Here is a 144,179-nt window from a genome sequence, read left to right as displayed (position 1 = left end):
CTCACAGGCTAGAGGAAGGAATCCAATGACATCTGCCAGTGTCTGTGTCAGCACCACTGAACTAGGTCACAATAATAGCTGCTTCCAGTATCTCAGTCCCTGGTGGGTGGGCTCAGCTGCCTCCTGCCTCTTTGAGATGTGCTCAGTGCCTAACAAGTGAGTCTTTTTTTTAGCAATGGGCTATGTACTTTTCTTTTTGGTGTTTTTGTGTTGGTATCTGGAATGGGTAAATCTGTGCATGGCACTTTAAGAGCAGGTTTTTCTTTCTTTGAAGTTTGATAGTTTTTCCTGGGGTATTCTGTAATGGTTTTCAAAGCCAGGAAATCCAGGTATTATGGGATCTTGCCTTGTGCTGAATCTAAAAGCTGGGATGCCTATTGTGGCATAGATCCCCCAGGAAAGGCTTGCTACCTTTGTGTTTGCTTCCAGTTGTGAAGCACCACAGGTAGAAGGTGTTATTTTCCTCAGCAGAGGTGTATTTCTACCTCTCCCACCTGGTCAGTGTTGCCTCTTGTGTGGATTCTTTTTATCCAGTTTCTAGATCTCTCTCAGAGGTAACTATTCCAGAGGTAGTTGTAGATTTATTATTTCCGGGGGCAGAGGTGAGTTCAGAGTCCGCTTACACTGCCATCTTCCCAACTACCCACACTCTTCTAATAATGATACTTCCATCTCCTTTTTGGCAACCCCCCAAGAATAAACTTTTATGCAATGTCATTTTCCTATTTTGCCAAATGTCTGAGTTTACTAACAATAGTTTCCAGATGGTTAAGTGGGTTAATTAGGAGGTGTATTAGTGTGCTAGAGGTACTATAACAAAGTACCACAGACTGAGTGGCTTAAACAATTTATTTATTTCCTCACAATTCTGGAGGCTGGAAGTCCAAGAACAAGGTGTCAGCAGGGTTGATTTCTTCTGAGGCCTCTCTCCTTAGCTTTTACCTTTATCTTCACATGGTCTTTCTTCCATGTCTAATCTCTTCTGATAAGGACACCAGAAATACTGGTGTAGGTTAGTGGCCTCATTCAACCTTAATTACCTCTTTAACAACCCTATCTCTAAATTCAGTCGCTTTCTGAGGAACTAGGGGATAGAACTTCAACATACGCATTCTGGAGGGACACCATTCAGCCGATGACAAGTGTATAGTCTGTGATATTGAGGCAAAGTTCCAATAACTGGCTGACCCAGGGATTGAGTCTGTTCCCTCAGGATTATTATCCAGTGGTTCTTAAACATTAGCATGAATTTCTCTTAAATGGAGGGCTTCCTAAATTAATTGCTGGGCGTCAACCCAGTGACTGAATCAGTCCGTCTTGGGTAGGACTAGAGGATTTACATTTCTAACAGGGTCATGGGGAAGGTCCTAGGCAATGCTAGTCTGAGGAACACACTGAGAGTCACTGATCAACTAGGCTAAGCAGCCACAGACGGCATGATATGAAACATATTCATGAATAACAGTGATTTTTGATAATGCAAAATTGTAACACTATTTTTGTAGGAGCAATTTAATTCCTTTCCAAAATACTTTCTTTTGCTCCAACCCCAAACCAACTGGATTTGAAAAATGTAAGAGCTATGTAGAAAGGGGCTAGAAGAATGTGGGATGATATAGATTGACAGTAAAAGTTATATGTACAAAAAGACAAAGCAGACGTAAGTGAGGCCATGATTTAGTTGGCCACAAATCTCTTACTGATGTTGAAAGGACTTTTGTTTGTCCTGTAGACAGGCAAAATTCTCACAAATTTCCATTAAAGAAAAAGTACAAGACTATTTGGATTAATTTTATATTTTCTTTTTGACACTTCCAATGTTTACAATCTTTGATCCTTGCATTTTCCACTCTTTCTTTAATCCAGTTGATCTTAAAATAATTTCCTACTCTAGTAAAATAAATCTTTAGTCAGTCTGTTGGCTTTCCAGGGGGATAATGAGGCTTTTTCAGTTTCCAAATAAAATATGATACTAATACTTTTGGAACAAATAAATTATTATAGTGGATTTTATTCAAAACAATTAGAATGATAGAAGTGAACAAATGGACCAAAACTAAATAGAAAGACTTGAACAGAAAATTTCATTCTAAAGGCATTAAAAATACAAGGTCTTTTATACAAGTCCAAGTAAATGGTATTTATCGCCTGAAATTTATATAATGTTATAAACCAATGTTACCTCAGTAAAAAATAATAACAATAGGGTAAGAAAGAAAAAGCTACAGAAGCCAAAGCCCAAGCTATGCTTTTTCAAGACACTGTTCTACTCAGGAAAGTTCCTCCTCCTCTTAACAATAATATACCATTGGTTACTGGGAGATGTACAAAGGTTATCAAACATAAACATAGTTAAAAATGTTTTTAAGTAATCATTTATTTAAATATATCACTCTAAAATTTCAGCACCAAATATACTAATTTGTGAAACTTGAAATAAAAGAAAAGTTGAAAACAGCAACAAGAGATAGTTTCCTGAAGATAGTGACATTTGTTGTCACTTTATGATTTTGGTTTTATAAGATTAGTGATTTCCTCAGAGCAATACTCAAAGGAAAATGGAAAACAGAGAACTCAAAAATGCCCTGAGAATTAAAGAAGCTAAAATTAGAAGGCCCACATAGCCATTTGCTTTCCAAATTGTGGTTAGGCAGATATTAAAAATGTCCTTCAGTGATGCCTTAAGAAATAATGGCATTTCCCAAGAGGTAGAATTCTCCAGAAATTCTCGCTACGGCTCCTGTGGATCTTATGCTTTTTCTGATTTGTGGTACACACTTCCCAGCCCTTATTAACTGCACTAATCAGAAACTTGTGATTGGGAACAGTTTGTCAAGAAGAATCTCATGTGCCAAGGCCCTGGGGTGAAAAGGAGCTTGGATTTGTGTGGTGGCTGTGGTTTTGTGCTAAAATAAATGGATATCAACTGACTTTTGTCTCCTGTGTTCCCTAAACATGTTAGCCCATCCTCCATGCCTGTGAAGATAGGTTGTTGGTCCTCTACTAATTTAAGCTCATTACAGCTTATGTCCAATGAAAATGCAAATATATTTTGGACCAGCTTGTCTTTATACGTCAACAGAATCAAGTGTGGATTGTGATTCAATTCACAATTAAGATAGCAGTTCATTCTGACCTAAGGAAGCAAGATCAACCACTTAGCCTATGGGCTGGCATTGCTCTCATTCACCTGTACGCGTGTTTAGGAACTTTACACCTTCCTGATTTGTGGGGAGTAAGCATGCGGGGTAGGGAATGAGTTTAATGTCTCTAACCTCAAAAGAAAAATTTCTGCACATTTCAAGAATTGAAGGTGATCTGCCATCACATTACGAAATTGCCCTTGGAAATAATGAAACTCTCATGAGCATTAACAGTAATTCTTTACAAGATTCACCACTCCCTGAAGTTCAACATTTCAATTGTAATTCTCAGTAAATTTTGCAAGTAGGTGAGAGTGTCATTACCAAGTTTGTAACTATTAATACCATCTGAGAAAAAGCCTGTTATTTGACCTCCACTTGCCTAATGACACATTTCTTTATAGATGCAAGTCATTCTTTGCTCTGATGATTAAGAGATGGTAGATGGCTGTCGAGTCCCAACATGTAAGCTTCTTCATTTTGCTCTTCATTGCAATTGCCACTGCAGGTTAAGGATCCTCATGTTTTACCCGATGTATCGCTGCCTAGCTGTTTTTTTCCCCTGTCACTTGGTTTCCCAATGGGTCAGCACTTTGACCATTCACACTGAATGTGGAATTTTCTTCCTAAAAATTAATTATGACTATTTTACCCGATTTCAATTAATTTTCATTCTTCTTTGCCTTTAAAATCAAGTCCAAGCTACTTAGCGTGACAACCCAATCTTTCTGTTATCTTTTGTGTAGTGGATCCTTTCTGGAGAATCTGAGCAGCCTTTAAACCATCCTCCCTTCTCTGAGATTTCTGAGTCTCTTTCTATCATTATCAGGGATGTGAAATGTCAACACAATTTACCAATAACCATTCTCTAGATAGGAGAGATAAGGTGGTGAGTTTTATTTGAGCCAAGCTGAGGATTATAACCCAGGAAGGCAGTCTCCACAAAGGAAGAAAGCATTCCAGAGAAACATGGTTTTCAGTACTGTTTTATACTTTTTTAGAACAAAGTACATACATCAAACATGTCCAGGATACTTACTCATCAAAGTCTCAAAGAGCTATTCAGTTGTAAATTAGCTGGTCAGCATGGAAGGGGAATTTATCTTCAGGAGTACTGATACTAGTGTTACCAATACTGGTGGGTGTTACTATTACTGGTGTTCTAGGAGGGGAGGTATGCATTCTTATCTTCAAAGAGTGCATTCTTTTACTTTAATGGTTAAAGCAGATGTACAGTGTGTGTTTGATAGGTCATAAGTCACCTTCTTTAGTTCAAGCTGAATCAGTATTAAACAAAAATAGCTACTCCATATACCATAATGTGCGAAAATTTCTTGTCATTATCAATAACTATGCTTGTACCCTGAGACTAACTGGATTTAACTACAAGTAGTCCTGTTTGTCAGGTTACATAAATCAGATTCTCTTGCTTGGAATTTTAAAGATTCATAAGCTTATCAATTATCTAATTTGATCCTTGCAGTAGCCACCCCTTTATCCACAGTTTTGCTGTCTGAGTTTTCAGTTACTCGTGATCAGCCGTAGTCTGAAAATATTAAAAGGAGAATTCCTGAACTGAACAATTCACAAGTACTAAATTGCATGCTATTCTGAGTAGTGTGATGAAACCTTGCACCGTCTTGCTCTGTCCTGCTGGGTAAGTGAATCACTCCTTTGTCCAGCGTATCCACGCTGTATATGCTGCCAGCCCGGTAGTCACTTAGTAGCCCTCGGGGTTATCAGATCAGCTCTCTTGGTATTGCAGTGCTTGTGTTCAAGTCACCCTTATTTTACTTAAGAATGGCCTCAAAACCAACTTTATTACTAGCTGTTGTTGTTAATCTCCTACTGTGCCTAATTTATAAATTAAACTTTATCATAGGTATGTGTGTACAGCACATGTAGGAAAAAGCTATCCAGGGTTTTGGGCATCCACTGAGGGTCCTGAAATATATCCCTGTGGATAGGGTTGACTACTGTACTTGGTATTATTATTGTATTATATTATTATGTCAACACTAAATAGACAAAATCTTTGGCTTGGAGAAGCTATTTGCTTAAAAGCACAGGCAGAGGATTAAAACACCAGTCTCTTAAGATCCAGATTATACTGCAGCCATGAAAAAATTCTTAAATGTGGTGGAATAACTAAAAAGCCACAAGAATTACTTAATTTATAGGACGGACATCGGAACCATTATGAAGAATTCCATTTGCCTAATGTTATTTAAAAGTGATTAGAGGATTCTGTGTTTAGTGTATCTCCCCCAAAACTACTCATTACCTTTTTTTGTTTTTCTGGAGATAGCCTAAACATTTTTAATCTTCATTGTAAGTGTATTTAATACATGAATACTCAGGGTGAATGTACAATTTTAAAAGAAATATTTCCAGTTGATAATTGGCTTTAAGACATTTTGGGACAATGAAGTCCCTTGACATTACTCATGCTCATATGCCTCTGCACCAACGGCAAGGGGCCAGCCGGGAAAGGGGAATACACGTGTGTATGGGGCAGAAGAAAGACATTTTTTGAGTAGACTCTATCCCAGTCATTGTACCTAATGCACATTTTTTAATCCTCAAGAAACTCCGTGAGACATGGATTATTTTCACTCTTTTACAATGAATCTGAAGTCAAGTAAAAGTACTTTGTAGATTTCTAGAAGGCCTTGGGCACTCATCACATCATAACCTTAATGTTGTAGAGAATTGTGTTAGCAAAAATACTCCTCAAAACTCCCCAAAAAACTGTTAGAATTCTACTGATAAAGTTGTTGGTTGGCAGGACAAGAGAAGATCAAAGATGGTCAATCTCTCCAGTGAGATTCGAATTTAATTTTTGTCATGAGAATGTTAAATGACTTTATGAATTACCGAACTGTGGCATACAAATGTGGTGCTAGAAGTTTACAAATTCTCAGTTTTTAAAATTATCTGTACCACTTTCTTTCACAGGTAGATGAAGAAGGTTATCTAAAGAAAAATCACAAAGAGTCAATGACTTCAGCCCTTGGGGCAGGAGGAGAAGATGCAGTTACAGGAATCACTCAGCCCTGGACATTCGGAAACTTTCTTGTGCACTGGGAAGGACTCTGGTGCAATTTTCAGGTTTTCTTTCTGACTCTTGTATTTTCTGCCTTCAGGATTTCTGTATTCACACGCCAGCTTCTTCAAAACTGTAATGTACAAAAGACTAACTGCTAACTGATGATGTTTAGACAAAGGTTGCCTTGATCGAATACATTTGAGACACTCATTCTCAATCTTTTTCAGGGTATGTTAAAATCTATAACAGGACAAAAATCTGTTTAATTTGTTTAATGGTTTGAAAAATGTCTTAGCTGGAGCAAAAGTTTTTACATGGCATTCTTACTGGAATTCCTCAAAAACTATTTTGGGAAGCACAGTTCTTGATAAGCAGAACATATGTTCTTAGCTATAATTTATGACCTTTTTTCCTGAGTGCTACTATTCTAGATACTAATTACATAAGAAAATTCTAGAACAGAAAGCCATAAAATAATAAAAATTCCAAGAGTCATCAATACTACCATGTATCCTTGAGCTTTGAAAGAATAAATTGAGATGGCTTACTGACTCCTGAACATATTCATCACAAAAGGAGGATGACCAAATAAAGTCGCTTAGGGGACTAGAAGTAACGCTTAAATCGCTTTATTTTCCAGTGTTTGCTTGCTTGTTCCTCAAGAGAGATATGCTTCTTGCCCTCACATTCCAAAGAAGTGCTTGCTGTAGTTTCATCCTTGAATGTCTGAGACAGTTATTAACTAAGTTATTAACTAAGTGAGAAGGTATTAAATGGAAACCAGCTGAGAAGGAAAACTTTACCATTCTTTGACATGGATTTAAGACATTTCTTCTGGCCTGCAGGACACTTTTATCTAATACCAAGTTTGCAATACCCATGGTCCTCTCTCAGCCAGCCCTAATTTTTCTAATTGTCCTTCCTACAAGCAAATTAAGGAAATCCAAGTATTGGTTAGTAGTGAAAATATGTAGGATTAGTTTATAAAGTCAGGTTCCTAGCATTAGTCATAATTGAGGGTAACTCAGTGGAAAGAGACAGTGTATTAAATGTGTCTTTTACCAAGAAAATAGAAAATAGAACCAACAAAATGGAGAAAGTGGTTTGAGTATAATATATTTCTCTTAGGCTAACTAGTTGGTTTTTCTTATATATTTGTTTGGTTTCTTTCAGGATTTGAGTCCTCAGAAATAATGCAGATAAAAATTTACCAAATGTCATGGGGCTGCCCCCGTGGCCGAGTGGTTGAGTTCGCGTGCTCCGCTGCAGGTGGCCCAGTGTTTTGTTGGTTCGAATCCTGGGCGCGGACATGGCACTGCTCATCAGGCCACGCTGAGGCAGCATCCCACATGCCACAGCTGGAGGGACCCACAGCGAAGAATATACAACTATGTACCAGGGGCCTTGGGGAGAAAAAGGAAAAAAATAAAATCTTTAAAAAAAAAAATTTACCAAATGTCAGACTTGTGTGAATATAATCTAAGTCAGAGGAAATATCTCCACCTTGATTGTAGTATTATAGTTATGGTGCATTGTTGTTATTGTCAATTACTTGCAGTAGATGACTGATTTCACAACTTGAGGTTTCTGAAGGAACAAAGTTAAGCACCGTTTTCTAGAAACGGCTATTGCTCTTTCTGACTTCTATTGACCCCTCTCCATGAGGCTGAAGCAGAAAGAGAACGGAGTGGATACAACGTCATGGTCATGTTGATGGGTGAAACCATGGGGCTGAGAGTTTCCAATCAAAAGTGGGTCACTCTTCCAAGGACTGTTGAAAATGAAGAAGAATTTTCCCCATCCAATGGGAAATCTCAATTTGCTATCAGAATAGGTTTCTTTGTGACTTAACTACACTGGCACTTCTTTTTGGAGCCGTGGTGCATCCACCAACAACTTCACAGCTTACCTCACACTGCTAATGGTCAGTACAAGAGTCACACACAAGTTTTGAGGGAATAGGGAATTTATTGAGTCACCATGGAAGATTTTAAAACACAACCTTAACTCATATTTTAAACAACGATTTGAACTACATTCATGTTGGGTTAGTAGAGTGCAGGGACAACATGGGAGTAATTTTGCCTTATGCTCTTGATCTTGCGAATTTGCAAGGGAGAAGCTGCAGGGGCACAGTGCCTTTGCTAAAACATAAGATCTTTCTCCACGGAATGAAAGATTCTGAGTTAAGATTTAAGGATTCTTCCAGAAACGTGATTAGGCTTCATGTCGTGTTGACAATTTTGATATTACGGTGCGTTACATAAAGTATAAAACAAAGTTAGTATCTATGGAGATATCAGAACATTGGGTATTTATGTAAAGATATTTAGATAGATTTAAAAGAAGCTTAAATAGTATCTGTAAACTAATAGGCCTTTTCTTTTTCTAGAAAGAAGTCGCTTGGACAAACTCTTTTACCAAAAAATGAATTCACAGAAATCCAACATATCATTTAAAAGATATTCATAGTTTTAGAAAAGAATAGTCATAGTTTTGACAAGTTTTGACACTTGTCAAAGACACTGGAAACATGAGTGAAGTAAGGAGGTTGACGGAATATCAAGGGAAGTAAAAAGAAAGGAGGAGAAAAATTCCAGGTTTGAGAGATTCCTGAGCTGAAGCAGGGCCACAGCCAGACTGACTGCTCCTTTTGCCCGACCTATTTAACCTAAACTGCAGGAACCATCAGGTAGCGGCCCGCCCCCATGACCTTGGTCCGCCCAATACTGATTTCCACCCTCTCAGCTTTCCATACTCCCTCCTAGTTTAGAAGAAAAACAGAAATGCCTTGTTGTTCTTTCTTTGTGTCTTTTCTTCTTTGCCTCCTTCATTTTTCCTAAAATGCCTTTCTTTGGTCTCAGTTCAATTTTTAGATAAATGTATGTTGCTGGAAGAAAAAAAAAGTGAAGTGTGGCTGAATATGTTATTTCTTCTACTCTACAGCTTATTTATCCTACAAGTAATATTCCAAGAAGATCTGCTTTGTTCTTACAGTTTTAATCTCTGGTTTGTAAAGCAATTGATTTTATTAAATGCTTTTGGCAAATAGAGGATTTTTTCCCCTGTGTCCTGGAATTTGCTAAATAAAACCCATCGAGGAAGATCAGCTAAAGATTTTTAATCATTGGCCACTCATCTCTTGATTGCTTCAGTAATATATTCCTGGAATCAAAGTGGTTGATATTTTTGAGATATTGACTATGCTTATAACGTTTTAAAGAAGTTTTAAAAGCACCAGGGTCCCAGAAGGCCTACCTTCTACAGAATAATCAAGTACATTCATCACTAATAAAATGAACCCAACCTTGTTGGTGTGTACCTCTTCAATATCCATTAACCATCACTGTGCATTATGAAACTCACTAGGTGGAACCTATCGTACTGAGTATTTTAGAAATCAATGTGGCAAACTTAAAAGTGGAAATGAAGGCAGCAATGTGGAGACTCAGAGAAAAATCCATTTGAAGTGTGCTTTCTATTTACAAATCAGGAGTCTTGTGCATTGATAAAATAAATGAGAACTGAAGAAAAATAATCATTTAACAGAGTAGGCCAAGGATGCTGTTGCACTTGGGATAAACTCGAGCTGCTTTGATGAGCATAAGTGTCTATTAAATCTTAAATAATGGCTTAGAATCCTGTGTCTGCAAAGATGGAACTTAAGCTACTTCTCATGTGAATGGAAATTAACATGGAAATTTATCAAATTCAAGTAAATGGAAGATTCCACAACACAGACAGATTAAACACTTCAGCCGTCTTTTGTCTGGGAGGACAGTCTGGGCCCCTGGCGGGAGTGAGCCAGACTTTCCCATCAGTGTGGATTAACAAAGGTAGAATGGGAAATGAAGCAGGGAAGGACAGGCTTCCTTCCCAGCCAGGCTTGGGGATTACGTTAATCAAGGGTTTTTGCCAACGTTTGTGATGGTTGAGACTCCGGCGAAAGGCAGGAACGAGGAAAATGTAAACCAAGTCCAGGATTGCTCCCCATTTCTCGAGGCGCGTATTCTTCTAAATTTGGGCAGAAAACTCAAAGAGACCCAGCAAACAATGACACAGAGTCTGACACATTGATGATAACACCACCAAGAGGCAGCTTGTCAAGGACTGGTTAATTTCTGAAGTCATTACATGTGGCAATGAGTGAGAATTATTCTTGACAAACTGTTATGTCACCTACGAAGCACAGTATTTGAGGTTTTGTGTATGCAACAATATAGGGTAATATGCATATGTAATGAACATAGAACTGTGAAATATACAATAAATAATATTATGCAAAACAATTCTCCTCACTATTTACATGTTTTTTTCTTTTTCTTCTTTTGCCAAGCAAGTAGTTCAATTTCAAGTTAATTGTGCAAATGATGTGACTCTGCTGAGATGACATTAATAGTTATTTTAGTATAACTTCTGTCTAATGAGTGGCTTCATCTTCACTGGAACTGCACTGATGCTTTCAGATATTTTATTCCAGTTAATATTTACGACAAGGCTGTGAGATTAGGATTGTTGACCGATCTCACAGATAATGAATCTGATGCTAAGATAAGTTAAAATCATGCAGCTAGGATTTGAGCACAGGTTAGTCTGACTCTGAACTTCACACACTAAGATAATGTGCCTCTCCATATAACATGAATAAACATATACGCTATATATATATGTACGCACACATGCAGCATACGTCAATATAAGACAGCACCACAGTATTTCTCTCTGAATTGCATGACTCCAGTGTAATTGATAAAATATTACAGTTGGGTTCAAATTGTTCTAGCTCTTACACTCCTAATTGCTGACTGAAAATCTGTGACAGAGAAGGATCAATGTCTTCGGGGCCTCCAAGAAAAGTAATGAGAAAGCCACTGGTTCCACTTGTGCCTTTAGAACACACTCTTTTCAGAAGCCTAATTATTGACTACAGATAGATACTAAATATATAAATACATAATGTTTAATGGGGCCTAATCATGAATCAGGCACTTTAAAAATGTTGCTATGAGTTGAATTTTGTCTCCTCAAAATCCCTATGTTGAAGTTCGAACCCTCAGTACCTCAAAATGTGACCTTATTTGGAAAGAGGGTCATCGCAGAGGTATTTAGTTGCGATGAGGTCACACTGGAGTGCAGTGGGCCCCTAACCCAATACGACAGATATCGTTGTAAAAAGAATGCCACGTGGAAGGAAAGACACAATTATAGAGGGAAGCTGACAGGAAGCCAGGGAGAAGATGGCCGTCTATAAGCCAATGAGAGAGGTCCGAGCAGATCCTTCCCTCACAGCCTCCAAAAGGAACCAACCTGTCAACACGTTGACTTTGGACTTGTGGCCTCCGGAAGTGTGAGACCATACACGTCTGTTGTTTAAGCCTCCCGGTTTGTGGTACTTTGTTTTGGCAGTGCTAGCAAGCCAATACGTACGTTATCTCATTAAACCTTCTTAGCAAACCCATGAGGTAGGTGTTGTTACCGTCTCCAATTCACCAGTGAGGAGAAGTTAAGTGCTAGCCGGTAGGGAGTTCACTGGGCTGGGAGACCAGGCCCCATTTTTATTAGTGATATACTGCACTGCCTTCCCTCAGAAGCAGCGAGCGTCATTGCCTTCAGCACTAAAGACATTTTAAAACACCCCCAAGAATACATTTCTGGTGTAAATTAAAGAGATTGACTTTATATTTTGCCTCCCAAGGGCTTAAAAGAGTTAATGTGCTTTCCTGGGGTGAGTAGACAGTGACTTAGACACCGAACCAGCTTCTCAGGCCCCTGCAGTGTAACATCCCTGCTTGTCACAATCCAGAACACAGGCAAACACACACTTACACTCCCGAAATGGTGTTTATAATACAGCAAAAAAGCAGATCTGGGAAAATTCTTTTCCAGTTTCCCTCTGAAGAACCCCACACTCACTGGGCTGCTGGGCATAGGCACCAAGTGACCAGTGGGACTGCAGGAGCATAGAATAGGCTCCCGGGCCAGGAACTACAGCTCCTCGCAAGATGGGGCGTTGAGTATGTGCATGACATCCAAATCCTGCCAGTCCTTTTACTAATAATAACTGAAGGATGACTGCTTGTCCTGCCAGTAAAATGGGCCACAATTTCCTTGGATTGTAGCTCATACTTCACTGTGGTTTGTCTCTCCGATTTATCGCTTTGTTTGTGTCTTTGGTGTTGGCGAGCTTATTTAACTCATGTTTTCAGTTTTTGACATTCTAGAATAACACAAGCCTGGTTCTACACCACCCTCATGAGGAACGCTTAGTTTTCATTGTGGTAAGTGATCTTTCAACAACTAAGAATGAACAAAACATGTGCGTAAAGTCACATACATTGCATCCTCTTTTCTACTTTGTGTATATTTATATTTATATGCTTTTCTAAACACAGCAAAGAGGTTTGGAGTCAAAGCGAGTTTGAATCTGGCGCCACCATTTGTGTTGTCATACTGTTTGTTTCTTTAACAATTTGAGGCTCAGTTTTATTCAACTAAAAAATAGAGTTAAAAATTGATAATTTTTTAATGGATTTAAGACTTCGGTAAGATAATGGATATGAAAAGCTCATGTAGAGTGCCTGGCACCTAATAGGCACTACTATTTCTGGTTTCATTAGCTTGGGAAATTTAACTTTAAAATGCTTTTAAGGTACATATTGTATCTCCCCAGGAAAAGATGACGAGATGGAACCTTTATGCACTAAAACAACAAAAATTAAAAGATAAATAATAAGTCGAGGCAATAATATGGGGAAATGAGAACTCTTATGAACTGTTAATGAGTGAGCAAAACTTAACAAACTTTGGAGAAATTGAGAAAGTATTTAATGAAACTGAATAGGTTCACATTTTAAAGACCCAGACATTCGACTGTCAAGCACACTGCCCGAAAAACCTGCGTAAAGAGGTACTCGTGAGAATGTTCATGGTGGCATTTTTTTTGAAATAATGAAGTGATTAGAAGAGGAAATGGATGAATAAATTGTCTATACATGTAGAGGCCCACTATACAGTTTCAAGAGGGATGAACCAGATCTAAATGCAAAATTGGCAGATATCAACGGGCCAAAAACACAATTTTGAGGGAAAACATAGACGCACTGTGTTAGATGTGTATGGGAGGGTGGAGAGGTGGACAAGCAAGGTTTGTGGGGCGAAGACCAAAGATGAGGGGCTGAGTCTGGACTAATACTGATAAATGTCTTGTAAACTGAGTATGACAGATTATATCAATCTAAACTTATGAATTGTTTATATCTGGAATTTTCCATTTAATATTTTTGGACAGCAGTTGACCACGGGTAACTGAAACTGCAGAAGGCAAAACCATGGATAGGGGGGTGCTGTATTTCTAATTTTATGTGCTATTTTGATTATAAGGTGAAGTAAAACAGACTGTACTCTGAAATTCCTATCCCAGTTTGATGCTATTTAAATAACTTTCTCACATGAAGAGAAATGCTGATAGGGGAAATCTATACTACGGTGATCTTGTGAAGATTTTATGACATTTATTTATTTCAAATATATTGTTTGAGTACTTACTGTAGCTGCACCTATATTATCAACTGAATTTATCTAAATAAACACATTTGCAATTTGTTAGATTTTCAGGATTCAGAGTAGGTTTCAATTTTATACTTTTCCACTTACATATTCTTGTGCTTTTTTTTTTCTGCTTCCAAGTTGTCAGGCTAAAACTAAGGCAGTAACTTCAGAAACAGAAGACAGAAAACACAAAACAACAACTCAGGGGCTGGAGGAAACGAGGTTTTTGACTGGTATTTTACTAACCGAAAATGTCTTCTCAAGAGTAGGGATGAAAGTTTACTTCTGTGAATGTCTTTAAAAACACGATTGAAACGCAAATTCATGAATCGTTCCATACTTTTGCAAAGGCATAAAGATACCTGCACCCCTATGTTCATTGCAGCATTATACACAATAGCCAAGACTTGGAAGCAACTGAGGTGCCCATCAAGGGACGAATGGATAAAGAAGATGTGGTATTTATACACAATGGAATACTACTCAGCCATAAGAAATGATGAAATCCGGCCATTTGTGACAACATGGATGGACCTTGAGGGTATTATGCTGAGTGAAATGAGTCACAGGGAGAAAGTCAAATACCGTATGATTGCACTCATAAGTAGAAGATAAAAATAATGATAAACAAACACATAGCAATGGAGATTGCATTGGTGGTTACCGTGGAGGAAGAGAGGGGAGGACAAAAGGGGTGATTAGGCTCACATGTGAAGGGATGGACTATAATTAGTTTTTGGGTGGTGAACATGATGTAATTTACACAGAATTCGAAATATATTATGATGTACATCTGAAAGCTATATAATGTTATAATCCAGTGTTACTGCAATTAAAAATAAATAAATAAATAAAATAAAAAAACCCAAAAAAACAAAAAACGTGATTGATATCTTTTGATCAGGAAGGGTTTGGGTGAAGCCCTGCCTAGAAACAGGAAGTGGCATCTCTTAATTGAGAGGATCTTTTATTATCATTTTGCAGTCATGAGTAGTAGTTTTTCTCATTATGCTGCTTGTTTGATGGAGAGATTTCATTTCCTTTTTTGAAATCTAAGGAAACTCTAAAGGAGAGAAAAAACTAACAAAAAGACTAATTTGTTTTATTGTTTGATGACATGACCAATTACTGTCTCGTCTGCCTCTGTTCTTGTGATTTCAGAGAACATCCATCGCTTGTAAACGGTAATGGATTGCATACCGCCTTGTGGACATTTATTAAGACTCGGGAAAGGCCTGCTCTACATCAGGTTTTAATGAAATCATTCACTTTCTTTGAAGAATCTCAATAAAGCATTCCATGTCTGGAGAGGAGGAAGGGTTGAGGGATTTCGATATTACATTTTATCCTCAGCCTTGCTATACATATTTGCTAATTAAAACAAATAATTCAGTTAGTGAAATGCTAGCAAATCCTAACATGGTGGTTGTTACACCAAGAACGATAGATATATCACATGTATCATACTATAAAGAATAGAAAGAATCCTACGTTTCATTCATGGGAAACCTTTGTACATTCCCCTTGTTGGCCACTTGAGGATGAAGAAAACTCTCAAAAAAAAGTACAAAATACAATTTGCCAGTTCTTTAAAGCTTGTGATCAAAAAGAACATGTAGAAACACATATATGTTGGGTATTTTATTGACTCATGAATAAAAGAGAATTTCATATGTGAAAATAGCTTTCAAAATGTTTATTTTGTCTAAAATCTTAAGCTCTTAAAGGCAAATATTAAGCAATAAATATGAATACATTTTAAAGTAAGATTTATACCTTAAAAATAATTTTACTTCATTGTAGAAAGAGAACCTTGTTTGGAGACCAATGTGAAAGATTAAAAACAAAGTAATTTCAGGAATGACTTTACATGTTTATTAAAATGTTATCTGATTCATAGAACAAGCTGTCCTAGACAGGAAATCTTGACTAACTGTGTGAATGGACTTTTGCTGCAATTCAGATTTTGAATTTTAAATGTTACTAAAAGAGCTAGTATAAAACTTAACAATGGACAGGCAAAGCTAAAGTTCATCTGGTTGAAAGTATTTTTCAGACAATAAGTACAAACAGCTTGTTATGTAATTTGATGTCTACTTAAAGACAAGAATAACAATGGAGAAAAAGTTCTACAGGGGCAGGTGCAGTGGCATAGTGGTTAAGTTCATGTCCTACACTTTGGTGGCCTGGGGTTTGTGGGTTCAGATCCTGGGTGCGGACCTACACCCCACTTATCAAGCCATGCTATGGTGGCATCCCACATACAAAACAGAGGAAGACTGGCACAGATGTTACCTCAGGGCCAATCTTCCTCAAGCAAAAAGAGGATGATTGGCAACAGGTGTTAGTTCAGGGCCAATTTTCCTCACCAAAAAAAAAAAAAAAAAGGAAGAAAGAAAGAAAGAAAAAGTTCGACAATGGTTTTTCCACTATGTTCAATTTTAACTTAAAATGTCCACCAGTTAAGTAAAACTGGATGATCTTTTGTTTTAGGAGTACTGGAAAATAAATGAATGTAAAATATTAAAACTGTTTATTTTTGCCTTTGTAAATACACAATCTTAATAAATCAGGCAAAAATCCACTTTTAGATTTAAAATAATGTCATAAGTCTATTTGTATTGTTAAAATTAGAATGTTAAACTGCTTTTCATTCATTGCTATGTAGACTTTTTCCATGTTGAAGGGAAATGCTTAAAGAATTCTAGAATATGTATATTTAAAAATCCCTCCTAGGGCCAACCTGGTGGTGCAGTGGTTAAGTTCGCATGCTCTGCTTCGGAGGCCTGGGGTTTGCTGGTTCAGATCCTGGGTGCAGACCTGTGCACTGCTTGTCAAGCCATGCTGTGACAGGTGTCCCACATATAAAACAGAGGAAGATGAGCACAGAAGTTAGCTCAGGGCCAATCTTCCTCAGCAAGAAAGAGGAGGATTGGTGGCAGATGTTAGCTTAGGGCTAATCTTCCTCAAGAAAAAAAAAAACCCTCCTAGAACTGAATTCCACAACCTTTAAAAGTAATTTATTCCAAAATTCGAACACCTTTATCATCAAGAATTTCTTCCTTATAGCTAATGGAAATCATTCATGTGTGTATTAAACTGTTTACCAGTCTTTATATGCTAACCCTTCATCTCAATGTAGAGAACACATCCAGGACACTGGGACTGAAATATGCAACTGGCTACTCAACATCTCCACCTGAATATCTAGCATTTTAATCACATCCAAACCTTAGCTCCAGATTCCTCCCATCTTCCACACAGCTGCCCACCCCAAGCTTCTCTATCTTGGTAAATGGCACCTCCAGTTTTCCAGATGTCTAGGTTGACACAGGCTGACCTCACACTCTCTAGTAAGTCTATCAGCAAATCCTGTTGTCTCTTCCTTCAAAATATATAAAAATTCTCACCTCGGGTCCAGATATTGGTTTCTCTGTGCCAGTCTTGAACGAAAGTAACCAGCGTTCCTTGGAGAAATGATTGATGCTAGGGCTGGCACAAGGAAAGCATAAGATGAGCCTGTAGTGTTTTGTAGTGACAGAAACTAAGGAAGTGCCAAAAACCAAAGGCTGGAGGCGTGACAAAGGGACACAGGAGCCACCCCAAAAGAGCACACGATAATTAAAGCTGGAACGATTTGAGCATCAGATAAATAATGTCATATTGGCTTAGAATTGAAAGTATAAAATAAATATCTATGAGTCCATATTGATATAAATAAATGATTGAATAAATAAATAAATGAGAAGAAGAGAGAAATCTTTCTTACATAATAATTCCAAATAATATATGGAGATCTTCAACCTTTTACAAGGTCGGATTTAATCCACACCCCCCACCCCCCACCCCGCTTCCTATGTGTGGCTTGGGCTTAATGAGTTGCTTCCAAAGGAGAGAGTACAAAAAAATAATAACTTGGCAAACACCTTAACCAACTGATCTTGATAAACGTTATTAACGGTAAGCCATGTTGATAGCTTGTACCCACTGATATGATGTTATGTGAAGGGCACTTCAATGTCACCTCTGTGGTATTTTCCCTGATACCCACATCCCTGGTCTAACATGAGCAAAACATCAGACAAACTCAAATGGCAGGACCTCCTACAAAACACCTGATTAGTGCTCTTGAAAACTATCGAGGTTATGAAAACAGGGAGAGACTTGAGAAATTGTCACAGGCCAGAAGAGACTAAATGCATTGTGGTATCCTAGATTGGATCCCGGAACAGAAAAACATTAGTGGAGAAACTAGTGAAATCCAATTAAAGTCTGGAGTTTAGTATTAGTAATGTGCCAGTATTGGTTTCAGAGGATTGACACATGTACCAAGGTCATATAAGACACTAGGGGAAAGGAGTGAGAGCTATATGGGAACTCTCTCTACTATTTTGAAATGTTTTTAGATCTAAAATTATTCCAAAATAAAGTGCTTTAAAAAATATATTAAATCATATGCTGACCATTTGTCACCAACCCAGACTCTACCTACCAAGCTAGTCTAAGTCACTGTGTTACCATCAATCTTTCCTACATGATTACACTAGACTCCCAAATGTTCTTCCTGTTGCCACCTTTATCCTTGTACAGTCTATTCTCCACACTGTGAACTAGACTTCTCCCCTCCTCATAGTCTTAAAACGGCTTCTCCTCTCCCCTGTAAAAGTCCTGACTATGGACTTTTAATAATACATTAATATTGCATAAATGAGACTTGAACTCATCCTCTTAGCTCTTCATAGGCTGAGAGTGGGCATAAAGGAATTTCCAGTGCATTTATGATCTTTGCTACATTTATAATTTTATGATAATCAGAGGGATGAATTCTCTACACTTTTAAACTTCCTTTGTATATTGATGCAATGCCGTGCACTGAATACTGTTTAACAATTTGATTTTCCTTCATTTTACTTTAGTTTACTCAGCTATGGCAGTGACTCTTTAATCTTTTTTACTCGACAACAATCTACAAACCTGAGATTTTAGCAGACATTTATTCCCTGAAGAATTCTACATTCTTCCTGTCTAACCAGAAACCATTTGTTTCTAGAGAAGCTATGAAAAAATTTTTTGAATTTTTAATATCATCAAGTAATATCTATAGCAGTCATGAAAATAAGAAATTAATACAATGTCTAAGAGGTTAAAAGAAATAGTGGTGATTCTCTAAGGAAGCAAGTAAAATGAAGAACTGAGACAGTTTCTTGATCAGTCAAGAAACATAACCATTTCTACTTCAATTATATGAAGAGTGCAACCGAAAGTGACTTGCTGAGGAGGACGGGCCGTCACTTAGGTAGTTTCCTCTCAGATTCTCTACAATTCATTCTTACAGCATAAGCTAAGCAGAGTGTTTTCATTCATGGAAAAGTTTTCCTTAACTTTTCCACATCTTCCTAGCCAGATCTAGGAAGAATTGACAACCAACTACCTAGTGAATTGGGTCATATAGTCAACCTGGAAGAAATCAATCACCTCTTGTCATCTACCCATTAAAATAATTCATGGATAACTGAGTCTATGTAACCTTATATTATATCGACAAAAAAGGAGAAATAAAAATTCCAGACCTTTTAGTTAGAAACTGGAAGTTCCTACAGGAAATTATTGAGAAGTATTAGTAAGCTATCTGGTTTCATCAAACAAAATAAAGATTTATGTGGGCAATTTAAATGTTCAATTGGAAATGAAGTTTATGATTTTTAAAGTTTAAGTAAGTAAAAATCTGGATGTGAGTGAAGACACAAAAATTGAAAACTGTTGTCTAATGTATAAATATAAACAAAATAAAGATGAATGACACTGTATTGAATTAGAGGTAAGAACCCGATGGCAAAGATGCAGCTCTCTGTTTATTAAGTTTAATCTGCTTCAATATCACTGCTAATTCCTTAGCAGGAGCCAGATCGCATGGATTAAGTTTCTGAATGATAGTACATTGGATACTCTATTTCAATAATTCCAGAAAATCCTACATGGTTAGAGGCCTGTGGAGTATAGTTGGGATATACTTATAAATAGAAAATTGGAAAAGAAGAAATAAAGTATCCTTATTTTCAGATGACATGAATGTCTTCCTAGAAAATCCCAAAGAATCTACCCCAAAATTCTTAGAAGCTGTAAGTGAATTTAGCAGGGTCATAGGATGTAAGGTCTATATGCAGAATTCAATCATATTTATACATACTAGTAATGAACAATTGGAATTGGAAACAGAAAAAATACCATTTACAATAGCACCAACAAAGATAAACCTTTAAATAGAAATCTAACAAAATATGGACACGATCTGTATGCTGAGAACTTCTATGAAAGAAATTTTAGAAAGATTTAAGTTAATGGAGAGATATCCTGTGTTCATGGATCGGAAGACTCAATATTGTTAAGATGAGAGTTCTTCCCAATTAGATCAATGTAATAAGCTTCAATGTAATCCTAATAAAAATCCCAGCCAGCTATTTTATAGATAATTGTCATTATTTAAATTATCTAAATTGATTCTAAAATTATATGAAAAAGCAAAGGAATTAAAACAGCCAAAACAATTCTGAAGAAGAAGATCAAAGTTGAAGGATTCACATTATCTGATTTCAAGACTTGCTAATATAATTACTGAAAAGCTACAGAAATGAAGAGGGTGGTTTGGGTGAAACTGACTTCATGGGCGTGTGATCTGTCAGTCAAACAGGACCCTGCTCAGAAGCATCCTGTGCTTGGTTTATGCTCTGTTGCCACAGTCTTGAAATTCTTAATAATTTTTTAACATGGAGTTTTACTGGACAAATAATGCGAAATCTAATTTCAATCACTTAGCTCCTTTTTATTGGTGTTCAAGTAAAACCCCCACATCATTTAAAATTCTGTTTTTACTGCTTTTCTACATATTAAAGATAAAGCAGGAGGAGAAACAAAGAAATCAAAATGTGGTATATGCACTAAGATTCATTTTAGTTGTCAAATATAGATCTTAAGCGTTTTTCACTTTGGACAAAAACTGACCAGGTAAATGCTGCAGTCCCAGCTGATGGATAATGCTACTTTTAGCAGTTGGCAAACTTTAGTTTTCACTTCAAGATTTTTGCTATATTTGTTTTCCACCTCTACTACTTTTATTTATTGTATTTTTAACAATATTTATTTCTTCCTGTTGCAAGAGTTACATGAGCTTTTTATATTTCAAGATCCACTTAGAAAGTGATGGTAACAACTTCCTTCATCTGGGAAGGTCATATCAAGATCTAGATCAGAACATCACAGCAGGATAGCAGAGGCCCTGGAAAGAGACTGGTGCAAACAGTGCTACATGTTCATTAAATTCATCTCATTTTGTCCTGGCCATGGAGGAAGACTAGATTTTTCAGCTCTTGCAGTTAGAAGTGGAAACTGAGTTCTGGCCAATGGAATATAGACTGAAGCTATGTATGCCCTTCCAGGGCTGGCTCCTCTAATCTTCTGCATGATCCTATATGTCTCTCTTCCTCAAATGCTGGGGCCGTGTCATTGCCTTGGGCAACCTTAGGAGCTGTGTTTTTAAGATGGTGGAGCCTTCTTTGGCCTGGGTTCCTGAATGACTGTGAGCAACAGAGGGAAGCTGATCATATACCCCCTGACACCTTGTATTAGACTGTTTCATGAGCAAAGAATAAACTTCTCTTGGTTTAACCATTGAGATTTGGGGGGAGGTTTTTGTAGCAGTTATTTACCAGAAATAATAATTCTGATTAACTGAAACCTTTTATGAAAAAATTGCCATGAATGAAACAATTTAATTTCATCAGCAAAGGAAGAAATTACATCAAGCATAAAAACATTTGGTTGATTTTATGAATTGTTTTGATCTAAAATTTGAAAACAGAAAGCTTTGGGCAAATTGAGTTCTGGTATGAGAAAATGACATTGCAGGGGAGATTCCCAAGGGTAAGAGCAGCGTGTATTGTTACTACTTACATTTTAGAGATGAGGAAAGTGAGGCATGGAGAGCTTCATATATGTCTATATCACTGGTCAAGAGAGAGTGTGGCTGTAGAGGTTGTGCCTATAAATTCATATTGTATTGCTTCTTATGGCTGGAAGGCACTGTTCAGCGGTTGGGAAAATCTTAGAGCTGTTGATAAATCAACAATTGCACTCTTGTGGCTGTTAAAACACCCAGGCGTGCTTCGTAAGAAGGGCAAATGATAGTAACCCAAATCCTGTGATAAATCATTTTGTGCAAACCATTCCAGCTTCCAACTGCTTTTCAGTGATTCATTATGCAGCAAGAACTGTGATGCAAACTTTGAGTTTCAACATTTCTAGAAATTTTCCTTTAGATCGATCTGGAGAAACTAAGTTTTCTTGTCCTGCAAATTGCTTCAGTGCTGCTGGCTCAGCATGGCTCTCTATCCTTGGTGCACGATCCAAACAAATAAGCATTTTAGAATTGTCATACCAAGACTGATGAGCAAAAGTTAGCAATTCAAATACAGTGCAGAGACCCAGGGATAGGTCAATCATAAATATTTTTTAAGTTCATGTTAAAATCTTGAATGAGGATTTCTCTCTAACTGATTTGGATATAAATATCTAATCTAATTTGGGTACAAATAACCCTTCATAGCAGAGTACCCTGCCAACTTTCATTTATTTATCAAATTTTTATGGTGCACGCATTCAGTAGTAGCCACTATTCTAGATACTTGACATATATTGCCAAAGAAACTAAGATTCTAGCCCTCGCGGAGCAAATTGTGAATGTTTTCCTCAGTGAAAAACCCATAACAATGCCACTGGAAGACGTTTGAGCACACTGGCTTTTCATTTTTTTCTGCAAGAATGACAAGAACGTTGTGTATGCATGTAATGAGATATCTTAGAGAATGTTACTCAAGTGTGCTCCAACTTACCTCTAACCAGCGACACTCCCAGGAACCAAGTTGCTGTCTTTGGAGGCATAAATCACCTTTGAGGCACAAAGGATATTTTCCTCACAGGGAGGGAAAGTGTCAAATGTCTATCCCTTCCTTAGAAGTCATCAAAGTCTACTCTTCAGAAAGTGGAAGCCATGGAGGGAATGGGTGAATCAACCTTTCGTATGTGGGTAAAAGTGAAATCTGATGAGGAGGCTGTTCTCTCACTAAGCAAAATCTATAAATAGATCTTAGGGTTTCAAAGACTGTATCAGGGGCAATCTTTTATCCAAGAGGGAGAATGGAATAAGCTTGTTATGTTTTTTTCCAGATGGAAAAATCAAGTGGTTTTACTGGCTGCCCAGGAACTCAAAAGACAGACAGCAGCCATAGATGAGCCAGGGGTCAGATACCTGAGCCAATTGATTTCTGTGGTTCTGGGACATCAGGAACCTTGAAGGATAATGTATGCCTGAAGTCCGTGGACACCAAGACTGAAGCCTGGGTTCAACATAGCATCAAGGATGAGGGGTCATGTACTCATCCTTCTTCTAAGGACCATGCCTGCCCATGCCAGAGCTGAGACAAAGGAATACTGCTGTTCCATGAACTTACAACAAGGGTCAGAAGGTAGAGAATCAGCATTCATCAACACCCTTGTAACACCTAGGAGCAATGGGAATAAATAGCAGCTGAGCAATGATATATAACAGGAGAAAATTCAAGAGGAACTTCATGTTTGGATTATGTATGCCCTTTGGGTTCTCAGAAAATCCAGAGGGCAGAGGAGGGAAGGGTGGGATGGTGGTGTGTGAGGTGTACCTCAAAAGGCTATTACTGAACTACCTACCGATCCATAAAAGGAAATTAAGTTGGTCTTAGTTTATTTTGGAAAAAATTTTAAAACAAGTATGACATCTATAAATTCTAAGAATTTTGAGGCATTGGAACCAGTTAATATTTAAAATACAGGAAAAGAAATTAGCATCATTGAATCACTTCTATGTGCTGGGTACTGCACTAAATAATTTTATCTACATAAATTTTTACTAAATTGATGTTTCTTGATTGCCATTGCCTAATTTATTTTACATTTGCCATCATTTATTTTAAATATGTGGCCAGGATCTATCTATTGATCCATCCATCCATCCATCCATCCAACCATTTATCTGTATATCTTCCTGTCTATATGCATATGTAGGTACTAGTGTGTGCATATGATGAATAGTATATCTTAAGTAGCAAGACTGGTAACTTTCTATTTGCTCAGTGGACTTCCCATAACTGAAATCTTCTCGAACATGACCATAGAGACAAAAAAATGTGGAAATATTCTTTTAATTAAGGAATAGGTAGAGAAGGCTTTCCTTCCATAATTTCATTTAAATTCCACAACAATTCTGAGAGTCGTGACTTCCTTATAAACTAAGAATTAATTTAGGTGAGTTTGAACCCTACCCTGTATGGTTGCAAAGTCATTGCTGACAGATAAGGATTAATGGGAGAGGAGGCATTAAAATGTAATTCTTTTTATAAGGATAATTATACCCACTAACAAGTTCCTCCTGATGCGGCCCCTGCATCCTGTGTGTTCAGCTCTCCATGTTGAGCTGCTCTGGCCTTTTTGTTTCTCAAACAAGCCAGGCTTGTTACCTCCAGTGGCTTGGCTCTCACCTGGGAGCACTCTTTCTTTTTTAAAAAAAATTTATTTATTTATTTATTTTGGGATGTACATCATATTTCGAATTCTGTGTACATTGCATCATATTTACCACCCGAAAACTAATTGTAGTCCATACCTTCACATGTGAGCCTAATCACCCCTTTTGGCCACCCCCACCATGGTAACCACCAATCCAATCTCCAATGCTATGTGTTTTTTTTTGTCGTTGTTTTTATCTTCTACTTATGATTGAGATCATATGGTATTTGACTTTCTCCCTCTGACTTATTTCACTCAGCATAATACCCTCAAGGTCCATCCATGTTGTCACAAATGGCCGGATTTCATCATTTCTTATGGCTGAGTAGTAGTCCATCGTGTATAAATACCACATCTTCGTTATCCATTCGTCCATGGAAGCAACCTAGGTGGGAGCACTCTTTCCCAGATCTGTAAGTGATGGTCGGATCAGTTTTCTTAATCATATCTCTGATTAAATGTCCCCTTCTCAGAGAAACCTTTCTTGATCACTCTGACTGAAACTCTGTTCTCCACTCACTTGAATGCCTCCACGGCAGTCAGACATCCTGTTTATTATTCTCATGGAACATATGAGCCTGATCCTCTTGTTTATTAGTTTGTTTGCTTCTTCCTCATTCACTCCCCACTCTAAAAGTTAGATCCCCTTCAAACAGGAACCTCGTCTGTTCTGTTGCATCCCTGGCATCCAGAATTGCACCTGCCTGGCCCTTAGAAGGAGTTTGTGAGTATTTGTTGAGTGAATGAATCCAAGTTACGTTTGATAGAAACAGATCTGAGAGTCACTGAAAAACTATATTTTGCTGGATTTCAAAGTGACTTACCTACAGACTCGTTATTTAAACAGAAAAGAGCATCAGGCTACCAGCATATAATTGATACTGCTAGAAATATTTTACTATTTTGACCAGAATTTAACCTAAAACATAGTTTATACTTACCTTCTGCCTCCAATTCTCACATAGTTTATATGTACACACACATATACTAATGTATTTAGTTAGAGGAGTGCAAACACACAGGACAGTGAATTAGGTTGGAAGCAGTCAGTGGTAGAGCTGGCTTGTGGTTAATGTCATGACCTGGGATGGATTCTGACGTGATTATTGAGCAATAGCAGCACTTTCGTATCATATCACAATGAAATGTTAGTGTTGTATCTAAATACTTTTGAGACATCAAGTGTATTTCAAATGTATGGGAAGAAAATAAGGTTCAAAGCTTACCTCTGCATCAATGTTTGGTTCTATTGAAAACTTTGGAGGGATGATATAACAGCTCTCAATTATAATAGCTATTATTAATAGCTATGTGCTAAGTGCTAAGGTGTTCTAGCAGGCAATTTGCACCCTTCAGTTTTAATCCTCCTGCATCAGTGAGATTCTTGATGGAAAATAGAATTCTACTTAGGTGATTCTACTGGAAAGATGTTAATGTAGGTGGGGGCAGGGTTAAGGGAGCTAACAAACAATGCGGAGGTACCTGGAGCCCGGCAACAGTGGCAAACAGTTAGGACTCAAGGAGGCTTGAAGGGACAAGGGGGGTGTCACCAGAGTCCGAAGAGAGCTGGAGCCGTGGAGGAGGGTGCACCTGTCAGGAGTTGCAGTCCTGAGAGATTCAGCCACTGCCTGAACTTCATAGCACTAAAGCAAGGGGGCGGGGTCAGGGGATAGGGAAGAAGGCCTCAGCTGCTCTCTTTTCACGCCCTCTGGTTTTCCCTTGGTGCCTCATGAAAGGCTACACAAGCAGAGGAGTCTATGGATGCAGTCCATCGATGTCAGCCTGCCCGTCATAGATTAAGGTAGACAAGGACTGAAAAGGATCAGTCGTCTCAAGGGGTAAAATAGAAACTATTTTACAAATGTGAAGACGCTGAACTCGGAGAAGTAAAGGAACCTGTCAAATTATGTAGATTACAAATGGTCGCGCAGGTCCTGAACTCATGCTTCTATCCTTTCCATAATAGCATTAGGATCCATTGATTTAGGATGAGAAAGAATAGGTCTCGACTAGAATGCAATCCAGATGGACAATGGTGGATAGATTAGACAGAATGACAAAAAGAAGGGAAGGAGGGCTGAAGGTGAGTTGCAGAAAAGAGACAAAGATAAATAAAAGGTTGTCTCTGAGACAAACTGTGAGTCATTACATTACATCAAAATAAACTCCCTATGATTGAAAGAATGGTAAACAGAATTTATAAGCAACTGGCATCATATAATAAATCTAAGGTTAAGTGTAGAGAGAGAGCCTGAAGATTGCCTTTATTCATAAGGCCTTAAGTTAGCCTCTCATAAACCGTTAGTCTGTGGTCAGCATAGACTTTTAGAATGACTGCTGCTTCTATTGGACTTTGGACAATGTGAACAACAGCATGTCTTCATCTTTGTGTCCTCATTGTTTAATACAGTTCTGGGCACATGGTAGGTGCTCAATGAATACTTGTAGAATGAACGAACACAAATATATTAGCAGTTAGGGTCATGAGCTCTTGAGGAAAAACGGCTAGATTGGGCAATTTAGGTAATCTGGTGCAAGTTTCTTAACTTTTACACTTATTCACCAGTAAATTGGGGAAAACAGCACCCTACTCACAGGGTGGTTTGGAATAATACATAAATGAACACAAATAATGTGCCTAAAATAGTGCCTGGACTGTAAAATGCACTCGATGCATGTTAACTCTAATTTTTACATATTTTTAAATACCTGTTATTTATCATGTTCCTTTTATTAAAACTATTTAGCCTAAATTGAAATATGAGTATTTAGGGAAGATGAGAGAATTAAAAAAAACAATTAGGAGAGAGAGCAAAAGTCGAGAGGTAGACACGGGAGAGAGTGAATTAGGACTAACATCAGAGCAACAGTGAACTTACAATGTTGAGTACTTGGTGGAGATTGGTGATCACGAATTTGTGACCCCAGGAGGCTGTGCAACTGTGATATTTCTCCCGTGCTGTTCAACTGCTTAGGTACAGACATAGAGCTAGGATGCAATCTGGTTTACTCAATTTGAACTTTTGCCAATCAGGTGTGATAAGAGAAAGGGATAAGGGATTGAGAAAAGGTGAGCAAGTGATAAAGGATTATGACCAGAGAGGTTATGATCAGAATTCCTAAGATATCAGAGATGATACTGTTTTCTCATGATTAATATCTCAGAGGTGACTGTGGTATTGGACAGGGAGGTGGAATGGTGAAAAAGGCCATTAAAGTTGGGGAGCAATTTCTGAGACGCCATGATGTTGGATAAACCATGCCCGGGGACATAAGAACAACACCATAGATAAGGTGCTCATGTTTCCACTGGGTGATGAGGAATGACCAAAAGATCTATTTATGATCCCAAGAGTGGCGCGAGGGTGGTACAGTAGGATGTTATAAGACTTAGAAGAGCAGGGGCTTTTACAAAAGAAAGAGCTAGGAAACACACACACAGACACACACAACACACACACGTACACCCCCCCACATCTGTTTCTATATCTAACTATCTATCTATCTATCTATCTATCTATTGATCTCTCTATCATCTATCTATCTATATTTAAAACTATGAGTTCACACGCATACCTCCAATTCCAATCCATTACCATAGGGATTATTTTACCCTCTCCCTTTTCATATTTGTAAATCTCTTCTCCAACGGGGGGAACATGGCTCCCACTATCCATCGCCTATTTACATATTTACTCAATCCTCACTGTACCTAATTAAACTCCCAGTCAAGTTAGGTGAGAACTTGGCCCAGGACTCCTTGCTGTGCCTCACCTCCTGCTGGGGACACTGGCTAAGACCATAGGTGGGGTGGGGGAAGGAGGGGAAAGGAAAAAGTCCAGTTAGAAAGCATGGCTTGGGACATGCTGCTCTCTTGCTCCTTGCAATGAAAGTACCATCTGAAAGTTTTGTCCATAACAAAAACTCTGCCTCCCCTTACTCCACTCTCAAGCGAAAGGTCTTAATCCACAATAATTTGACGAGAAAGGAAGAGAATATTTTCAATTAAGTAAGACAGCTCCCTTGAAGTCTACAGGTATTTCACCAATCCCTCCTCCTCCCCATTATTAGTATTTCTTGGTTGAAAATCTTTAATTTAGTAACCAGCACTACTGTTGCTGATTGAGACTAAATTTAACTTTCAACATTGACTATTGACAAGTTTTTACAAGTATTAATTTGGATTAGGTTTGATAATATAACAGAGAAAAAAGCCCCTAAATAATAGTGGCTTATATAAGATGAAAGTTATTGTACCTTCATGTAAAAGAAAGCTGGAAATAGGTAATCCAGGGTTGGCACTGCAGCCCCACAGCTGCATTAGGCAGTCAAACTGATCTTCGTGTTTTATCTTCCGAGGATGTGGTTTCCTTTCTTAGGTCACTGCAAGATCCAAAGTGGCCAGAGGAGTTGCAGAAAGATAGGGAAAATAATGGGCTCCAATTATCTGTGGCAACTCTTGTCAATCAATTTTTCTCAAGTCTATAAAACACTTCTATTGATACACATTGACCAGAATTCAGTCTTCGGGGCCCCACTAGCTGCAAGGAAGTTTTGTCAGTATGCCCTTATTTCAGATATCAACGCTCAGCTAAAAATCTATTGCGAGAAGGAAGAGTAATTGGTTTAGGATGACGATTTGCCAGTTTCTGCAAAAAGGAGAACTGGTCAAGAAGTGTTGGAGGGTTTGGAGGTAATTGAGTGAAGTATAAGGCATACTCATTAGGCGGGAAGATTCAATAAGGAGAACACTACAGACTGCTAATCTGATTGGTAATGCCATTAAATTTTGAAGTGTGCTCTTGATGTCAACATGAATTCAAATATACTCTCATTCCCCTCAGGTAGTCATGAGTGCATATGGAAATGGTCCTTCAGGAGTTGTGTGATGAAGTGGCCTTCTTCCAAGAACAGTACTCAGAGTAAGAACCAGAAATGCCCATTGTGTGCCTATTAAGTAATAATCAAATTTAATATTAAAATAACCATTATAAATTAATTTTAGCAAGTACTACAGCACTGATTTTGAAATTATTGGCTAAGAAGACAATTCATTCCCTTAATGAATCTATCATATAATTCTATTGTATTTAGACCCTCTAGAATACAGCCAATGACAGATTTAATTCCACTGAACATTGAGCAGCAGAAGGGAGAGAGGACAAGCTAATCATAGATCTGAATAAGGAGAACTATTTTAAATGTTTTAATATAATGATGTTTAAAACAGTGGGTGGCATTTGGCAGTGATCACTCTTGAAGGTCTAAAATGCGGCCTTGTCTCTCGCTGAAAGCTGAATGGCATAGACACCATGACAAGGGTATTCCTTTGAGGCTCTGTCCACTCTGTCCCATTGTTACTCTGATGTCTCTCAGTTGAGTTCTAGAGGGGATTACCGTTAGACTGAGGAAACAGTTCACGCATATGAAAAGTAAAGGTAGTTATTTTTCTCTCTGATCTTTGATTCTCAGTCACTGGCCATCTCTGATAAGACGTGTTTAGCATTAAAACGGCAATGAAGGTATTTTGTAAATATGATCAACATCTACAATCAGTTGAGTTAAAGGAGATCACTCTTGATAATATGGGTGAGATTCATCCAATCATTTGAAGACCTTAGGAGCAAAAAACTGAGGTTTCCTTGGGGAAGAAGGAATTCTGTCTCAAGACTGTAGCATAGAAATCCTGCCTGAGTTTCCAACTTGACAACCCGCCCTACAGATTTCAAGCTCAAGTCTGCACCATCAGCTCTTGCCTGAGGTTCCAGCCTGCAGCCTGCCCTATGGATTGCGGACTTGCCAGCTCCCACAGTTGCTTGAGACAATCCCTTAAAACAAATCCTATTGGTTGTGTTTCTCTGAAGAACCCGAACTGATACACTGTATCACCTTGGGCAAGCTACTTAATCATCCATGATCCTCATTTTCCTCTTCTGTAAAATTGAAGTAATAATGGTAACAACCCCATAGGGTTGTATACATTAAATAAATATAAATATATTTATGCACACACATATACACACACTCATTGCTTGGTTCAGTGCCTAACATATAGTGGTACATAATTGTTATCTAGTCTGTATTCTAACAAGCCCATTATTAACCCCAACCATTATAGGAACATCTTTTGTAATCGTGTATATTACTTTTAAGCAGACTACATTGAGATGCTCAGATTTTCTCAACACAAATATAAGCCTGTTTTGTATATTGTATCTCTCTTGAGCAGTATGCCCTAGATGTCTTTAGTCACATCCAAATACACATCGACACTACAAATAGCTGTAGATCACCCAGTGATTTGACTTATAATTGAATATTCATTAATTGTATTAGAAGACACAATTGATTCTTTTTTAATGTAAAATGAAAGTTATTTTGTGATTTACCCACCTTACCTTTAGTAATCTGATCCCATCGTTTCCACTAGGACTAAATTTATGAATGCTTGTCTTCGTTCAGGACACCCAATTTCTGCTGACCAACTTCTTGGCCAGTCTTTCATAAATTTACTGTCTCTAAGAAGATTCTGATGCCTGGGCAACTTTTCACTTAATTCATCACTCTGCTTTGTAGCACTATCACATATTTTATTTTCATTGTTAAAAAAAGACCCGTGGAAATTTCGGTGTTTTTTCTGGAACATTAACTTTTATAACATGCATATTTTTGTACCACAGTTGTAGTTGTCACTGTGGTTTATTTCATAATTGAGTCTTTAGTTGTATCTTTTTTTGACACAAACGTACTTTATTCAAACATGCATTTTGCTTGGTTTTGTCTTTTTTTTCCCCACTTTTGACAAAGAAATGGCTTTGTAGATGCTGTTGGTATGCCCAGCCACATACATCCCCTACGCCCACCCTTGATTTTGGCTGTGGCTATGGCTGTGTTGGATACTTCCCTGCTTCTAGCTGTATCTCTGTTTGTCTGCCTCAGGGCTTTCCCCAAAGCTATGGGAAGTGATTTTGCCCAGTGTTGGGGGGGTGGGATAGAGGTGTCCCGAGGTGCAGTCCTCAACTACTGCAGAGTGAGGGGAACAATGGATAGATATACCAGCCTCCCAATAGTTGAAGGAACCATGCTGAGATGGAGGTTACATAGCTCTCAGAGGGTCCTCAGGGGGATTTGTGCCTCATCGCTCATTGCATGAACCAGATCAGTAAAGGATATTCTCTAGTCTTCCCTCCCTCTCTTTCTCAATCTTCCCACTCCCTCATTCTGGCTTCCTGAGATCCCTTCCCAAATGAACTATGTGCCTTTAAGTCTGTCTCAGGCTGTGCCTTCTGGGAAATCCAAACCAAGACGCATATTTCTAAGAAATACTCTACTTTTCTAACTCTGTTACTAGAAAAACCATGTCATCAACAACACAAGAACTCTGATGTTTGTCCCTTCTTACTCAGCCTTAGTTTTGGAATAAAACAAGGAGTAGTGATGAAAGTAAGTTGGAAAGGATATTTCCTACCCAAAGGAGACAGTGCTGCTCAGCTGCAGCTGATTGGAAACTTATGAGAACAGGTCAGATCTCTCAGTTTTTCCAAAGAAGCTTGAAATATTGCTAATTAAACTTTTTGAAATGAAAAAAATTCAGAATAAAATATTTTGCTTTTAGTCTGGATTCAGCTCTTAGATTAACAATTTCAAAATACAATTACAATGTCAGTAGCTTGCTTTTCTGTGTGATAACCAAACCAGGTAGTGTCAAGTATTAGGAATAAATGTAACAAAAATGTTCAAGATCTAGATGAAAAATGCAAAATCTCAGTGAGCTAAAAGAATATTTGAAAATTGTAAAGATATAAATTGTTTCTAAATTAACTGTTAAATTTAGCACAATACTAATAAAAACTACATCAGCATTTTTTTGGATCCTGAAAAAATTAATGTAAAGTTCATTTGGGAAAATAAATAAACAAATTATTTTGATTATTTCCAAAGAAAAATAAGGAAAGATACTTGCTAAAGCAGATATTAAATTTATTACAAAATTACAGTAATTAAAACACTGTGGAATCACAAGAAGGTATTTCCCACCAAGATGATTATGATAATACTAAAACCGGAAATAGCAAGCGTTGGTGAGGATGTGAAGAACCTGGAGTCCTTGTGTATTGCAGGTGGGAATGTAAAATGGTGAATCTGCTGTAGAAAACGGTTTGGAGTTTCCTCAAAAAGTTAAACATGAAATTAGCAGATGACCTAGCAGTTCCGCTTCTAGAATGTATGCAGAAGAATTGAAACAGTTATTCAGACAAAAATGTGTACACAGATCTATCACCAAAAAGTAGAAATAACCCAAATGTCCAGCAGACACCCGTTTGGGCCAATATTTACAGAATTTTGAAGAGGACAGTTTTGATCAAAGAAAATTACGTCCAGTCAAGTTGTTGATATGTGATGGTGATGAAAAGATAAACTCAGATGCTCAATAGAACGGACAATATACGCCAAAAGTATACTTCTTAGAAATGCTTCAAAGCATGCACAAAAATCAGTAAACGTTTTTAACCCAAGAATGAGGAGTTTGTGACATTAAAAGAATGGGATGAGTATAGAAAACGTTTCAATATAAAATAAATTATAAACAATTATTTTAAATATTGCTTTAAAATACTGTAAATATCAAAGGTAGTTCTTAAATGAAAACACATGTAATATTGAAAATAATAATTTGATGTGATTAACATATATCGAACTCCCCAGATTATATTTACAAATGTAGGACGGGGAGAAAAAAAACTAGGTAAATTTCCTTTTTAGATGGAGTAGGGTAAGGCAAATTCATTACTGATTTTGGTAGTTAGAAAATCATAACATTTTCATTTTTTATTCTTAATGTGATTAGCAGCATTTTTAAAGCAAATTGTTCCTCTGTTAAATCAGTGGAGAAGACAAAAGCTAAGAATATTTAGTCTATGCAATAAATTGCAAAAAATTAAGAGTATACTATTTTAAAAGGGGGAAGTATGAAATAAGAACAGTTATATCGATTTTGAAAATGAACACAAATAGGCTAATCTTCCCTATTACAGCTTCCCTAATGTAGCAATATTTTCATATTGATTTAAAAAGAATATTTCAACAATGGATTACTTGTAAAAGGTAAAGTAGTGACAGAGGTGATTAAATAATAAAGAGATGACAAAAAGTTATAAGGCAAATAGAAACAAAAAGCAAAGGAGGCAATGTTAAATTTCAAAGAAAGAGTAATTCAAAACAAATTATTAAACAGGATAATTTTATATCAATAAGTATGGTTGACAATGACAATATAATAGTCATGAACCATTTTAGCAGAATATATAACATTGAATTATCTCATGTACAAAGATCTTAGAAGTACACAGATAACTTGATAGAAACAATAATTGTGTATTATTATAAAACACTCTACTAATGAAACATATTATACCCAAAGGCCAGATATTTCAATAACAAAGTCAATCATTTTAAAATTTGTATACATTTTTACAGTAAATTTTTATGTACAATCACCTGAATTACTATTAGAGATAAAATAAAATTCAAATTCAACTTCATACTATTTAGAGAAAGTAAAAATGAGACTATTTCATATCAAAACGTGCAATGTTATCCAAAGAGCTACTCAAGAGGAAATTCAAAACCTTAAATATTTAATTGTCCAAACAGAAGAAATCTAAAAATAGTTGAATTAAACATTTAACCAATGAAATTTGAAAATGAACAACAACAAAAATTATTGAAAGCACTATGGACTACAGGGAGAATTTAGTAGGAGAGGTAAAAGCCATCCACTCCAAAAGTTCAGAGGAAGAGCTCAGCACCAAAAATGATCCCCTTAGAGTATAAAGCAAATAAGAAATTAATAACTCAGAAAATAGATAAAATGAGAAAACTGATAAAATCTAAAAATTGGCTACTTCTCTGAGAGAAACTCAGCCATCTAGTGTTCTTGAAAAGCCTAGCAAAAAAAATTGAGATAAAGAGGAAACTGCTAAAATCAATAATGAGAAACTAGCCATAGTAACATGTCTAAATTTTTTTAAAAATTAAGAAAATGCTACACACATTTCCGTGCCAACAATATTAAAAAACTGGGTAAAGTTTATTATTTTTGTTTATTCCAGTTTCTCCTCAACATACATTTCAAAAAAACGAACAGTATTTTACAGTGCATAACACCACGTTACTAACCCGAGGTGCTGTGTTGCATAGCAGAGCTCCAGAGTTTAGTCATCTTGCGTAACAGAAACTGTGCATATGCCCACATTCTTCAAGAGTTTGCATATATTAAATGTATGAAATTTTTTTTGTATAAATTATATCTCAATAAAGCTGAAAAACAGTGAACAGTATTTAACTAGTCTTTTATAAGGGCCCAGGCTGAACGAGACTTCAGAATCTAGGTTCTATTATTTTTGTTAAAACATTGTTTGATCCATCACTTACTTGTTTTGTCTCCAGACCCTTTTTCTGTAATAATTTTATATACTATATCTGTATCTCTCTACCTATTTATCTAGTAAGTTATCTATCATCTACCGTTAATCTCTTCTTTCATAGAATATTATCTATATAAGCCCCTCAAATATTTGCAAATCTCTTTTAAGTTTCCCAGAAGCAGTTTACTAGCTCTTAAGGTGGAGATAGTTCAGAGTCTCGTTGTAAACATCAAAATATCCACTTATTCTGGTGAGCTACCAAAGCATCAGCATAAATTTATTTGCTTTTACAGCTTCCCCAAAACACATTATGCCTCGGTGATCTCAACTGGATATCTGGGTTAAATAAAGGACCTCAGTGAGAAGCCGTGCCTCATTTGGTCTCAGTTTTCCTAAGGCCATAAATAAGGGAAGGCAAATTGTAACTTGCTATTATTTCCAACGAAGTCGTCAGGCATCAAGGCATGGCAGAGGGACAAAGCATGAGGAATGAGCAGGCTCTTTGTACCTTAATAGAAACAACATCTGTTGGATCCAAAACAGGTGATTAATTTTCCTGTGTTAATAACACTGTGTGGGTTGTAACATTATATCATCTTCATGGGAAATATTGATCCTTCCTTTCCCCTTAACAAATATTTGTTAAATTCTTTTCAGTATCTCCCAATTTTAAAAGCTGTATATTAAAACTACATATTAGGGGGCCAGCTCCGTGGCCGAGTGGTTAAGTTTGCCCGCTCTGCTGCGGCGGCCCAGGGTTCGGATCCTAGGCGCGGACATGGCACCGCTCGTCAGGCCACGTTGAGGCCGAGTCCCACATCCCACAACTAGAAGGACGTGCAACTAAGATATACAGCTATGTAGCGGGTGGGGGGTTTGGGAAATAAAGTAGAAAAAAAAAACACCAAAAGATTGGCAACAGTTGTTAGCCCAGGTGCCAATCCTTAAAAAAAAAAAAAGGAAGATTGGCAACAGTTGTTAGCCTAGGTGCCAATCTTTAAAAAAAAAAAACTACATATTAATCATTAAGCTCATGGCAATATTAGTCAATACTACTTTCATAAAAATAGAAAACACAATGGGAATTTGAAGCCTATATTGGGTATTAATTTAACAACACCTGGCAGTTTTAAGCGTAAAAGAATTTGTCCTTGGTTTCTTATGAAGCATAAAGCTCATTGATTAACATAATACAAATGCACTTTCTTTGATTTACTCGGGCTCAGGCACATCAGTTAACTCTTTGGAACCAATTTTTCTTGTATATAAAGTAGGAGTAATATTATCTCTTTTGATTGCTTAATATTTTAATAAGTAATGATAATATACAGTATATTAAATCGTTAATATGTCAACCATTTGCTTTGGTAACATCCCAACATATTTTTGCGGTTTTCTGGTAGCTAGTCTAGGAAAGACCAGAATGAACAACAGGGAAAGCTTAGTCCAGGGGTAGGGAACAGCATAGTCAAAGATTACACACGTGTAAAACGTGGTGTGTTAGGAATAGTGTGTCATTGGAGCTTAGGGTGAGAGGTAGTCCAAGATGAGTCTGGAGACTCTGGTAGAGCCTGAGCCTCAGGGAATTTTGTGTCATCCTGAAAGCCATGAAGAGTCACCAAATTATTTTACAAGGAAAATCACATAAAGTTTGTGTTTTAGAAAGATCCCTCTTTCAGCAGTGAGCAGAATGTACTAGAGGGACTGTTACCCTTGTCTAGTTGAGGGCAGCTTTATGACCCTTTGATGAGCCCATTGATGATTCCAACAGGGACAAGGCAGTGAAGAGAAAGAGAGAAGAAAGAACAGAGAGCTAATACTTAGGAGGCAGATTACCAGGACTTGGTCACAGTGGTCTTTAGAGGGCGAGGTAGAGGGGGGAATAAAGTCTGATTCCAGTGACACTGATTTAGATAAAGTAGGTGGAAGCCTATGTTATTCTTCAAATAAGAGAACAGAGGAAGATTAGGTTTAGGAAGGAAACGATGGTTTAAAGTGTCTTGTATCACCAAAGATATTCATATTTCCAGTTGTGAGCTAAATACAGGAGCCTGGAGTTTAGTTGGGAGGTCTCTACTGTAAAATACGGCGGCCTTCAGCGTGTATTCGTAATTGAAACCATGGGAGTGGATAAGATTTCTTAAAGTGAGAGGCCAAAGAATGTGTTCTGGGGAACGTTGTTTTTAACAGGCAGACGGTAAAACAGAAACCAAAGTGATTCATTTTAAATGAATAATGGAGGGAGATAATTTATCAGAGGTAGTACATTGACATTAGGTGTCAGATGAAATACTGGATCTTATTGCTTCATGAAAATGTTCCATTCCAGCAGTACCAGGAATTGTGTTCTGCCTCAGAGAGAAAACCCAATGAACATTATTAACTAAAAAAGACGGGATTCTTTTCTCTTTGGTAGTGAGAAGGTGGGGGGAAGGTATTCAAGGTTGGGATTGCAGCTACGCCATGCTATTAAGATTCTAGCTTTCTGCTCTGCCATAATTAGTATGTGACTTTTCTTATTGTTTTTGCTTCATGAGTGCAAGATGGTTATCTGGCTACAAGCCATTTATCTGTTTTCTAAGGGAAAATACTCTTCCCAAGGCGTGGCTGAGGAAAACAAGGGTGCCCATGTTCCGTGCCATGTAACCTTATCAATCATGTTTGATTGTACTGGGACAAACACCTTTAAGACGGTCTGGAAAGGGTTGATGGCAGTTAGCAGGTCCAACTAGACTTACTCATTATCAGGAATTTGAATAGGGAAATATGAGGAAAATTAGCTAACTGGTAGCTAGAGGCGAAATGTACCTAGTAACTGAGCCATGTTGGTGGCAGAAGACTAGAGTGGGATGCACACTACTGTGGCAGGGGTGGAAAGTGGACCAGATTTTTAGAGCCATCCTGGTGCCTGGCAGACTTTTCAGTGCCATGAGGGCCAATGGCACTGCGATATCTTTTCTTCCTGTAGAGCGTGGGTACTTGGCTTTTCTTGAATTCCCTTGACAACTAACCATGTGCTTAGGATTCCTACTTTCCTCATTTCCCTGTGCATCCTACCAATTAGATCCTCATTAACTGAAATGACTTGAGTAAGACTGTATTTTGCAAAAAGAGCCTAACACACAAATGCACACACAAGCACACACAATTTATTCACTATTCCTTGAACATGCTTCCTAGATTCTAATCCATGTTTATAAGGAAATAGTTAATAAGGTGAAATCAAACCTTTATGAAATCATGAGAGCAATAACTCTAAATTTAAAACAAGTAATAGAAATCGTTCTAAATTTTAGTGAATTGAGTGATTCTCACCAAGGTTAACTACTTTATATAGAAGAAAAAAAAGATAATATTCATATTTTGAAAAATGATGGTAAGAAGTGTGGAGGATATAAAAGTTAATTTTTAGATATTTTGGTATTTTAAATGAAGTTATGTCAAATACAATCAAACACATTTAATGTTATGTTGGCAAAGATAAGGAGTTGGAGAGTATAACTATAAATTGGGATAACTATAAAATGGAATTATAAAGGATCTTAAGCTTTTATAAATTGTCTATTATGTTGGAAAAATAATAAACATAATGTTACACAGTATTGAATATATGGCCTAGACACAAAACTGAATTTTCCTGAGTAAGTTCTGTCAGACTATACTTCATCAATCATAGATATAGGATTTATGGTGAGTCAGAAATAATCTTAGTGACCAGGATTTGAGATACTTAAAGAGATTGAAAGCAAAAGATACTTAGATGCAATGTTCTCACTGCATATATCTTTCAAGTGCTGAAGATTTGAGAGGACATGAGGAAGCAGATTTATGAGTTATTGCTCAAAGCCACTGGCTGGTATGTGGTCTGAAGTCATCACATTCCAACGACTATGACAACGTTATTCCTCTTCTCTCTCTGTCCACCTGTATGTGTGATGTGATTCATTGTACCAAAGCTTGCAAGTTTTCCCTCCCACTGGACTCAGCCCTACCCTTCTGGGACTATATTGATGCAAACATTTAAAAAATAATTCTGTTGGGTGATGGAAAAAGGCTGGAGATTTAATTAGCTGTGATTATTATCTGTAGTTTACATATATTTATGTGAATGTATTTTCAAGACCCGTGTCCTGCACCACATGGAAAGCTCTGTGAGGGCAGGGACTGTGTTTATACACCGCTCTCTCCTTAGTGCTTAGCTTGGTGACAAGGCACTGGAGAAATGGTCAATAAAGATTTGGTAAATTAGTAATGGAACATAGTTTTAAAACTTCTCTGCCCAATGCTCCAATCCTACCATTTTTATCAGCTGTGAATTCTTTAATTCTTGACCCTTAATGGCATAGTTTAGATTTACTGGAATGTAATGCATGATAGTAGGAACTCTATGAATAATAGAAATGAAGAGTTGTTTTAAAATCTGACTTTCTAGAACAGTAAAAAGTAAAGCTTGATCAATATAATTCTCTTAATATTTTATTCAAGTTTCTTGGAAGTTTTTCAGGAGATTTAGTAAGCTAGAACTTTGATGATTTCCTGCAGTAGATGTACAAGATAGGTTTAACACTTGTTGATTGGAAGTAAATGCAGCCAAAGATTTAAATGCACGTCCTGGTAGCTGCAAAGAATTATTTTCAATATACCATGATGTTTTCTACAAATTCCTATTTATCACTGAATTGATAATCAGACTTCAAATAATAAGAGAAATTTTTACTTGTATATGTTCATATGTTTTCTATTATCATTCTTGTCTTTCAATTTTTGAATACTTGTAGGGAGCAATGTTTGCTGATCTGGTGGAATCTGGAACTCTTCTCTTTAATTTCAAGAACTAAATGAATTCATGATCCTTTCATAGACAGAAAGGAGAATTTTGTTTATAATTATTTTAACATTTGTCATTTTGTAGATGATTTCCATGCTAAGAAAATATACTTGTTGCCTGTGGTACTGTCATTATTAATATATATTCATTATTTGACTAAATATTGTTTTTACATTTTATTGAACAAACTGTAAAATTGAAGATTATATTTTCAGCACCTCCAAAACATAAAAACTTTAATTCCCGGCAGACTTAAATATTTGTAAACCAACCACTATATCTGTCTGTAATCTGTTTCTTTCCTCTTCTCTGTCTGTCTGTCTGTCCGTCTCCCTCCGTCCTTCTCTCTCCTAGCCTTCTCATTATTCTACGTTCTGAATAAAATTAAAACACGTATTTTTAGAAGTAATTTTCTTTCAATTAGAAAGTGAAGTCATCTGGTGAGAATGACGTTTAAGTGGTGCCCTATTCCAGTTTAGATAAATCTTTATCTATTTTGTCAAACTGGTTTGGCTGCTGGGATTGACTTGGCCTATCATGTTAATGGAGAAAACAAATTCAAGTCAGGCAAACAATGGGTATTTGCCTTATAAAGGAATGGTCAAAGTTTTGGTTTTTGAGCTGGCTTAAGTGTTCTTTAAAGGTTAACATTTGTCTACATAATCTCTGTTTAAGTAATCTGTTTTACATAAATGTTAGCATTGGTTCAAGTAATACAAAAATAGACAAAAATCAGTTCCTGATTCCTCACAACTTTTTACTCTCTGGGAAGAGGAATGAGATAAATATACAGTACATAAGGCAGGAGTTAAACTGCACTTTGTGTTTGCAGTAAAGGCTGTTTGGGGGCATGTTAGGCTGTGGGGGTAGTGGGACGAATCATTGAACATTACCTAAATTCAACCTGGGATATGCATTCTACTGGAGTTTCCAAAAACCAGGTCACAGATGGAGAGAGGGGAAGGGAAGATCAAGGGATGAAGAAATCATGAAGTGACAGGCACTCTTCAGGAGCTCCTCAACGCTCCTACGTCTAACAAACAACTGAAAAACGCCACATGGTTGTTGAACATCTACCTTCATACATCCGAAATGGAACTTTGGATCTGTGTGCCAAATCTGACCTTTCCTCAGTTTCCCTTTGGTTCAGAAAATGATACCTCCACATAGTCAATTTCTTAAGCCAAAAACTTAGGAGTTGTTCTTTGTTTCTCTCTTTCTGTCAGTCCCATATACAATCCATCAGCAAGTACTCCTATCTTTAATATTTTCCTATCTCTTAATTTATTTCTATCCTGATCACCACGACCAGAGGCCAATTGATCATAACTTACTTGGATAATTACTCACTTTTGCCACCTTTCCTTGTGATTTATCTTCTTCCCAGCGTCCATAATGTTGTTTCTAATCTATCAACCAGCTCATATCTTTCTTCCATTGAATATCTTCAATGGATCCCTATTACACTTGGAATTGAACACAAACCCCTTGACATGGCCATCAGTACCCACCTGCTCTGGTCCTTGCCAACCTTCCCTACCTCATCTCACACTTCTGCTGTTGCTCCCTACATATCACTTTGACCTTCTTCTTTTTCCTCATCATGCTTCTTGCTGCCTCAGATCCTTTTTTGGTTGCTATTTTCTGTTCCTGAAACTCTTTTATTGGTCATTTGTGTGGCTAGTTCCTCATAATTCGGTTCTCAGCTCAAATGATCCTTCCTCAAAGAGACCTTCCCTGACCACCTCGTCTGAAATATCTTTTCTCTCTGTATCTCGCTACTACTCTACTACCGAAGTTTTATTAGCTTATCAGAACTTTTGCTGTGTCACATTAGCTTGCTAACTTGTTTATGCATTTATTGATTTTCCATTTTTCTCCCACCGAAAATAAAGCTCCTTAGAGGTAGGGACTTTGTCTGTCACATTCAAGGTCCCCATCCCTAGTTTGTAGAAAGTGCTTAGCACTTTGCAGGTATTCCACACACGTTTGGTAAAGAAATGATGGAATAAATGAATGAAAAAGCTTATAAAAAGAAAGTAATGATCATTAGGGACCATCCATAATAAATTAGTCAAAACTAGGTCCCGCCAGATTAACCTAATTCTCTTTGCAATGTAGGTTTGCTGGACCTAAAAACTTGGGTAATGCTGTAGACAGGATATATGGATTTCAGAAAAAAAAATTAGAAAATGTATGTGGACAAGATACAGAATTGTAAATTAACTTGACAACTATTTGAATTCAAATTGCTCTGTTCTTGAGTATATTACTTCACCAAATTGAGTTCAATGAGTATTATTGAGTTATTACTGTTTGCTAGCTGCATTATGAGGTATGAGGCGTCCAGTACATTTGTTTGTAGCACAAGACTTGTGGAATCTAGTTTGACAGCAGAATCAGATTAAAAAATATCATGATAGATTGGAATGATTGTCTACGTTTAACAGAAAGTTAATAAGGATTAACATAAGGATTAATAGAGTCTTTCAACGTGGATTGTACAAATGGTTTAAACATGACAACACCCAGAAAAAAATCATCTGAGGGTGTTACCCAGCTGTCACTTTAAGATTAAAGATAGGATGTAGCTGACAAAAATATCTCAACTGCCTTAACAGAAGTTTATACTCTGTCCAAAACAGAGAAATTTGGTCCAGAGAGGCAGAGGCAGAATGAAGGCTAGAAATGATAAGGGGTAGATTGAGATTCTAAATTAGGATGCACTTTCTAGCAAACAGATAACAGTTTTTGTAGAAACATGTTTTTGTACTTGTTGGATGACCATTTTCAGAGTAATTGCAAAATAGTGCCAAACTTTATATTGTATTCTATAGATTTACAAACTCTCAGCAGAGTGTGCCTTGTTGAACCTTTCAAAGATAAACAGGTAAATGCATCAGAACACCAAGGGAATCTAGAAAACATGTAGTGTTGTAAATGAAGGAGTGTAGCAAGACAACCCCCTTGTGGCAGGAGAACATTTATTCCAAATGAGGATTGTAACCAGAATTAGGTTTTTCTTGTCATAGATCCAGCGCACTTGAATTGTGACAGACACTAATTTGATGCCACCGTGTTTGTCTGTTTTGGTTTGCTTTTCTTGTTTCTCTTTTAGAAACAATTTATTGAAGTATAACATTCAGGAAAGTATACAAATCACAAGTGTATAGCTCAATGAATTATCGCAAATTGAACATAGCTGTGCAACCAGCACCCAGCTCAAGATTAAGTATCATACTAGCACTCAGAACATTCCCCTTGTCCCCACTCACTGGTTCTAGTCACTAGTCACTACCCCTCCAAGGGCTGCCACTATTCTGATTTTTAACACCACAGATAGGTTTTGGCTATGCTTGAATTTTGATAAATCATACAGAATGTATTCTTTTCCCACCTGTCTTCTTTCACTTAACATTATGTTTGCGGGATTCATCTATGTATACTGAGTGTAGATATAATTCTTTTGTTCTCACTGCAGTGCAGGATTTTGTGAATATACCATACATATTTATTTGTTATATTGTTAATGGGCATTTAAGTACTTTTCGGTCTGGGACTCTTACAAACGGTGCTGCCATGAACATTCTTATTCGTGTCCTATAATGACTATGCATATGAGAATTCTTCGGTAGTAGAATTGCTGGGGTGTAAGGTATACATATGTTCAGCTTCGTTGATATTGACCACTAGTTTTTAAAGTAGTTGTACCAGTTTATACTTCTATAACCAGAACTTTCGTTGTGCCACATTCTAGCGAGCACTTGGTTGGCTTTTTAAAAATTTTAGTCAGTCTGGTAAGTGAATAGTGACATCTCATTGAGGTTTTAGTTTTCATTTTCTTGACGATTGTTGAAGCTGAGTACCTTCGTAATGTCTGTTGGACATTTATGAAGTGTTCATGTTTCTATTGGTTTGTCCATCCTGATTTGTGGATGTTCTTGAAATATTCTGGATAGGAGTTCTCTGTTCAATATATGACTTAGAAATCTCTTCTCCAAATTTGTGGGTTGTATTTTCACTCCCAGCGATGTCTTTTTTTATAAGAAATCTTTCGTTTTAATATTTTTCACTTTATCAGATTTTATAGTTAACATTTTTTGTATCCTTTTTAAGAATGTTTTGCCTACTCCGAGGTCTGGAAATGTTCTCATAAAATTTTCTTCTAAAAGTGTGATTATTTTACCGCTCACATTCAGATTTTCCATCCGTTTGGAATTGATGTTTGAGCGTGGACAAAGATTAATTTTTTTTCTGTACAGCTATTCAGTTGACTCAGCACCATTTATTGAATAAACCATCCTTTCTTCCTGTACTGCAGTGCATATTTGTCACTAATCAGGTGGCTGTGTATGTGTGAGCCTGTCTCTGTCCAATTGGCCAATTTGTCTATCTTTCATCAATAACACATTGTCTTATTTGTGATGGTTTTACAATAGTTCTATAATAATGAGTCCTCTTGTTTCGGTGGTGTTCTTCTGCTGTTCCAGTTATCAATTCACTGCCTCCTGGCTCCAAATTCACCCTTTAGTGCCTAGTCTCTGAAAATGGAAATGTTCTCTCTTGATGTTTTTTCTTTGCCAGCTGGCACGAAGTTAAGCCTTGTCAGTAGAGGGCACTGGAGAGACATTGTAAGAGAAGGTTTTGGATTCCTGGTTCTGCAAGTTCTGAAGCAAGCGTGGCTTCTCCAGGGTCCAGCTCCCACGGCATGCGCTGCTGTTCCAGTGCCAGGCCCTGCAGTGCCGGTGCTCGCGAGCACTCAGCAGCCTGCAGCGTTCCCCAATACCCTCCCTCGGGTAGTTCTGTAGCAGCATGGCCCCAGTGAGACACCTTTCCCTGAGCAGCTTTCCCCAGCACCCTGGAAAGTGAATTTCCAGCAATTTCCACCAGTGCAGCACTCACTACAGGTACTTCTTTGCCATTTAGTGAGTCATGGCCACATCCAAGGTCTGGATCTCTTCCCTCCCATGTCCTCCTCCTGTGTGTTCTGACTCACCCTAAGGGTAAGACTCTTTCTTATATCTGCTATTTACTATAGTTTTTAGTTTTTACTTCTAGCCAATCCCTCACTGTTACAACCCTCTGTTACTATAAATAGTTCTTTATATTAAACTTTCCCAGATTAAATGACTGTGTGATTTCTTTCTTCTGGTTGTATACAGGGTGGCACAGCAGCTTTATAATAAAGCCTTCCAATCTGTGAACAAACCTGGTATGTTTTTCCATTTAATTAGTTCTATTCTTGTATATCGTTTGACAGATTTATTAGTGAGTTTTTAATGCATATTGATGTTATTGTAAATGGTATCCTTCATATTTTATTACTGATTTTGTTCCTATATAGGAATCGAATTGATTTTTGGCAATTCACCTTTTATCCACTGAACTCGCTAAATTCACATATTAGTGCTAACAATATGCCTGTATATTCTTCTGTAGTTTTCACATACACAGTCATACTTACGCAAATAACTGAGTTTATTTTTCTTCTAATTCTTATGCCTTTTATTTCTGTATCTTGACTTATTGCATGTCTAGATTTAGGACTTTCAATACAATGTTGAATAAGCTAGTAAGAGCAAATATTCTTGCTCTTGGAAAAAATGTTCAATATTACACCATTAAGTATGATGCATGCTGTATTTATTTAATCAGATACTCTTTATTAGAATAAAGGAAAGTCCTTTCTATTCCTAGTTTGTTAAGGGTTTTATTTTTTTTTTAAATCATGAGTAGCTATCAAATTTTATTGTCTTTTCTCCTTGTGTTGATCTTATTGTATTATTTTTAACCTTTTTGTTTATTAATATGTCAAATTATGTTGCCTTTCTAACATAAAAACACCCTACATTATTGCAACGAACTTAAGTCATTGGGACATCCTATCCTTTTTTTTGAATTAATAGATTCAATTTGCTAATACTGTGTTTAAGATTTTCGTGTGTATCTTGACAGTGGTTTGTAGTTTTTCTTTCTTGTCTAGTAATTTCCTTGTCAAGTTTGTATACGGGTTCTCCTGATCTCAAGTTTTATTTATAGGTTAACTGATCTCAAGTGTCGGGAAGTGTTCTCGAAGATTTTGTGTAAGGTTGTTATTATTATTCCTCTAATATTTAAAATGATTCACTAGCAAAACCACCTGGGTTTGGGATTTTCTTTGTGAGAAGGTTGCCTTTAAATTTTTCTAATCAAGGTAAAATTGGTATATAACATTTTGTTAGTTTCAGGTGTACAACATAATAATTTGATATTTGTATACACTACAGAGCAATCACCACAATAAGTCTAGAAACCGTTTTTGCAATACTTTTGGACTTACAGAGAAGTTGTAACATAGTACAGAAAGTTTCCATATACTCTTGACTCAGCAGCTCTTAATATTCACATCTCCCATAGTCATAATGCAATTGTCAAACGAGGAAATTAACATTGGCGTTACACTATTAATTCAATTACAGACATCACTCAAATTTCATCAGTTTTTCTACTAACGTCTCTGTCCCAGGATCCATCCAAGATCCTGTGTTGCATTTAGTTGTGTCCTTAGTCTCCTCCAATCTGTGACAGATCCTCATTCTTTCCTTGTCCTTCATGACCTTGACACTGGCAAGTTATTCTGTAAAATATCCTTAAATTTGAGTTTGTCTGGTGTTTTCTCATGATTAGATGAAGGTTATACATTTTGGGCAAGAATACCACGAATGTGCTATATCCTTCTCAGTGCAAGATATCTAGGAGTACAGAATATCAATATGTCTCTCCTGGTAATGTCAACCTCGAATACTTACTTGAGGTGGTGTCTGCAGAATTTCTCTACTTTAAATTACTATTTTTTCCTTTGAAATTAGTGAATATCTCGAGGGGATACTTCGAGATTCTGCAAATATCCTATTTCTTCTCAAGCTTACACTCATTAATTTTAGCATACACTGATGGATCTTGCCAACAGAGATGATGACTATGGAATTTACCTAACGTTGATTTTCTATTTCCCACATTTTTTCCTACATTTTTTCATTGTAATTCAGAGCTGAACTTTCTCACTTGTTTATTTACTTATTATATTAATTATTTATATCAGTATGGACGCATGGCTGTTTATTTTATTCTATGGGCTATAATCTAATACTATTATTTATTTTGTTTCTCAAATTATTTCACCTGTGGCCATTCTGTGCCTTTTTGGCATTTTTTGAGCACCTCCTTACTTTCTGGCACCACAAGATAGTCCAGGTTCATTTTGTGTTTTTCCTATCGTGGATCTAGAATCAAAAATTTCTCTGAAGATCCTTGGTTCCTTTTATTGGAGAATGATGTTTGGAAACCAAGATCTTAGAGCTAAGTGTGCTCACTGCTACAGAAGTGCCATTGCTTCTAGCCTTCTCAGTGGACTGATCTAGGAATATATGTTTGTATACTCATGCATACATGTACATACATCTATATTTATTTCTGTAGCTCTCCCTGTGTTTGTGTGCTTACACCAATTCCTGCAATTCCAATATGGTACCATAAGAGCCATGCTAGCCTTCTTCCTTTTCTTATTTGTAACTTATTTGACAAAGAGAAACCTAGCTCTTATTGTTTATAATATATTTACTTTCTTCTTCAATTTTAGTATATGCATTAATTAGATTAAAAATTGCCAACCCAAACCTCTAATGCTAACATATTTATTCACTAGAATAGGGTGTTTTGCAGTTCTTTTTATCTTTAATCTTAGAGCATAGAGTCCAAACACTGTTTTCCACCATTACTTAGGTTAGCTCTTTTCTTCTCCATCCTTCCCCTTCAATGTGGTTATGTGATTTATTGGCTGAAGTTGGGGTCATTTGTTACTGTCTGTATTGTATTTTGGGTTCCTCCCACATCCTGATTGACTTAATTGTGTATTTACTTGGTTATTTTGGTGCATGAAACATTGCTATAGTTCAAAGACTAAGAGCCACACAAAAGGGTATCCTTAGAGAAATGGTGCTCCCTCCTCATACCTACTACCCTTTTCCCAGCCCTCCTTCTATTCCACCCTTTCCTACCTGTTAGTAACCAATCTCTTTAATTTCTAGTTTGTCATTCCTGTAATTCTTTTGTACAAATGAGTGGATACATGTATATTTTCTTCTTTCTCATATAAAAGGTAGATTACTATAGATACTCTTTTGTGCACTTGTTTTTTGTCACTTAATAGCATATTCGGGAAATTAGTTCACATCAGTTTACGAAGCTCTTCTTTATTCTTTTACAGCTGCATAGTTCTCCACTGTGTGATGTACCATCGTTTCTTCAACTGATCTCCTGTGCATGGGCATTTATGTTGTTTCCAATATTTTGCAATTACAAACAGTGCTGCAATGAATAACCTTAAGTATATGTGCTTTTTGCATTGTTGGAGGTGTATCTTCAAGATAGATTTCTAGAAGTGGGATTGTTAGCCAAAAGGTAAAGTTGTGTGTACTTTTCTTATATATTGTTCAATTGCCTTCCTGAAAGGCTGGGCTAGTTTGCATTCCCATCAGCAATGTATAAGAGTGCCCCCTAGGTTCACTAACAGAATGTCCCATACTTTAAAATTTTAAAAATGTTTTTTAAATAAAAAAAATTTTAAATCTTATAGATGAGAAATGATATATCAGTGCTTTCTACATTTTCATTTCTCTAATTATGAGTGTGTTTCTGAACACATTTTCATGTGTTTAATGGGTATTTTAAAACTTTTTGTCTGTTCATGTCTTTGTGTGAAAATATTTTAAAGAAACGATTTAATTTCTAGAGTAGAAAATTTAGAAGTTTCTGTTTCTTCTCCTGTCCGTTTTAAGTTGTGTTCTTCTAGAAAATTTTCCATTTTATACACATGGCCAAATATGTTGGCGTAAGTTATTAACATTTTCATTATATTTTTAATGTCTTTAGAATTAAATTAGCAGTGATGTCTACTTTTTCCAGTATTGGTAATTTGTGTTTTCTCTCTCTCTCTCTCTCTCATTCTTTTCATCTGTCTTGCTAGGAGTTTATCAATTTTATTTGTCTTTGCAAAGAATAAACTTTTGGCTCATTATGCTGTGAGAAAGCCAGGCAGCCGTGTCAAAGAAAATCAGGACTCCTGGCCAATAGCCCAAGGACAACTACTAGCCAGTAGCCAGAAACAACTTCCAACTTCCAGCCTTGGGAGTGAGGTCATTTTGGACTCTCCAGTTGTCCTACACCCCAGCCGAAATCAACTGAAGCAGAAGCACTTAATGGTCAACTCATTGAATACTGAGAAATAATAAATTGTTGTTTTATTAAGTCATTAAATATTAGGAGTGCTTTGTTATGCAACAAGAGATAAATGAAACACCAAGTCAGAGCTGTATCACTGTCTAGGCTGAACAAGATAATGGTCAAGACTAGAGAAATTAGAGATAAAAATAAGTGGTAATGACAGCTTTGCTCATGGTTTGGATATGGGGGTGAAAAAAAGTGACATCAAGGCGAATTTTTAGGCTTTGACTTAATAAAACTTGGTGTGCGTTGATATTCTTTACTAAAATAGAGAATCTGAGGGTGAAGTGGGTTTGTGTTTGAAGGCAGGTTCTGTTGTAGACCTGCTAAAAATTGAAATGCCAGAGATCTCGTCAAGATGGTGTGTGAGCAGACATTGAACTCGCCTCCTCCCATGAAGACAACCAGGTTACAACAATTTTGAGAAGAATCACCCTGGATTGAAAACGGAAAACTGGATAAAAAGAACCCCCACGACAAGGGACAGTCCTGACGAAAGCAGAAGAGGCAGTAACTCCAGCCAGAGAGGAAAAAGCCACCTTTGGGAGCAGCGGAGCTTCTCAGCTGGCCAGGCAGGAGCCAACCTAAGGTACGCAGCCTTCCCTGGAGGAGTGAGGTCCAGAGCGGGGGCAATACTGCTATAACCATCCTTCGGACTCAGCCCAACTGAGAGGGGGGTCTTACTGTCTGGGTTTGCTGGCTATTAACTGCAGCGAGGACACCCCAGAAAAGCTATCGGCCAAAAGCCGAAAAGATCCGGGTCTTAAAGGGCCTATGCACAAACTCACTCATTGCAGCAACCTAAAATCACCAGAGAGAAGGCTGACTGTCCTTTGGTGAAACAAGACTCACCTGGTGGGCTCTGGGGGCATCTTGGTGAGAGGAGGGTCCTCTCTGGAGACTGAGACATTGGGGGGGCCATTGTTCTGAGCTGGTCCAGGCATCCAGGCATGCTGATACAGACACCACTGGTGGGGGCCATTGAGGTGCATCCCTTGGGCTGTTAGCCCAGGGGACTGCCACACCCACTAGAGCACAGATTTAATCCAGTTCAGCCAGGGCAGGCAGCCCACGCTAGGGACTGGCCCCACCTAACAGCAAGCCCTTAGGCTACTTTTCAGCCTGCATTGACTGAGTGCCTTGATCCTCTACAGGCAGGCAAGGGTGTCTGCCTCTGTGGGGCAGGGCCTGTGTGAGGACCAGCTGAACTTTGGGGGGCATTGGGGGAGAGGTGGGGGCCTCTGCAGTGTGGCGTTGGGGTACACTCCAGGGGGTCAAGAAGTGTGCATGGACCAGGACTGTGTTGACAGTGTATGTGGTCTGGTGGGGGGTGAGGCTTATCAGCGGCAGAAGACTTGTGCTTCACAAATAGCCATAAAAAGGATCAGCCCCACCTTCCAAAGCCTGAAACAATTGAGTGCCCCCATGCCAAGGGCTAGCCCCACTAAGCTGCACTCCTAAGAGAACTGACAACAGCCTTGTTGGCCTCAGGCCTATCACAACTGTACGCCCCTGAGCCTAGCAACCAGCTACACTGGGTACCAACCTAATTAAGAGGACAATTGCAATAAGAGTGTGCTGATAGACTTTGCAGCCAACAGTGCTGAGGCCCCCCAAACTGGATTTACAAACAGCTGGCCCAGGAAGGAAAGATCAGACTCCCTGGGTACCTGCACTGGGAGAAACCCTGCCACAGCAGAAGAACACAAGTAGCCCACAAAGGGGTCACTCCTGATTCTTATGGACTGGTGACGAGAGGGAAGCACACTGCTGGGGCTCATAAGGCATCTCAGACATAAGGCCACTTCTCCAAGATCAGGAGACATAGCCGACTCACCTAGTACAAAGAGAATAGCACAGAGAAAGAGGCATAATGAGGAGGCAAAAGAATACTTTCCAAGCAAGGGAACAGTACAAAACCCCAGAAAAAGAACTAAGTGAAACAGAAACTAGCGACCTACTCGACAAAGAATTCAAACAAAATATAATGAGGATGCTCACAGATATGCAGAGAAGAATGGATGAACACAGTGAGCACATCAGCAAAGAACAGGAAGACATAAAAAAAAACAATCAGAAATGAAGAGTACAATAATCAAAATGAGAAATTCACTAGAAGGACTCAATAGCAGAGTAGAGGAAGCAGAAGAATGGATCAACGAGCTAGATGAAAGACTAGAGGAAATCACCCAAGCTGAACAGAAAAGAGAAAAAAGAATTAGACAGAATGAGAACAGTGTAAGGGAATTCTGGGACAATATCAAGCATGCTAACATTTGGCTTATAGGGGTCCCAGAAGGAGACGAGAGAGACAAAGGGGCAGAAAAGTTATTTGTCGAAATAATAGAGGAAAATTTTCCTAACCTGAGGAAGGAAACAGACATCTAAGTTCAGGGAGCATAGAGAGCTCCAAACAAGATAAGCCCAAAGAGGCCCACACCAAGACATATTATAATCAAAATGTCTAAAATTAAAGACAAAGAGAGAATCCTAAAAGCAGCAAGAGAAAGGCCACAAGTGACATATAAAGGGAAGCCCATCAGGCTATCAGCGGACTTCCCAGTCAAGATCCTACAGGCAAGAAGAGAATGGCATGACATATTTAAAGTGCTAAAGGAAAAAACCTACAACCAAGAATACTCTATCCATCAAGGTTGTCATTCAGAATGGAAGGAGAGATAAAGAGCTTCCCAGACAAGCTAAAATTAAAGGAGTTTATCACCAAGAAACCAGTTCTACAAGAAATGCTGAAGGGACTTATTTAAGTGGGAAAGCAATGACCACAAATAGAGATAAAAAAAATTATCAAAAAAACCCCAAAACAACAACAACAACAAAAAACAGGCAATAAAATCACTTGTAAGGTAAAAGTATAGTAAAGGCAGCAGATCAACTACCTGTGAAGATAACATGAAGGTTAAAAGACAAGTGTACTAAAATCACCTATTTCAATGATAAGAGGGTAATGGATTGACACACACTAAACAAAAGACTATATATGATGTGAAAAACATATAATGTGGGAGGAGAGGAGTGAAAAAGTAGAGTTTTTAGAAAGAGGTCAAGCTAAAGAGTCTATCTACTCAACATAGACTGTTATATGCATAGTATATTAAATAGGATCCTCATGGTAACCACAAACCAGAAACCTATAACAAGCAGGAAAAAAGTAAGAGAAAAGTAATTGGAAATATTACTAAACATAGCCATCAAACCACAAGGGAAGAGAGCAAGAGAAAAAGGAAGGAACTGAGAAGAACTACTAAAACACTCAAGAAAAAGAAAAAGTGACAAAATGGCAATAATACATATTTATCAATAGCTACTTTAAATGTCAATGGACTAAATGCTCCAATCAAATGCCATAGGGTGGCCAACTGGATAAAAAAACAAGATCCATGTTTATGCTGCATACAAGAGACACACTTCAGACCTATAGACACTCACAAACTGAAAGTGAATGGATGAAAAAAGATATTCCATGCAAATGGTAAAGAAAAGAAAGCGGTGGTAGCAATACTTATATCAGACAAAATAGACTTTAAATCCAAAACTGTAATAAGAGACAAAGACGGGCACTACATAATGATAAAGGGAACAATCCAACAAGAAAATATAACACTTTTAAATATCTATGCACCCAACGTAGGAGCACCTAAATATATACAGCAATTGTTAACAGACATAAGAGGAGAAATAGACAGTAACACAATAATAGTAGGGGCCTTTAACACTTCACTTACACCAATGGATAGATCATCCAAACAGAAGATCAATAAGGAAACACTCGCCTTAAAGGACACATTAGACCAGATGGACTTAGTAGATATATACAGAACATTCCATCCAAAAACCATAGAATACACATTCTTTTCAAATGCCCATGGAACATTCTCCAGGATTGATCACATATTAGGCCACAAAACAAGTCTCAATAAATTTAAGAAGATCGAAATAATACCATGCATCTTTTCTGACCACAAAGGTATGAAACTGGAAATCAACTTCAGAAAGAAAACCAGAAAAGCCACAAAAATGTGGAGATTGAACAAAATGCTACTGAAGAATGATTGGGTCAATGAAGAAATGAAAGAAGAAATCAAAAAATTCCTGGAGACGAAAATGAAAACACGACATCCCAAAATCTGTGGGATACAGCAAAAGCAGTTCTACGAGGGAAGTTTATAGCAATTCAGGCCTACCTCAACAAAGAAGAAAAATCCCAAATAGACAATCAAAAAGCGCACCTAAAGGTACTGGAAAAAGAACAACAAACAAAGCCCAAAATCAGCAGAAGGAAGGAAATAATAAAAATCAGAGCAGAAATAAACAAAATAGAGACTAAAAAAAAGTAGAAAAAATTAATGAAACCAAGACGTGGTTCTTCGAAAAGATACACAAAATTGACAAACCCTTAGCTAGACTCACCAAGAAAAAAAGAGAGAAGACTCAAATAAGTAAAATCAGAAATGAAAGAGGAGAGATTACAATGGACACCTCAGAAATACAAAAGATAATAAGAGAATACTATGAAAAGCTATACGCCAACAAATTGGATAATCTAGAAGAAACGGATAAATTCTTAGAAACATACAACCTTCCAAAACTGGACCAATAAGATGTAGAAAATTTGAATAGACTGATCACCAGTAAGGAGATCGAAACAGCAATCAAAAACCTCCCCAAAAATAAAAGTTCAGGGCCAGATGGCTTCCCTGGGGAATTCTACCAAACATTCAAAGAAGACTTAATACCTATCCTTCCCAAACTCTTCCAAAAAATTGAAGAGGAGGGGAGGCTTCCTAACTCCTTCTACGAAGCCAACATTATCCTGATACCAAAACCAGACAAGGACAACTCAAAACAAGAAACTTACAGGCCAATATCACTGATGAACATCAATGCAAAAATCCTTAACAAAATACTAGCAAATAGAATACAACAATACATTAAAAAGATCGTACATCATGATCAAGTGGGTTTCATTCCGGGGATGCAGGGATGGTTCAACATCCGCAAATCTATCAACGTGATACACCACATTAACAAAATGAAGAATAAAAATCACATGATCAGCTCAATAGATGCAGCGAAAGCATTTGACAACATACAGCATTCTTTTATGGTAAAAGCCCTAAATAAAATGGGTATAGAAGGAAAATACCTCAACATAATGAAGGCCATATATGACAAACCCACAGCAAATATCATTCTCAATGGAGAAAAACTGAAAGCTATCCCTCTAAGAACAGGGACCAGACAAGGATGCCCACTGTCACCACTCTTATTTAGCATAGTATTGGAAGTCCTAGCCATCAGGCAAGAAAAAGAAATAAAAGGGATCCACATTGGAAAAGAAGAAGTGAAACTATCACTCTTTGCAGACGACATGATTTTATGTCTAGAAAACCCTAAAGAATCCACTAAAAAACTTTTAGAAATAATAAAGGAAAACAGTCAAGTCGTGGGATACAAAATCAATGTACAAAAATCGGTTGCATTTCTATACACTAACAAAGAAGTAGCAGAAAGAGAAATTAAGAATACAATCCCATTTACAATTGCAACAAAGAGAATAAAATACCTAGGAATAAACTTCACCAAAGAGGTGAAAGATCTGTACACCGAAAACTATAAAACATTGTTGAAAGAAATAGAAGAAGACACAAAGAAATGGAAAGATATTCAGTGCTCTTGGATTGGAAGAATTAACATAGTTAAAATGTCCATACTTCCTAAAGCAATCTATAGATTCACCGCAATCCCTATCAAAGTTCCAACAACATTTTTCACAGAAATAGAACAAAGAATCCTAAAATTTATATGGAATAACAAAAGACCCAGAATAGCCAAAGGATTCCTGAGAAAAAAGAACAAAGCTGGAGGTATCACACTCCCCGATTTCAAATTATACTACAAAGCCATAGTAACCAAAACAGCATGGTACTGGCACAAAAACAGACACACAGATCAATGGAACAAAATTGAGAGCCCAGAAGTAAACCCACACGTTTATGGACAGCTAATATTCGACAAGGGAGCCAAGAGCATACGATGGAGAAAGGAGAGTCTCTCCAATAAATGGTGTTGGGAAAACTGGACAGCCACATGCAAAAGAATAAAAGTAGACCATTCCCTTACACCATGCACAAAAATCAACTCAAAATGGATTAAAGACTTGAATATAAGACCTGAAATCACAAGACTTCTAGAAGAAAACATAGGCAGTATGTTCTATGACATTCGTCTGAACAGCATATTTTCAAGTCCCATGTCTGACCGGGCAAGGGAAACAAAAGAAAAAATGAACAAATGGGACTACATCAAACTAAAAAGCTTCTGCACAGCAAAGGAAACCATCAACAAAACGAAAAGACAACATAACAACTGGGAGAAGATATTTGCAAACCATATATCAGATAAGGGGTTAATATCCAAAATATACAAAGAACTCATACAGCTCAACAACAAAAAGACCAACAACCCAGTTAGAAAATGGGCAAAAGATCTGAACAGAGATTTCTCTGAAGAAGATATACGGATGGCCAACAGGCATATGAAAAGATGCTCAACATCCTTAGCTATCAGGGAAATGCAAATCAAAACTACAATGAGGTATCACCTCACTCCTGTCAGAATGGCTATAATTAACAAGACAGGAAACAACAAATGTTGGAGAGAGTGTGGAGAGAAGGGAACCCTTGTTCACTGCTGGTGGCAGTGCAAACTGGTGCAGCCACTATGGAAAGCAGTATGGAGTACCCTCAGAAAATTAAGGATAGATCTACCATATGATCCAGCTATTCCACTGCTGGATATTTATCCAAAGAACTTGAAAACACAAAGGCATAAAGATACTTGCACCCCTATGTTCACTGCAGCATTATACACAATAGCCAAGACTTGGAAGCAACCTAGGTGCCCATCAAGGGACGAATGGATAAAGAAGATGTGGTATTTATACACGATGGACTACTGCTCAGCCGTAAGAAATGTTGAAATCCAGCCATTTGTGACAACGTGGATGGACCTTGAGGGTATCATGCTGAGTGAAATAAGTCAGAGGGAGAAAGTCAAATACCATATGATCTCACTCATAAGTAGAAGTTAAAAACGACAAAAAAAACACATAGCATTGGAGATTGGACTGGTGGTTACCATTGGGGGAGGGGGGAGGGGGGAGAGCAAAAAGGGGGATTAGTCTCACATGTGAGGAGACGCACTATAATTAGTGTTCGGGTGGTGAACATGATGTAGTATATACAGAATTCGAAATATGATGTACATTGGAAAAAAAAAATTAAAAAAAAAAAAATTGAAACTTCGGGGCCAGCCCCGTGGCGGAGTGGTTAAGTTCGTGCGCTCCGCCTTTGACGGCCAAGGGTTTCGCCAGTTCGGATGCTGGGCGCGGACATGGCACTCCTTATTAGGTCACATTGAGGCGGCATCCCACACGCCACAACTAGAAGGACCCACAACTAAAAATATACAACTATGTATTGGGGGGATTGGGGGAGAAAAAGCAGAGGGAAAAAAAAAGAAGATTGGCAACAATTGTTAGCTCAGGTGCCAATCTTTAAAACAAAAAAAATTGAAATGCCTTTTAGATATCCAGTAGAGATATCAAGTGGGCAGCCCAATGTTCTGGGAATACGTCAAAACTGAAGACATACGTTTGGGAGTCATTGGCATAGTGTTTAAAGTAATGGGACTGAATCGAATCATCCAGGATGTGAGAGTATTGATAGAGAAGCGAAGGCAGGTGTATTAGTCAGGATTGTATTGTTGCAAGCAATAATAATTGACTCTCATTGACTTAAAGAACAGGACTGTATTACATGGATATTAACAGAAAAGCTGTAGAACTAGGCTTGTCCAGGAATCAAAGAAGAAAGGACACAGCCAAGCTCCTGTGGCTGGAACAGTTCACTTCGGACACATACCCTAACTGTTGTAGGACATGTATGGTCCTGCTGCAGGACTTGGTCCAATTCTGAAAGCAGAGAGCCCAAATGATGGGAATAAATTCCCAACACTCTGCTAGAGGGATTTGGAAATGAATTTAAATCGATTTAAAGAAAACGATGACTTAGACACTTGAATTGGAGGGAGGAGTGAAACTCACCTTTCTTTTAAATATACCTCTATTTTACGTTTATGATTATTGTGAGCATATTACTATGAAACACGACTTTTCGTTTAATAATAAAAATGATACATGTCCTCGTAGTAAAATTCGTAAATTTGACATTTATCACAGCCCAAAATTTGAAGTTACATAAGCATTGTAGGTGGTTCTTCCTGAGCCAAGGTCTGAATAGCATATTGAAATCAATTCACTGTTAATCTATAGTACAGAATAATATGAAATCAATAAATGATAAGTTGAAAGTTTAATCATAAGAAAAGGAAATTATTTAATCTTGAGGAAAATACTCATTTTTATTATTTTTAGTTTCTCAAAGAGACATTTTTCTTTAAATATGCTCTGTCTTCCCCTTAGAAAGTGGATCGTGTCAAAACGTTTGGTCATCACCAGGCTCTTCTTTAATCTTGGAGACTCCTCAATGGTCACTCATCTCTTTCATTTAATTCGTTCTTCAGATGGATATTAAGCAGCTTGGGGGTGACAAGAAGAAGGGAGGAAACTACAGAGAAGAAGGCAGCAAGCCAAGGAAGGAAAAATGTGGAGGAGGAAGAAAATAGAAAAGAAAGGAACTGGGAGATGAGGAAGCAAAGGGAGTGGAAAGAAAAAGAAATCTTTGAGGCAAGACAGTATGGGAAACAAAGGGCCCAAGTGTGGACCAGGAAGAGGCTGATGAAGCAGAGGAATAGCGATGGAGGAGAAGGAAGGCAGAGCCATACCTGAATGTCCCTCAGGCGTGGTAGCTGTGGCTCTCTGGTCTTCCTGACTACCACACAGCGTGGGGATGCCCACTGCTTCTAGAGATAGCTCCTCTCCAGCTACAGGAATATCTCAAGTGACAACAAACTTTGGCCATTTCAGCTTTGAGGCCTAGAGTCTAGGATTTAGGGTCTTCCTCCAGGCAGACCTGGGAATAATATCATCCGCTTGTTAATGCCACCCACCCAGGACTCAGGAGATGGGAATATCCTCTTTTTTTTTTTTTAAGCCCTGAACTAACATCTGCTGCCAATCCTCCTTTTTTTTTGCTGAGGAAGACTGGCCGTGAGCTAACATCCGTGCCCATCTTCCTCTACTTTATATGTGGGATGCTTACCACAGCATGGCTTGCCAAGCGGTGCCATGTTCACACCTGGGATCCGAAACAACGAACCCCGGCCCACCGGAGTGGCTGCAGGAATATCCTCTTTTAATATCTCCCCACCCTCCTTTATTTTTCTCCTTAAACACCCTCTCTGTATCTTTTTAAGAAGCTTTATTTCTTTATAAATATATAGCATTCTCAAAGATTTATTTATAAAGCTATCAATATATTTTTATGTATGTGTATTTTTTTTTTTTACATATTTTTAACTGATGAAAGGTATGCACAGCAATCTCGGAAGTACTCCAGTAGCTCAAAAGGGATGACTGTGTTAACTCCTTATCCAGCAGAGATGACATCAATTCATCTTGTGGTTCTTTCAGTGCACGCAGCTTTTTCATATTCTATTGCCCGTGGTCCAATAAGGTTAGCCCTGAGCTGACATCTGCTGCCAATCCTCCTTGTTTTCCCTGAGGAAGCTAACATTGTGTTCATCTTCCTCACCTTTACATGTGGGACTCCGGCCTCAGCATAGCGTGCCAAGCGGTGCTTAGGTCTGCACCTGGGGTCCAAACTAGTGAACCCCGGGTGATGAAGCAGAACATGAGAATTTAACTGCTGTGCTGGGCTCGCCCCCCAACTTAAAAACTTTTAAAGCCCTCATCACCTCCCTAGCCTCATTGCTCGCCAGTCTGATACCGTCACTCCCTTTCAGCCAGACTAAAAGACTGGGACGTCCCTGATGAAGCCATGCTCTCTCTTACTTCACCTCCTCCTTGTACTTCATGTCTCTGTCTCAACTTTGCTACTAGTGCCCTAAGACTGAGTGAGCCCACCATTATCCTGGTCCCTAGGGAATCTCATTCTTACTCCTCTTGTATCACTTAGCACATTAATATAAATGTCTGTGTGCCTGACTGTCTGCCTGAGTACACAGCATGCTTCTGGAGGGCAGTGTTTTTATCTTACTCAGCATTATCCTTCCCTAGGGTCTAAGCCAGTGTTGAATGAATGAATGTATAAATGGCAAAAGAAGCTGTGCTCTGCCTTACGAAGGAATTCAGGAAAACTCAAATCTTTCATCTGTTTGTTCCATGCAGAAAGACAGTTTTGAATACCAGCCAGCTCTACCACTCTATTAGCTGAATTACTTTGGGCAAAGTCACTTAATGTCCTTAAGTTTCATTTTCATATTCTGAGAATTAGGGATCCTAATAGTGTTTACTGTATAAGATTGTTTTGAGGAGAGACTAGAAAAATGCATGTAGTTGCACAGTACCAAGCACTTCATTAAATGCACAAGATATGTTAGTTATTAATTTTATTGTAATTTTTATTAATAATTACCATTTCATGCATGCCTGCATGTGGGCTACAGAGGGAAACAAAGATCTTTTTCATGTGCTCAGCAGGAATGTTTTTTGTCTTTTCTCTCTTTCTAGTGAGGAAAAAGCAGCTTAACGGGTGTGAGGAAAAAGAAACTACGCCTTTGGCATGCTGCCAGCTGGCTGTTGGCTGCTTTGAGTTTCGTTTTCCTTCTCCTTTCAGATGCGAAGCCGCCGCCCTCTCATCAGAACCTTCTGTCTGCAAACTGTTGCTCCTCCATACATCCGGACAGAGCAGCTCACGCTGCATCTACGCCTTCTCCAGCTCTTAAAGGCACGTAAGTGACTTCCTGCCTTCCAATGTTTCCCAGCAATGTGTGAAGATGATTGCCCGTTTTCCTTCCTTTGAAAAAGAGTTTCAGATTGGAATTGCTGCCAATGATCATATTTTTCTCTTTCGTTTTGTTTTTCAATGAAAATTTCAAGCACAGGGACCTTGAGAGAATAAATGAACACTAGTGTAATCTTATACAGTTTTATTGGATTTTTAAAGTGCTTTCCTTTATTTAATTAGAATAGTTTTTTTTTCTTAAAAACAAAAGCATCACAAATAATGTTTAAGTTATCTGTGAATCTCTCCAACATTTTCTTCTCTTCTCTTCCTTCCCAGAGGGAAATACTATCCAGACTTTGGTATAAATTGTTGTCATGCTTGCTTTTGTGCTTTTACTGTATGTATGTATGTATCTAAATATGATCTCTAGTATTGCTTTGTGTATTAACAGTTTGAATGATAATGCTGTGTCTGATTCTCAACTTGTTTTTATTCACTCAAGATTAGTTTTTTGAGCTTTATCTGTGTTGATACAAACACGTCTAGTTCACTCACTTCAATGCTCTTTAGTATTTCATTGCGTGAATATGCCAAAATTTGTACATCTAATTTTCTAATGTCATCATAAACAATGCTGTTATAGTATACTTGCTCTCCAAAATGACACATACCCATCAGGACAATGTGAATATTCTTGAATCTCCATATCCTGGTCAACTGTTGGTATTGCTGAAGTTTTCCTTGATGTAAAATGTTATCCCATTACTGTTTAATTTACAGTTCCTTGTTACTAGAACGATTGAACATGTTTTTGTGTGTTAATAGCACATTTGAGTTATCTCATCTGTGAATTTCCTCTTCACATACTTTGACTACTTTTCTATTAGGTTGTTCATGGTTTCCTTATTTCTTTAGAGGAACTCTTTGCATACGTTGGATAATGTTTGTAAAACATGAATGTTTTTAAATTGTATCTTTTATTGTAAGAAAATTTTGTTTTAATGTAGTCAAATTTATCTTTCTTTCCTTTATAGTTTGTACTTTTAGGATCTTATTTAGAAATCTCCCCCAATGCGAAGGTCGTAAAGACAGTCTCTGGTATTTCCCTCTAAAATTTTTCACATTTAGTGCTTCACACAAACTGGAATTTACTTTTGAGGATGCTATGAGATTATGAGGATGACGTGATTTAATTTTTCAAAACAAATTTTCCATAGGGCTGTCCACTTGCTCTCAAGGCTGAGTAATCAGTTGTGTCAACATTGTATTTGGTGTAATCCTTCCCTATTTCACTTCTTTCTTTACCTTGTGTTTGTTTCTCTGGAATGGCGCCCTGCAATGAAGCCTCTGCATGTTGGCCTCAAGCCATGTTTCCTCTGGGGCCCAGGATGTGAAAGTCAGTCAGGCTCAGAGGTCTTTATCACATTCTCCTCATTATTATAATTTTATTTAAGTCTCACCTTGCTATTCTCCACATCTATCTTGGCTATCCTTTGCTCCTCATAATATCACGTGAACTTTTGGGTCATCTTGTGACATTCAATGGAAAGAATGTTCTTGGGCGTTTGGCTGAGCTTGCACTGAATTTCATATTTTTGGTGTATCTTCTATAGGTATTGTCTTTGTGGTTACCTAAAACATCTTCTAACAATCTATTTTAAGCTGATAATTAATTAACTTCAATCACATACAGAAACTTTATGTTTTCACTTCCCTGCCTTATATTATTTGTCACAGCATATCTTTTTACACTGTGTATCCAGTAATATATTTTTATAGTTATATTTTTTACACTTTTCCTTTTTAACTTCTACCCCTGAATTAAAAGTGATTTACACATTACCACAATATTAAACTATTCTGTGTTTGTTTATAGATTTACCTTTACTAGAGATCTTTATATTGTCATAAGCTTTCATGTTTTTGTTTAGCATCTTTCACTCAACTTCAAGAACTCCCTGTATAGTTTCTTCTAAGGCAGTTCTAGTGGTGATGAACCCCTTCAGCTTTTATTTATCTGGGAAAGTCTTTATCTCTCCTTCACTTTTGAAGGACAATTTTTCCAGATATAATATTCTTGGTTGGCATTTTTTTCTTTTAGCACTTTGAATGTATAATCCCACTCTCTTCTGGCCTGCAAGGTTTCTGCTAGGAAATCTGCTGATAGTCTTATGGGGATTCCCTTGTGTGTGATCATTCATTTTTCTCTTTCCGCTTTAAAATTCTCTTTCTTGTCTTTGACTTTTGATCATTAGATAATAATGTATCTTTGTGTGGACTTCTTTAGATTTATCCTATATAGATTCTATTGGACTTTTTGAATCTGGATGCCTATTTCCCTCCCCATATTTGGGAAGTTTTAGGCCACTATTTCTTTTGATAAGCTTTAAAATGCCCAACACCTGCCTACTCCTGGGACTCTCATAATGGGTATATTGATTCATGTGATGATGTTCTATAAGTCCCTCAGGCTCTCTTGCCTCTTGTTCATTGTTTTTCATCTTTGCCCCTCTGACTTGGTGATTTCACATGAAACATCCCTGAGTTCACTTACTCTTCTGCATAATCAAATTTGCTGTTGAACTCTGTAGTGCATTTTTCAGTTCACTTATTGTATTCTTCAGCTTCAAAATTTCTATATTTAAAAATATATATATTTTCTGTTTGTAGAAATTCTTATTTTGTTCATGCATCATTTTCCTGAGATCATTGAGCACCTTTATGCTGGTTATTTTGAATTTTTTATGAGATAATTCATATACCTTGTTGGTTTCTGTGGATTTATTTTGGTCCTTTGATTGGACCATATTTTTTTGTTTCTTCATGTTCCTTTTAGCTTTGTTTTAGTATTTTTACATTTGAATAAACAGACAGTGCTTGCAGTCTTTGTGAACTGGATTTGTACAGGGAAAGACCTCACTAGTCAGCCCTGCTTTAGAAACTTAGAGCCTCTCAAATCTTCTCTGTGGATGCATTTTCTCCAGACTTGAGAGGATAAATTCCTAATTGCAGAAGTTTGTCAATTTCATTTTTTCAGAAGCTCCTTATATCTTCTTCCTTCTCATGTCTGTCTGCTATACCACAGGTTCTCTGGAGCAGTAGCATGTGGTCAGCTCTTTTGTGTTCTCTGGTCCTCCAGGTATCTCTAATATTCTAAGTTTCCTCAGTGCCATGGGTAGGAAACTAGCAAAAGTGTAGGTGTTATCCATTTTCCTGTTGGCTTTGATGTGGCTGGTTTTGTGCTTGCTTGGGGTATAGGACCCTCTTAATTGGTTTCTGGCCTTCTCACAAAGGGGATTTGTCCATGAATTGTTGTGCCCTTGTTTCTGTTGGATGAAGGAGAGGATGGGTCTTCCTAGTCCACCATTTTGCTCCTATTATCCTTCTTTCTTCTTTCTTTTAGTTTGCTAACATTCTGCTGAGGATTTTTCATCTATATTTATGAGTGAGATTAGTCTGTAATTTTCCTTGTATATAATGCCTTTAGAATGCATTAGTATCTAAATTATTTGCTGGAAGAGTTTATTTAAGAGTGTATTGTTTATTCCTCAAAGTTTGGTCAAATTCAGCTGTTAGATCTTTTTATCTTTGAGTTTATTTGTCAGAAGTCTTAAATGATGAATTTTGTTTTTAAAAACAGCTTTGAGACCATTGATATTTCCTATTTATTTTATGTCAGTTTTGATGTTTTGTTTTGCTCAGAATTTACCCATTTCACCTATTTTCAAATTTATTGTTTTAAAATTGTTCAGCTTGAACAATATTTTTATTGTTTGTAGCATATGTACTGATATTCTTTTCTATGTTCTTGACTTTGGTATCTCTCTCGTTTTTCTTTATTAGCTCCAGCAGTATTTTCCCAACTTTATTAATCTTTTTGAAAAATTAGCTAGTTTTGTTGATCTTCTCTTTGTATTCTTGTTTTTATTCCATTAATTTTTGCTTTTTTGTTATTACTTATTTTCTTCTACTTCCTTTGGGTTCAATTGGCATTTTTTCCTAACTTTTTGAAGATGAAGCTTATATCATTCATTTTCAGCCTTTCTTCTTTTCTGATACAAGTGTTTAAGGGTATACATTTTACTGCTTGTTTTAGCTTCAAAGTTTTGACAATAACATTTTATTATCATTTGATACAATTTCCTAAATTTCATTAAGATTTCTTATTTGTTCTATGGATTATTTAGAAGTCTATTTCTTTGTTTTCTAATGTATGGGAGGATCTGTTATTGTCTTTTTTCCTAATTTCTGGCTTAGATTCTTGTTTGAAATTATAGTTCTTTGAAATGTTTTGAGACTTGCTTGCTTTTTTAGGTTTGTTGGATTACTTCAATATCTGCCTTATCCTTTCTTTCTCTTACCATTGCACTCCAGTTTCACATGTTAGCCAGTTTTACTCTACCCTTAAGTTTCTTTTGTCCTCTCCTCTTCATCCTCTTTTTGTCTCATTGCTTCAGTTTGATGTATTTTCTTCTGACTAATTCTTCCTTCAAGTATTTAACCTGCAGTTAAGTGTATCTTTCAATTTTTAATTTCAGACACATATATATCTTAAGTGCAGAATTTATTTTTATCCTTTTTATTTTTTTTCATCTTATTGCCAAGAATTCAATCTTATCTTTTTATTTGAGCATACCAAACACAGTTATTTAAAAGTCTTTGTGGGTAACTCTTATCAGTATTGGTTTGTTTCTATTTTCTGTTTTTTCTTTTGGTTTTCTATCATGTTGTACTATTTGCTCCCCTGTGTTTATGATGAGTGTTAGGCATTGAATATAAAAGAACTGTAGAGATAATTTGAAGCTAAGAAAATGTTCTCTTCATCCAGACAAGATTTATTTTGCATCCGCCATGCAACTAGATGCACTGGCAATCCTCATTTAACTTAACCCAATTGTAGATTGGAATTACTAGAAGATGGAATTAAGTCTATTTCCAGTCTGCTCTTGTTTCTTCCCTATAGCTCTTCAGAATCCTAACCCATAGCCTGGGGGGGAGCCTTGCCAAGGCACCTTCCTTAATGCGTTATATTCTCCTAGCTCTATAAGTCTAGCAAAAGCTTTGCATAACTTCTCAGTATCTCAGGTACCTCTTCTAAAGTTGACAAATGCACCTCAGAGAAATGCTCCTAAATACCAAGCTTACCTCACTGTATTCACTACTTTTGCAAATCTTAGCCACTGACGTAATTCTTTATTGCTTTGTTAGTTCACCAGTGCTTTCAAATATATGTATTTTACAGTTTATCCTGCATTTCTCATTTCTCTCATTGAAAGAATTGGCACAATGGCTAATAGTCTATTCTGCCACTGCAGGACCTCCATATCTGTTAACTCCTTTCATATTTCGATTTCTTTCTTTGTGAGCTGTTTTCTGTATAAATTCCTCATTTCTATCTTCTAATTCATGGATTGGCAAACTGCGGCTTGTGTGTCAGCCACTGTTTTTGTAAAAAACCTTTTATTGGAACACAGCCATGCCTATTTATTTACATATTGTCTGTGGCTGCTTTTGCATTATATTGGCAAAGTTTAGTAATTGTGACAGAGACCACATGGCCCACAAAGTCTAAAATCTTTACTGTCCATCATTAAGAAAAAGTTTACTGATTCCTATTCTAATTTATTAATTTCCTTTATTTTTTATCCTGTCTGTAGTTTATTTTGTCTACTGACTTAAAACACTTAATATATTTTTTATTTCTAAATTACCTATTTTTTTATATCTACCTGTTTTTGTTCCATTTCTATATGTGGGTTTTTTTTTTTTCCCTTATAATCCAAATGACATGATTTAATTGGGTCAGGGAAAAAAGTAACTCACTGGAACTAAAAGCAGAAATCTGTGCTTTAAACCACTATGCTATGCTAGCCTCTCAACCTATTATTGTTTTTCCATTAGATACAGAACAATGGCAGTGACAACCAGATTGACGTGGAAAGAGGAAAAGAGTCTGCAACAGCTGCTTGGAAACGTTTCCTTGAGACTTCTTTATAAGTCTAGGGTGCATGGAGATAGCCCTGAGAATATGCTTAGAAAGTGTGCTCTTCAGGGGTCCACTATAACAGTGATATACTTCCATAACTCGCAACAAGACTGTATTCTTGGGTATCTTACTGTCATAGATTATGATTTCATAAAGCCAAAAGTTTTCTTCTATTCTTCATTTGAAAAGGATGAGACAAGTAAAACAAAAGCTGCGTGTTTAAATACAACACAGAAAATTACTGATGAAGAGCTAGCATTTTATTCCTCTGATAATAAGATTTTCTCTGTAATACCAAAGAATTCTAGACTTTTTATAAATGATGTGTTAAGGGAAAGACTTGGATTAAATTTATACAGTAACTTCAAATATTCGGAATGGGAAGTTTTTCGACTTGAAGGTATGTTAAATTAGATAATCCTACATTCTGGTTCTAGTCGTTGTGTTTGGTAGGTCATAACTGGTCTATGAGAACAAGGAAAAATGAGAGGAACAATCAAATTTCATGCCATCAAATTTCTCTTTCACAAACTCCAAAATGAAACCTGGGAGGCATAAAGGTTATGAGGTTACTACTCAGAAAGTATCGGCACCTTTGAGCAAAGTAAGTTGAGAAGTATAGCTGGAGAGATAGAGATAGAGACGGAGATGGAGAAAGAGAGAGAGAGGTGGGGAGAGAGGCCTTGCTATCAGAGCAGGGCTGTTTTGACACAAGTCCCCTTTTGTGTCAGCCCTAGGACCTCTAGATACAGTTCTGTGAGAGTTTCCAGAGCGAGTTAATGTGCAGAAAAGATAACTTTCTCTTCTTCTCATTAGGCTGCCAAATCTAACTGCTAGTTAAACAGCTCAGTCCCAGGTTATGCAAGCAGACTAATGCCTTATTTGGAAGGTAGACTTGGCTATGTTTAACCAGACAAGTTTTAAAAATTATTATGTTGTGTTTATTTCCTATAGGAATTAAGGATGTTGCAGGCTACGTACGCAAGAGAACAAGAGCCACAGAGTAAGTTAGGTTCTTGGACTGTTTGTTATTCATTTCATTTAGACCAATTGTATAAATGACACTGACAATGAAATAGTAAGATAAAAATTTTATCACTTGGAGTGATAAAAATGAATTAGAATGTTATTGACATAATGTGTTCAAGAGAACGTAGAACAACAGCAAAAACAAAACCACTACCAACTGTGAAACTTTTAAAATCCACCTGATGACAAATTGACTTCATGTTTCCCTTTGGACTATTTAGATTCAAAGTCTTCCAGACAGAGTCTAGATGACTATTTTAGATAATTCCTCTGAATCCTTTCCTTGAGAATAAAGTTTTTGGGGAACTTCAGTAAATTTTAAAAGCAAAGCCCCCCTTCCCCAATTTACAGACAAATACCTGCATTGCCTATATTTTGTTTTTATTTCTCCTTAATATAATATTTTTACAGAAAATAATAATTCTTCTTAAGTGGTGTTGATATTTCTCACCAGATTTGTGTTGTCTAAGGCTAATAATTTAACAATGATTTGGTTGCTGGTTAATGTTTAACTTTAGTCACATATAGACAAATGCATTTTCTTCAAGTCCCAAAATGCATAACGTTATACCATTTCAAATCACAGAAGATGCTAATATCAAGATAATAAGTAGATAATTAAAACGTATTTTTAAAAGGGAAGAAGAGAAGGATAATTGTGCTATTCTTTCTGGAAGTTTGGCTGTTGCATTTAACTACTGCATTTTGACAGGCGCAGAAATGAGCTGCTAGAAGACCTCAGAGCCTACAAACCTTATGCAGACTTGGTTTCAGAAATTCGTATTCTTTTGCTGGGTCCAGTTGGGTCCGGAAAGTCCAGTTTTTTCAATTCAGTGAAGTCTGTTTTCCAAGGCCATGTGACTCGCCAAGCTGCAGTGGGGGCTGATCTTACCAGCATTACTGAACTGGTAAGTTATTGCAGGATTTCCTGAGAGTTTTGATTATAGGTTAGAATTATTGTTTGTTAATTTGTTTGCCATTTTCTCTAATAACGGTAACCTCCTCCTAACCTACAAACAATTAAATGCTAAATCAAATACAAAACAGGAGCAAAAGTTCAATCAGAATTGTCTTCCTTGAGTTATATGATATAGGGAGGCTTTCCTTCTTTAGATGCAAGGAGTAGTTATATGAAGAATGCTTTTTGGCGTCTGTAAAAAACAGCAATAAAATTTAAAAAAATTTGTGGATATCTAAGTCCATTATATTTAATGTACATTTTTACTCACGTCCCCTATGGTTTTACCTGGATTGAAATGATTTTGTCTTTTTTATAATAAAATAATGAGGTTTATGTAATACAGTAATTTTCCATTTATAAGATCATTCTATAAAAAATGAGAATGAAAAACAAAACAGCAATTCACTTTGGTGGATCAACTTTCAAAGAGTAAATCTATCAATGCCCCTACGAACAGTGTCTTATTTGTAAACAAATATATTTAAGGAAATAAGTACTAACATAATTTTTTAAATTCGTTTTTTACTCTAAAGATCTACAAATTACTGTGCAATATTTAGCTGGAAACTCCCTTCCATTCTATGCTTGTCAAGATTATCATATAATCAAACAAAAAAAAAGAAAGAAAATGAATAGAGAATTTCATAATCAACTTGTTTTTCTGTGATTGCTACAACCTAATGCTGTTATCTTCTGATGGGGAATATGTTGTACATTGTCAATGCAAAATTTAGCATAAGACAGTAATGGCTCATTTTAGTTTTGTATCGCATTTAATAACTGAAAGAATTTTCTAGGACTTTTAAGAATCACATCTTGTTTTTGATGTTTACCAGATTCTATTAACTTGGGTGGCTTTATTTTGGTATGTTATGTCTATTCTCAGAAGCCAAGGCAAGACACTGTAACAGCAATTCCATACATTAAGTATTGATTGAAACATTTCTGTTTGCTAAATATTATGTTGGCAATAGAGATCTAAATGTAAATAATACTTGGTCCGTTTGCTCAGGGATCTCAGAGACCCATGTAGGTAATAAACAAATAAGTACGATTCAATGTGATAGATGCTATAATAGAGGTACTTATCAGGGCAAAATTTCTCTCCCTTCCTTTTATGTTGAAAACTCTGAAGGCATTGTTTTAAGAGAAGATATAGATCCTGAACTCCAAATACCATATAAACTGAAGGAATATAAGACAGAATATTTTTGAGGGAAACAGAATATTTTATTGTTCAGAGACCCTTCTCTTTGGAGAATTGAAATTGTAAAGGAAACAAATCAATGGTTAATGGAGCTATGAATCTGCATATTGATCTTGAAATTTTACAATATGCTGAAGTATGTAACTCCAGTGCTTTGTGTAATTCCTTTCATGTTGAGGCACCAGTGAGTCAATTCACTTAGATCAAAATCTCCAATGGGATTACTCCTAGGCATTTCATGGACCAATGGGAGCTTTTGACTCCATCGTCGATTACAATAGGCCTTTCCTGGTTTGGAATGGGAGAGCTGTAATGCAAGTGTTGTCTGGTGTCTCTGAGAGACCCTTTTCTTTGTGATTCTTCCCAAATCTTTCCTAGTTGTGCCTATGTCAGATGTGTATTTGACCAATAAATGAAAATTTTTCATAAAATACTCCTGAAAAATGCTCTTTGGATCAGATTGAGTGTTTATCTAAGAAAGAAGATTGATAAGTAGTGCTTCTCAAAGTGAGGTTTGTGGACCCCTGAGGCCCTTTTAGGGGATCTGTGACTTTAAAATTATTTTTATAATAATGCTAAGATGGTTTTTGCTTTTTCCAGTGTATTGATATTTGAACTGATCATACAAATGCAGTTTCATCTGTTGGCACCTTAGCACAAATCAAGCAATGTCATCAAACACTACTAGTAGTCACTGATTCCTCCCTACCACTGAGCTTGCAGTAAAAACAAATGAACAAAATGCCAGTTCCACTTAAGAATGTCCTTGATGAATCAGTAACAATTATTGATTTTCTTTAAACTCAACTTTTGAGTACACATCATTTTAATATTTTGTGTATTTGAATGGGAAGTGCATATGAAGCACTTCTCATGCACATCAAAGTAAGGTGATTGTTGGAGCAAAGGCGTTGATGCGATTGAGTTGTACTTTCCTCATGTAACATCATTTTTAATTGAAAAGACAGTTGACAGACTTGCTTATTTATACCTGGATATTTGGCAAACGTTTTTTGGAAAATGCATAAAGTGAGTCTATCACTCCAAGGAAAGCAACCAACAGTCTTTGTTGCCAATGAGAGCATTTGAGCTTTTAAGAAAAAATTAGAATTTTGGGAAACTTGTGCCCACTGCTCTGAGTTTGATAACTTCCCAACACTTAAAGATTTATCTGATGAGATTAATGATAGTATTAACAAATATGATATTTTAATATTGTACAATGAAATGTGCCAATATCTGGAAGATACAGATAAGCCAGTGGACCAGTATTTTCAAATGACCAATGCATCAGGTTACAAAGTATACATGGATAAAAGATATATACAAAGTGTAAGATAGATCAATCAATTTAATATAAGGGTGTAAAAATGTCACAGATTTCACATAGCAGCTAACCTTTCAGAAACGGTCACTCGTTGAGCTTTGATGTATTACTGACGAGGAAAATGCACAATTCTCTGAAAGCTATTAAATTAAATACTCCCTCCATTTTCTACTACATATGTATGTATGAGGGCAGATTTTCTTCATATACTTCAACTGAAACAATATGTCACAAGAGATTGAGTAAAGAGGCAGATATGAGAATCCAGCTGTTTTCTGTTAATCCAGACATTAAAGAGAATTGCAAAAAGTAATCAAGCCCACTTTTTCAAATAATTTTTTTGTAAAATACTTTTTTAAAATGAAGATGTTATTTAGGTTAACATGTAATGATTTATAATTGTACTTTTAAATGATTTAAGAAATATTTAAAATTTTTCAGTTTTAATTTCTAATATGTTAAATATCAATACATATAACGCACATAAATAAAGTATCTTTGGGATCCTCAATAATTTTTAAGAGTCTAAGGTAACCTGGAAACCAAAATTTTTGAGAGCCACAGTGTTAAAATATTAACCAGTTTCTGTTGCTTTCTCTTGTCCTATCTTGATTGCTAGTTGAAGAATAAATTTTATAGTTAATATGTTTTGTTATTACAGTATAGGGTATATCCTATTAAAGATGGGGAAGATGGCAAATCTCTGTCATTTATGTTGTGTGATTCCATGGGGCTGGATGAGAAAAAGGGAGCAGGATTGTGCCTGGATGACATACCCTACATCTTAAAAGGCTGCATACCAGACAGATATCAGGTAAGAATTCTCCAATCTCTAAAACATTTCAAATCATTTTAGTCAGTGCTTTTTGTTGAATTTTAACCCAATAAAGCTGTTTCAACTGTCATAAGGTGGTCTCCACATCAACCGATGCTACTTTACTTTAAATGAATAAGTATTCACATAAGTAAAGAACAGTAACTGCTCTTCTAGCATTCTAGCATTAAGAAATATAACCAAAAGGCAGGATTCTATTCCTACAAGTTCCTGGCAAAGGTCAGGAGAAGATTGTGCTTGTATCCCTCTTTGCAATGATGTAAAGTAATAGAAAAGTAGTTGAATCTCCTGCACTTTTTTGATCACTTAGACAAAATACTGGAACAATTAACCACTCTTTCTTGATGTGTGATGTTATGCTGTAAGTGCGTAAGCTTCGCTACTTAAATACTACATAAACACCTAGACCCAAAGTGGTCTCTGTCACTAATTAGATGTGTACCCATAAGCAAGTTACACACTTGTCTCTGTAAGTCTTAGTTTTTTCATGTGTGAAATGTAGGTAATAACAATGCTCATCTCATGGGGTGACTGAGAAGATTAAATGAGGTGATGTACTCTAAATTCTCAAAAATTAACAATTATTATCACTTTTTTTTAGGTATTGGGTGTAAGACAATCAGCCTCAGTTTCTAAACAGTGACTTCTTTTGCCTCTCAGTTGTCCTTGATCGGAAACCTTAATTAACCATGTACTCATTTATTCAAAAACCATTTATTAAAAATCCAATTTGTGCCAGACATTATGCTAGTTACTGGAAACACATGGTTGAATAAGAACATAATTCTTGTCCTCATGGAGCTCACAATCTAAGGAGACATAAGATACAGGGAGAAGGAACAGAGCAGAGAGATGGGAGAAATCATGAGCATACCAACACCTTCATTTTTCACAGCAGAGAATCAATCAGTCAGTCCAACATTGAAATACATAGTTAAAAAAATAATGAAGCCAGCCTTTTATTATGTTTTGTAATCTATTTTCTTAATCCTAGAGAGTATTGTCTTGTGGGAAGGAGATATTCACATGAAATTTGGTATTTCTTCTGTTTCACTTTAGTTTCTTTTTCTTCTGTAAAATTAAAAGAAATCACAGTATTTTAGTTCAAATGGAATTTTCAATATATCTTTCTCTCTCTCCATGGGTCTATTTAAATAGGCAAATGCTTGGAGATGGGTCTTAAATAATGTGTAACAGGGGCTGGCCCCATGGCTGAAAGGTTAAGTTTGCGCACTCTGCCTTGCTGGCCTCGGGTTGCACCAGTTCGGATCCTGGGTCCAGGCATGGCACCACTCATCAAGCCACGCTCTGGTGGTGTCCCACATAGCACAAATAGAATATACAACTATGTATTGGGGGCTTTGGGGAGAAGAAGAAAAAGAAAAAAAAGAAGAAGAAGATTGACCACAGATGTTAGGTGCCAATCTTTAAAAAAAAAAAGTGATGTGTAACAAATGTTAATGGTAGTCTTCTTCTGGAGATTGAGATTGGAAGTTAGCTGTTTAAAAAAACATTGTTTGTACTTTCTTGAAATATAATGTAAATTATGGATAATTATCATTTTCACCAAAGTAATGAGGTGGTTTTTCTGTAAAAAAGGTATAATGGCATTATGCTCACAGTGGAGAAGTATGTAAGGGGTACTACTAACTAATCTGGGAAGGAATAGCTAGGGGGAGGGCAAGTTTTGGGTTGGAGGTTAGTGGTGGTCATGTTTGAAGCATGAATTGTGTCTGAAAGAATTCATCAGAAACTCTGTAAATGTTACCTTATGTTTTTATAACAGTTTAGTCCCCACAAACCAGTTACACCCAGTCATCCTACTTTCATCACCTCTCTGTCACTGAAGGAAAGGATTCACTGTGTGGCTTATGTCTTAGATATCAACTCTATCAGCAATCTCTCCTCTAACATGGTGGCCAAACTCAAACAAGTTCACAAAGAAGTGTTAAACTGCGGTGAGTCTCATTGTACTTATCAAAAAATTTTTATTACAAAATAACTATAGATTCACTGGAAGTTGCAAAGAAAGCACAGAGAGGTCCTGTGTACCTTTCATCCAATTTCCTGAGCCCTGGGTTGCTTGGTAACAAGAGCAGGCAGAGATCATTCACAGGCTTGACTGAAGGAAAGGCCCTAAATCCTAGTCGTCAGTCGTTAAATACTAGAATGGCCATAGTTTTTTGTCATGTGTGGTTTTCCTATGGCTTGATAGGGGACTCGTCTCCCTACATTATGTGACTAGATCAAAATCCTCACTGTTATAATGTGTGTGTATAGCTCTACGTCATTTTCTCACGTTTAGATTCGTGTAACTACCACTTCGATCAAGGTACATAACTATTTCATCAATACAAAAATCTCCCTCATGGTACCCTCCTAATCCCTTACCATCTCTAAGTCTTGGCAATCACTAATCTCCATTTCCATAAATTTGCCATTTTAACAATTTTATATAAATGAAGTCATACGGTATGTCATCTTCTGAGACTGACTTTTTTCACTCAGCCTAATCTTCTTTGAGGTCCATCAAAGTTGTTTTGTGTATCAATTATTTATTCTTTTTTATTGTTGAGTAGTATTCCATGGTGTAGATATACCACAATTTGTTTAACCATTCTCTATCAAAGGACATTTTGATTACCTTTAGTTTTTAGCTATGACAAATAGAAGTCCTATGAACCTTAGTGTACAGGTTTTTTGTGTAGACATAAGTTTTCATTCCTCTGGGATAATTTTTCAGCTGTGTGATTGCTGGAACCCATAAGTGTTTAATTTTTAAGAAACCACCAAACTACTCTCTAGAATGATTCCACATTTTATATTGCCACAAGCAATATATGAGAGATCCAGTTTCTCTGCATTCTTGTTAGTATTTGGCATTATTGTTACTTGTAAAAATTTTAACTCTTCTGATAGGTGTGCAGTGATAGGTCACTGTGATCTTAATTTGCATTGTCCTAATGACTAATTACATTGAACATCTTTTCATGTGCTTCTTTGCCTCTGTATATCTTCTTCAGTGAAATCTCTCTTCATGCCTTTGGCCTATTTTCTAACTGGACAGTTTGATTTTTTACTATGGAGTTTCAAGAGATCTATGAATTCTAGATATGAGTCAATAGTCAGATATACGATCTGCAAATATTTTCTTCCAGTGCCTAGTTGGCTTCTCACTGTCTTAACAGAGCCTTTCACAAAACAAAATTTTAAGAATTTTGATAAATTGAACTTCAATTTATCAATTTTTTCTTTTAAGGATCATGCTCTTCATTTTGTGTCTAAAAATTCTTCACCAAGCTTTAGGTCCATCAATTTTTTCTGTTTTCTTCTAAAGGGTTCATAGTCTTATGTTTTACATTTAAATATATGATCTATTTTGAATGAATTTTTGTGTAAATGTGAGGTTTAGGTCAAGGTTCGTTTTATTTTATTTTTGCCTGTTAATATCCAATAGCTCTAGTACCAATTGTTGAAAAGACTGTCATTTCTCCTTTGAATTGTTTATGCTTCATTGTCAAAAATCAGTTGTCTTTACTCTTGTGTGTCTATTTCTGTCCTCTCTGTTCTGTTCCATTGATCTATGAGTTTATTCTTCCACCAACACCATACAGTTTTTATTAACGTAGCTACAAAATAATATAGTAGGTCTTAAGTTGGGTAAAGTGATTTCCCCTACTTTATTCTTACTTGTCAAAATTGTTTTAGCTATTCTAGTTCCTTTGCATTACCATGGGAATTTTATAATTACTTTGTCTATTTCTACAAAAAATCTTGATGGGATATTGATAGTAATTACATTAAACCTGTATAGAAATTTTGGGGGAATTAATATCTTTCCCATGTTGGGTCTTCCAATCCATAAATGTACTATATCTCTCCATTTATTTAGATCCTTGATTTCTTTCATCAGTTCTCTGCAGTTCTCAGCATCCAAGTCCTGTACATGTTTTATTAGATTTAAACTTAAGTATCTACTTATTTTGAATGCTTATGAATGGTATCATATTTATAATTTTGGTTTCCACATGCTTATTGCTAGTATATAAATTTACAATAGAATTTTGTATACAGATCCTATTTCCTGTGACCTTGTTGAACTCATTTATTAGTTGTAGGAAAATTTTTCTTGATTCTTAGGGATTTTCATGCCATCTCAAATAGGGGCAATTTCTTTCTTTTCAATTTGTCCTTATTTCCCCTTTCTTGACTTCTTGTCCTGGCTAGGACCTCCAGTGCTATGTTGAATAATAGTGGTAAGAGCAACACCCATGCCTTATTTCTGATCTAAGGGGGAAAGTATTCAGTGTTTCATCATTATCACCCATTAGCCATGGGTTTTCTATAGTTGTTCTTTATCAAGTTGTGGAAATTATTCATTATTTCTAGTTCTCTAAGAGGTTTTTGTTTTTTTTAAATCATGAATGGGTATTGAATTTTGTCAAGCAGTTTTTCTCCATAGATTGATATGATCGTGGGATTTTTTCCTTTTTATCCTGTTAATATGGTGAATTACACTTATTAATTTTTGAATCTTGAGCCAGCCTAGTCTTCTTAGAATAAAACCCATGTATTTCATCGCCTATAATTTTTTTATATACTGCTGAATTCTATTTGATAATATTTTATTGAGAGTTTTTACATCTTCGTGTTTGAGGGATATTGGTCTGTAGTTTTCTGTTTTCCTATGGTCTTTCTCAGGTTTTGGTATCAGGGTAATACTTGCCTCATAAAATGAGTTGGGAAGAGATCCTTCTTCTTCCATTTTCTAGAAGAGATTATGTAGAAATGATGTTAATTTCTTTTTAAATGTTTGGTAGAATACTCCAATGAAACCATCTGGGCCTGGAGATTTCTTTTTCAGGAGTTTTTAAAACCAAAACTTCAATTTTACAATAGTTACAGAGCTATTAAAATTATCTATTTCATATTAGGTGAGTTGTGGTAGTTTGTAGTTTTTAGTTTTAGTCTATTTCAACTAAGTTGTCAAATTTATATGTGTAGAGTTGTTCACAGCATTCCTTATTATCCTTTTTACATTTGTGGGGTCTGTAGGGATACCCCAGTCCTTCCTGATATGGGTGATTTGTGTCTTCGCTTTTGTTTTTCTTTGCCAGTGTTTCTAGAAGTTTGTCAATTTTATTGATCCTTTCAAAGAAGCGTTTTGGTTTCATTGATATTTTAAATTGTTTTCGTGTTTTCAATTTATTCATTGATTTCTGCTCTTTATGATTTCTTTCATCTTCTTGATTTGGGTATAATTTGCTCTTCTTTTTTCTAGTTTCTTGAGGTGTAAACTTAGATTATTGATTTTGGACTTTTCTTCTTTTCTATTATAAGCATTGAGTGCTACATATTTTCCTGTCAGCACTGCTTTAGTCATGTCCCACAAATTTTGATATGTTGTGTTTTCATTAACATCCAGTTTAATGTATTTTTCTTTCCCTTGAGAATTCCTCTTTGACTCAGGAATTATTTAAAGTGTACTTTTTAACTTTCAAGTGCTTGAGATTTTTCCTGTTACCATTCTGTCATTGACTTCTAGTTTGATTCCATTGTGATCAAAGGACACACTCTGATTTAAATTCTTTAAAATTTTTTGACGTTTGATTGATGGCTCAGGATGTGCTATATCTTGGCAAATGTTCCACGGATACTTGAAAATAATATGTATACTGCTGTTTTTGGTGCCATGTTCTCCAAATGTCAATTAGATTGGATGTTCTCCGTTTTTGGTATAAGTGATTTTTTTATTATAGCTTGGGTATTTGGGGTATTCTGCTACCAGACTCTGGATTTTATTTAAATCCTGTGTCTTAGCAGACCTCTTCTGACACTGTGCTGGCGAGAGTGAAAGTACAGCTTCCCCACTAGGCCTTGTTTGACGCCTTTTACTGGGAACAGCACTTTGTTATTACTCCCCATGTGACCTTCACACATACCCCAGGGAGGTAGGAGCCTCCTTCAGGCTGGGTGAATGGTGGTTAAAGTTGAAGTTCCTCACTTGGGCTCCTCTGACACTGGTAGAGAGGGAGAGGGGTACCTCATTACTGTTAGTTGTGGTGGATGTCCAGGATCCCCAAGTAGCCTGCACTGACACCATTAGGGGCACCTAGTACAGTGCAGGTATAAAAGTCCTGGCTACCTACTTGTTCTTCTTCTATGATACTACCCTGGAAGGGGGTAGAATTTGGAGAAGGGAAGATACATTTCCACGAGTGGGACTGAGGTTATTTCAGTGGTGTTTGGATGGGATAGTGTGGCTGTTGTCTGAAAGTTTTGTGTCTTTCTAGGTTGCACCTTTTCTCATGCTTTGGCTGGAGAGACAAACTTCTTTCCCTTCTCTTTCCTCTTTTGTCCTTCCCTTCCCTTCCCTTCTTTCTCTTTCCTTTCATCCTTTCCCTTCCTTTCTTCGCTTCTCTTCCCTTTTCCTTCCTTTCCCTTCCCTGCTTTCCCTTCCTTTTTTCCCCTTTCTTCCCTTCCCTTTCCTTTCTTTGATTTTCACCAGCTCCAATTGACATTTCCTGCTTCTCCAGTAGCCAATATGGGATATACAAAGTAAAGGGAAAACCTAGAGAACTCACCACCACGTTGTTCCTTGGTTCCCAAGGTCCCTAGCCAGTCTACCTTCTCTCCATCTTTCAGTCTTTGCATTTGATTTACATGTAATATTCAATGCCTTTAGCTGTCCTTAGCAGGAAGAATAAGGAAAAGTGTGTCTACTCCCTTTGGTCCAGAACTGGAAGTCCTCTCATTGAACTTCCAAAAAAATTTAGCGTAAAGAATTGTCTGGGCATTTATACTCTAGAGCCTTATTGTTTAGTATATCAATATGAAGACAGATTATATTTAGGGTCTGAAAAAACTGTGCTGTTTAATGTACAGAGCATGGTCTTAGTGGCTAAGTAAATCTAGATTTTTTAATAGTCATAAATTTTGATCTTGATAAAGTTAAGTGCACTGAACTTTAGTTTCTTCTATATAAGATGAGAACAATAAGTTCTGCATCTAAAGATTGTAGTAAACCTTAGATGTACTCAATGTAAGTATATAAACATATACAAACATTTACCAGCTCTAAAATTATGGTGAGTGTGGGATAAGACTCAGTTACAGAAGGGCTAAGATTTGAGATAAGTTTTTCAGGGGCACGTGACTAGATACCATGCTGGGTGGCAATGCTTAATGCATCTGACTGTACTGACTTAGGACCTCTAAGAAAACATTGCTTTAGTTCTGAAAGAGAAAAATGGTATTGTAACAGAAGTTGAAAAAAATTATACATGTCACTTGAGAACTGCCCTCTATCAGAGGCCAGGTTTTAATTGGCCAACTTTGCTAGTTATTCCTCTGAGACTTGAATGAAGAGAAGATAGTAAAGGCAATCATTTAGTAATAGGGATCACAAACACAGGGTTTCTGTAACGGGAAAATACGGAAAGCTCTGGTAAAAGAGTCTTATGAGTATCCTTGACTGGCATATGGAAATCTCAACTTTATAATATTTTTTCCTGGGGAAGCAGTTGTTAGTAAAGCAGAACTTTGACTGTGTTGGATGGTGAGTGTGATTTACTCATCTGGTCTCTGTGGTTTGAGGGAGAAGGCAAGAGGTCCTTAGTATGACTGTGAAATCAGTGTATTTTGCTTTCATAAATGTTCACATACCACCCTTCTCACTTTCTCTCTCTCTGGGGGTTCATTTTCAGTTCTCAAGGTCCAGCAACCACTTTTCCCCCTTGACCAGTTTAAAACACACTATTTAAATGAGATAGTAGATAATTGCATCTTAGTGTGAATTTAGTTGAATTTAGGAATGATCTCTCGTATTGGAAGAAAAAGATCATTTTTTCTATTAGAAGAACTTCACATCCCATCTTTAGGTTTATTGTGGATATTTCGTTCTTTCCAAATCTTAAAATCAACCTACAGAGAGCTGCTTTAACACATATGTAATTACCTTGTTGACACATTGCTGTTTATGACATAAAATAACTAATTTATCTACTTGCTATAGGTATAGCACACGTAGCCTTGCTTACTAAAGTGAATAATTACGATGAAGTTCTTCAAGACGACCTTTTAAACATGAGTAAATCTATGACTTCTAAAACCCAGGTAAAGAATACTGTTTGTAACCCGATATTATTGCAATAGTGTTATACTGCGTGTGTGTGTGTGTGTGTGCACGATCACACTACATATTCACAGGTAAATGAAGAAATGGATCAACTGTCTGGTTAATTCAAGTTTACCCACTTTAAAACAATAACTGTCTGAATTAAAATCACATTAAGGAGAGAATTTATCAAGTTATTGCTTTTTTGGTCTCTTTCTTAAATTATATTAATTTCAGTCAAATTTCAGATATAAAACATGCTTATTAAATTCATTTTTTCACAGGTAATGAATATCCAAAGAATGCTAAACATTCCTATTTCTAATATCTTGATGGTTGAAAATTATGCTTCAGAGTTGACGCTGAACCCTTTAAAGGACGTTCTGATCCTCTCTGTGCTGAAGCAGATGTTACGGGCTGCAGATGACTTCTTACAAGATTTGCCCTGAGAAAACAGGTAGTCTGGCCCCTTTCTGGTCCTCTCATAAAACGTTAGTGCTTTTTGAGAAACACTAAGTTATACTTTAATTGGATGGCTGGTGCCCATATGCCCGCTCTAGTTCTGACAGCCAGGTTAGGATATGTGCTCCTTTTCTACTCTTTTTTGTTTCATGTTCAGATGAAATTGCATGAAATTTCCAACTCTGCATGTGACATCAGTTGCCTTGATTATGATGCTTGGACCAAACCTGGATTGGCGCACCCGATTTGAGTTGATGTCTGCTGACAGCTTCCTTGAGACTCTGCTTTCATTCATGTTTTGTTCTCTGTCCCTGACAGCATCTAACTGATGGTACCTTCTAGGATCAGTCATTCCTCAAGCCCAAAGGCCAACCCTAAGAAGTGGTGGGCCAAGATATGCCCTCCTGCAAACCACCTCCCATATTTCTGCATCACTTACGATTTAATTTCTGTGACAGCTTTCTAAACTTCCCTAGCAAAATTAACTATTTCCTTACTTATTCTTCTATAGTACTTTATATAAAACTCTATGTGAATACTAATAATACTGAATAATGATTCTAAAATGATTATATAGATATCTGCCTCCCTAGATAGATTGTGAGTTCTTTCAGAAGCAGAGTTCGGATTTTACTTATCTTTGTTTTCACAGATCTTCGCACGGTACCTGGCAGGGAGCAAGTATACTCGCCATTAGGCATCCCTCCCACGCTCCCCAGAATGATAACATGTGCTTAAAATTTGCCTTCTTATAGAATGGAAGACTGAGAGAGAATGAAATGCTAGAGAGAAGAAATGGAAATAAAGGAGAAGATGTTTCACTTATCTCTGGATGAAAATATGAATTTAAGTTAATTAAAAAGAGCTAATATTTCTTAAGAACTTATACTTTATTCTGTGAGAAAATAAAATTTCTTCTTCTAATGAATCTATGCCTGATTTTCATTGATTGAATTCCAGACAATCCTAGCCGTGTATGCAAAGAAGAGTGATCAAGCAGGTTACCAGTGCAAGTCGATAAGAAACTTGTCATATGCCAGTGCTGCCCAATGATTCTCAAGTCCTCTAGGTGGCTGTCCAAGTTAGGACTATTAATAAAGAAAAAAAGAATCCCAGAAGATAGTTTTCAGATTTTTCTAATCTTATTTTTTTCCCCTTCTTCTTCTTCTCCCCAAAGCCCCGGAGTACATCGTTGTATCTTCTAGTTTTAGGTCATTCTGGTTGTGCTACGTGGGATGCCACCTCAGCATGGCCTGATGAGTGGTGCCATGTCCCTGCCCAGGATCCGAATCGGTGAAACCCTGGGCCGCTGAAGCAGAGTGAGCGAACCCAACCACTCGGCCACGGGGCCAGCCCCCAGATTTTTTTTCTAAAGACTTTTCAACTTTCTTCTCCAAATTTCTTAGTCTTTTTCAATGAATATGACTTGATTCAATAGTTATCTATATTACACTAGTCATTTACTTTTAATCCAAATTGTTGTCTTCTTTGAGAAGTCCTGGGTATTACAAAGGCAAGAACATCTTAGGGATAATTATGGGAAAAGGAATATTTCCTAAAGCAAAATTGCAGGTGAAGCTGTGCTCAAAGGAATGTCCAGAACCATGGTTCATTGGAAGAGATGAACAGGGTCTTTAAAAAAGATCTAGGAATAGAATAGTCATAGGTATTAAGGAGAGGAGCCAGAAGAAGACATTGGGAACAAAAGTAGATTGGCAGCCAGGATGGTAATGATATGGATGTAGGGGGCAACAGGTCCCAAAAGTAAGGTGTGTTTATCTCCATGTGATCCAGGGAAAATGAAAGGCACCACCATTGTTGGTTGGGAGAGACTGAAAGTGATCGAAGACGCACCATTGTCCTCACCATCTATAGGGCCATAACTCATCCTTGCCCAGGTTGGAGCCAGCAAAAATCTAGGCAGAGGAAGGTTTTGCCGGATGCAAAGTTAGATTCAAGGTGGAACGTCTATACTCTATTTGAGTGAGTAGCATGAAGTACACTTATGAAGGAGATGGAGACCTTGAAAGAAAAAAGAGGAGTAAAAGAGAGATCAAGAGAGAGAAACAATGAAGGGCTGTTCACGTGAACCAACGTTGTTAGAGAGCATAAGTATTGAGGCTAAATTCCCCTTTTTGTACTAAAAAGGACAGTGTTAGATAAATGATGTCAAAACTCCTAATCTTCTGGGTCTATACTGCTTTGGGAACACTTAAGTATCTAGTTGAGTTAAATGTATATTTGGAATCTAGGTTGGAAAAGATTGGTGAGACGGGCTTCCAAAAAGGGAGAAAGCTTTCTTTCATCTGAGAGAGGACCTTCCCTGAATTTGTAGATTCTGCTGATCTTTCCCTAACATCCTGAGAGAGAGTGGGACTTAGCACTCTGTCACATTTTAGGTGCCATTCAGGATTTTTGACACTTTACATAATTTACAACTAAGCTAGATGTACAGTCCAACCTAAGTCACTAAAATATTTCTTAGCAAAATAGTGCTAAGGGACTTAATGGGTGAAACTTAAGTGTTGTTGGAGGTAGAATATCATCGTAAAGTGGGAGGGGTGTTGCCAAGATAGTTTAAGTATCTGTGGAAGAGCTTTTGCAAGGTGAGTGGGTGGGTTGGGTTGTGCATTAAAAAGTGACCGTTTCTCAACCTGTGCCCATCGGCAGATGAATGGATAAAGAAAATGTGGTATATATGCATAAAAGAACATTATGCAACCACAAAAAGAAGGAAATCCTGCCATTTGAGACAACGTGGAAGGACCTTGAGATCATTCTGCTAAGTGTAATAAGTCAGACAAAGAGAGACAAATATGGTATAATCTCGCTTATATGAGGAATCTATAAAAGCTGAACTAATAGAAACAGAGTAGAATGGTGATTGTCAGGGCCTGGGGGAGATAGGGAGATGTTGGTCAAGGGTACAAACTTCCAGTTATAAGAGGAATAAGTTCTGGGGATCTAATGTGCAGCATGGTGTTTATAGTTAATAGCACGCTATGATATATGTGAAAGTTGCTAAGAGAGTACAACTTAATTGTTCTCACCAAACATATAAAAAGGGTAATTACTTGAGGCAATGCAGGTATTAAGTAACCTTAATGTGGTAATCATTTTGTAATATATATGTGAATCAAATCATCGTGTTGAACACCTTAAACTTACACGATGGCATGTGTCAATTCTATCTTAATAAAATTGAAAAGAAGTAAAAGGAAAAGTGGCATTCTTTCTGTTAGAAGTCTGTAGCATTGTACAAACTCACTCAGCATTCACTTCAATGAAATACCAATTGGGGTAGCTATGGTGGGTGATACGTAAGCCTGCGGTTTCTTTAGAAGACTAAAGATTATCATATTGCTTCTTCGTAAAAAAGGCAGGTCCATAACTAAAATGGCAAAATTGATTGGGGGACCCAAGTGGGCCCCAGAAGCTTCAGAGATCAGCTGACGAGTAATCATCTTTTAGCGACAAAACTCAACCTAATGCTGAAGTAGCTGTATGATGGCAAGGCTGATCGAAGTCTTCATGGTGTCCTTAAAAGCTGTGGGAATTTGAAAGTCCCCAAATTCCATCCCTAATGTGATAAGTATCTGGGCCAGGTTGTGGACGACAGTAAGTAGATCTGATTTTTACCATCAGTCTAAGTAAGAAGGAAACTTGCATACCAATTGCAACCCTTGCAAAATCTTACTCTGGCGTTGGAGAAAATGCAGACCACTGGGGTCAGACAGACAATAAAGTTAGGATTATGGCCAATATCCTGTGGATGTCCCCACCTCTTTCTCCAGCACAGCTCACACAAATATATTCAAGATGTTCCAGGCTTCAGGACAGAAATGACAGCGTAAGCAAAACTGCAGGTAGAGATTGCAGAAATTGGGGGTGGGGGTGGGGACTGAGACTAACAAGTTGTGCTAAACAATGCTGTATAAATAATCACTTTGGTTTGGTTTTTAGACAATTAATTTCTATCACACATTTTATGGTAATGCCTATCTGACAAAAAGAAAAATGCAAGGAAATATATATTTAAGCCTCTGAGCTCATTTCTGTTCCATTTTGGTGTTGTGTCGTGGAAGTATTTCGAATGTGAATGGACTACTACAATTTAAATAAGCATACCATGATAAATACATTTATGGTGTTCTAAGTGTATGAGACTCTGTTCTGCCTGGTAGATAACCAGTGGTTCTGTTCTTAGTGTTAGATTTATAGAGAGGGGATTGTCAAATCTCCACAACCGAAGAGTTCAAGGAGGAAAAAAAGGTAATTCATCTGCATTATAAGATTTCAGATATTTCAAATGGATGCCACATACAGCTAGACAACCTCTTAAAATAGCAATTTTCATATTTTTTTCTGTAATTCTTTGTATATAGCTCTTACTCAATTTCCCAGAGTCGCTCACATTGTCCTCCTGAGAAGATTGTTTAAATCAGAGAGTGAAAAAATCCTTGACGCAATGTTCTGACTTTTTGACTTCCAGAGTAGACCCTTGGGAGTCTAGGCCATGAAAGAATCTGACATCGAATTTACAGAATTGCTATGGATTAAAAAGGTAATAGAGGGAAAGCTGTCTACTTTCCCATTTCTATAGAAACTGCAAGATAATCACCCATCCTGAGAAGGAAGAGGGAAGAGAAATTGGACATAAATCTGGTAGAAGTATAAGAGGGGAACATAATTGGGGGGACCAAGAGGAAGGGTGCGGTCGGCATAGGGGGAATTATGAGCACCATGTGACAGAGTTGGGGCTAGGACACTGCCTGAAATCCAGGCAACATTTCCGCAGTCTTCATCCCCATTTGAGGAAGCCCCACACCTCACTTGGTAGAGAAGAAATATTATATGTCAGTCTTGTCAACGTGGCCTGTGGGTCTTTCATTAATAATAGTCTGACAGCCATCTATACATTATCCAACAGAAGGGCCTATCTCTGTTATGAAATTGAGCTAAGGCTGTCTGAACAGTTGGTGCATACCCACTTTATACAGAGCTGAGACACTCTGAATGCTCCCAACATAGAGGCTGAGTCCTTAACACTGAAAGGACCAGTAGAAGCATGGAAGGAAGAACGCCAACACAGGTCTTTAGATGAGACATATCACACTTCTGAGCTCATATGGAACATCTATGTTTTCCAAAGTCTCAAGGAAAGGAGAGCTGAGAATATCAATTTCTGGAAGGTCCAGGTTTATTCAAATAACAAAATATGAGCAAGTTCTACCTAAGTTATTGGATTATTTGTGTGTGTATGTGTGTGTGGGGGGGCAGGTTTGAAATTGAGTCTCAATAAGTGCTAATCCTACATATCTCTTGAAAGAATATGAGGTAAGTATAAACTACCAAATGATCTCTCCTCCCATCTCTACGTCTTGTTTCTTTATTATTAAAGAGCTAAGCCTTGGTTATTTCAGTTCAATTGAAGATACAGGGAATTTGTCAAATATTATCCTGATTCCCAGTGTGCTTACTGAATTAACAGCTGTTTGCCATACCATGTTAGACCCTCTGCTCCAGTCTGAGAGCTTGAGGTAGTCTTCAAAATGGAAAAAGAGAGGATCTCCAGCTCTTTTGAGCCTGTCAGGAAGCAGTAGGACCTGATCCTAGAAGGTGTTCAGATGGTGGTGACACTGTGCTTAACACTTACTGATCTCTGGAAGCCTAGTGTATTACCCACTGTGCTCTGCTTGAGACTGCTCCTCCTCTATCACAATTTTCCGAAATCTTCCCATGCTTCTCTGCTGGAGTCAGCTTCAATGTCTTTACCTCTAGCAGCCTATAAAGCAGTGGACGCTGATGAGAAAAACAAAAGGGAATTTGGTAAGAGGTCTTCTTCACTGAACATGGAAAAGGGAAATGGAACTGCTCAGCCTTGAAGATTCATTGTGACCAGGGCAGGAAGCCACCGTTGGATTGCTTTAGCAGCAGACTGCAGTATGTAACTCAGCTTCCTGAAGATCGCTACTCTGACGTTTTACTCCTTTTTCACAGCAGAGCTACATTCTCACATCTAGCACTTCCCAGCATTTTCATCGCAGGAAGCTTTTTTCCACTACCCAAATGCCCTCTCCCCACAGTGAGACAAGACCATCCCTCAAATTCTTAGCTCCTCGGAAAGAAAGTCTTTCTAGATGTGTAAACGGAGGAGGCTTTGAAGGAAAGAGCTCCATCATTTCATGCAGCTTATCACTTGGCTCCTGGGATGACTCACTCTTTTGGCTTTTCTTTGCTTTTCTGGCCACATTTCCTTAGTCTTTGTGGTTGGAGCCTTTTAATAATTATGTCCTCTGAATGTTGGGGGAGAGGCAGGCCTTGGTCCATAGGATGGGTCTGATTAGTTGAAATTCACTTGTAGCTTTAAATACATCTATATGCTGATAACTCTCAAATTTAATGTCCAACCCTGACCTCCTTCTCTGCTTCTTGATCTCATATACCCAACTGCCTATATTATTTATGCACTTATGGATTTCAGTATAAGACAGAATACTTGGTTTCCTCTCAAGAAATTTTCTTTCAGTGTATTCATCTCAATAGATGGCTTCAGCATTTACCCAGTGCTCAAATCAAAAATCCTCGGAGTCATACTAAGTTCTACCTTTTCTTTCATCCGTGCCCCCTCCCCACTCCATCCAGTCCAGCAATAAGTTCTCTTGACTTTCTTTGATCCTTAAAGACATCCTGAACTGACCACTTTTCACTACTTCCACCACTATCACTCTGGTCTACCTGACCTCCATCTCTCACATGATATTGCAATGGCCTTCTGGCTCTCCTATACTCTTCCTCTTACCAGAGCGATCACTGACATCATTCTTGAAACCTCCCTGCCAAACTGGCCTCCTCTTGCAACGAACTGCCATCCAAGATTGTTTGTGTTTGCCTTTCTCTCTGCCTACAACGCCCTTCCTCTAGATGTTTCCATGGCACTCTCTCTCACTCCGTTAGGTCTCTTCTCCAGTGTCATCTCATCAGATAGACCTTCCCTGATCATGTGATCTAAAGTGACAGACATCTTCCCTCACCACTCCTTTTCCTCTTATTCGAATTTATTTTCCTCGTATTACTTTTCCCTGGATGACATTTGTCTTGATTGCCTGACTTCCAGAGAGGAACATAGCTTCATGAAAGCAAAGCTTTACCTGTCTTGTTTACTGCTATCCCCCTAGTCTCCAGAACAGTGGAAGCACATATTCAATAAATATTTAGTGAAAGAAAGAATCAATGAAATAAATATAGTTTACAACACAAATAGGAAGCTTCTCTTGCATAGCTAGAGATACTGGAATTAGATAACTAATGACTTTGGGAAAGAAGCTTCTATTCAAGTGGAAGGTCAGTGATCTTTTCAATGTTATTTTTACACTTTAATTTTCATATTAATGAAATATGTTACTTAAATATATTTATATATGTCGTTGCTCTTGAACAGTGGCCAGGCAGTTTAATGGTATTACAAACTTCCTTACAATACAGGGGAAAACAGGATAATATATTGTTTGGAAACTTTGGTCTTTATTTTTAACAGAGTAGTAAAGTGTAGTTGAGATACATTAAATTTCACGTGTTGAAAGTATACAATTTGATCGGTTTTGACAAATGTAGGTACCTGTGAAACCATCCCTCTATTTTCATTTAGATTACAGTTCAAATTTTGGCTCTGCAATTTATTAGCAGAGTGATCTTCAGCAAATTATTTAACTCCAAAATTCTGTTTATTTATGTGATAATTGGAGATAATATTGGTATCTTTCTCGTAAGGTTATTGAAATGAATAAATGAGATACATGGAAAGAGCCTGGCAAATAGTAAGCATATAATAACTTCTGGTATTTTTTTATCTAGGTAAGTAATACCCCAAAGCTGCTTCAATATTTTTATTTGATGTTGCCATTGTTTTTTAATAATATCAAAAACTTAAATGCCTTTTTGGGCCAGGCAGGTAATTGAAATTTGTCAGAACCAGGAATAGGGGATTCGTGAGGGACAATTGGGGACTGAAGAGTGGATGCCTAATGATATAAAAGCATTCAAATTTAAAATTCAAGAAAAAGAAAAAGAATTGTGTCAACTCTACAAGACAAATCTACGAGTTGCGTTCAGCCTATTGGACACAAGCAATGCGAAGTCAGAGAAGGGGTTTTAGTGTGAAATCGACATGATTGAGTTTATATTTTAGAAGTGAAGTTGATTCTGGCTGTGTTAACGAGCATCAGTTGGAGAGGGGGCAGGCGAAAAAGCAGAGGGACCAGTTAGGAGATGATTTTAACAACCTACGTAAGGAAATATGTTGGTTTAGAATAAATTGATAGCAGAGATCAGGAGAAATGGATGAATTTGAGATGTGTTCTGGAGTTAGAATAGACAGTGCTTTTCTGTATGTCCATATATAGACACTGATTGAATTTTCCTTAAAGAAATGTCTTTTAAAGAGTCACTTAAAAAAACGTAGTGAGCTGTTAGGTTTTCTTTCTTCTAACTTTAATTCCTTGTTTCTTCCAATAATATTTTTGTATGATTTTACTGTGGAATCTAAAAAACAAAACAAGTGAACAAACAGAAACAGACTCAGACACAGAACGCAAACTGGTGGTTGTCAGAGGACAGCGGGGTGGGGAGTTTGTTGAAATAGGAGAAGGCTATTAAGAGGTGCAAACTTCCAGTTATACAAGAAATAAGTCACTGGGATATAATACAGAGTGTAAGGAATATAGTCATAATATTGTAATAACTTTCTATGGTTATAAATGTATATAAATATCAAATCACTATGATGTACACCTGAAACTAACATAATCTTGTATGCCAACTACACTTCAGTTAAAAACAATAAAATAGCCGGATAAGTTTACGGTCCCCGGGAATTTGGCACACTGCTAGTGGGCGGGGCTGCACTTAGTTTCAGTTTCCTTTTCTCAGAATCTCTGAAGCCTCGAGGTTGCTGAAGAATTTTCTGCTCCTACTTTGATGCCTGCCTAGCTGTCCAGAGAGAGCAGCTGCTCTCAGCTTCAGCCCTTGTGCAGATCCTACAAACAGGTAAACGACTTGCTCCTTTCTGCTTTTCCTAGCCACTAGCAAACAACAGTCTTTAAAAAAATTTTTTTTAAAAATAATCATTTAGAAAGAAAAACTAGCTAATGATTTTTCTTGCTAGGTATTCACCCTCTATTTACTCATTTCGTGTGTAATGGAAATAAGAGGCATAAATACAAGCTTTGAGACAGTACATATTATCTGTTTTTCAATATTTAATGGAAAATGTATTTTATTTTCCACTAGATTGAGAAGTATGGCAGTGACAACTTGTTTGACATGGATGCAAGAGAAGATTCTGCAAAATCATTTTGGAGGAAAGTTTAACCTTCTCTATAAAGCTAGTGTCCATAAATTTTCCCTTGAACATTTGCTCCAGGTATGCAGTAATCAAGGACCTACTGTGACAGTGATTTATAGTAAAGATCATGTTACTGGGGCATTTATGCAGGAGGGTTACCAGGAAGGAAAGACAAGTTTCATTACCCTTTTTGCCTTACAAGAGACTAAAATTCTGGAATGTAAAATGAAACTCTGTGTACCATCTATGTTGTTTGTTACATGGACTGGATGGCACCGGCAAAAGAAATATGAATTTGGCATTGATCTAACGGGAAGAAAGTTGCATATAAGTGCAAATACAAGTAAAGAACTTGGATTACTTCAATGTGAAAGTATCTCCTTTGAGGAATGTGAAGTTTTTCAATGTGAAGGTAGGTTTAACCAGACAGGTCTATGCTATAGAGTTCTCGCTTGCATGTTTGGAGGGTTAAAGCTGACTCATCTCTGAAGGAAAAACGTCTCTTACACTTGTTCTTTTCTCCAGTTGGCCCAGACAGAACCTGGCCACCAACTGTTTGCTAAGACACAATCACAGTCAAAAGTAGTATATACAGAGTTTTCTGGAATGTGTTTGTGTGGGGAAAGGAGAAGGGGAGGAGAAGGAAGGGTGGAAGGAGAAGAGAGAAGGAGAGAAGAAAACTTGAAGACTATGAGACTCTCTTGCAGAGAAACCAGAGCTTGACGTTCACTTGATTGGTACGGGGTCCTTTCTGATGCAGTTTCCCTTTGTATCCTTTATATCAAAAGACTAAAACTAATTTACTTATTTTCCTACTAAAAAGCATTTAAATTGTTTCCAATGTTGCTGTTGTAAGCAATGATCCTGAAATATCTGTATACCTATAATTGTGCACAAAAATACTTCCTTATAGTAACTTTCTGGCGGTGGAACTGCTGTTTGCGGATTGCGTACATTTGCATTTTGAAAGACACATTTCAAAAGCTTCCAGTGTCTAATTCTATCCCCAAGAGTGGTATAGAAATGTTATTTCCCTGTATCCTTGCCAATCTTTGATATTCTCAATATTTAGAATGTTTGCCAATTTGATGGTCAAAAGATGATTTCTCCTTTTTTTTTTTACACATTCCTGATAACTAAGAAGTCTATGTGTATTGGCCATTTACTTTTTTCTATGAAACACTTGTTTATATCTATCCATTTAAAAGAAGAGCTTCTGGGAATAATATTCCTTGAGTATTTGCATATTGCAAACTAATTGTTTGTGGTCTTTATACTTAAATGACTATAAGAGTACACAATTCTTGGATCACATTTGTTTTGGGGGGGATGTTGTAATGTTTCCACAGCATTGATGTTGCTGTGAAAAACTGAAGGCCAGATTCACTTATTTTGGCTCATATCAACATTAATTACTACTTTCTATTTTTTAACTTTATGTAAGTGGAACCATACCAAAGTATGTGCTCTTATGTGTCTGGCCTCTTTCATTCACTATTATGTTTGAGAGATTGAGCTAATACAAGAGATTGGATTATAAAATCAGATCTCTACAAATCAGACATCTTACCCAGTATCGAGTATTACTAATAACTTCAAGGATAAAGGCAATCAAAAGTCTCAAAGAAGACAGAAAGTGTTCTAGGATATTCTGTGAGGCTCCTATATCCCTTCTTCTCATATTAGACATATGCTTTCTGGCTAAGAACAACAGATGGGTTTTTAAATGAAGTTTGTGGGCCACCTGACATATGGAAGAGTGGTTAGGTTATGGAACATTTATATGCTAGTGCCATGGACTGAATTGTGTCTGCCTCAAATTCCTATGTTGAAGTCCTAACCCCCCATGTGTCCTTCCTTGGAGATGAGGCCTCTAAAGAACTAATTTAGGTAAACAAGGTCATAAGAGTGAGGCCTTAATTCAACAGGATTCAGTGTCCATATAAGAAGGGACCCAAGAGAGGTCTTTCTTTCTCCCCACAAACACACAAAAAGAGGTCATGTGAGCACACAGCAAGATGGCGGCTACCTACAAGCCAAGAGAAGAGGCCTCAGAGTGAAACCTCCCTTGCCAGCACCTTGATCTTGGACTTCTTAGTCTCCAGAACTGTGAGAAATAAATTTCTGTTGTTTAAGCCCCCCAGTCCATGATATTTTGTATGGCAGCCTGAGCAAACTAAGACAATCAGCTTACATGACATTTCCCAGGAAGATGTGCCTCATAAATCCATAAAATCTGGATTTATTTATTGTAAGTAATTCTTAGCCAGGAACATCCTAATAGGGACGTTCAAGAGATAAATACTTTCCTTGCAGCAAACATCATTAGTCTATTTAGCAGGAGGTAAGAGTATTAGCATATTTATAAGGAAATTAGGCTGGGTCACTTTTCTTTCTTTCCCTGAAAGTTTTACCTGGTGAAGTGAGTGACTGCATCACAGGACAGCAGTTGTAAATCTTACCTCCCCAGTGATTCATCCACATTATTATAAGTAGCAGTTATTTATTCCCTTTCTTTTTCATATAGTATTCCATTGTAATGACTCTATCATGCTTTTTTAAAAAAATCAAGTCACTGTTGGTGGACATTTGGGTTTTCCAGTTTGGGGCTATTACAAATAATACTGCTATAAACATTCTTGTACATGTCTTTTGGTTCATGCATATACATATTTTTCAAAGAATATGAGTATGAAATTTCTGGGTCATCTAGTATGTGTATGTTCAACTTCAGTGGATGCTGACAAAGTTTTCCAACATAATCACATACCAATTGTACTACCACAAGCAGTGAATGAGAGTTTCCATCACTCTAAATCTTTCCCAAAACTTTTTATTACTGGTTTTACAATATGTAACCATTCTGGTATGTGAGCTGTGGTATGACATTTTGAGAATTTGGTTTTCTTTGATTAGACTAGCTGGTAATTTATCTATTTTACATTTTAAACCAATCAGCTACTATATTAATTTATACTTTTTTCCAATTTATAAGATTTGTCTTTGTATTTTTGTTAATTCCTTCTTACGTTTCTAAGTTTGTTCCTTTATTGTTTTCTGTTCCTATTTTCTATTTTCAAAGCTTTCTTTCCTGTTATTAGTGAAATATACTTTTATCACAAGGTTGCTATAGAGTGTTTATATTGTTGTTATTTTCTCTGTATTTACAATTGTGATTTTTTAATTTCCTTTTGTGTATTAAAGTCCTTTAAGAGAGTGCTTCACAAAATCCCCAAAGGTTGCATTTTTCTTTGTTTACACTTGTTCTTTTCTAGTTTTATTATACAGTAGTAATTGACTGCAGCCTTCACTATTTCTACTTTTGGTAATTTAAAGAAGTTTTCTTTGTAACCATGCATTGAGTCATCTTTGTAAATGTTCCACACAATATTCTTCTTTTTTAGTTTAGCTAACTGCCAGCATCACTGCACCGAATCCTTTCAGTTTTAAATTCACCATAAAAGAGTATTTCTTCCCAAGAAACAAAAGAATTCTGAGCCTGAATTTCATTGGTTCAAATGAAGTTCTCAGCCCACCCCTGGATCACTCACTGTGCTCTGATTGGCTGGGTACGAGTCCTACATTCTCATCTGGAGCCAAGAAGAAAATCAATTGGACTGAAAGTTCCAGGAGCCCCATTTGTTGGTAGCAGATTTTGGAGAAAATCTGGTGCCTATGGATTTTTCGTTTGTGTGTCTCTGCATATTATCCCTTTTTGACCTATTGGGCTGTGGAGGGAAAATAATCTTAGAGTATTCCCAGTCTTTCCATGGCCTGTCCATGCCTCTATGCCTTGCTTCTCTGATTCAGAAAAGTCCCCAGCCCTCATCTCCCGTATTGGAGTGAGCCATGCACGACTTCTGAGTTATTGGGTGAGAAAAAGTCTGCCGACACTATAGTCTTGAAGTGCCCACCTTGCCTCTAGCTCTTGACTCTTCAAATGAGATGATGCTAAGGAGATTTGTCACAATTTTTGCCACTTGGTTTTCATTATACTGCACTGTTCTCCTGGAAAGACTATTTTGGTATTTTTCCCTAGTGAGTTCATTGACATTCATTCAGTCAGCCATTCAACAACTTGCAATCTTCATTATTCTTTGATTATTTTCCTAGATATATTGAACAAAAGGAAGATGGAAGAGGTCACTGAGTAAGTCAATGTTTTTAAAGTTCTATTGTTCTGTTCATTATCTTAGACTTATTCGATTACAAATTCTGTTCAATAAAATTGGTAGCACAAATTATAACAGATAACTTGTGGATCATGAGGAAGAAAGTATAACTATACCTATAATCATAAAACAATTTGGTAATGGTAATGTTAAAACAAAAAGAATACTGAGAAGGGTGAAGACATTTCTAATATTTTATATACTTGAAGGAAAATAATTCTTTGGCTGCCTGTCTACATTTTTGCTTAGAATTCTTGCATTGACAGCTTTAACTACTTTAGGAAATTGCTGTGGAAGGGATGGTTGGCAGGTGGAAAATACCTATCTTGAGTTTCAAGAACATGTTAGAAATGGTCTACTTCCATAAACTTCAAAAGTCACACGTTTGCTGTGGTTTTTGAAGTCTATTACTGATAATTCGTCTTCATGTTTAGCATAGTTGATATTTATTCCTAGGTTTATATGATCTGGTTACTTAAATCTGAAAGGTTTTGTGTCTGATTGGCTTTAGTTAAAAGTGTTATTTTTACTTTTCCTTCTTTTACAATAGGATTTGAGGTAGGATGGTTTCACATCTTTTGTACAAGAAGGTAAACTACTAATCAAAAATAAATAATGATAGATAAGAAAAGAAAATGAATTATAGGAAAATTTATGATAAAGTCTTGCGACATAATCTCAGTCAACTGTTATAATTGTCTCGTCTAAACAGGCTCAGGGAGAGTTTATGGTCTTCCATGAGAACTTATAAGCCGTATGGAGACCTGGTTCACCAAATACGAATTCTTTTGTTGGGTCCGATTGGAGCTGGGAAGTCTAGCTTTGTCAACTCAGTGAAGTCTGTTTTCCAAGGCCGTGTAGTGCACCAGGCTTTGGTGGGCTCTGATACAACCGGGATATCTCAGAAGGTGAGCCTGTTCTAGGTAACTCAGCCTTCGCTTCTTTGTTCAAGTTAATTAGATTTGAAAAGTCTTTTGCTGGTAAACTTCATTATATATAGACTTCATCTCAATTTACAGTTTTCAAAAAAATAAACTCTTAAACTTACTTTTTTCTCCTCTGTAGTACAGGACGTATTCCATTAAGGATGAGAAGGATGGCAACTCCTTGCCGTTTATTCTCTGTGATTCCCTGGGGCTGGGTGAGGGAGAAGAAGGGCTTTGCATGGATGACGTACCCCAGATCTTAAAAGGCCATGTTTCTGACAGATACCAGGTATGATTTGGTTAACCATTGAAAAGTTATAACAGATAATTAAAATGTTTATTTCCGCCCACTATCGACATCAGGCTCTAGTTCAGCGATTCAGTATTTATTTTCTTAAACTATACTTGTTTAAAATTCTTTGTTCCTTTCTGATATTTTATTTTCCAAAGAGTTAAAACACCTGAAGGACTCTTACATCATTGGCGTCATAACAACTCTGAATGTTAAAACACACTCAATTGCCTTTGGCTGTGTGAAACAAACTATCAACTTATTCAAATAGACAGTTTTTCTTATGTAACAGGAAGCATGAAAGTAAATAGCTTTGGGCCAATGTGGTAGCTCTCTGAGGTTATTAATTTCAAGGGTCCTCCTGTTGTTCTGTTCTGAGATCCTCAGCATGGGATGATAAAGATTAAATGTTTGTGTCCCTCCAAAATTCATATATTGAAGCCCTAATCCCCAATGTGATGGCATAGGAGGTGGGGCCTTTGGGAGGTGATGAGGTCAGGAGAGTGAAGCCCTCGTGAATGGGATTAGCGGCCTTGTGAGAAAAGCACAAGGAGGTGATCGCTTTTTCAGCCATATGAGGACATAGAAAGAACATGGCTGTCTACATATCAGGAAGAGGTCCCTCACCAGTCACCAAATCTCTCAGCGCTTGATCTGGGACTTCCTAGCCTCCAGAACTCTGAGTGATAAATGCTTATTGTGAAAGCCACTCAATATGGTAATTCAGTATAGCAGTCCAAGCTGACTAAGACATGTGGCTTTTGTCTCCACGCTCTCAAGATGTTCACGCTGAGCACTGTCAGTGTTCCAGGCAAGAGGAAGGGGGAGATTAAAGAGAAGAGCCACTTTAGTCTATCCTTTTTTTGACTTTCTATTCTTTTTTGTAAACAATTTAGATCTTGAATTAATCATTAGCTTACCTTATTTTAAATGAATAGTCAAATACGCCAACATCTTTCACTGAATTTCTTTTGAAACTGCTCCTTACCAAATATAGGGAATGTTTTTTGTATCTTCTAGTTTGTTCTATTGATGTATTGATCAATACCTTTATGATATTGCTTTCATTATCATATTGTTCAATTGTTTTAATTACCATAGCAATTAATTATGTCTTGATAACTCTCTGGACAAGTCATATTCATTATTCATTTCTCACATTTGTTTTTTTTTTTTGTTGACCATTTTCACACATTTACTTTTCCAAGTGAGTTTGTTTGTGCTTGATTTGTTTGTTTGTGTTTGATTTGTTGATGCTTTGATTGAAATTACCTTAAAATTTTGTATTTAGAGTTGATTTACATCTTTACACATCTAGTGTTCCTATCCAGAAACACAACATTTTTTTTCTATTCAGGCAAGTTTCTTTCATTCCTCAGTATAGAGTTATTTGTAGAATTAGTTAAGTTTATTTTATTTCTTTTTTCTTTTTTTTGTGAGGGATATTGACCCTGAGCTAAGATCTGTTACCAATATTCTTTTTTTTGCTTGAGGAAGATTGTTGCTGAGCTAACATCTGTGTCAATCTCCCACCACTTTACGTGGGATGCTGCCACAGCATGGCTCAATGAGCAGTGCCAGGTCTGTGCCCTGGATCCGAACCTGTGAACCCCAGGCTGCTGAAGCAGAGTGTGCAAACTTAACCACTATGCCACTAGGCTGGCCATAGCTTTATTTTTAAATATACTTTTTTTTTTTTTTTTAAAAAAAACCCTTTATTATAGAGAATTTTAAACTTGTACAAAAGTAGACAAAATAATTTAATGAATTTTCATTTACTCAGCTTCAAAATTTTTGACTCATAGCCAGTTTTGTTTCATCTATATATATCGGCTTTCTCCTCTCCTGTATTATTTGGGAACAAATTTAAGTCATAACATCTCATCCATAAATGACTAAACATTTATATACATAGGGACATATGTATCTTTTAATAAACACAGCCATACTGTTACCTCATCTAAAATTAATAATTGTCCCTTAATTTATCAAATGTCACTCAATATTCAACTTTCTAATTGTCTTATAAGCAGGTTAGAAACATCTTTTTTCAGCAGTTTGTTTGAAAAATAGTTCAAGTAAATTTATTCGGCCTTTTTTTTTGCTTGGGGAAGATTAGCCCTGAGCTACCATCTGTGCCAATCTTCCTCTATTTTGTATGTGGGTTGTTGCTACAGCATGGCTGATGAGTGGTGTAGGTCCAGGCCTGGGATCTGAACCTGCAAACCCAGGTCACTGAAGTGGAGCACGTAGAATCTAACCACTAGGCAACCAGGCCAGCCCTATTTAGTCTCTCTTAACCTGTACATTCTGCCTCTATCTCTTTTGGCATTTCTCCTTGCAATTTGTTTTTAAGAAATCTGGTTGTTTGTTCTGTAGACTTCCCCATAGTCTGATCTTTGTTGTTTGCATCTGTTGATGTAGTTTTCCATGTATCCTGAAAAATCGATCGTTGACTCTAGAGGCATGTTCAGACTCAGCTTCTGCTTCATAGATGGCACTGTGTTCTTCCATGAGGAGGCACACAATTTTGAATTTTCTTGCTTTTTTAATATTAGTGTTCATTAATGTTCAATACTGCACCCATTTATTTATTAGAGTGTGAAAATAGTGATATTCTATCTCTATCATTCCTTCATTTCACATATGAAAGAGAAACTTCCCCTTATGCACATTTGATTACTTAGTGGTACAGTTGATATATGAAAAACAGGATGTATGCTTGATTTTTTTTCCTTTTTTATGAATTTTTGAAATAATAACTTGGTTTCTTTGTATCTGCCAGTAATGACTAGTGATTATTTCATTATCATTATGAACTCATGAATTGAACATAGTTGATGTGTTTCAATCTGTTGTAATTTTTCTCCATGCCATTGTCAAATGTAACATCTTTGACCAGAGGGAACCTCTGCAATTTGGATCTTGAATCCTTTTGACATGAATCTAAACATCTCCTATATTCTTTGATTTCTGGTATGACTAGATATCCAAGCCACGTCTTGTATGTTTGCAGCCCCAGATTTTGAATCAGTTATTTCTCTAAGAAGTCTTGGTTTGGGTTCATAGCATTGTTCATTGCTACTTGGTTGCTCATTGGTTTTTGCCCTTTTCAGTGGACAGAGCTAAAAAAGATATGTTTTTATGGTAAAATATGTTGTAAATTCATTCAGAAACTCCTCATTCAAATTCAAGCCTAGACAGTTTTTGCTTAGTCTCTTCTGTCTTGCATCTGTGTCTGCTTTCTCCCAAATAGAGAATCTGTGTTTTCAAGAGATGACAGAATATCGTGTAACAACTCATTTGTTTTATTTCACACAATATTCACTGTAATTTCAGAATAAAAGCTTGAATGCTACTGTGAACTATCTAATCATAATCATATTTAATATCAATAATCACAATCAAAATTATAAACGATTCAAAAATTTTAGCAGATTTTTTATATGGTCTTTAGGGTGTCTCAAGCAGTAAGAGTATACAAATTACTGTGTTTTAAAGTCAATCAGAAATGATTTTTCTCTGCATAGTTATGACCTCAACTGGATGTGAAAGTTCACTTGTTTAATTTAATTTAGGAATTGCTTTTTAAATTTAATCTTGTTTTATATTTATAATTTATATAGTTCTAAAGCCAAATCTACAAAAAAGGGTGTATTCAAAGAATTCATCTTCTCTCTGTGTCCCTTCAAACACATTTCTCCTCTCTTTCTATAAGTAACCATATAAAAATGTATGGTTTTCTTCCTTTTTTTAATATATAAGAAAATACTTATAGATTTGTGGTTCCGCCTTTCTTGGAGCAGTGAAAGAATACTATATGTTATTGAGCTATCAGAATTTTGCCACTACAAATAGTCCTGAAGTTACTGGCTTTGTACAAATATCATTTCATGTTTTCGCGAGTGTATCTGTGGGACAAACTCCCAGCAGAGGGATTGCTAGTTCAAGAGTAACAGCATCTCATTTTGAACCACTTTTTCTCTTTGTGTTCTGCCTGATGATACCAGATTTCTGTCTGAGTGCTCTCACCTCTACCTTTGCCCATGTTGCTTCTTCTATCTAGAGTTCTTTCTGCCGTATCTTTATCGCCTTTATCAGACTAACTCTCTCTATATTTTAGCTCTCAGATTGCATGTTCTCTTCTTGCGGAAGCTTTACCTGACTAGGTGAAAGGACTGCTGGCTTCTGCGTAATGACTTTGTTCTCTACCAGATTGTTAGCCTCATAATATTAGCGACTTGTCTCTTTTGTTCACTGTGTCATTCACTATCATGGTGCCCAGTACATAGTATGTACTGATAAATATTCACTGAATTAATATGTTTCTTTTTGTTTACCTTACAGTTTAACCCCATGAAACCAATCACACCAGGTCATGATAACTATGTTGACTCCCCATTGCTGAAAGACAGAATTCATTGTGCAGCATTTGTGTTCAATGTCAACTGTATTGAATACCTCTCTGATGAGATGGTGGCAAAGATCAGAAGAGTTCGAAGGAAGCTGATAGAGTGTGGTGAGTCTCCTTTCACTTTACTACTATGGGAAATTGATTAGACCATATTGTAGAATGGTTTTGGACAGGATGAAGAATTTAAGAAATTACGTATGTGAATCTTCTTTGGTCCATCAGCACGGTTCAATCAAATCAAGTACTCACTAGCTGTATGACTTTGTGCAAGTGACTAAAGGCTTTGGAGAAGGTAAACAAGATTAGGAAATTAGGGTGTCCCATGCTGGCTTTTCTTGGCTTTATTATCCGCTCTGTTTGGCCAAGAGCTAGTTTATCACAACTTTGATTAAGTTAGAGGCAGGGAGTGGTTGACTTACCTGCTGATTGAAATTGAAAATCTCTCAAGGGTGGTGTGCAAGGAGGTGCTCGCCAATATTGTGACATAGGAGCAGTTTATTTGTGATGCTTTGACACATCCTATCTCTTTGAGTCCCCTTCTGCTCCATCTTGTTTACTAGAACCCTTTGATCTTTTCTCTAGTCTCCACAAAACCACAACTGTTTGTATAAGATATGAAATCAATCAACAATATTGTAGCATAAGTTTTAGTTACCTTTTCCAAGAAGTGGTTTCACTTGAAGCCTCATTTTTACCATGGAAGGCAATGAAGGGAATTTTCTATGTTAGAATTCTAGATATTAGATATTAATGGGTAGTCCAGGGGAACATTTTGTGGGGGCTGGGGCACCTTCCCACATCTCTGAAATTTTTTCGTAGATAGCCTATTGCATAACTGATAGCTGATTAACTAAAAAATGCTGATGCTGTCTATAATAATAAAAGCAATATATATCTGTTTGCCATAGGTTTGGTACATTTGGTTTTGCTCACTCATGTGGATAGCATGGATCTGATTACAAAAGATGACCTTATAGACATAAACAGATGTCTGCCTGTGAAGTCCCAGGTAAAGAATGACGCCCTTTGTAAACATTTTCTGGGGCATGCCACTATAATCACATGATATTACTGTGCATAAAAATAAAAAGAGACACTTACTGAATTTAAGAAGAATTGAAACAATTGCTTGGATAATTCAGACTCACTTCCCAAGTTTTAAAAATTAAATATATATTTATCTTTACACCGATACAGATAATTCCATTCATTACAATTCAATTCAATTAAGTTCAAGAAATATTTATTGATTACCTTTAACGATCGAGCCAGTGTGATAACCTCTAATCAGATACACAGATAATTAAAACAATTCCCCTGCACTGGAAAGCTTACAATTTTATAGGTGGAGGTGAGGGGATGGGGGAGTGGGATAAGAAAAAGTTGAAAAAGTAATATGATATGATTGAATATGATAAATATCATGAAAAGACTGAAAATAAAATGCTTTGAAAGTTTAGAGGAGGAAAATATTGTGTTAAAGGCAATAGGGGAAAATTTCATTACTGAGATGGCACTAGGAAATGGCTCTCAAGGAGCCAGAGTATTTCAGAAAGTGAAGAAACAAAAAGGGGGAAAAATTCAGGCCGTGGGGACAGCATCAGTCAATACATCAACGCAGGAGAGGGCAGTGTGTATGGGAAGCATGGAGCTGTTCAGTTTAGTGGAGGGCTGAATCCTTGCGGGGGGAGATGAAGTGAGAAGGTTACCTTGGCATGAGGAGACTTAATAAGATGCATTATGGGGAATCATAGCAATTTTTTGAAAGAGTAGTGATATGACCAAAGTTAAGCTTCACAAAAATTAATCTGCCACATGTATGCAGAATAGATTGCAGTCAAAAAGAACCCGGAGGTGAGATCATCAGTTGGAAGGATGTGATGATAGCTGATATTTGTTGAGCACTAAATATGAGATAGCTTTTCTTATTCAATGCTTATAACAACTCTATGGGATGGGTACAGTCATCACCACATTTTATAGACGATAAAACGAAAACACACGGAGTAAAGCATTTGCCAATGTTTATTGACAGTGCTAAGAGGGGACAGAGCCCTATTTGGAACCCAGGAAGTCTAGCTTCTCAGATAAACTAGTCTAAGCTAGAATTAAACATCAACATTAAACTAGTCTAGTAAAATCGACTTATCCTGAGAATAACTTTTAAAAGGAAACTGAAGGAGATTATGGACTTTGGTGTAATGGTATTAAAAATGCTTTGATTTCAAAGTAGTTTATATAGAACTATTAGTTACCTTTTATTTCTAATTCATGTTGAATCTATTACATGTATTCTAAATGAAAATTAGCAGTGATATTAGAGCTTGATTTGTGAGGTTTTTTAAGAAAGTACTTAATTGGGCCAGATCTCTATCTCCATTTTTCCCAACAAGAAAAGTATTGGCAAGCTCCTACTTTTTTGTTACTGCTTTCATAGTTTATATTGGCATAAAATAGTATTTTTAACTCTCGAGATTTCTGAGTTTTAATTTCTGTATTGCAGCTGGAGGCCGTTCACAAAGCACTTGGATTTCCTCTTTCTGACATTTTGCTGGTTAGTAATTATACTTCTGAGTGGGAGCTGGACCCTCTAAAGGACAATCTGATCCTCTTTGCACTGAGACATATGCTGTGGGCAGCAGATGACTTCCTGGAGGATTTGCCTCTTGAAGAAACAAGGGAGATGCTTTTGGCGGTGTAGAAACTTGAAGGCATCAGCTCCGTGGCTACTTCCCGCTTGAATCTATTGGGTACGTGGCAGTTCTCTGTCTCTGTAAGTTGTTGCCGTGTGAATAGTCCTGCCCTTTAAGCCAATGGCTGGATGCATCTTTTCCCTTGACATTTCCTGATTCCTTACCCCTATGGTAGATTCTAGGGCATCTGTACTACTTCTCTTCCCTCTTGACTTGTTTTAAAATGAAGTTTTTGAAATGATCCACTTCTGCCATTCCCACTGTCTGAACATCGCAAGCGTATCCTTGCTCCCTTCCCTCAAAATGTGCTTCTTTGCTTGGGATCTAGAACTGGATTGGATCAGCATTTTTCCTGATCAGATGTGATCTTTGATTATTTGCCCTTCCTTGGGACCTCATGCTTTTACCTTTTTTGATTTGACTGTTTTGACAGCTATCCCTCCTCAGGCTCCCTCTTAATGCAGTGTGGGAAGCTCTCATACTACCAGTTTTGCTTTCCTGATTCTGCTCTCTTGGTTTCTCCATTTCTTCTGTTCCTCGTGATACATGCACTCCCAAAGTCAGGGCTGGCTCAGATCTCTGTAGCCCAATGTTCATCTTCCCTCTGGTTGCTTATCCCTAAATAATCCATTAAGAATATTTTGTTTATCTTTTCTCAGAGATTCCTGAGAAAGGAATTATCAAGTGCGCAAAAGAAGATAATAAATATGTGAACCCTTTGCATATTATTAATTTTTATCTCATCATAGAAGAGTGAAATTGAGAAATAAGGAAACAGGAAAAAGAGAAGTAGCTGAAACTGAAGGGGGATATTTTATTTATGTCTGCAGTGAAGATGCACATACAAAATTGTAATACCTATAAATAACTAGGAGCAGCAGGATTTGAAGTCACCTATTGTGAAAAAACAGTCATAATTTCTTTTGGACTTATGTTTTGTTTCTGTAAAAAATTAAAATTTCTTTTCATAATACTTGAGTCTAACTTGAGTGTGTATGTGTGATTTTGGAAAAAGTTTATTTTAATGTGAATTGCCAGCATCTTCTCATCTTTTTCTCCTTCATCTTAGTTTTGCATTTTTATTTTACTTCTGAAGTACTCGCTTTTATTCTCTTTGGGTTCCCAGTTAATGTCGTATTCTTTAACCTTAAGCCATTTTTTTGTTTCATATTCTAACCCCTCTTCCAGGCTGTGGCAGTTAATATTAATGAATTCCACAGGACTGAAAGTGAAAGGGGCTATAGTTTGATTCTCATGACCTGGTGTGATTGGTTTCATGGGGTTAAACTGTAAGGTAAACAAAAAGAAACATATTAATTCAGTGAATATTTATCAGTACATACTATGTACTGGGCACCATGATAGTGAATGACACAGTGAACAAAAGAGACAAGTCGCTAATATTATGAGGCTAACAATCTGGTAGAGAACAAAGTCATTACGCAGAAGCCAGCAGTCCTTTCACCTAGTCAGGTAAAGCTTCCGCAAGAAGAGAACATGCAATCTGAGAGCTAAAATATAGAGAGAGTTAGTCTGATAAAGGCGATAAAGATACGGCAGAAAGAACTCTAGATAGAAGAAGCAACATGGGCAAAGGTAGAGGTGAGAGCACTCAGACAGAAATCTGGTATCATCAGGCAGAACACAAAGAGAAAAAGTGGTTCAAAATGAGATGCTGTTACTCTTGAACTAGCAATCCCTCTGCTGGGAGTTTGTCCCACAGATACACTCGCGAAAACATGAAATGACATATGTACAAAGCCAGTAACTTCAGGACTATTTGTAGTGGCAAAATTCTGATAGCTCAATAACATATAGTATTCTTTCACTGCTCCAAGAAAGGCGGAGCCACAAATCTATAAGTATTTTCTTATATATTAAAAAAAGGAAGAAAACCATACATTTTTATATGGTTACTTATAGAAAGAGAGGAGAAATGTGTTTGAAGGGACACAGAAAGAAGATGAATTCTTTGAATACACCCTTTTTTGTAGATTTGGCTTTAGAACCATATAAATTATAAATATAAAACAAGATTAAATTTAAAAAGGAATTCCTAAATTAAATTAAACAAGTGGACTTTCACATCCAGTTGAGGTCATAACTATGTAGAGAAAAATCATTTCTGATTGACTTTAAAACACAGTAATTTGTATACTCTTACTGCTTGAGACACCCTAAAGACCATATAAAAATTCTGCTAAAATTTTTGAATCGTTTACAATTTTGATTGTGATTATTGATATTAAATATGATTATGATTAGATACATATGTGTACTCTGAAAACTGTAAGACACTGACAAAAGAAAGTGAAGACAACACAAATAAATGGAAAGATACACCATGCTCATTACTTTGAAGGATTAATTGTTAAAATGTTCATACCACCCAAAGCAATCTACAGATTCAATGCAGTCCCTAATAAAATACCAATGGCAGTTTTCACAAAACTAGAATAAAGAATCCTAAAATTTGCATGGAACCATAAAAGAGCCTGAATAGCCAAAGCAATCTTGAGAATGAAGAACAAAGCCGAAGGTATCACAATCTGATTTCAAAGTATAGCACAAAGCTATGGCGATAAAACAGTATGGTACTGGCATGAAAACAGATACATAGACCAATGGAATGGAATAGACAGCCCAGAAATAAACTCATGCGTATATGGTCAATTAATCTATGACATAAGAGGCGAGAATATACAATGGGGAAAAGACAATCTCTTCAATAAGTGGTGCTGGGAAAACTGGACAGCTACCTTCAAAAGAAAAACTGGACCGCTATCTTACACTAGATATGAAAATAAATTCAAAACCGGGGCTGGCCCTGTGGCATGGTGGTTAAGTTTGGTGCACCTTGCTTCAGGGGCCCAGAGTTCTTGGGTTTGGATCCCAGGTGCAGACCTACACCACTTGTCAGCCATGCTGAAGTGTTGACCCACATACAAAATAGAGGAAGACTGGCACAGATGTTAGCTCAGGAGTAATCTTCCTCAAGCAAAAAAAGAGGAAAATTGATAGCAGATGTTAGCTCAGGGCGAGCTTTCCTCACCAAAACAACAACAACGAAATAAAAAATAGGTTTTTTTATTTAAAAAAATAGGTAAAAAAAAATATATAAAAAATAGGTTCAAAATGGATTAAAGACATGAATGTAAGACCTGAAATCATAAAACTCCTAGAAGAAAACATAGGCAGTCAGTTCTTTGACATCAGACTTAGCAATATGTTTTTGGACTGGTCTCCTCAGGCAAGGGCAACAAAAGCAAAAACAAACAGAATGACATCAAACTGAAAAGCTTTTGCATAGCAAAGGAAACCATCAACAAAAAAAATTGGCAAACTACTGAATGGGAGAAGATATTTGCAAATCATACACTCTACAAGGGGTTAATATCCAAAATATATAAACAACTTGCACAACTTAATATTTAAAAAACAAGTAACCCAATGAAACAATGGGCAGAGGACTTGAATAGACGTTTTTCAAAGAAGATATACAGATGGGCAACAGACATATAAAAAGGTGGTCAACATCACTAATCATCAGGGAAATGCAAATCAAAACCACAATGAGATATCACCCCACACCTACCAGAATGGTTATTATCAAAAGACAAAGAATAACTAATGTTGGTGAGGATGTGGAGAAAGGGAATCCTCATACGCTGTTGGTAGGAATGTAAATTGGTGTAGCCACTATGGAAAACAGTATGCTGGCTCCTCAAAAAACTAGTAATAGAAATAACATATAATCCCACAATTCGACTTCTGGGTATTTATCCAATGAAAATGAAAACACTAATTCGAATATGCACCCCTATGTTCATTGCAGCATTATTTATAGTAGCCAAGATATGGAAGCATCCTAGTGTCCATTGATAGATGAACGGATAAAGAAGACGTAGGATACATATACAAGGAAATGCCGCTCATCCATAAAAACGAATGAAATCTTATCATTTGCAACAACATGGATGGACCTGGAAGGTATTATGCTGGGTGAAATAAATCAGACAGAGAAAGACAAATACCATATGATTTCACTTATATGTAGAATCTAAAAATCAAAACAAATGAACACACAAAACAAAACAGAAACAAATTCATTGACGCAGGAAACAAACTAGTGGTTACCAGAGTGGGGGGGTTGGGCAGGCAGGTGAGATAGGTGATGGAGATTAAGAGGGACAAATGTCTGGTTATGAAATAAATGTCAGGAGGATGTAATGTAAAGCATAGGGAATATAGTTAGTGACAACGTAATAACTTTGTATGGTGACAGGTGGGAACTGGACCTAGCATAGTGATCATTTCATAATGTATGTAAATATTGAATCACTGTGACGTACACTTGAAACTAATAGGATATTGTATTTCCATTATACCTCAATAAAAAATTAATGAATTAAGCCTTTTAAAATTTTTAAACTCCATGTAGAAATTTAATATATTTAATTTCCTATTTTAGTGCTTCAATCATTAGATTAAACCTTCCTTAGGACTAAATGACTCTTAAGGATCTAATATTTTGACATTAAAATCATAAAAAACCTAAAGTTATTCTAAATTTACCAATATATTACACAAATTTAGTCAGATTTCAACTTAAATTGACAAGTTCAAATTAATTACTCAGATATTTTAAATGAGAGACTTGACCTGTTAGTACCTTATATTTGATTAACTCTTTCTGCCTAAGAAACCACTCTAAAATATAGTGGCTTAAACAAGAATCGTCTATTATCATCTGTGTCTGAGGACTGGCTGCAGGTGGGTTATTCCAGTACAGGCTCAGCTGAGTGGCTCCGCTTTATGCTATGGCTGTTGAGGTGGGTTGGAGGGGCTGTTCCACTCCAGCTTTCTGATGCCCAGATTAAAGAGATAGTAGCCTCCTGCTGGGAGTTCTTCTTGTTGTGTGGCAGAACTGCAAGAAGGCCAGGGGAACTGTGCAAGGTCCTTTAAAGCCCAGGCTTGTGACTAACACATCACCACTTCTGCCCACCTGCCACCAGCTAATGCAAGTCATATGAGTAAACCAAAATGAAGAGGCTGAAAAATCCCATCCACCCACAGTGAGTTTATGGCAAGTGTGTGATTGCAGACAGAAGTGAAGAGTTGCAACAAATAACGTATGTATATGTCTATCTATTACATATACAGGGTAAGAAGTTGTACAGTTTCCTTTGTATGCTTTGTTTTCCATTTCATATCAAAAGAAAGCCAGGCTTAGTTGGCTTTCTCAGGGGAACAACAACAACATACATTCTCCATCCTCTCTCAAAGGTACTCGTATTCTCTAGTGTACTGGCATAACCTAATAAGACAAGATTTATACTCGATCATTATCAAAAGTGAGTTGATTCATTACTATGGTGCTATCATGACAGCTTCGCTATCAGAAAAGAAAGCCAGGGAAGAAATAAGCACTGCGGTAACTTATTCAAGTAAATTTTAAGGGAAAAACTTGGGCTGGGATCACAGGAGACTTTCCAGAGACAGTTCAGAATATATATATATATATATTATCTTTATGCATGCGTACAGTGCTATTGCCAGGCCTTACTAACTAGAAAGAGGCTCAATGGCTTGTAGGGATATTTGGATTTTGGAGGGTATGTATGTTGCACCAGAGATATTATTAGCCTTTAAAATATCAAGTGACCAAAAAGAAATTTGAGTTTGAATGGGATCTGGAGCAAAAGAGGCTTTGAGAGATTTATGAAGGAAGAGCTGTAGCTCAAGTACAAAATCAAAGCCATGTAATGCTGATACACAAATTATTTTGAAAGTATCTACTATGCTGACACATGCAGACTAAATTCTCTGGGAGAAGTCTATAATCACTCCCATTCGGTGACTACTCATATATTTGAACTTGCAAGTTACCTGACGGCAATAGTTAGATGTAGTCACTCCAAGGGCCCAGTGTTAACCTGCAACTGGGCTTTAGTGAAGATAGTTTCAATTATTGAAGGACATCAAATAAGTCTGAGACCCAAAATACTTATTATATTATGGATAATGTCAGAGAGATATTCCAATAATGATGGATCAGCTCCAGTGATGGATAACATGGAAATGAAGTAGTAACTGGAGGTGGCTCCTAGAAAGTACATTGTATCCATGAACAGGTTGCAACTCTGCCTTTGAGACAGATGAATGAGCCATCAGAAAAATTGTTAGTTTCTATTGTTGAAAAGTCTGAACTTATGATTCTCATTCTACTAAAATAACACAAGCTTCCTGGTTGACTGATGGAAGTCCCCTAATTGAGGGATGGGATGCTTCCTGTTTGTGCAAACTTCTTTCAACATAGGGCTCCACCTAACCCACCAACGTGCCTGTCTCAACAAGAACATGAAGAACTGGCTGGCTTGACTGGGTCAATATAAGGTAAGAAAATCGTTGGGGAGGTTTTTGATATATGGTGTTAGGGCTAAAGAGAAGAGTGATGATGTAATCACACAACTCTACTTCCAACAGAAATTATTTTTTATCTTGCTAGATCCAACTGCATCAGTTTGAGGATTATAATAGATAGAGGGAGGCACTGATACTCAGGAAACTATTTCAATTCCTATGAATTTGACTTGCATACTGATAAGAAAATAAGGGACTTGATAGTCACTCATCTTGTATGTCTAAACTAGGACTAAGTGCTGCTCTGTTGCCTAGAAGTAGAGTAGTCCCATCACTACTTGCCTTTCCTTCTTCCTGGGAATGGACAGAAGGGGAAGCCCTGGCAGAGATATTCCAGCTTTCTGCTCTTGAGGTAAGCAGTATGGAGACACATCCAGGAAATAAAATAAGTAATAAATAATTAATAAATGGAAAGCAAAGAAGGAGCTATGGCAGATGGGAAGGGAGCACATACAACGTGTAATGATACTGAGAATGGATGTATCACTCTTTTCCTGAGATAATATCTCGGAGCAAGAGAAAAACACTCTCAACTGTTTCACTCAAATATAGTGCCAAGTAATTGCCAAGTCAGAGAAAAGATCCTGGATTTTTCGTTTCCTCTGGGAAGAGAATGGCACTGAAGCCGAACTGCAAGACTGACCCATGACCTCTGATTTAGTTATTTACTGAAAAGACATCAACTACCCTTGATGAACCACCTCAATATTGATCAAAAGGAGAAAGGCATGAATGAATCTATACAGCATGTGCCATGTAATGACCTTTCAGTCAACAACAGACTGTATATACCACGGTGGTCCCATAAGATTGGTACCATGTAGCCTAGGTGTGTAGCAGGCTGTACCATCTAGGTTTGTGTAAGTACTCTCTATGATGTTTGTATGATATGACAAAATCGCCTAATGATGCATTTCTCAGGACACATCTCTATCGTTAAGTGACACGTGACTGTATACCATAAATAGGTTTATATAAATCTCACCAAAGTTGTATATAAAAGAAAGGGAATGATGATGGTAAGAATGAAGATGATGATTACGTTTCAAAGGGAAGGGGTTGTAAAGAGTGAGGGGCTCACCCGGTGCTTCTTCAGGGGCTAAAAATGTCTTTTGTTTTGAACAGGGTGATGGTGAAATGGATATTTGCTTTACAATTATTTTTAAGCTGTACATTTGTATTTTATGCCCTTTTCTGCACATATTTTATATTTCAAAATTAAAACAGAAAAACAAGAAGTAATGTTGCATACAAACTTTGGAATCAGAAAAAACTGGGTCTGAATCCCTATTCTGCCGCATAATTTATGATCTTTTAAAAATTTCTCATTTCCCCATCTTTCTGATGAGGATAATACTTTATTCATAGATAGGTTGTAAAAACTAACTTAGATAATATGCTAACTAGCTAACCAAAGTAGCCACTTAGAAACACAAACTCAGGTGCTCATGAATATTGCCAATCCTCTAGAACAACAAACTGATAATTTGCTATGTCTGTCGATTGTAAATTTAATTTTATTGTAGTTGAAAACAAAGATACGTCCTGGACTTGGTAGCTTATAAGAAAATGAAAAAGATTGAATGTTGAATTATCAGAGGTTTTTTTTTTCTTTTTGCTTGTTTGTTTGTTTTTTGATATGCAGTTTTAAAGAAAATACACTTTGGCTTCAAGAGAATACTGCATCTCTGATTCAAAATTTAAAACAGCGAAGAGAAACGTTATTAGATAGCTTGGTCACGTCTGCCCCCTAGTGGCCAGTGCTCTGCTAAATGGAGAGGATGCTGAGGGTAAAATTTGGAAGCCTGAATAAAAACTGCAAAGGATTCTAATTCTTAAAAAAGCGATCACAATAGAAAAATTTTAAAATTAAATAATTTTATAAAAAGTATGCAATATTTAAATGGAAGACAATTTGCTCCTGATGTTGAATATGTGATAGTACTTAGAAATGCTGTGTTCTGTGTTACCTTTTGTTACTTCTGGCATTAGATCAGACTTACTATTCATGCATGGTGGCATTTTAAGCTAACATGAATGTGTCCCATTTGAGCATGTTTGCTAATATGCATAATAGAAATTTGAATGTGTCCTACTCAGGACTTATGGTGATCAATGAGCACATAATATGGGTACTTTTGCCCTTGCTTTTCATAAATGTGATCCCCAATTACATTACTTTTGGATAATGAGTATTGAACCCACTTATACGTGAGTTAATTTGTACAGGAAAATTACACTCCTGTGGAACTGGAGAAACATTATGTTTCAAGTGCCACGTTCCTTCAATTTTAATTTATATTTGATTTAGGATTATTCTATATGAACCGAGAGTTTGCAAAGTAGTTACTATAGTAAATTGCCACAAGACCATGATAATATGCCCTGCTTCCCGGCCACTGTTTCCTTCACAGGGGTTTACAATGGATTCCCTTCAGCTACATAGTATTGAGTCTAAACTTCTTAGGATAGTTTTCCTAATCTGGACATATTTGATCTCAAACAGTAAAACAAGAGATCCACTGAGTGACTTCCTCTTCCTGACTATTTTATGCGTTCTCCTGTCTCCATGCCTTTGTTCATACTTTGGAGCAGCTACTCAATTTCTATCTGCCTTATTTTCTCATCTGGCAAATGGGGATAATTACAATACCTACCTCAGAGAGTTGTTTCGAGGATTAAATGAGATAGTCTATGTAAAGCACTTTTTGAAAAGTGTCAGAAACACAGTAAGCACTAAATAAATGCCTGTTATCATTATTCATCTTTTCCTAACCTTCCTTCTGTAGTCTTCCTCCATCTACACCCCTCCATCACCTGCCATTTGCATTCTGCTGACTCTCCGTAGATATTATTTAAGCATTATCACATTATATGTTAATTATTTAGCCACATGGACGTGCACACGGCATACTGCTTTTTGTGGGTGGGAGTACAAGTAGCACACTTACTGCACATGATGTATGTTTAATAATGTTTTGGGAGATTAAATGAAATGATTATAAAACATGAAGGTTGGTAGGATGTGAACCTGCTTCATTAAAAGCCAACTGAGAACAACAACAAACACAACTCTTTTTAAATGCAGAGGACTAAAATAGGAAAAGGCGAAGAAAGGTTGAGCTGAAGCTTACTACTCCTCCTCCTCTTGTTATTTGTCAGTCTTAATGGCCACCTGCATTCATCCCATGCCCGGCAGAAAATAGAAGCAACTCTAGGTCTTTTAAGCAAAGTAATCTAAAGTAGAAATTTGGTTATAGCAGTGATAGTAAAACTGAGAAGGACAGAGAAGCAAGCCATAGGTTAGCTGGGTAGAGGAGGCAAAACTTGACCTCCACTCATCTTAGGTTTTCAGCTGAGGCTCTTTAACAGAAAGACAGATCAACAAGAGAAAAGCAGTTTATTAACACGTACAGTGCACATCACGCGGGAGAAACCTCAACGAAAAGGAGCTCAAAGCTGTGGCTTAGAACTCCAGCGTATATAGCATCTTCAACAAAGAACAAGAAATTCATGGAGAAATCACAGAACAGAGGGAAGCAGTTTTAGGCTTCCAAGGAGGGCAAACTGTTGGAAGGTAACTATGTGGGAGGGAATTAGTGGGGCAAGTTGTGTTTGCAGATTCCCCTGGTGCTGTCTCTGGGCTGATAAGTCTATCTCCAGTAAAAGGAGAATCTATATTCTGCCTGTAGGCAGAAAAGGAGAGGGTAGAGGGTATAGAGAGAGCTTTTACTGCTTCTTAATTGCCTTCAGCTCAAAATAATTTTTTTTTTTTTTAAGATTGGCACCTGAGCTAACAACTGTTGTCAATCTTTTTTTTTTTTTTCCTGCTTTATCTCCCCAAATCACCCCCTGGTACATAGCTGTATATCTTAGTTGCAGGTCCTTCTTGTTGTGGCATGTGGGACGCCACCCCAACGTGGCCCCACGAGCGGTGCCATGTCTGTGCCAAGGAACCGAACCAGCGAAATCCTGGGCCGCTGCAGCAGAGCCCGCAAACTTAACCATTCGGCCACTGGGCCGGTCCCAGCTCAAAATAATTTTTATGTCAAAGGCTCATATTTTGGGGTAACAAATTCTGATTTCTTTCAACTAAAACAGGAATCTTCTACCACCCTTAGGGTGAAGAGAACAATGTGACAAGAAGGTGTTACCAGATCCAAGAAGCCAAAGCTCTTTGGAGGAAACTCTAACCATAGTGGGGCTTCCTAGTAAGAAGTGAGCTTGCACAGGGTGGAGGTGTCCCACGGAAGCTGGGGCTGTGAAGAAGACGCAGTTGCTGCCAGAGGTCATGCCCAAGAGTGAGAGAGAAGCAGGCATACCCTAGGATCTCCACATCCCTGCCCTCCATTCTGTAGCCAGTGTCTCACACTGGTCAAACCCAGCCATAAACCAGCTGTGGTGGGAGCCTGGAAAAGCACTCTGCAGCGGCATATAGTGCGGAATCAGATGCCTGCCAGAGGAACAGATCTGGAGGCAGAAGTGGAGCCTCTTCTTTCCTTCCACACAACTTCTGGTCTTATTTCCGTTCCTAAATGCAGGATAAATGTTCATGCCTTTACTACTCCTGCAGCGTAGAGCGCGATCTCTATGCTTTTTCCTATTGGAATTCAACAAATGGTTTAAAGCCCAATTTGAATGCCACCTCGTTATATGACTTTCCTCATCCTATCAGTTAGATAAATACCATGGGTACTTTATAGCACTTTGATTATACTTCTCTCGTAGCAGTAATTTTTGCTTTACAGTATAGTGATTTATGATATGTCCTTCTCTCCTAATATTAAAAACATTTTTGGCTATTGCTTGACTAAAAATCCCCACAGATCCAACACTTTCTTTAGTGCCAACATGTGTGGACTGTGAACTGTGTTCATAGAGCCTTACCTGAGGTGGTCTGCCTCCACCCACAGCCCAGGGACTATGGCACCAGAGGGGATTTCTGTTAGCTCAGAGATGAGAGGAAAAGGACTTCCTCCCTGAGGCATGGGGAGGTTGAAGCTATGGTGGATGTCAAGATTTTGCCCTCACTCTCTTTGGAGAATCCATCACTGGCATGAGTTTAAGTTATTTAGAAAAATAAGTGTTATAAGAAAAATAATTGAACTTTTTAAAAAGATTGCTTTCTTCTTACAAATACGAAGATTTTTATCTTTTTTTTAAGAAAAGGATTCAGAGGGGGAGGAAGTTATGACCAGTATGTTTTTGATTTTCAAGTGATATGGAAGCTGCTTTAGTCACACAACTGTTAGGGTTGGTCAGTATCTGCAGAGATAGCTTCGAACTACATATTTCCCAGTGTGTCAAACTACAAATTTTGTAGTATTCTTGGAAGAGAGAATTCAGCTGTTCAACAACATTCTTTATTGACCATCCATATGCCATGGACTGTGCAAATGTCTTAGGAAGGTCAGCTCTGCACAGTTCAGTCACAGCGATCGCTGGGATGACACAAGAGTTCTTTTTAGGGATGTGTTTTCGGGCTATTGAGGGGTAAATATGTTTTGGGGCTGCCTGGATTAAAATGACACAACCTAACTGCACCATAGCAATGCGTTTCAACATAAAGGCCTCGGTTAGTCGTCCCAAGATCTCCATGTCTAGAAACTTGCAACTATGCAATCTCCACAAACTTGAGATATTCTTCAAGAGTCTCAGACTATGTTTTTGAGACTCACTCCCTTACTATTCTAATTTTGCTTCTTTTCTTGGCACATTTTTTTTTAAAACATTTAACACTCATCTGGGCTACATTTTCTATGCATTCCATATGAATGGAAAATATGCTTATCCTGAAAACCACGTAAATTGTAAGTTACATGAATGGACTTCTATTTGTATTTAGGAAAATTGATTCCTTCCATCCTTCATGATTATTATTCATGAGATTCTCCACTGTGTAGGTATTGTTCCAGATTCTAGAGTCTGAGGAGGGGCAGCATTAAAATGAGACCCTAGAACCATGGATTCAACATTTTGCTCTATCGTTAGGTAGCTCTGTGATTTGAGGTTAATTTCTTTACTTCTGTAAGATTTAGTGTTTTTTTTTTTTTTTTGAGGAAGATTAGCCCTGAGCTAACATCTGCTGCCAATCCTCCTCTTTTTGCTGAGGAAGACTGGCCCTGAGCTAACATCTGTGCCCATCTTCCTCTACTTTATATGTGGGATGCCTACTACAGCATGTCTTGCCAAGTGGTGCCACCTCCACACCCAGGATCTGAACTGGCGAACCCAGGCCACCGAAGTGGAACGTGTGCACTTAACCACTGCACCACCAGGCTGGCCCCCAAGTTTTAGTTTTATATTTGTAAAATTAGTAGCTTGGACTTCACGATGTTAGTTCTATGCTCTTTTTCCAGATCTGAAATTCTATGATATGATACTTATAAAAATCATGATCTAAACATTTACGTATATGGGACAGGCAGTTAAAACACTATAAAGTATTATAAAGTACAACACCTATAACACATAAGGTTCTAAGTGACCTGACTTGATTTTGAAGGAACCTTGATGAGCAGGTGGTGGGAGAAATACTTAAATAAAGACATTGGCAACCTGCAAGTTACCAGCCATCTTTCTGTGACTTTTATCTCACCTTTCCCTAGTTTTCTATTCAAAACAAGTTTTATCACAATTTGCAGTTAAGTAGAATCAAAGTAGAATATAAAAATCAATCCTTGTTTATTCTGTTTTCACACATCATTTAAAATTACCAAATGATGTACCAAATATAGGTAATTGGTTTCAGTTTTTCATTCCTGGGCACAAATGACAAGACTGTATATCCAGAGAAGCAAGAATATTGTTTTATTACTTCAACCAGGTTAAGCCTGTGTCACCAAGAAGGGACAAGTTCATAATCTGCAATGAGAGTTGGGCAGGGGACCAGAGAGGAGAATGAGGGACCAAGCAGACAGTAAGAAAAAGAAGGAGTAGCAGGAGAGAGGACCGGATAGTTTGGGAACACCACCGCACTGAGAAAGAACCATCTTAAGGCAGGCCCAGGGGGCTTCCACGGTGATCGTGGATCAGCACAATGGCCGGCTGGCTCTGTTCAGCCGCCAATTTCAAGTTTCCTCTTTTTTGCTATTAGTCACAAAGTGAATCAGTTGCTTTGAGAACCAGTACAAGTCATAAAACCCAAATACACTATGTTATTTTCCCTACACAAGATTTATTATTGCTGTTTTCTCTTAATGTTAGTTATGATAAATACATTGCATAAATTTAGGATAATATACAGGATTATAAGACAAGGATTCACAATGGCTGATTGTAACCCATGAACTCTTTTAAATCATCATTTATTAATTTATGTGATACTTTAGAGTGATCAAATCCCCTCACTAAAATTAAAGATAAGGAAAATCATCAATGCGCAGCAAAACTAAGTGTAAAATATTCAAAGAAACAAATTTTTATTTCATTCTTCCCAGGTGTCTGCCAAAAAGTACCTGGATATGCAAAGAAATAGGGAATCTGATAGAATCTTGGCTGTGCAAGTTACCAAGGAAAACTGCCTCCATCTCTGAGAGTTCTTCTCAAAAATAACTCATTAAGAGGGGTCCCATCTGGGCTCAAATGGGTGTGTTGCTCTTCTAACGTGGTGCTTCCTAGCTGGAGCTGTGAAAATGTACCAGAAAGCGTGCTCACACTTAAATGTTCAATGATTTCTAGTCAAAGTTCCAAAGTCATTCAATGGGAAAAGATAGCCTTTTCAAAAACAGTGCGGGAACAAATAAATAAATGCAAGGAGAAAAGAAACTTCAACCTTTACCTCACCCCATATACAAAAATTAACTTAAAATGAGTCACAAAATTGTGAGCTAAAATTATTAAATTTCTAGAAGAAAGTTTAAGAAAAAAGTCTGAATGATATTAGATTAGATAAAGATTTCTTAAACAGGACACGAAAAACCACATAAAACTTAAAAAATTGCAAAATGGTCTAGATCAAAATTTAAAACATTTTCTCTTTGAAATCCCTGTATCAACAAAGGATTGATATCCAGAAAAATAAACAAAGCCCTTATTCAGAGCATATAAAGAATTTGTACTCAAAGAAAAGAAAAAACTTTAAATGGGCAATAGCTGTGACTACACGCTTCATAAAAGTGGCCAATAATCACAAAGGGTGATCAACATTAGTAGTCATCAGGGAAGTGAAAATGGAAACATCAAGATATCGCTATACACACACCAGAATGGTTCAAGTTAAGAAGAAGGACAATACTAATGCTGATAAGGATGTAGAGCAACTGGAACTCTCATATATTGCTGTGGAAATTCAAAATAGCACATTAACTTCGGAAAACAGAACAGTAGTGTCGCTGGGCTGGGTACCTGACCCGGGGCCACGGGCCCCAGAAAGTGGGTCCTTGGCACCTTCAAGAAAGAATTCAAGTGAGAGCCACAGAATAAAGTACAAACCAGTTTTATTAAGCAAGACTTCCATGAGGGAAAGGGACAGGCTGCAGATAGCCTGGGCGGTCTTGGAAAACAGAGAGAGAAGTCTTGAGCTGGGTTGAAAGGGATTTTTTATGGGACCTCGAGGGGAAGCGGTGGCAGCAGCTGGGGATTAGACCTCGGGACGCATGATCAGTTGGCTGATAGGTTCTGGAGCTGCATGTTTAGTCTGTGGTTCCTCTGCAAACCAAGTGGTTTGTAGCAGGCATGGACGGGCTGCTGATTTGCTCTGTGTTACAGGATGTGTAGGTGACTTCAGGTGGATGTGGCTTCCTGTTTGTGCAGACTTGTCTCACCTGGGGCCCCACCTAGCCCACCAAGATGCTTGTCTCAGTAGCATCTTATAAAATTAAACATCTACTTACTATCCGATTCAGCAATCCCCCTCCTAGGTATTTATAACAGAAATGAAAACTTATATTCACACAAAGACTTGTGCGTGGAAGTTACTTGCAGCATTATTTTTAATAGCAAAACCTGTAAATAATCCAAATGTCCATCAACTGGTGAATGAATAAACAAACTGCGGTATGCATGGCATATCCATATGTGATGGTTAATTTATGTGTCCACTTGATGGGATCATGGGATGTCCAGACGTCTGATTAAGCATTATTTCTGGGTGTGTCTGTGAGGCTGTTTCCAGAAGAGATTAGCATTTAAATCAATAGGCCGAATGGAGTGCACTGCCTTCCCGAAAATGAGTGGGAATCACCCAATATGTTGAGGGCCTGAATAGAACAAAAATGTGGAGGAAGGGAGGTTTTCTCTCTCTCTGCCTAACTGCACCTGCTGGGACGTCAATCTCCTCCTGCTATTGGTGCTCCTGGTTCTCAGGTATTCAGATTTGGCCTGGAGTCTGCACCATGGGCCCTCTGGCTCTCAGGCCTTTGAGCTGCACCACGGGTCTTCCTGGGTCTCCAGCTTGTGGAGAGCAGATCATGGGACATCTTAGTCTTCATAATTGTGTGGGCAATATCTTATAATAAATAAATACATACATATATATCTCCTATTGGTGCCATTTCTCTGAAGAGCCCTGACTAACACACCATGCTATGGGAGATGATTCAGCAATTAAAAGAGGCAAAATATTAATACACAAAACGACATGGATGAAACTTAACACCACTATGTTGAGTGAAAAATTTCAAACATAAAATATTGCATACTGTATGAATCCATTTATATGAAATTCTAAAAAAAGCAAGACTACAATGACAGAAATTAGATCAATTATTGCCTGGGGCTGGGGTTAGGAATGTACTGACTTCAATGGAGCATGAAAAAGCATTTTAGAGTGATGAAACTGATTGTGACGGAGATTGCATGATAGCATGCAAATGCAAAATTTATCAAACTATTGAACAAAAATGGGTATTTTTTATTGTATGTGAATTATACCTTAATTAAGCTATTAAAAATTAAAAAATTGAAAAAATAAACCCATCCACAAAGAAGACTCCATTCCCAGGTGAATTTTGCCAAACGTCTTATGTACTTTCACACAGAGAACGGATAAAACAGGACTACTTCCCACATTTTATGAGACCATCACAAACTTTATATCAAAATCTGTCACAGATAAAACAAAATTAAAGGCCGATATTCCTCCACAGTGTAACTATTTATTTATGTCTTCTTTAATTTTCCTTTTCAATGTTTTGTAGTTTTCACTGCAGAAATGTGGCCTCCCTTTTGTTAAATTTATTCCTGAATATTTCATATCTTGATGTTCTCATAAATGAAGTTCGTTTCTAATTTTGCTTTTAATTGTGATTACATAGAAATAAAATTGATTTTTATGTTATTGATGTGTCCTGTGACTTTACTCAATCCACTTATTTGTTCTAGTAGTTTTTGTAGAGATTCGTTAGGATTTTCTGTCTTCATGATAATGTCCTGGGTGACTAAAGACAGTTTTTAGTCTGTCTTTCCCATATTTATGCCTTGCTTTTATCAATCAACCATCTCTCTCTCTCTCTCTCTCTCTCTCGTCTGTCTATCTATCTATCTATCTATCTATCTACTTTTTTTTGCCTTGTTAAAGGGGCTAGTTAAGCACTCTGAATCCATTTGGGCCTGGAATTTTCTTTGTGGTAAGGATTTTGATTACAAATTCTAATTCTGTAATTGCTATTGGGCTATTTATGTTTTCTATTTCATTTTGGATGTCTTTTCATAATTCCCATCTTTCAAGGATTGCCCGTATCATCAAAGTTTTCAAGTTTATTGCTACAAAGCTGTTCATAATACTCCTTTATTATTCTTTTTTAATGACAGTAGGATTGACAGTGGTATCTCTCTCTTTTGATTTTTCTTCTTGATCAGTCTAGCTAGATTTGAATAAATTTTCTTAATTTAATCATTTCAGAGAATAAGCTTTCGTTCCACTGATTTTCTCTATTCTGTTTCATTTTCTGTTTAATTGATTTGTACTCATCTTTTGTTATTTATTTTCTTTTATTCATTTTGAGTTTAGCTTATGCTTCTTTTTCTTGATAAGTATTGTTAGGGTTTTATCAGCTTTATCAGTCATTTCGAAGAATTAGCTTTTGGTTTTGTTGATAGTCTCTATTATGCCTGTGTGCTCTACTTCACTGATCTCTTCTTTCAACCTTATTATTTCTTTCCGTTTACTTCACCCTGTATGAGCCTATTTCTCTACTGGGATGTTGTCGGGTCTAGTCCATCTATGAAAGTATTATTTGTTGCAGAATCTATTTCAAGTTTACAACCTTTCCACAAGGTCAATTAAAGAGTTTCTAGAGTTTTCATGAATCAAAGCACTGTATTACCCATGACTAGCTTACGGCAAGGCCTGCTTTTAAGAAATCAACTACCATCACACTGAAGTTTTCTATTTCTGCTGGGGAACAGAACTATTTCCAGTGGGGAAATGAACATTCTACAGTTACTGAGAAGCAGAAGGCAATAGTGAAGAGAGAAAGATACAGGTAATTGGGGTCTGCGTCCTTCGTCTTGGGCTCTATATCTGCATGGAAACATGATTGAAGGGACAATTGCTGGCATTCAATGAAAATTCGGACATGAGTAGTTATCACAGATTCTTACAGTCTCTAATGACATTTCACCTTCTAAAGATCTCCTTGGGACAAAATTCTGTTCTCACACAGGTCGTTGTTTGGACTCTTCTGTGGCACACAGTTGTTTTATCTCCACTATTGCAAAGTGCTTCCCACTGACACTCAGTGAAAATATATTTTACACTATAAAGACACTCTCAGGATTTCCAGCCCAAGGTTATTTTTTTCTTGGAATAAAGCAAACCGCTTTATCATTTGGCAATCCTAGTGGAAAAAGACTTGAGACTACTATTTACTTTTAAAAAGAGAGGGGAAAAAAATAGTTTTTCTGGTTTTAAGGGAATAACTTGCATTAGAACAAACTTCCTGTCTTGGAACAAAGAATGAAAACTGGATACAATAATAATAAAAGAATCAATAAATAAAAACAGCTATATAAAAGCACTGGAGGGGGAACCAAGGCCATCAGAAGTAAGAAAAAATATACTGGGGTGAGCGCCTCTTACTCTGCAACTTGCACCCCTTGAGGCACTTGCTGATTCATAGTTTTGAAGGTCAAAAGTTAAACAAAAGGGGCTTAAAGCTTTCTGTAGTTTCACGGGGCTAGTGATATAAAATAGGAGTTCAGACATACCAGAGAACTCACCACTTTGTGGGCAAGGTCCTGAAGAAAATGGAAGCATAGAGAAGTGAACCCAGCTCTCTGTCTGGCCTTTGCCCTCAGATTATATTATAAAATGAGTGAGGACCCTACTTCAAAGGACCTCATTTTGTTTTCTGTGGACATACCTGAAGTTTCCCGACTGTTTCTTCACAATTAGCCTCCAAAGACCACCGGAAGTCAAGAGTTGGAGGGAAAACTCTAGTACAAGGCCTTCTTTTGTGTGTGTGTAGTTCAAGGTGAACTAATACACCATGGAAACAGCAATAAGGGAACTCCAAGGTTCTGTTTTTTAAAACTCAATTTATTTAAACTAAAAAAACAAAAACAAAAACAGTTCACCCATTTCTCTCCTCCCCTTCCCCCTCGTTCTGGCAGCCACTAATCACTAATCTGTTCTCTGTATCTATGAGCTTGTTTATATACATACATATATACATACATATATATATATATATATATATATATATAGTATATTTAGATTCCACATATAGGAGAAGCTCATACAGTGTTTGTCTTTCTCTGTCAGACTTATTTCATTTAACATAATGCTCTCAAGTTCCATCCATGTTGTCACAAATGGCAATATTTCATTCATTTCTACGGTTGAATAATATTCCACTGCGTATATGTGCCACAATTTCTTTATCCATTCATCTACCAATGGACACTTAGGTTGTTTCCATATCTTGGCTATTGTAAATAATGCTGCAATGAACATGGTGGTGCATGTATCTTTTCAAATTAGTCTTTTTGCTTTCTTCAAATAAATACCCAGAAGTGGAATTGCTGGATCACATGTAGTTCTATTTTTAATGTTTTGAGGAGCCTCCATACTGTTTTCTGTAGTGGCTGCACCAATTTACATTTCTATCAACAGTGCACAAGCGTTCCCTTTTCTTCACATCCTTGCCGACACTTACTATTTCTAGTCTTTTTTGATAATAGCCATTCTAACAGGTGTGAAGTGATGTCTCATCATGGTTTTGATTTTCATTTCCCTGATGATGAATGATGTAGAGCATCTTTTCGTGTACCTGTTGATCATCTGTATGTCTTCCATGGAAAAATGTCTATTCAGATCTTCTGCTCATTTTTTAATCAGATCGTTTGTTTTTTGCTATTGATTTGTATGAGTTCTTTATATATTTTGGGTATGAGCCCTTTATTAGATATGTGATTTGCAAATATTTTCTCTCATTCATCAGGTGTTCTTTTCATTTTGCTGATGGTTCCTTTTCTGTGCAGAAGCTTTTCAGTTTGATGTCCCACTTGTTTATTTTTGCTTTTGTCACAGTAAGGGAACCTCAAGATTCTTGAGACCAGTGTGTGATAATGAAAAGATTTAAAGTATAAGGAAGAAAGAGCAATGGGTTCTGAGAGGCGAGTGGGCTGCCTGCATGGGTTCTCATGTTTTCCCTGGAAGCTATTCACTAGTGTCTTGGGCTGTCTTCTCTACCAAGGACTTTATAACAACTCACCTCTCTTTCACCAATCTTGATATTAGGGTGGGAGTTAGCAACTTTTTCTGCAGAAGCAGTTAGTCAATATTTGCAGCTTTTGGGGCCATGTAGCCTCTGTTGCAACTACTCATATTAAGGGTATATGATGATATACATCCAACTGTGAGTAAGATTGTTATAGTTCAGAATTTACATTAACATAAAATACCCCTAGAAATCTCTCCCCAAGATTATGATCAGTTTATGCAAATCTTTTTAATTCAAATAGGAAAGTGGTATAAACGCATTTTAGGTGGACATAAGGACATTCCAAGGTAAGTTTCCAGTTTTAGAAAAGTCAAAGCTGATGTGATGTTTATAGCATATCTGGGAAATGGTTTTCTTGCCTCTATCAGAAACTGCCTTCCTGAAAGAGTACTTTTAACAGAGGAATTAGTTCTGCAGAGTTTGGCTAACAAAGAAAAAGTGTACGGTGGGACATACCAGTATAGGGGCAAGAGGTGGCTTCAGAGAAGAGATCTTTAGCAAGAAATGGAGTATTCGAATAAAAAGACTTTTGGTACTGGCTCCCAAATAATTGTAAAGTTGTCCAAGTCAAGCAGCAAGTTGAGAGTTTTGGAAAGGCGATTAATTGAAAGGACCAGTAGATGGCATAAATAAGTCAGGATAGACTCGGAGAATCGAGGAAAGAAAAAGGACAATTTGGCAGCTCCCTTCTTTGATGTCAAACCTTTCTGTCTAAGCTTGTACTATTGGCCTCTCTGATCCTAGTATTCTGAGCTACTACTGCACATTCAGTCCATACTCAAGGAGGGTCCCATGTGCACATCCTGAGGGACTTAGGACCAAAAGTGCAATGAAATGTTGAGATCAGAAAAGAGTTATATTAACCATTATTATTTTCCTACTTCCATCCCCAGGCTCACTTCCCTTCTTTCTGCCTCCCGCCGCGCCCCCCCCCGCCCCCCCCCCCCCCCCCCCCCCGCCACCTTCCCTTCCTCCGTACCTCAGGTGCTAGTATCTGAGCCACTTACGCCCTGCTCACCATCATCACTGGTTGCAAACCCTTCTCTCTCTTTTTTAAAACGTTTTCCCTCTTTTCCTGGACTTCCAGATCAATCTCCCCCATAGGCATTCATTTGAATGTATTTGATATCTACCCTTGACGATGTATGTACCTGTAAAATGTGCAGTGTTTTGTCCATGCATATATTTTTAATTTTCATAAGTGGTATTATGTTGTTGATTTTTTGTTTCTTATTTTTTTCACAGAACACTGGGTTTCTAGGAAATGTTCAAGTGGCTGTTAATTCTAACTGCTATTGGTGATTATTCCATGGTATGCACCCAGTACATTTTAATTGGCTGTTACTTTAGTGATGGACAAAACTAGACCTCAGCTATTTGGGGGTATTCTTTTATTTTTCTCTTTCCTTTTCTTAGAGCATGGTCAGACTTTAGGGAAAAAAATTTTGTAAAATGACTTCTAAAAATGTGATAAACAGTGAATAAAACTGAAAAAACAAGGTGTGAGTGTGTGTTGGGAAAAGCATTCTGTCCTCCATTACAGGTCTGCTCTGTTCCTTTAAGGCTCCTAGATTCTAGAAAGTCTAAAGACTTTTCAATTCTCCTTGTTACTCACTTTCACCAAGTATAAACTATGAAACCAAGGAGATGTTTATGTTCATTCCACTCTTAGATTTATTTTCTCTTGTTCTAACAATGTGTTTTAAAGAAAGAGAAAAAGTGAGAATGTTATAAAATTAAAATACCTGGTCAGTGATTTACAACCAACATCATGGCTATTTCTAATCTGACTCTTCTCTACACATGTAGTAATTTTTATGGAAAATGTGTATGTACTCTGCAGCATTAGACACCAGCAAAATAGCTGTGCCAGATAGATGGGCAATATGGTGGAGTGGAAAGACCATACACTTGTATAGACCAGAAGTGGCAAACTTTTTCTATAAAGGCTGCTGTGGACTGAATTGTGTCTTTTCAAAATTCCTGTTGAAGCCCTAACTCCCGTGTGACTGTCTTGGAGAGAGGGCATTTAAGGAGGTGATTAAAGTTAATTGAGGTCATACGGGTAGAGCTCTGATTTGCCAGAACTGTCACCTTATAAGAAGAAGAGAAGACACCAGAGAGTTCTCTCTCCACCTCGCGAGGACACAGTAGGAAGGCAGGCTTCTGCAACCCAGGGAGAGGGCCCTCACCAGAACTTGCCCTGCTGGCACCCTCGTCTTGGACTCCAGCCTCCAGAACTGGGAGAAAATAAATTTCTATGGATTACACCACCCAGTCTGTGGTATTTTGTTATGGCAGCCAGAGCTGACTAATGCAAAGGCCCAGATAATAAACATTTTGGGCTTGTATGCCAAGGCCAGCATTACAGGACTTATTCTGGAATGCCTTTCTAAGAAGGTGACAGTTGGCTGAAAAATCAATCATGAGCGGGATCCAATTATGCAAAACTCAAGGTGTTCTTGACAGAGTAAACAATAAGTGCAAAGTCCTCAAGGTGTTGGAGGTGGCATGCAGCTTGTAGGGGGTAGAGGGTGCTCAGGACAATAGGCCCAGTGTGTCTGGTTTAGAGTGTGAGAATGTGAGATATATGACATTAGGAAGGAGAATGAGGAGGGTGAGGTCATGGCCAGAACACGGGAAGGAATTTGGATTCTATCCTAAGGGTTGTGGGAAGATTGTGGAGTGTGTGTGTGTGTGTGTGTGTGTATGTGTAACTTTGTATTTGTTTGGAGCACTTTAAAGCTTGGAAGTAACTTGATCTGATTTACTTTTTAAAAAAATCACTTAGGCTGCTAAATGGAGTAGCAGCTAGGAGCCGAGCTAGAAGTCAATTGCAAGCCTGGAACATTGGTGCTGGAAAGAGTGGGTAAATTTCAGATGTTATTTAGATTCAGAATCATGAGAATTTGTTGATGGATTGTAAATGGAAGGCAAGAGAAAAGATGACACTGTTTTTTGGTTCCAACAATTATAAGGGGGTGGTGCAATTCATTAAGATGGGAAAAATAGTAAAAGAATAGAGTTTTTTTCTGAGGAGAGGGAGGCAAGATTTTATTCTGGAAATGTTGCATGTAAGATGCTTATCACACATGCATGGAATTATTGAGTAGGTAGTTATATGTAAAAGTCCACACTCTAGTAGAGAATGTAGGTTAGTGGGTGGTCTTCAGCATCAAGATGGAAGAAAAGCCATGGGACTGAATGGAAGTCCCCAGGGCAGGAGTGAGCAGAGAAAACAAAAGAAGAAAAGAAAAGAAATGTCCCAAGGCACAATCCTATGCCTTGGGACATTTCAAGGCTGAGCAGAGGAGGAGGAACCATCAAAGGTCACCAAGAAGCTTCCAGGGAGGTAGGAAGAACACTTGTCTCAAGATAGAAGTCATTATAGAAATGAAGATCAGAGAGGATTTCAAGAAAGAAGAGAACAATTGCTTTGGATGCTGATGAGAGGTTGTGAAGGATGAAGACAGAACAGTGACCATTGGGTTTGCCAGTTGAGGGTGTGGGCAGGTCTGACAGGAACAGATTCTCTAAGAGAAGAGGATGGAAACTCTAATGGATAGTGTTGAGAACAGAACAAGGGTACTGATTTGAAGGTTAAGAAGAAAAATAGGGTGAGTGCTGAACTTGCTTAGTAAGAGCTGAGATTGAAGATGATCTCTACCACTTACTAACAGAACCATCTGGAAGAAAATCACTTCATTTCTTTGAATCTCATTTTGCTTCCCTGTAGACTGAGGATAAAATACCACACACAAATGTTGTTTTGAGGATTAAATGAAATGATGTATGTAAAGTGCATGATGTATGTAACAGGCACGTTTCAAGTATCATTTACTTTTTCCTCTCACTGTATTCACTCAATCTACCCCCTTCTTCAGGTAATGAACATTTCCAATATAAAGAGCCACAGGTGGTCTTTCCAAGTGCCAGGAAATTCTTGTGTTGTGAGTGCAAATACTGCTAAGAAAACCAGACTTTGCTTCTCTGGTTCCCCCACCTGTACACTATGGGCAGTAAACATGAAAGCTCATATCTTGGTCTCTGGGAGCCATCCACATGGGACAGCAGGAGGATATTTGCAACATATTCTGAAAATTCTTCTTGGAATCTATCAAAAGGTTCTGATCTAAGGTCCATATACATCTAAGGTGTACATCCCTACAGACTATGAGTGACAAGAGAACGTGTAACAGCCAAGGCTGATGCCCTTTCACTCAGAAAAGCAAGATCAACATTGTCGAGCGGCTGCGGAGAAGTTCTAGGAGCCCTGTAGTGTGCTGCTATTCTATTGCATTGCACACGCACTTATGCCCATAACAGGAAAACGGATTGAGAGGAACCAGTGGACAACCTTCTCTGATCTTCGACAGTGTTGCTTCCCCCGAGAGATTCTGTTTTATAGCAGGCCTCACGAATGCCACAATCAAAGGAAAGTGAGTTATTCTAATTGAGGGACCTGCCACATTTGGTGTGCCTTTTTTAAGCATGTCTCCTTATTTCTCTCCTTTCCCCACCCCTGCACCTGTCTCTAGGAAAAAATATTCTCTTTAAGCTTCATAATTAAAAAATGCTTTACTGATTAAAACATTTGTTTATGTAATAACAGTAATAATAACTAATTACATCCAGCCTGATGAGTTGTAGATCATGTTTCAGCCAAGTAGGAGTCAAAACAGCTGAGCTATTAAATCCTGATAAGTGATAATGGAAAAGGCTGCTCAGCTTTAACTATAGTGATGCTACCAGCAGTGCTATAATTATAATTTCCTCTTTCATTAAGGACTATAATCTCCCATTGATTTTTATGTAAAACCTCATTCACTTCAACAGGTATTCCTTATGTATAGCAAAGGGAAAATATGGCCTTTGTTATTTCCTTGAATGTTTCTAAAATATTTAAACTTTTAATCTTTACAAATAAGAATGGGTGCCATATCACACAAATTTTCATCCTAGTCTACATTTTATATTCTGTTAGAAAGCATACACAAAGTTACTACAATTCTGCTTAAAATGTTTAGTATTTTTGGAAAAAGTGGGTAGAGAATCATATTCCCAAGAGAACTATAACACAGATTGTGTCTGTTTGAAGATAGATTTAAGTGAAGAGAACAATCCTCATGGAATCTACAGAATCCCCTTTCCCTTCTTTCTTGCTACATTCTGTCCTACTTTATTGTTGTTTTTGTTTATTTGTGTGTGTGTCTGTGTTGATAATTTCTGATGTCTGTGAGCTCTCTGGAATACATTCATGTGGGATATGAGGCACGCTAGAAAGGAGGCAAATTCCCTTTTCCTCCCAACTCTCCACTCACCATTTCAGCCACCCATCCTTCCACACTTTCCACCTCCTTGCTCCTCGTCTTACAAATACAGACCCCTGTACCTAGTTGTCTTCTATTACACGGGCACAATCACATTTGTTGTCAGGCAAGCATGGTGCCAAAAATACCCTAATGGCCATCATGCTTTTGGTCTATTTCACTTGCCATCAAAGCAGCAGAGGTGGAGAACGGTAACTTACTAGATGTCTTGTCAGTATTCATTAAGCCTTCTTCCTTCCTTCCCATCCTCCCTCTCTGTGTCTTTTCTTTTCTTTTCTTTCCCCTGCTAAGGGCTCTATGCTCACTATTGAGAGCATTGGTCGCTCCCATCTTGTTAGTTAAAGCAAAGAGGCATGAGTAATCTTCATTGTGGGAGGGAGCATCCCATTTCTAGGGCTTACTGAGGGTCATGTAAGAATTATAGCTGCCTGTGGATTCCACCTTTAGGAGTGGAGCTGCCTCCAGGCCCATGCACAATGTTGGGGGACAGAGAAGCATGGTTCTCCCTTGCTTATGTTTTTCTAAAGCAAAGCATGCCCAAGCAGTTGGAGGTAACTGTGGTTTCACGGGGACCCCTCAGTTTGTGTGTGTGTAGGGAGCTCAACTCTGCCCCTATCTCACCAGGTGAACATGGGCAAGTTACCCAACCACTCTGGGCAAAGTTACTGACTTTCACAAGCTGAGGAGTTAAGAATCAAGTGACTCTAAGGTCCTGTGTCATCAATTATCACTGCTTAACAAACCAACACAAAATTCAGGTGCCAAACAATAATTTATTCCTGCCCATGTGCCCATGGGTGGCCTGGGCGCAGACAGATCTAGAGTGAGTGCAACTGGGCAGCTCTGCTTCAAACTGTGGATTTGAATGAAATTGGCTCCTCTGAGAGTTGAACTCTGATCTGCTCCACGTGTGTTTACTCTGGGCTCAGGCTGAAGGGTAGCAACCACTCTGGGGAAGCTCCTCTTATGGCAACATCAGAGGCGTAAGAGAGCAAAACCAATTTCCCAAGTGCCTGCCGTGCCTCATTTTGTGTCACGACTGCTAACATCCTGTTGGTCAAAGCCAGCTGTGTGGTTACCCTGAAGTCCTGGTGGAGAAGGAAGTGTATCTCGTTCATCAAGGTGGGGCAGGGAAGAAGAGCAACGATTTGTGAACAAGAAGATTAAAAACAGAATTTATTTTTTCTAAATACTTATGTTTCCCTTCATATGTTGGTACCTCCAGAAAGGAGGGCTTCAACAGAATACATTTTGGGGGGAATTTTTTAAATTGTGGAGATGGGGTGCCGGGGATAAATGAAAAACAAGTCTATCAAAGTACTAATTAAGTAAACACGAAAAATTTCCCTACAACGATTTTATTGTTTCTTTCTTTCTTTTTTCAAATTTCAACATTGGTTTGATAACATTTATGGACTCAGTAAAGCAATAGAAGCAGTGTTACTGTGGACCAGAGAGGATAAATGCCTGCAAGAAACTTGAAGTAGAATCTCTGAGTGAAACCTTACTGTCCCACTTTATGTAATGTTGTCTTATCAGAAATAGCAGCATCGTGGATATCAATTTTCACAGAATACATAATCATTTGCTCAAAAATATAACTTCCTTTTTCTGTAACTGATTTAAATTTCTATTTCAAGCTGGATTCCCATCTAAAGGCAGGAGGGCTGTTTATCTTCCTCTTTACTCTAGCAGGAACATTTAGTCAAATTCAGGGATTTGGGGGGAGGGGTTATTTCAAGTTTAAACTAAAAGAAAATTAATGTTTCCCCCTTCCTATTTCTCCTCTTTGATTGTAATTCTCAGTCCTGGGGCAAATGGTCCACTGCTATGGTGGCATTCACTAAGATGTTCAAATCGCCTATTGGGCTTTCAAATGGTGTCATCCCTTTATGGCATCTTAGTTTGGAACTCAAGTGTACGATATTGGTTTATGGATAAATTCTCCCATCCCAGCGCTGAGGCTCCTTGGTGCAGCCCATTTCCACAAACTCAGGCCATACAGGAGAAATGAAAAGTAAACCAGAAAATGTATCAATCTCAGCATCCTGTTGGGGCTTGCTGGAGCTCTCTGAGGATTCCAAGGGTGTTCTTGGGCATTTCCGTGTAGCTGCTCTCTCTACTCCCCTCTACTGCCCCCATGACTCCAGAAGGATAATGACGCACATACCTCTCCGTCCACAGATCCTCCAATTTGTCTTGGCCTTTGCTAACTCCTCCCCAGGGGCTCTGCAGCTACAGGCAGGGCATAGGCCACCTGGGCCAGTGACTGAGGCCCCTTCTTCAAATCTTCTTTCTTCCAAGCTCAGAAGATCTTTATTAAGTGGGGTATGGAGGCAGAGGGAAAAGTGTTTCCCTATATTATTTTAAATATTTCTACTCTTTCCCATGGATTTACCAAAGAACTGATTTGACCTTTAAAATCAAGAATTTGACATCTTTCTTCTGTAACGCTACTTGCCCTTGAGGTGATGAGCTACCTTGAGGAAAGATGATCACAAGGCAAAAAGGAGGAGAAAAATACCCCAGTTAACATTTCCCCATATCATACCATCTCGACTGTCTTAGGAGATGAGAAAATCACACTTTAACAACAATAGAGGAGTGCAATACTAAGATGTCTCAGTGTTTCCAAGTATTTTCACAACATCATCTCATTTAATTCTTGCAATGCCCCTCTGAAGCTGAGCTCATTTGCAGCTGTGGAAATGCGAATATATTTTATCACTTAATGAGCTGTCTCCTGGGACTGTCACTTTAGCAGGGTTAGGAAATGCAGGTATCCATGCAGCTGGAGCCACCTTGGGGAAAGTGCCACACCTTTTCAAACATAGTTCTTTTTTATTTGTAAATTTGAAATTGCTAAATAGCAGTGGATATTTATTGAGGCTTTGCCAGGTGTACAGAAAGATGCTTCTATTCATAGATATTTAGCCTTTCAGAACACTTCAAGGTTTCAGCATAAAAGGCATAGCTATTTAAGTTCACAGGAATACCATCCTTTCTCCTCTACTTTATGCTAGCCCACTAAATTAGCTTGTAAAGTCGGATGTCCCAGCAGAGTCTAAACCTAGATTTGGACTTGCTGGTGAGTGACATGGTGGCACATGCATCCTGGGCTCCATTTACCTGAGCTGATATGAGGAGAGCAGGCAACTTCTGAGAAAGAAATTTCATAGGGGGCTGGCCCTGTGGCACAGCGGTTAAGTGCACACGTTCTGCTTCTCGGCGGCCCGGAGTTTGCTGGTTTGGATCCCGGGTGTGGACATGGCACCGCTTGGCAAGCCATGCTGTGGTAGGTGTCCCACATATAAAGTAGAGGAAGATGGGCACAGATGTTAGCTCAGGGCCATCCTTCCTCAGCAAAAAGAGGAGGATTGGCAGCAGTTAGCTCAGGGCTAATCTTCCTCAAAAAAAAGAGAAGGAAACTTCATAAAAACCCAGCGGTAGAAGTAGAAGAGGCAAGGAAATGGAATAGGGTAAAGCAGTAGGATGAGGAGGATTAATTGCAAAATAGTGTGTCTATTACTTGGTCCTGCCCCTTTGACTAGTTCTGAGCTTCAGAGAAAGAGAGTGGTAATGAAAAAAACAGAAGGAGCTTTTCTCGGGAGGGACTTGGTGAGATTCTGCTTTAGGTCCCAGGTGGTAAAATATGCAGAATGGGGAGAAGGTGTTCTCTCAGTTTCTGCCTGTAGCAGCCTGACGTCATCTTAGCCAACACTCAAAGCTATAATTGTGGGTAAAGCTTAAGAGTTTTCACAGAAGTCCATCCTGAGGTCAGACTCTTGCATAAGTATAGAGACTAAAAAGGCTGCCAGGAAATACTGAAAGAAAAATTTTGTTTAGCACTGTAAATCATTATTAGCACACAAGTCCATCAGGGTTTCATAGAAAAGAAAGTCAGTCATTCTCCTGCTGCCAAGACTAGTGTTTAAAAGAGCCTAGTTCAAACCCTATCCCCACAATGTATTAAGCAGTGTGACTTTAGGCAAGCAACTAAACTTTCTGTGGCTCAGTTCACTCACCTCTGAAATGGGCAGAATAAGAGCAACTACTTCATTGGTTTGTTAGGTTTAAATGAGTAAATGCAGGAACCAGATCATTTGCGGGTTCAGGGAAAATAAGGCCCTGTAATGCTACAGTTATAAGGAGTTGAAACAATTTCTTTCCTTCCTCCCTTCCTTCCTTCTTACCTTCCTTCCTTCCTTCCTTCCTTTTTCCCTTTGCTCCTTCTTTTATTTGAAATTATCATCTTCCATTATTTTCTTGATCAATTAAGATTGCTTTAATTGGCCCAGTATGCCCCAACACCAAATATTACTGATATTTCTCCATTTTATTTCTAGATTTTAAAAATAACCTTTTTATTTTGGAATAATTTTAGATTGACAGAAAAGTTACAAAGGTAGTAAAAAGAATTTCCCATACACCCTTTACCCAGTTTCCCCTAAAGTTAATGTTTTACCTAATCATGGCACATTTGTCAAAACTAAGAAATCCACACTGGTTTGTTACTATTAGTTAAACGAAAGACTGTCTGAGTTCCACCAGTTTTTCCGTGTGTCATTTTTCTATTACAGGATTCAAGGCAAGATAACATATTACATTTGGTTATTTCTCTTTTTAAAAGATAAAATATAACTCTGGAAAAAATAAAACCAAACTTTTATCAATTTGTTTATAATACAATGATTTTGATAAATTAGGCAATGATGTGACAAGAAATTAGAAAGTTTTGTTTCTTAAATCTCATTAATATAACTGTATTCTATATGTATAGTGTCTCAATCTCCTTTTTATTTCTAAAATACTGGAGAAAATAAGTAGAGGAAGCCCAGAAAATGTAATTATTTATTGAGTCTGGGTCTTTTAAGGTAAGATTCAGGAGAAAGATGATATACATTATAAATGCTATTTATTAAAGTCACTCAAGTATTTGGACTTTAGTTTAATTGGGATAAATGCTACATCTAAGTTTTAATTTATATCACTTCATTAATAATTAGTAACTACATTAATAATAAAAATAATATACAAATTATTTCATTAGATCATAATTTAGCATTAATTTAATTTTTGGTATTTAAATACTGGGTGACCTTGGAAAAGTTACTTAACTTCTTTTTTGCTTAAGTTTGTTCATATAAAAATAAAGAGATTGATTCAGGTGATCTCAAAGGTCTAATTAATTCTAGAAATCCCCTGCCTATGTTTTATTTTGATATATTTTTTTTAAACAGCAACTCCATGAGACAGGTAAGGCCTGTGGCCCAATAGGGTTCAGTGATTCATCTGTGTCACCCAGTGAGTAAGTGGTAGCTCTGAGGCAAAAGAGGGTCTTCGGACTGCAAGACTGGTGTCCTTTCTACCCCATGGAGACTTTCTCCCTGAAATACTCTAGGAATGGGAGACACACACGTAGCTCATTAGCGGTGGAGAAACACATTTCTTCAAAAAATCAAAAGGCGCTCTGGATTACTCACTCTACAGAAGCATTTTGCTTCATTTTCCCCAAGATCAGAACTATTATAATTGTTTTATTGTTGATAAGGTTATTTCCATGATTTCCTTTATTTTGAAAAAATAATCTTTTATTTAACTCATTTTTTGGCAATTTGTGACCGCCAAGACATCGTATGACTCATCTTTTTGGAAGAGGAAGTTGAAGACTAGAGACAATTAAATGACTGTGTCACTACTACCTAAGAGACCAGCGCTTTACCCCTGATGAGACCATAAGTCTCTGAGTTCACGCCGGCTCACATTCTGACTCCACCACTAACGCCGCTCTGCTGAGCGCGCTCCTTGTCAGGTCTCGGCGCTCTAGTTGCAAAGCATTACGTGGTTAACTGCTGCTTCTTTTACTTTCCCTGAGGGTCACATATGCAATAGTGGGGCACTTCTACTACTGGGAAGACAAGGGGCTAGCTGGGTTTTCAGATGCCCATGGTCTTGGCTCTCATTTTTCACAAAAGCAAATGAAGATCTGAATTCTGAAGCTTGTGGGGGTTGCTCTTGGGTTTCATTATGGCTGGCGTATTGACGCCTCCCTGCAATCCGTCTTTCTTACAAAGATGTGTAGGCCATCACAGAGCAATGGCACTAATGAGCCTTCCAAACAAGCAGGATCACACCCTTTAATAAGGATTGGAAAATGAGCCCTATGATTTCTTGCCTGTCGGAGAGAAAAAGGAATGTGAGAGATACACAAAGTCTGCCTCGTGTAAATTGGTACTGCCTTTCCAAATGATGTGTTTGCTAGTAAAGTATACAAAGATGCCTTAGCAGCTACTGGAGAAGGCTGTAGGATCTGCGGGTGTGCAGCAAGTAATCTTAAATTCTCTGAGCTTAGGGTAGGGTGAAGTGGCGGTAGGAGGAAGCAAAAACTGTTGTACATTGTTTTGTCTTTCTAAAGACTTCCTTAACCCCATAATAAGAAATCATAATTTTGGCTTCAAGAATGCTACCAGCACTTCAGGTGCTCTATAGAATCTGCCTAACTATATACTAGAATGAACCACAGCCAGCTTAGCCTGATAATTAATTGTTCATTAACAGAATGGGTCTTTAAAAATACAGGGGTGTAAGGATACTCAGGAATTAAGGGGTCATTCGTCCAGATGAAAAATAGTAGAGCAGAGGGGACCACATTGCCAGCACCCAATTTAATCCTTATTCTGAAGACAGAGTTTTGATCTTAGCCTAAGAAATGCTTTGGGCAAGTTCTGTTCCAGAAATGTGATTTGGATACCTAACATCTCATCCAGTGGATATGAGTTGTTCAATCTGACAAACAGAGGAGAATATTGAAAGAAACAAATGCAGTCAAATTCCTTTAGAGATCGGGAACCAACATCATGTCCATTTACTGATAATCAAAATATGATCTTTGTAGCACAGAAAGCCCCTGAAATCTTCAGAGTAACTCTAACTAGCCGCAGTTACTGATCTGTATTATACTTTAAGATTAGTTCCTGGGTTAGGAGTAAAAAGCTGCAATTTTTTCTCCTCTATGCTGGAAACATGAAAGACAAAAACATGTGTGCAGTATTTTTAGTAGGCTAAATATGAAATATTTTATACAAGGAAATATTAAAGGTAACCATTTCTTGTTTCTTTTCATCTGAGCATGATTTAAAAAGGGAATAATATGATTATATTTTTGTATAGGAGGGAGTAGAATTTCTGGATAATCTTATGCTCAGCTTGATTGCTTTATTGATAAGAAAGGAGGAAGTGTGAATGGATATTTTATGAGTAATGCATTTATTAAGCACGAACTGTATATAATGCATTAGGCTTTATGTGAATTGCATTGGATTTATCTTTCTTTTTGAGCATATTTTAAAAATGTTTTGCTGCATCTATTATAACCCCTTTACAGCTGGGGTGTAATAGTGGTTTAGCATCTTAGAGCAACTTGTAAGATGCTAGTCGAGGGAAAAAAGGACACTCAGGCATACACAATCAATAATCAACATCTCTAGTCTCTCCGTTTCCCGTTTTCCTTGAACAATGTTTCTTTTTCTCCTGTAATCTTCTAGTCAGTCAAGTTCACTGACAAATCTGTGAAGAAAGTAGAATGATTATAATTTAATAGGAGGAGAAATAAACAGAGCTAAAAATAGGTTGTAGAGGTAAAGTCAAACGCCTCAGTCCAAGAAAAGTAGCATAAAGCTTGAGCGTGTCATGTTTTCCGACAGAGAGGAGCATACTTTGCTGGCTCTTTGTTGAGAACATCCACCTCCTGCAGGCCCCCGGAGCTGGCTTCCAGAGCCAGCCTTAAAGAGGAGACCATTATGGAAATCATGCACCAGACACCTGTTTTCCCTTAATCACTGCCTGCATATTAGCTAATATATTAGCTCTAGATTTGTTTTAAGTTCATTCATAAGGATAAACCCTTTGGAGATTTTTCAGAGTTTTATAAACTTCTAATTAAAATTTCCCGTATATTCTCAAATCTGGCATAGCCTGTGTCAGTTTTAGCATTAACCTGACCACACAGCTTTATCATCTGCAGCATGAATAAGCCATATCCTTTAATGCTGAAATAATCTAAATGGAATAATAGGGTTTATCCTCCCAATAAAAATTCTCAGCTGTTTGGAGGTTTATCATGGTATAGAGATGAGTATTCGAGCCTCCATTTGGATTAAGTTTGCATAACTAGAATGTGCAAAGCTTCCCTAATTTTTTTCCTGGCTTTGCTATTTATGAGAAGTATATTGCATATCAAGAAAGTTTAAAACAATTGAAAACAATCCAAATTACACTGTAAATTTGAGTTGGGACTCTCAGTGTCATCTCTTTGCTGAATCAAGCAATATCAAGGTCATCTTAGAATTATACTTTATTGACCAATCTGACCCAAAGGTTTCAAAATGCCATATTATCCCAATAAAGTCTCTATTATACACAATTTGATACAAAGAAAGAGATGTCTAGAAAACACTAGATCTGACTGCAAGATTCCATGTTATCTCATTCACCTACTCTTCTTCCCTACTGTTCTTTAGTGTAAATTCTGACTTAGGTTGGCATTGTGTTCTCCTGTGGACAGGGAGATCTGATTGTCAGAAGAGTATATGTCACCCTTGAAAAAGGAAAGATGTCAGCTATTTCCATCACCATTTCTATAATAATGACTTTTTTCTAGATCCTTCTAATAATGCCCACTGTGATAGGACATCAGATTGTTCGTAGGTCTGTGTGTTGTCAGTACATTTTCAATGCTTTAAATTCCATGAAGGCCAACACGGCCTGTTTTGTTTACCACTGTATAGCCAAAGGCTGGCATAGTGACTGGCACATGTTAGGTACTTAATACATATTTATAGAAATGTATGAATAAGTGAATAAATTATGTAGCTGTTCTTTGCCATATTTGCTCAACCTGGTGATTGCATAGAATGAACATATCTGTTCCAGTTACGATAACTGTGTAACAAATCCAGAGCTTAGTGATTTATTTGCCTACACAACAAGAGTCAGCAGCCTGGGCAGGGCTCAGTGAGGGCACTTCATTTCCTTTCCACTCAGCATGGCCAAGGCAGTTCAATGGCTGGAGCCTGGAATCCTCTGAAGACTTCTGATTCATGTTTGTGAAGTTTGGGCTGGGAAGGCTCAAATTGCTGAGGGCTACAACAGCTGGAGCTACTTGGGCACTTCTCTTCTTCTCAATGTGGTCTCTGCTGAATCAAAGCCTCATTACAGCTAGATTCTTACAGAGTGATTCAGGACTTCAAAGGCAGGCATCTCAAGAAATAAACGGAAGCTGAACTGTCTTCAGTAGCCAGACCTGGGAATTCACATAGCACTGTTTCTGTTGTACTCCCTTGGTGGAGGTAGTTCCAAGGGTCTACCCAGGTTAAAGGGGAAGACACGTAGACCCCACCTCTCGATCAAGCAGCATGAACATCATATTGTAAGAAGAGCATGTGGAATGGGCTACATATGGGTGCAGCCATCTTTAGAAATATACTATCAGTGACAATTATCAATCTCATATTATTTTTTTACTTGGAGAGTATAGGAAGTTTCTTAATCAGAAATCCTGTTATTTTCACAAGGCCGTTTAGGACATTGGCCAATGTAAATTTCTCATTTTATGTTTCTAGGTAGACGTAAGATTATGTATATTTTACCAAGCCTGAAAAATTTTAATTTTTGATTTTTTGTAAATTCCAGTTTTTAGAAGAGTGGAGAAAATGCAATAAAAGCATTCATAATCTATTTTCTTATCATCTGAAAAACATGAAGTACAATATTATTTGAAGAACACAAAAATTTGATGGCAGACTTCAGAACCATTTTCTGCTATATTATTAGCCAAATTCCAGCCCAGTTCTTGAAAATATGGCATAGCCCTGTGATAGTAGGCATTATTATACCCTTGGGCTTCACATGGGTCAAATCGTGTTCTATGATCATAGTGTCTCTGATAAGAAAAAAAAACTTCTTCGCCACAATTATAGAGTCTAGAAGACTATCTGTCAGATTATATTGTAAATAAATGTTTGTTGAATTTGTATGCTACTCACACAAATTAATGCACTAGCCTCTAATAACAGAGTCTACCCACACTGGTTGCAGCAAAATCAGAAAAGAGTTTTTAAAGGCTGCTTACATGGTTTTTGTTAGCTTTTACAATTTCAGAAGACTCCTTTTTAATTGATTGAATTTCCATATTGAAATATAAAGTATGAAAAGTTCTCCAATTTGAATTCTAAGTAAGAAATTATGATGGAAAGGCAAGAGTATTCAAATGACGGCGGAGAGTTAGGTTTGGGTCCCCATCAAACCACAAACTGTACAACATAGGCAGATCACTAACCTCTTGTGGACTTGGTTTTTCAGATTGAGTAACTGAATAAATGGCTGGATGAATCAATGAAAGAGCTGTTAATGAGCAGACCGGGAAGAAAGCTCGCAGGTTCTAATCCAGGAGAGACTCTCAAACACGGCTGGGGTGCTAGAATCTTAGCTGAAATGAAATTAAAAAAACCCCTGCATTTATCAGTGTTTCTCAGGGAGAAATTGAATGTAGATTGAAGAAATACAATAGCTTGATAAGCCCCTTTGCTGGGGCATGAAACCCAACAAGAGCTGGAAAAAGAGTTGTCTTCTAAGGTGGTAGGGCTTTAGTTTTGTGGCGTGAAGATTGTGAGGAAGGTTCGAAGTGTGCAGTTTCGAGCGTTAATAGAAGAGAAGTTAAGCTCTGTCCCAAGGGAATTTCATCCTCTACTTTTCTCCAGTGCTGTTGAGCCCCTCCTTCCTTCCTTCCTTCCTCCTTTCTTCCTTCCTGTCTTCCTTCCCTTCCCCTCTCAGCTAACATTTATTGGCCACTTATTTTGTGCCAGGTACTGTTGTAAGAACGTTCCATCTGGTAACCCATTTACAGATAAATGTTGGACACATACTTAATGAATATTTATCAGCCTGAATAAGCACTATGCTGGAGCAGTCACATCTGTTACCTCATTTAGTCAGAGAATTTTACTTTTCTCCTGTTCCAGGTCTTGGGTTTACTGAGATCCTGTGCTGATGAACAGGAACTTGTCTTACAGCTCAGCTTGTTTGCTTCTTCAGGTTTTTTTTGATGATTCCTCTCTTAGGTCCTCGACAGGTTAAACTCCTGGAAACCAAAACACCAAAAAAATAGAGGAACAGGAACACCATCACCATTACCTCTACAAAGAGGAGGTTACTTTCTTTGCAAGGTAAGGTACTACGTGAGATGAGATAAAATAAATACCATGACATTATGGCCAGAACCACAACGAAAGATGAAACAAGTGAAATGTCAAGATCAAAGACAAAACTAGAATGAAAAATCAGCTATTCACTGTGCTGAGAAGCAAGATATGGTAGAAATTAGGAAGCTGTGATAGTTGAAGTGAATGATTACTAATGTCTATGAATATTTGTTAAGGAAAATATAATAAGAATTTCAAAATTTCACAGACTTTGAGCAAATTATCGTCAAACATATCATACAAGTATGGTGTTTAAGATAAAAATGAATGTTCTTAATGTTTTTCAAGTAAAAATCATATCTCTTGAAGAGAAAGGAGCCTTGTCTTTTTTTTTTAATATCCCCAGCACCTAATGTGTTCTTGTCACGCAGTAGGAGATCAAGAAATATTTGTAAAAGAATCAATGATGAAATCTATTTGCACAAACATTAAGGAGACACACGGATAACATTAAAATCAAGAAGAATTAAAATTTAAATCATTATTCACTAGGATATCACGCAGTATCTCAGTAGTTCATATTATTTAAGTAAAATATAGAGATTTTCTGATGGCTTTTGTATATTCACATTCATATTCCTTCCTTTCTTTATTCCATATCTCTCTGTGTTGGCATCTGCCATCATCTCAGCTTAAAACTGTCATTCTTAACTGTGGGCTCACATCTGAATAACTGTATCTGAATTTCAGAGAGTTGACGCCGACCTCTGTATTTTTCAAAAAGGCCATAGAGGATTCTTACCATCTCCCTTTGTTGAGAACCATTGGGCTACAGTATCTTTCCTCAGCTCATGCACATGGCTGATCCCTACTTGTTTTTTTGAGGTTTAGCACATGGTTAATAATCAATGTAATACAAAATTTTAGATTTTCCTTTTTTTATGTTTATGAACAAACACAGATGGACAATACCAGTCAGAATAGAAATATTTGAGAAGCTTAAGGTGCATTAAAATTTTGAATGGACGTTATCTGGTATTATAATTCAGGTTGATAGGGACAGATATTGTCTGTTTATTCCACATTAACCCTAGCATATTAACATGAAGCTGATGTAGCCTGAGGAAAAAAAATCTGTTAGAGTTTTACAGCATTAAATTTGACATTCAACAGAGTTAATATGTGAAGAAACACTTGAAAAAATCTATTACGTTTTAAGAGCAAGCTTTCATTTTCAAGAGAAAATTATTTATAAAGAAAGAAATCTATAATATTCTAGGAGAATCTCACTACCTTACAAATTGTAGTAATGTATGGTTTAATTAACTAGCTTCAAATTCCTTTTTGGTAGAAGACATAATAAAAATATATCAACCCTCATATTCAGAATCACCTATCAGTATCATCATATCCAAAGTTAAATGGTGATTTAATGATGCAAAATATATTCCTATTTTCTGGAACAAGAGGAAGTAATAATTTTAGTTCATAGTCAGTAATATTTCCAACAAATTAAATAGTTGTAATTATACTCTTAACAACTAGAAAAATTTTATAAGTGCCTCTGAGTTAGGGGGTTTAATTTTATAGTTAGAATTCTGATTAAAATCAACATGCTTGATGAAAGCATTCTACAATTGTCAGGAAATGGTCCAGTTTAAAGGCCTAATGGTATAGAACCAAAATTAATGCTTATGATCATTAGCTCCAAAAAATAATGAGTAAAGGGTTTTAGTTCATCAATGAAAAGCTACGACTCTAGTCTCTAGCTTTTGACTGGTGCAATATGGTTGATGTGCATCTTGACTATTATACATGCTTGTGTTCAAATTATGAATTTTACGGCTTTGGTCATGAATGTAAATTTACGGTCACAGATAGGTACTTTTTAAGGCCGCCATTAAACTAGCTTAATGTTTATGATGGACCACTTCATAGGTACCTTGGGCCTTCTGTTTTAAACCTAGTTGATGTTCACCTACTGTTTCTTTTATTCATATTTTAATCTTGCAACAAATGCATAATTTCCTGAAATTGTCAAGCTCTAATGATACAGATATAAGTAAGTTGTGGACTCATCCTTCAAGGAATTAAGGACTAGTAGATTGATGAGAGAATTTGAAAAACAATTACAATGACTATAACAACAACAATATTTAACAACCCTGCCTTAGAAGAATGAAGAAAATCTTCTAACAAGATGATATTAAAGTTGGAGACTGTCATATGTATTGGTATTGGCCAGATTGGCTGGGAGGGAAAACGGATACTGCCTTGCATGGTCCCTGGAGATGAAGGCCATCTGAGCAAGGAGCAGAGGGCATTCATGAAGGGGCACAGCACAGGCAAAGGCACATGTGTGTGGACACCTGGAGATCAGACCCTCTGAACAGTAGGAGATAACAAGGTGACCACACTGAATTGATGCATTTCTAGACAAATCAAAGCATTTTCTTATATTTTCTCTTAGAAAGAAGTTAGAATGAAGGTAGAGTGCCAACTCAACTGAGAGATTTGACATTAGTCTTGTGAAAGAGGAAAAAATTTTTCTTGACACTCTTAGGGTCCCTGGCTGGACTTAAAAAGTGAACTGACAAAGACAAATTAACAGGAGAAAAACATTCAAATTTTATTGAATTTTTACATGTACGTGAGAGTTTCCTAAAAGAATGAAGACCCAAAGAAGTGACCAGAGGAGAAAGCTTTCACGCTTTTTAGACAAAGAGACAATAAATTTGTGAAAAATTGGCATGACAGAGGGATGTGGACTAAAGGTAGTAAATGATGAAGATTTATCTAGAAAAATAAGGGTTAGTTTAAGAAGTTTTATACATACAGATTTCTTGGCCCCAAATTCCGTCTCTGGTGACAAGAATGTCTTCCCTTCTTCTGGTGCAGGGAGAGTGCCTGTCACATGGGAGTCTTATGACCTGGTTCAGGGAAGAAGGGTGAGGTGGGGAGGTCAGAGTGACCTTCCTGCTTCTCTCATTTTCTCAAACTCCTTTAGGTTAAGGTATTCAATATGCCAAGGTGCCATATTTTGGGGTAGCATGTCTTGAACCTCATCAGTATACTTAAAGGCCAGCTGTCTTCCTGTCCACTGGTTCTCATGTACATGCAACTGGTCATTATGGTTGTAAAAGTTAGCACCTTCTGGATCTTCTTAATGTGGGACATGACACATATAGTATGCAGTTATATTCAGGGGATTTAAGAATCAAACTTTCTAATTTCTTGTCACTTCATTGCCTAATTTATCAAAATCATTGTGCTATAAGCAACTTGATGGAATTTGGTTTCATTTGTCCTGAAGATTTATATTTTCTGAAGACATTTAATGTTAATTTTCTACTGAGAATTAACTCAAATTTCCCTCTGGGAGATGGGGTGATAGTGGTGGATTTAAATCCATCACAACAAAGCAAACGATTTTAAATAGTCATTCTTTCCGAACTCATTGCTTTGCCAAGTCAACTAATGGGAGCACTAATGGGGTGAGGGGCGGGGTGGAGAGCAATCTATAGTCCCCTCTCCTCACTTATCACCCACACAGATTCCTGGCTTCACTATTTTTTATTTCAATGTTTTCCTTTGGAAATCACATAGCAATTCAGTTTTTTCTGGCTCCTGAGATTAAATTTAGCTATGCAAACCTCCACACAGTGGTCAGTGTGACAGATTATTCCACTAGTTGCCTGGACCCACACTCCCACGGGGCAGTTTAACTATCACTTTATTTATTTATTTATTTATTTATTATTTTTGAGGAAGATTAGCCCTGAGCTAACATCTGCTGTCAGTCCTCCTCTTTTTTGCTGAGGAAGACTGGCCCTGAGCTAACATCCTTGCTCATCTCCCTCTACTGTATACTTGGGACACCTACCACAGCATGCCTTGACAAACGGTGCATAGGTTCCCACCCGGGATATGAACCGGTGAAGCCCTGGCTGCTGAGGTGGAATGTGTGAACTTAACCGCTGCACCTCCAGGCCGGCCCCTAACACTTTTTGTTACATGATCATTCTTTGGGAGGCATACCCCAACATGATATATTCATACATTTATTTTAAAAATTTTAATACTGAATAAAATTTTGTCCATCTTGTTACTTACTGCATATATCTCAAGTACCTATTTGTATTCCTCTCATCTTACCAGCAGATTTAAAAGATCCCCTAGTTAGGAACTATTACTATATGCAAGTGAACACTTCTTTTCCCGGTTAATTAAGTTGCCAGGTTAAGTCAGCTATTTCTGTGTAGCAAATATGTGTCACATTAAATATCCCCTTAGAGGAGATGTTTGTGTGATCCTCTACACAAAGTCTCTGTTACATGAATGTGATACGTGTGTATATGTGTGTGTATGTATTTGTGTGTGTACGTACGTGCCTGTGTATGTGTGTGTATGGCTGAAAGGGCTTATTTAAATAACAGAATAGAAGTAAAAATTTGAGGCCTGGGATGTGTGTGGTAGAGTATTAAATTAAGGCTTAGAGAAGAACCCAGTGGGAAGAGAAGTGAGGAGCAAACTAAATTCCTCATGGAAACCTCTCCCATGTTTACCGCTCCCTGGAACATTCGAGATTATAAGCTCCTTGAAGGCATTCACTATAGCTTGTTTGCCATGATATTCTCTTCATTTCTGGTGCCTCAACTTGGTGTCTAGTACAGAGGAACCACCCAGTATTTATTTACTGAGTGAAGGAAATATGTTTGAGATGGGAAAGTCTGCTGGTTAAAAAATGCCAGACTCTCAGACACGGAAGAGAGATGGGGAGAGGCTAAGTAACAGGTGCCTTGAGTGGAGGTGAGATGGGAAGCCAGTAGGGGTGGGGGCAGAGCCAGCAGTGCTATCTGTGGGCAAGAAGATTTTCTCCTTACTCATCAGTATGCTGCTAGGATGATTCCTGTCACAAAAATTGGTTAGAAGAGGTCACTCATTTGAGTCAAAACCTCAAGGAAAAGAAATTATCAAATTAGGTCAGATTTTGCTAAAGGGAAATACAAGTGCTGTTTTTGAAAAGAACTGTTAATGGATAGTCTTATCTCTTGGCAAGAAGCTTTAGTTTGACCAACTGTTACAAAATTAAACTCTCTTTTTAAGACAATGTTGACACTGTTGAACCTGATGATAATTTTATTTCATGGAGGTTGTAAGTGCTGTTAACTGGATGTAGAAGTCAAGGGCTAGAACTATGCCTGTGCTCATACCAAGAAGAAACAGATGCACAAGTCACGCTTGCTTAAGAAACTGGTTAGAATAAAGCATTACCTGGGAGTAATGATGGGGGCCTTCCTTGTCACTGAGAGGCCTCAGTTTTGGTAGTTTTTGCTACCCAGCACACAGCAAGAGTATACTGAGGAACAACTGGGAGATTTGCCTGTGGAAATTTACATGAAAAGAATATTTGTTATTTAATTTAGCATTTATTTATGTCCTGCCTCTACACAAGATTTGGGGGCAGGTTAACAAACACACATCACAAAATAATGGAAAATAGAATTAAGAATAAAAACTTAGAAGCAAGAAGTTGTAAGTAAGAACAGATTGATGAGACTGCAACAAAATTTGTGTAATCTGTTAGGACTGAAATAATTCTTTTGAACCAAACTCAGATTTAGTTACAAACTTCCTGGGAGCCAAAGCGAAAAGGAAGCTATGACCACGATTATAAGTATTATGATAAGAAAGGAAGAAGCACACCAACTCTGCAAGGGAAGTAAAGCTCTTCCTCGGACTGAATTCCAAGAGAAATTTGTCATGTGGGACTTTGTTTAGAGGGCATTTTGTGATGTGGTATATATACCTTTAATAGCCGTCCTCTGGAGCGATGAAGTCCATATGTCTGTTTCCTGTAATTACTTTCTGTAAAAGCTGAGACAAGGCTAAAATGAAATTCAGCGAAGGCATTTCTAGAAGAGGCCACAATAACATGATCTGAGTGGACAACCTGCTTAGACTCGGAATGAGCAAAGGATGGTCCCTAGATCAGTGGTCTTTGAACCTAGAAGAATTTTGAAAAAAACATGTGCCGTCTTGTTCATCTTTAGGTTGAAT

At 37.3% G+C, this 144,179-nt stretch overlaps 2 protein-coding genes across 9 annotated transcripts; both read left to right on the top strand.

Annotated features, from left to right (window-relative positions):
• The first annotated feature begins 59,562 nt into the window (after positions 1-59,562).
• On the top strand, positions 59,563-80,589 carry IFI44L (interferon induced protein 44 like). 4 transcript variants are annotated; one of them, XM_005610475.3, is made up of 9 exons: positions 59,563-59,738; positions 65,640-66,124; positions 66,679-66,727; positions 67,466-67,661; positions 70,910-71,062; positions 72,870-73,041; positions 79,098-79,198; positions 79,484-79,656; positions 80,314-80,589. In XM_005610475.3, exons 2-8 carry the CDS (start codon positions 65,650-65,652, stop codon positions 79,646-79,648), a joined length of 1,311 nt encoding a protein of 436 aa, XP_005610532.3. In that variant the 5' UTR covers positions 59,563-59,738; positions 65,640-65,649; the 3' UTR covers positions 79,649-79,656; positions 80,314-80,589. The 4 variants fall into 4 exon arrangements, with proteins under 4 accessions (XP_005610532.3, XP_070123573.1, XP_005610534.3 ...); XM_070267472.1 differs by having other exon boundaries at positions 59,590-59,738; positions 80,417-80,589; XM_005610477.4 differs by having other exon boundaries at positions 59,608-59,742; positions 80,417-80,589.
• A 7,951-nt stretch (positions 80,590-88,540) lies between these two features.
• IFI44 (interferon induced protein 44) lies at positions 88,541-102,474 on the top strand. 5 transcript variants are annotated; one of them, XM_070266221.1, is made up of 10 exons: positions 88,585-88,706; positions 88,950-89,082; positions 89,290-89,416; positions 93,118-93,154; positions 93,889-94,084; positions 94,242-94,391; positions 98,742-98,913; positions 99,717-99,817; positions 101,312-101,558; positions 102,161-102,474. In XM_070266221.1, the coding sequence occupies exons 2-9, from the start codon at positions 88,960-88,962 to the stop codon at positions 101,507-101,509; spliced, it is 1,104 nt and encodes a 367-aa protein (XP_070122322.1). In that variant the 5' UTR covers positions 88,585-88,706; positions 88,950-88,959; the 3' UTR covers positions 101,510-101,558; positions 102,161-102,474.
• The last annotated feature ends 41,705 nt before the right edge of the window (positions 102,475-144,179 follow it).

Source organism: Equus caballus, chromosome 5 (assembly GCF_041296265.1).
Source record: "Equus caballus isolate H_3958 breed thoroughbred chromosome 5, TB-T2T, whole genome shotgun sequence".
NCBI lineage: Eukaryota > Metazoa > Chordata > Mammalia > Perissodactyla > Equidae > Equus > Equus caballus.
The sequence above is the reverse complement of the archived record's forward strand: the minus strand, read 5'-3'. Positions and strand labels throughout refer to the sequence as shown.

Coding starts and splice junctions, on each gene's coding strand:
- IFI44L (XM_005610475.3), top strand. CDS start 65,650: ATGGCAGTGACAACCAGATTGACGTGGAAAGAGGAAAAGAGTCTGCAA. Junction 66,125..66,678: donor GGAAGTTTTTCGACTTGAAG/GTATGTTAAATT, acceptor TATTTCCTATAG/GAATTAAGGATGTTGCAGGC. Junction 71,063..72,869: donor GCATACCAGACAGATATCAG/GTAAGAATTCTC, acceptor TTTTTATAACAG/TTTAGTCCCCACAAACCAGT.
- IFI44 (XM_005610473.4), top strand. CDS start 88,960: ATGGCAGTGACAACTTGTTTGACATGGATGCAAGAGAAGATTCTGCAA. Junction 93,155..93,888: donor AAGATGGAAGAGGTCACTGA/GTAAGTCAATGT, acceptor TCGTCTAAACAG/GCTCAGGGAGAGTTTATGGT. Junction 94,085..94,241: donor CAACCGGGATATCTCAGAAG/GTGAGCCTGTTC, acceptor TCTCCTCTGTAG/TACAGGACGTATTCCATTAA.